The sequence below is a fragment of the Engystomops pustulosus genome, chromosome 4 (genome assembly GCF_040894005.1).
Source record: "Engystomops pustulosus chromosome 4, aEngPut4.maternal, whole genome shotgun sequence".
Taxonomy (NCBI): domain Eukaryota; kingdom Metazoa; phylum Chordata; class Amphibia; order Anura; family Leptodactylidae; genus Engystomops; species Engystomops pustulosus.
In genome coordinates this window covers 65,584,847-65,729,025 of record NC_092414.1, presented here as the reverse complement: position 1 = coordinate 65,729,025, position 144,179 = coordinate 65,584,847, and the positions used below count along the sequence as shown (strand labels likewise).

The following is a 144,179-nucleotide window of genomic DNA, read 5'->3' as shown; positions in this document are numbered from 1 at the left end:
GTAGGTTTTCAAAATGTTTAGCACATACTGTAAGTCTTTTTGATGGTACAATCTTTTTAGATCCTAGTTGCATCATCCATGACTGTCCATGAAAGTAAATTTCTCTTAGGCTAATTGCACATAGCCGTATCACAATGCTTTTTTTCACGGTATGCCCCTATTGTTTTCGATGGAAAATACAGTCCACCGTTTGATTTCATTGACAGTATTTCCGACTGAACTGTAATTCTGCCTTGCGTCTTTCAATGGAGAGGAGAGGAGTTAAAAGCGCTCACTCCCCCTCCCTTCTACACGAGGTCACATGCTACGCCTGGGTTCTGACCACCATGAGCATCCGGTCATGAGCATGTAACCTTATATAGCAGTGATGGCTAACCTATGGCACTGGTGCCAGAGGTGGCACTCAGAGCCCTTTCTGTGGGCACTCAGGCCATCACCAGAGATGACTCCAGGCATCTTCCTACAGTCCCAGACAGCCCAGGACTTGCTGTGCACAGAGCTATTTTAAAGTGACAGCTCGACCTGGGACTATTTTCTGCTTTATTGGTGTCCTCAGGGGCTGGTATCAATGAAAACTGTGACAGAGAAGGAAGTATAAATCACAAATTAAATTTTTGTGTTGGCACTTTGTGATAAATAAGCTGGTCTTTGTTGTAGTTTGGGCACTCGGTCTCTAAAAGGTTTGCCATCACTGTTATATAGTGTCAACCATTGCGTGCTGTGGTGGTGGTTACTTTGTGTATAATTATGCAGTTTATTGTTCTGTTAAGCCATTGTCTGTGGGAACTTATGGATATGTGTTACTTGGTTAATAACTAGTACCGCTAATAGTTTAAAATTACATTTTATGGTAAAGCTTTGTGAATATTATCTTTTTACATACTGTATTTGTTACCACACTGTGTGTTAATATTGTGGGTATTTTTAAGTTGTGATTGCCTCAAATGGCCTTACATGCTTTAAATAAAGTTTTGATAACACTTTATATTTATTTTTTGGTAAATCATTTTATGTATATTTGGGCTAAATATGACATGGACAGGTATCTATCCTTCAGAAATTGGCTGCAGCACTGACAAACCCCTGTGTTTTGATGACATGCAACAGGAGGCAGTTTTAGAATTTTTGATATTTTTACAGGGGGGCCTAGCAATTTAATGTGACACAAACCAATATACGCATTGTACAGCTGCCCACACACATTAAAAGATTGTCCAGAAAACTTGCTGTTTTCAGCAGGATCAGCTGATAATTTAATGCTGGTAGATGTCAGGTTGTCCAGGGAAAAATTCAATAAGCATGCTGGACACTCCCTATCTGGTAGCCAGCACCACAGTTTTCACAAAACAGCTTAAAGGGAACCTGTCACAAGGAGCCCCTTTTCAGGATCCCCCATGTCCCCATAGAGAAAACTGTTCACACTGATAAAGAGTTTTTATAGTAAAACTGGCTTTTAAAAAAAAAAAAAGATAAGTTAGATCAAAGTATGCTAAGAGCGGTGTCACTAGTCCCATGGGAGTGGCCAGTGAGGAGGGGAGGCAGACATATTTGACATTCTGAGGGGGGATATGGGAGTGGTTTCACGAAGGGGAGGGGGAAACCACTCCTCACTGGCCACTCCCATGGGACTAGGGACACAGCTCTGCATACAGACAGGTAACCTTAGATCTAACTTAAATCTTTTTTTCTGAAAAAGTCAGTTTTACTATAAAAACTCTATGTACACTATTCTCTACAGGGACATTGGAGCCAGAAAAAGGGATCCTGATGACAGTTCCCTTTAAAACACTAAAGATCATCAACATTGAGAATATATTAACCCCTTATATCTGCACCTATTGACCAGGCTATTTCTCAGTTTTTTTCTCTAGAATCTATAACCTTTTTATTTTTCTGTCACTATGACTGCATACGGTCTTGTTATTTTTCAGAATGAAATGTAGTTTTTAATACCACAATTTTTGGTTTTATATCTCCTACTATACCTTCTAACCTTTTCTTGATGAACTCAAATCTCATTTAGCTTTTTCAAAAAGTTCATAATTTATTGTGGAAGCTAAATAACATAAAAATATAATAATTTATTTCACAGGCTTTAGTTTTTTAAACAAATGACATTCATATGTACAGTGATGTCATCAGCACCCCGCTTCATTGCCGCTATGAGGTGCTGAAGGGTGACAGAAGGAGCTGCTGTGGGACATGTGAGCTGTGTGACCTGCCAGTGCTGGTGTACCACAGAGATTTAAATGTCGCTGACCCATATCTTATCATAGACCAACATTCTCATACATCTCTAACGATCTATTAGTGGTTAGCCATGAATATCTTATTACAGGCATTTACATACAATATAATAGACACTAGGAAGCTGACTAAAGGGAAATTACGCACATACATTTGGCTATGAAGTTTGTTTTTAATTTTTAATAACTTCACTGTGCAATTCTCTCATTTTTGGATTCTATTACAAAAGGACAATACTTTAAAAACAATATACGGTAATAAATCTAAGCTAATCCTGGAGTATTGTCCATTCCAGGCATTGAAGAATTCAATCATTGCAGATTTTTATTATTTGTAATTTAACATAAAAGAGAAAGCATAAAATTCTGGTGACACATGATTCATGGATACTTACCATGTTATATGTGCATTTACATTCAAGCGAAAAACGATGTTATTCTCTTTAGCTTTTATCACTCTGACAGCGTGTCTTCTGTACAAACAATAGCTAATATGAGGTTTACTAATAAATCATGTGGTGTTTATGAGGCAAAGTCCTAGTGACTTTGTCCATTCAAATACAAATGCAAATTCAAATGCAAACGACATACCTTTTTCAATGTTATGTGAGGTCAAAGGGGTGTAGAAAACTCAATTTTTAATCTAAACAAAGCATCTTTACAATATTTACATGGCAAGTCCTGCAATATATCAGGAATAAGGCCTCTGAACCAATCTAGTGTAACTCTGGATGATCAGCATTAGATAATGTTAGGAGAAGGTTTGCAACGAAACCAGAATTTTGGTTGCAATACGATACCCAGAAAAGTATTGCAATACTTAATACTGACAATACTTATTATCTGAATATTTAGGGTGTGGTCACATGGGGTGTTTACATTGCATTTAGAAATGCAATGCAAACATCTGGGGGCGGGGCTCAGCCTGATCGCATTTGCACTTCCATTGAAACACATGTGATCAGTAACGGTCACCAGGGATTTGCCAGGAGAAGCTTTAGTGTGTTATGATAGTGTAGTATATGTGATGTAAGGGTTATCCTGGTGATGTTAATATAAATTAGTATACTAAATAGTATAATTTAGGGCTCATTTAGACATGCGCTTTTGATATCCGTACGCTATCCTTTTTTTTGTGAGGGCAAACATACCCACTGTTTTATTGGGACTGTTCACATTTTTATCACATATGTATAGACAGTGAGAAAAAAATGCAGCATGGGTTATTTTGTCTTGCATGCGGACAACGTACATCCATAGAAGTCAATGGATCTGCAACAACAATAGACGGCACATGCATGACCTCCGTATGCAGACTGTTCTATTTTCTTCAAATGTTGCTAGGCAACCAACTGGGCGGGGCAAGAAGTAGATTAGAAATCAGCTTTTTTTGCATATGTGAAAGAAACGGATGGCGTACGGATACATTACATCTGTTTTTTTTGCATACGTTAAGCAGCACCAACGCCCGCCTGAGTTAGTCCTTATTTTTTGTCTTATACATTTTTATTCATTTAATTTAACTGTATTATATGTATAATAATAATAATCTCCATAATAATCATTATATTAATAACAATAGCAATAATCTCCTTAATAATAATAATCTAAATAATAATTATTATTATTATTATTATAGTCTCCATAATAATCATCATCTCAATAATAATAATCTCAATAATAATAATAATAATAAACACCATGTTTGGACAGATGGTGATGTCTCCCTGATGACGTGGTCACTGCTCTGCCGCTAACCCCATACATCTCACAAAAGGAATCCCTGCCCGATGTCTGCTCTGGGGAAGCCCTGGGAAACGTGGAGACCATATATGGACAGATAGTGATATGAACTTGATGACGTGGTCCCTGCTCTGCCGCTAACCCCACACATCTCTCAAAAGGATTCCCTGCCCAATGTCTGCTCTGGGGAAGCCTTGGAGATGTAGACACCATATATGGATAGATGGTGATATCTCCCTGGTGAAGTGGTCCCTGCTCTGACGCTAACCCGAGACCTCTATGCAAAGGATTCCCTGCTTGATGTCTGCTCTGCAGACAGATACAAGGAGTCTGTACAGTGTGTGGAAGTCATTCAGTACCGCAAGTAACAGAAACCAGGTATTGAACCGCTCTGGCTTTGAAAGTATCGCACAAGTACCGAGATTTCGATGCATCGTGCAACCCTAAGTGAACCAGTCACCATGAAAATGTAGTGCAATCTTACAATCAATATGGTAATAGCACCATGGAGGAGCTGAACAAACTGATTGACGTTAGAAAGATTTGTCATATATGAATTTATATGTCTGCTCTTTGAGGAGTTAAAGGCCATCTATAACTAGGATGAAGGATTTTAAACCAAGCACACTGACATACTGGTGTGTGCCCCCTCTTTCAGGATCTGCTCTTCTTCTAGATTCTTATGCCCTGGAGCCTGTTAGGCTCATTTACATGATTTTCAAAGCACTTTTTTTCTTAAAAACAAGGGCATAGAAAGCTTAAAGATGAGTGGATCCTGCTAGTGGACCAGAATGACCAGTGTGCCTTGTTTATAATAATTGATTCTGGTGGTAAAGGTCCTTTAAAGGGGTTTTCCCATGAACACAAGTTAGGCCCTATCCATAGGGCCTAACTTGCTGATGGGTGGGGTTTTCAGTGATGAGACCCCCCCCCCCCCCAGATCACTAAAACAAGGGGTCTGTTAGGGTCCCACTTACCTCAGTTGGACTTCCTGTGGATAGAGCCTAACTTGTGTTTGTGGGAAAACCTCTTTAAGTAGGAGGTCCATCAGTGATTGACAGTTACCTCTACATGCAAGATCATATAGCAGAGACACTCAATAACTGATAGGAATGTCCTCATGACTTGATGACTTCTCAGCATATAACAGGCAGATATAAAAATAGATAAGTGACAAGTTATACTGAAAGTTTTCTCATAAAATGATATATCCGCTCAAAATATGGCATTATAATGGAGACAAGTCGCCATGTACAAAATCCAAAATTACATACTTGGGTGAATTAAATGGGTAGATGAATGAAAAATACATTCCTGAAGCTTAGGTCAATTTAACCCCTTAATGACCAGGCGTTAAAAGGCTTTAATGACTAGGGCATTCTTGGTGAATTCTAGTAAATATTGGTCAAATTACATATTGGAAGCTCTGACTTTTGGGACTCTATGTTGAAGTTTCGTACAGAACTGCTATCTTGCTGCTATCTTAAGCTATCTGATGCAGAAAAGCTGACCAAGCTTACTGGAGCCAAGCTGACCAAGGGTCCAGACTGAGGTTCTTCCAGTTCCGGCTATTTGCTCTGAGGCTAACAGCCTTGCTAGCATCAGAGTAAGGAGTTTGGTTCCAGCCTAATAGCTGGTGCTGCTGTTATATTACCTTATTCTCCTAATAAGGTAACCATGATTTTACAAGATCTCCATTTTCTGTGTGCCTCCCTGGCCTGCTGCTACCATCAAAGGCCTCTGATTTACCAACAGCCGGGGATCTATCACCTGTACCAGGAGTGCCCCAGGGGGAATCTTATAGTCACATGGCCTCACCCTCCTCTTGCTTCCTCCTGCTGGGCCTGACATGTGAGGATGAGGCCTCCACTAAGAAAAAGACTACAGTGACACCTGCTGCCCAGTAATCATCAAGGCAGCCACTGCAACCTAGTAACCTGCTGCCCTACATACGGGGCCCTCATACAGGGTCTGCCATAAAACTGGCAGAGAAAACACAGTAAACGCCACCACCTGTGTATTTCACAGCAGGTTTAGTGTGAACATACATTTATAGTATAGAGTAACACATTAGATTTACAGCGGGTATGGAAAGTATTCAGACCCCTTTAATGTAATTTAAATTTTTTGCTCATTAATGTACACTTTGCAACCCATCTTGACGAAAAAAAAACTGAAATGTAAATATTTTTGCTAATTTATTGACCTCTTAAAGGGGTTTTCCCAGTAAAGAAAATTCTCAAATTTCAACCCCGTATTGATGTTAACACGGATAATCATTAACCCTTTACTTCATAATTTTACTTAGGGTGCAAAATTCCAGGGTGTGCACTCTTTAAACAGACACATTATGATCCATTTAGTTCTGTGTGCTAGTTCTGTGATTCTGTGGTTAGATTATCAAGGTACAAGGTTTATATACACTTCCATCTGCCTTCTGAACATTGCACTAGTATCTGACACATAGAAAGAGAGAGATCAGACAGATCAGAGATGATGAGATCTATTAGATGCCTATTACACACAATGACAGTCAGCTCCCTTACATCTCTGCTATTCTACAACACACTAGATCTGCTGTGCCATTCTTTTCTGCCTCCCCAAAATAAAGAAATTACCTGTGTGTAGCTTTACACTCCTCACACTGCTGCCAACAGGAGCTCAGTACAGTCATGGTCATAAGTTTTGAGAATGACACAAATATTATATTTTCACATGATCTGTTGCCCTCTGGATTTTATATGTGGATTTTATGTGATGTTTTTATCACATACAGAAATACAAGTGCAATCATATTATAAGTAACAAAAGCTTTTATTGACAGCAAGTCAATATTTGCAGTGTTGACCCTTCTTCTTCAGGACCTCTGCAATTCTCCCTGGCAGCTCTCACTTAACTTCTGGACCAAATTCTGAGTGAAAGCCGTGCATTCTTGCACAATCAATGCTTGCATTTTGTCACAATTTGTTGGTTTTTATTTGTCCACCCATTTCTGGATGATGGACCACAAGTTCTAAATGGGATTAAGATCTGGGGAGTTTCCAGGCCATGGACCCAAAATCTCTGTTTTGTTCCCTGGGAAGGTGCTCCATCATGCTGGAAATGGCATTGTTGATCACCAAACTGCTCTTGGACGGTTGGGAGAAGTTACTCTTGGAGGACATTCTGGTACCATTCTTTATTCATGGATGTGTTTTTAGGCAAGACTGTGAGAGAGCCGATTCCCTTGGCTGAGAAGCAACCCCAAACATGAATGGTTGCAGGATGCTTTACAGTTGGCATGAGACAAGACTGGTGGTATCGCTCACCTTATCTTCTCCGAACAAGCTGTTTCCAGATGTTCCAAACAATCGGAAAGGGGACTCATCAAAGAAAATGACTTTACCCCAGTCCTCAGCAGTCCCTGTACCTTTTGCAGAATATCAGTCTGTCCCTGATGTTTTTTCTAGGGAGAAGTGGATTCTTTGCCTCCTTGACACCAGGCCTTGCTCCAAGAATCTCCTCCTCACAGTCCATGCAGATGCACTCACACCTGCCTGCTGCCATTCCTGAGCAAGCTCTGCACTGCTGGTAGCCCGATCCCGAAGCTGAAACACTTTTAAGAGACAGTCCTGGCGCTTGCTGGTCCTTCTTGGGCACCCTGGAGCCTTTTTGGCAACAATGGAACCTCTCTCTTCGCTGCTAGGCCAGTTTTGTGCACGTTTTTCTTTAGAGATAACCATGGTTAACAGATGAGAAACAATGATGCCAAGGACCAGCCTCCTTTTAAAGTGTCCAGTTGTGTGATTCTTACTTAATCATAACAGATTGATCTCCAGCCCTGTCCTCATCAACACGCACACCTGTGTTAATGGAGCAATCACTGAAACTATGTTAGCTGCTCCTTTTAAGGCAGGCCTGCAATGAAGTTGAAATGTGTTTTGGGGGAAAAAGTTTATTTTCTAGGCAAATATTGACTTTGCAATTAATTTCTGTTAAGCTGATCACTCTAAATAACATTCTGGAGTATATGCAAATTGCCATTATAATACCTGATGCAGTAGACTTTGTAAAAAGTGCAGGCTAGAGTGCAGGGAGCAGAGAGAGAAAAACTCAGCTCTACAGCCGTCACACAAAAATCCAAGATGGCTTCCCCGATTCATCAGAAATCAGAAGATACAGGGTCGTGTATAGGGGCATCTGAAAAGATATACACTCACCGGCCACTTTATTAGGTACACCATGCTAGTAACGGGTTGGACCCCCTTTTGCCTTCAGAACTGCCTCAATTCTTCGTGGAATAGATTCAACAAGGTGCTGAAAGCATTCCTCAGAGATTTTGGTCCATATTGACATGATGGCATCACACAGTTGCCGCAGATTTGTCGGCTGCACATCCATGATGCGAATCTCCCGTTCCACCACATCCCAAAGATGCTCTATTGGATTGAGATCTGGTGACTGTGGAGGCCATTTGTGTCCAGTGACCTCATTGTCATGTTCAAGAAACCAGTCTGAGATGATTCTAGCTTTATGACATGGCGCATTATCCTGCTGAAAGTAGCCATCAGATGTTGGGTACATTGTGGTCATGAAGGGATGGACATGGTCAGCAACAATACTCAGGTAGGCTGTGGCGTTGCAACAATGCTCAATTGGTACCAAGGGGCCCAAAGAGTGCCAAGAAAATATTCCCCACACCATGACATCACCACCACCAGCCTGAACCGTTGATACAAGGCAGGATGGATCCATGCTTTCATGTTGTTGACGCCAAATTCTGACCCTACCATCCGAATGTCGCAGCAGAAATCGAAACTCATCAGACCAGGCAACGTTTTTCCAATCTTTTACTGTCCAATTTTGATGAGCTTGTGTAAATTGTAGCCTCAGTTTCCTGTTCTTAGCTGAAAAGAGTGGCACCCAGTTTGGTCTTCTGCTGCTGTAGCCCCTCTGCCTCAAAGTTCGACGTACTGTGCATTCAGAGATGCTCTTCTGCCTACCTTGGTTGTAACGGGTGGCGATTTGAGTCACTGTTGCCTTTCTATCAGCTCGAACCAGTCTGCCCATTCTCCTCTGACCTCTGGCATCAACAAGGCATTTCCGCCCACAGAACTGCCGCTCACTGGATGTTTTTTCTTTTTCGGACCATTCTCTGTAAACCCTAGAGATGGTTGTGCGTGAAAATCCCAGTAGATCAGCAGTTTCTGAAATACTCAGACCAGCCCTTCTGGCACCAACAACCATGCCACGTTCAAAGGCACTCAAATCACCTTTCTTCCCCATACTGATGCTCGGTTTGAACTGCAGGAGATTGTCTTGACCATGTCTACATGCCTAAATGCACTGAGTTGCCGCCATGTGATTGGCTGATTAGAAATTAAGTGTTAACGAGCAGTTGGACAGGTGTACCTAATAAAGTGGCTGGTGAGTGTACATCAGGACTGATAGAGACAGTTTGGACTTACCGTATATACTCGTGTATAAGCCGAGTTTTTCAGCACAAAAAATGTGCTGAAAAACGTCCCCTCGGCTTACACACGAGTCAATACTGACTAAAATTGACTAAAAAATAATAAACTTATATACTCACCCTCCGGTGGCCCCGATGTGCAGCGCTGCTCCCCCGATGTCATCGCGGCTCCTCTTCTGGCTTCCCGGCTGTTCTTCTTCCTTCCGCGTGCTGGGCGCCGCCATGCTCTTCTCGCGGGCGGCGCCTAGTATGACGTCAGCAGCGGCGCGTCATACTAGGCGCCGCCCGCGAGAAGAACATGACGGCGCCCAGCAAGCTGAAGCAAAAATAGGAGCCGCGATGCCATCGGGGGAGCAGCGCTGCGCATCGGGACGCACGGTGAGTATATAACTTTATTTTTTTATTCTGCTGGGGGCACGGCTGTATACTACTGGGGGCACGGCTCTATACTACTGGGGGCACGGCTGTATACTACTGGCGGCACGGCTCTATACTACTGGGGGCACGGCTGTATACTACTGGGGGCACGGCTCTATACTACTGGGGGCACGGCTGTATACTACTGGGGGCAGGCTGTGCTGTATACTACTGGGGGCAGGCTGTGCTGTATACTACTGGGGGCAGGCTGTGCTGTATACTACTGGGGGCAGGCTGGGCTGTATACTACTGGGGGCAGGCTGGGCTGTATACTACTGGGGGCTGGCTGGCTATATACTGGGGGGTCTGTGACCAATGCATTTCCCACCCTCGGCTTATACTCGAGTCAATAGGTTTTCCCAGTTTTTTGTGGTAAAATTAGGGGTCTCGGCTTATACTCGGGTCGGTTTATACTCGAGTATATACGGTATATTTGTGAAATTCTGCATTTTTGTTAATAACAGTGAATGTGTTATTTTGTTATCCTTAGCACATTTAAGAAACTTATATATTCGTAGGAATGCCCTTGTAAGAACGTACGTTTTTTTTGCTAATTTTTCACTCTTCACCTTCAAAAATCCATAACTTTTTTATTTTTTCATGTAAAGAGCTGTGTGAGGGCTTATTTTCTGCGTTACAAATATTATTTCTCATTGATGTTATTTATCATTCCATGCTGTTTACTAGGAAGCTAAAAAAGATTCCAAATGTGATGAAATTGGCAAAAAAAGCATTTGCGTCACTTTTTTGTGGGCTCAGTTTCTATGACTTTCACTGTGTGCTCCAAATGACAACTCTGCTTTATTTTTTGATTTGGCACAATCACGGTGATGCCAAATTTATATACCGTATTTTTCGGACTATAAGACGCTTCTTGCGATAGGACACACCCCAGATTTAGGCTTTCAAAAAAGGAAAAATATATTTTTCACCAATAAATATCCCTTTTGGTCGCACTAAAGCACAGCACACACAGACATACATTTACCCAACCAGCTCTGCTTCATCCATAATTTACACTCACAGCTCTGCTACATCCATACAGTTACACACACACAGCTCTGCTTCATCCATACAGTTACACACACAGCTTTGCTTCATCCTTACATTTACAGAGACAGGTTTGCTATATCCATACATTTACACACACAGCTCTGCTACATCCATACAATTACACACACAGATCAGCTTTACACATATAAGGAACAGTCTGGAAACTATTATACACATGAATACATACACACATCTACTATACACACATAAGGAACACACAGGAAACTACTCTAAACATGAATACATACACATCTTTATTATACACAAATAAGGAACACTCTGGGAACTACTCTACACATGAATGCATACACAGCTCTGATATACACAAATAAGGAACACACTGGGAACTACTCTGCACATACAGAAATATATTTTTTTGACTATAAAATTTATTGTGATTTAATACATTTTCATAAATTAAATAAATGTGTATGAAAAAAAAATTTCACCATCTTCGGGCGCTGATCACTTCCATACTTTGATGTACGGAGCTGCATGACATTTTCATTGCTATCACTTTGAGGAGTGTCCAACCTTTTGATTACTTTTTATTATTTTTTAACTTATGTAAAATGGTGTGAAAGTAGCGTTTCGGACATTAAGGCTATTTTCCGTTATGGAATAATCGCTTATATATTTTGGGCATTTTTGAGCAATACCTAACATGTTTGTGATTTTTACTCTTTATTACATTTCATATCAGTTTAAACTTTTTTTTTAACTTTTTTAAACTTTTTTTTTCACTATTTTTTTAGACCCTCTAGGGTACTGCAGATCAGGCAGTCATTTCCACTGTCATTGGATGTGAGTGAACTTCACATGCCAATGAACCATGAGTCTCTAGTTTGCAGCACAAGATTGTGAGCTTGTAGCCCAAGACTGTAAGCTTGTAGGAACAGGGCATTTATTGTGTATTTGATTTTAGTCAACTGAGGGGTTTCTTGGATCCAGTGGCTCTTATGCCAGGACAAAGGTGAACAAGGCACTGTGGTAACTGTGACCAATGTGTTATTTAATAAAGGGCCAGTAATACTTTTATTATAATATTGCTCCAGGAAAACATCTAAAATGTGTATAAAGTTGTTTGACTTTGTCCTGTTCATACTGTGACAACAATGAGGGAGATCACTTCCGTCTCATGTCCTTAATCTACAACTATACCTGGCATATAATAAAGTGGACAAGCTGCTGCAGGAAATGTTGGAGACATTATAGAGCTAGAGCAAGTCACAAAAAACTACACCCACTGATGGGTCACAATATCAACTCCAGGCACTCATTACATTACAAGCATTATGGAGTTTAGTCACTGGTAGAGCCAAATCATTGTTGACCCTCCCTTCTGCCCAACAAAGTGCATGAAGGAAGGCTGAAGATTGGACCAGGAAGAGCAACTGAGCACAATAATCATATGAGGAACCTTATAAAAAAACAGGGAAATGATAAGAGAAGTGTTATTCCCAAGGGTATTCCACATAGGCAAGAATTGGTCTCCAAAAAGCTGTGAGAAAGCTCAATCAAATTGTATAGAAGGTGCTTTTTAACAGTGTAAGGGTTGAGAGCAAGACCACAAAAAGGTTCTTTGCAAGCCAACATATCATTTAAAAACTTTTCATATTTATTTCTCAGTACCTGGTGTTGCCCGGGATAGTAAATAACTGCTCTTAGATGTAACAAAATAGAATGGGTTGACAAAAATATTTTACATGTATCTATAGACTGTCTGTCTCAGGCACTCTTATTCCAGCGACTGTCTGTCTCGGGCACTCCACTCCAGCGACTGACGGTCTCGGGCACTCTTATTCCAGTGACTGTCGGTCTCAGGCACTCTCATTCCAGCGACTGTCGGTCTCGGGCACTCTCATTCTATGGACAAGTTTATCAGAAGTCCATGGCCCATGGAAACCAATCAGAGGTCAAGTTTCATTTTTGTACTCCATGGGCAACTGGAACAGTTTTACCTCAGACACTTCTGATAAATCTGCCCCTATCTCTGTATCCCTATCCAGATTACCTCACACAAGTGTCTTATAATCATTGCCTATAGTAACCTATCACAGGTCAGAGCTCATATCAATGACCTATGGCAGAACAGCAGCCAATCATGGCTCAGCTTCCAACTGCCACAGCAGCAGCAGCAGACAATGGCTCCTGTATATGATCGGTAATAAGTGGATTTTGGAAAGCGCGGGGTGAAAATTTCAGCTGAAAAATTCCTTTAGCGGACACAAATACATATATACACACACACAGCTTTATATATTAGATTCCACTTAAAAAGGTAATACAACACCAAACTCCTTTTCATTCATCGTCCATAGTTTGTAGCAACATATTTCAAGCATAGCGTTTAACAGTTCTTAGGGCTTTACAGAACAAAAGTTTGAGGACACATTTTTAGTTTTGCTTGCTCACACAATGACCTTCAGTGGAAACATGAGGTCTTCAGGGCACACATTTTTAGGTGCAACTGAGACAACATCCTAGTACCCACTGATCTAGGTACCAAGATCCTACGGGCAGCAAGAGTTGGTTTCTGACCTAATTCCTAAAATTATTGTTCCTGCTCCTCCCCAGAGTTGGAAGGACCAAATCCTACGCTGGATGATGAATTTGTAAATAAATATATAATACTGTACATATAATGTTGGGATGGGCATAGTTATTGGTAATAACCATTCCTTTATTCTATATAGCACTCACAGTTTAGCGCTGGCAGCGCTTCACAGAGCTTGCCAAACTAGTACCTGTCCCCATTGGGCTCACAATCTAATCAACCTACCAGTATGTTTTGGAGGAAGCTCACACAAACACAGAGAGAACATACAAACTCTTTGCAGATGTTGGCCTGGATGGGACTTGAATCCAGGACCCCAGTGCTGTAAGGCTGTAGTGCTAACCCCTGAGCCACCGTGCCGCCCACCAAATGTATGTAATAATCATAATAAAATCTAAAATTGATCTGATGTCTGGCATGATCTGTAATGTAGTATTTATAGCAAACTTTTGGTCCAAACTGTACCTTTGATTGCATTTAATTTTTACATTTGTTATTTTCCTGCTTGATACACTCTGCATAATTGTAAACTGCATATAGTGTGATTTTTACAGAAAAAATGTATACTTATTGTAGAGAAGTAAGTACTTAATGATGTTACCAGATAACAGCATATGGAGTTCTTACATCTACATAATACAGGGCCATAGAGTAAGGCTTACCTTATAGTAAAGTTGACAAACTTTAGGTCCCTTCTATTTATTGAGACAATAAACTGCTGTGAAGCTTCACTGGCCCCTAGTGGTGATCGGTACTAGAGTTTTATAGCTATCTAAATAAACAAGACATAATATTAGTGGAATAATCATTTAAGGCTATAACAAAATGACAGGAGTATAAGCAGTCTACGCCAACACACTAACATCTGTATATACACACAATATGAATATATAAAAGACATACATCAGCATCTTCCTGCTCTTGCTGCGCTGCTGATACATTTTTCACAATTTAATTTTTACTGCTCATGCTCCTTGTGCTTTACAGGTTTCTACATTACATCTCAATGCAAAGTTGTAATATACCGGTAATACGCTGATCCTAATATAGCCTACGTGTAAGATTATTTATTTGTTTCGGAAAGGCAGGATACGTACAGGTAGTCTCCGGTAGGTTTGCTCTTAAGGTGAATTTGTATGTAAGTCGGAACTGTATATTTTATAATTGTAACCGCAATTGACAATTGTATTTTAAAAATGTTAGATTGTCATATGAACGAGGATTAACAATAAAGCTTATTTGAAAACACCTTTAATAATTGTTACAGCTGATCATTGTAGCCTAGGGCTAAAGTACAGTAAATTACCAACATCCAGAGGGTCCGTTTGTAACTAGGGGTCGTCTGTAAGTCGGGTGTTCTTATGTAGGGGACTGGCTGTACTTCAAAATTCCTATTAGATTACATTACAATTTATGAACTTCTTCAACATCGTCCTCTCCACTCCACAAGACCCTGGAGAAATGGGACATGTGCATGTCTGACAGCTGCTCACTATCTGATTCTAGCATCCTCCTAGTGTATCACCCCAATAAATCACATACACCATATGGACATGTGTCATTATTGTACAGCCATTCCCCCTCTGCAGCTAAATCAGCTTCAACTCTTCTAGAAAGACTTTTTAATGAAAGTTTAAAGTGTTTCTGATGGAACTTTTGCCCATTAAATACAAAGCACATTTGCAAGGTCAGATTCTTGTATCAGACAAGAACAACTAACTTACAACCTCTGGTTCTACTCTAGTTCAAGTTCATCCACACCAAACTTACCAAACCAAGTCTTTACAGACCTTACTTGTGCATCCACACTCCAACCACTGACATGAGAGTGGTTATGGCCCCCTCCATCTGCTGGAAGCCACCAGAACACGGGACGTCACAGGCAGTCCCAAGACCTGCTGCAGGGAAGGGGGGGGGGGGATGGTGACCTGTGGTTCCCGGCTTCTCACAAAAAACTTTAACAAAGTAAATATAGTATGGGTGACTCTATTAGGGTTTTGTATTTTTCCTGTTAAAGTAATCAACCCCTTTATCATTTTCCCTACACTGTAAATAAGAAGCCTAAGCAAACCTGTAGAACACCTCCACATTATCCCTGCCTTACCAAACGTTATAGCTGTCACAATGTAGTTAGGCATGCAAAGTTTTCCTGGCAATCTCCAAACCATGTTGAATCCATTAGACATCCATGAACACAATTGCAGTGCCACAGAGTTCAATGGCAGCAAACATAATACCATTTCACCTAACTTTTGACATTGCATTTGGTGATGTAAGACCTTTGGCAGAGGAGGTTTCGAACTCTACAATTAAGAACATTTATACTCTGTAAACCCTGCACCTCCTGCCATGTTGCATATATCTATAGGCTCTGGCCTCCTAATATACCTGATGGACGAGCAATTGCAACTATTTCAAGGGTTGTAGGAAAGAAAAGTGGCGTACAAGGTTTGATGAAAGCAACGTAGGTGTTTGCAAGGAGTCTTGCAAACTTTGACTGCTGAATTACACTTTGTTGGTGACTGAGTGGACGATACCATAAGAATATTCAACATTCTCACAATGTCTATAGTCTAAAACTGCAAGCTATATTTTGAAATAATTACCAGGAAACTGTTGTTATAAACATATTCATGTTGGAATTATTTATGGAAAACTTTTGAAGTAAAATGAAGAAAATTTAAGTGGATACTTATTGTGGTCATTTTTTGGACACTATTCACTTGAGCGTCATTTGTGGGGAAACAGGAGATCCCCCTGTCCTAGACCATTGGCACGTTTTGATACTACCTCTATATATTGTCATTTTTTCATATTGGACGGTGGTGCATACATGCTTCCACCTTTCAATAATACTATTTACAGGCGATCATACAATGAACATTTCACAAACTGACTTGTGGTAATGGTGGACTTCTAATACAGTTCCATGCTGTTATTCTATGAGCTCTTTTCTATGAACACATTTTTCACACAGGTTTAAAGGCAGACTGCATGTTGGATTTTATATAGATTATGGTAGCATGGTGGCTCAGTGGTTAGCACTACAGCCTTGTAGCGTTGGGTTCCTGGGTTCAAATCCTACCCAGGTCAACATCTGGAAAGAGTTTGTATGTTCTCTCTGTGTTTGTGTGGGTATCCTCCCACACTCCAAAAACCTACTGGTAGGTTGATTAGATTGTGATCCTCACTGGGAACAGGGACTGACTTGACAAGCTCTGTGCAGTGCTGCATAATCTGTGTGCACTATATAAATAAAGGAATTATTATTATATACCTGTGCCCAATATACCTGATTGTAAAGTAAAGACATAGGGGCAGATTTATCAAGCTGTCTGAAAGTTAGGATATTTCTAGTTGCCTATAGCAACCAATCACAGCTCCCCTTAAAAATAGCTGTGATTGGTTGCCATGGGCAACAAGAAATATTCTGACTTTCAGACAGCTTGATAAATCTGCCCCATAAGGCTCATTCACTTTCCTAAAAAATACTTTTCAAACATTCTTTTTTTCACAGCCTTTGATTCATCTATTAATGTTCTGCCCCATTGGAGATATGTTTCATAGCATATCTACTAAAAGTAATACATGTAAAACTAGTACTGTGACATTCTTTCTAGCAGTGTAACAGTACTACCGGTTCTGTTTTCCTTAGGTTCTGTGTACTAACTAGTCAAATGGTACAACATATTTCTGCTGTTTAGGTTCCTGTATATGTATCAGTCAATGCATGAGGGAATAGTGCTGTTCCAATCAATACAGAGTAGCCATAAGTATATGTTTTATGTAGTATTCTGTCTTATTATTTACCATTATTAATTTGTTGTGCTTTCTGGTCTAATAGCAGAGATGACCTGTCCTAAAAAAATATTTAACTTAAAGGGGTATAGCACAAAGACGATACTTAAATATACTCAGGATAACAAAATAACACATTCTCTAATTCACTGTTATTGACAAAAATGCAGCATTTCACAGATATAATTCCAACCTGTCTCTATCAGTCCTGGTGTTACAAATTTTGGTTGCCCCTGGATCCGACTGTAAATCTTCTGACTATAATTAGCTTTTCATGAATAGCTTCCATTGTCTGCATACTGCAGTGCTCTCTGCTTCTTGCCTCTGGTCCCCCCACCCATTACAAGACCAGCTCAGACACAGGCACTTCCAGCCAGCAAGCTGCATTGTGCATAGACTTATTCTACAAGCTACAGGCAAGATTATGTCTTTATCTGGGAGAGAGGCATATAGCAGAGACTCAGAGTGTGTTATAGGTGAGTTGGCAGAGTTGAGAGTGTCATTGTATTGTAAAAATATATTTATTGTGTAAACACCACTTGCAAACCACCTTTAAAGGAAGTCTACCACCTCCTCCAAGCACATTATACCAGTTGCAGTTTTATAGTGAACATTACAGGCATAAATAACTTAGCTTTCTTCTATTTTTCAATTCCCCGGATAAAAAGTACTTGAGCAACCAGTTGCATCCTAGCGGTACTTCCAGCTCTGAGAAGGACAGTCCTTACCCCAATTCCTTTAAGATCCTGAAGTCCAGATTATGATTTATGCTTCTACATCAAGGCCACTTCTGATGTTCACATACTGTCATCCAGAAAATATAGATGGTACTGTGCTCTGATATGGTGGCTGCATTTCATCTATCAGTATGATAGCTACTGCATATTAAGATATTACATAATCCACAGGATTAAGGGTAGAATTACAAAGCAACCATGATAAATGTGATAATTGTATGTATGAGCCCACGGATGTAATTTCCCTTCACCTGAGATGAGTAACTTATAGTGGGTTGAATAGCACAGTCATCATGATAATAAGGGATAATTAAAAAGGCAAATACATTTTGATTTTACTTCTTTTACATTAAAGAGAAGTTGTAGTAAAAAAATGTAGATAAAATTACATTATAACCTATGTGATTTAGAAAAAAAAAACAATTTAACAACAACTCTTTAAAATTAGGTTCTGGTAAAGGAAAGGTAAAGGAACTGTAAAACAGATAATTGAGGGGTTGCTAGAGCAGCAAATAAACTGATGCGTTGGTGCTGGTAGGATATAAATTGATATGGGGGTACTATTTAATTATCTATTCAGGGTATATGAAGTAGTATATAGTATAATATGACGAGGCAGGCTAGCATAGATAGAAGAGGCAGCAGTAGGTAGTAGTTGATGTTTGTGTCTGATGTCAGCCCTGGTGAGCAATATGTTAATGCAATATATTTAGGTGAGTGGTGTATTCATTGATGTAATATTTGCTTTATATTCACTGCAGGTACATATTTATGTGTATGTAGTGTATATACAAATGTGCGCCATATGCAGTATATGGTGTATATGTAGCATATATACACTAAATTATATGTATATATACTGTATATATATGTATAAATTATATACATATATATATATATATGTATTTATATATACACTCACCGGTCACTTTATTAGGTACAGTAACGGGTTGGACCCCCTTTTGCCTTCAGAACTGCCTCAATTCTTCGTGAAATAGATTCTACAAGGTGCTGGAAGCATTCCTCAAAGATTTTGGGGCATATTGACATGATGGCATCACACAGTTGCCGCAGATTTGTCGGCTGCACATCCATGATGCGAATCTCCCGTTCCACCACATCCCAAAGATGTTCTATTGGATTGAGATCTGGTGACTGTGGAGGCCATTTGAGTACAGTGAACTCATTGTCATGTTCAAGAAACCAGTCTGAGATGATTCCAGCTTTATGACATGGCGCATTATCCTGCTGAAAGTAGCCATCAGATGTTGGGTACATTGTGGTCATAAAGGGATGGACATGGTCAGCAACAATACTCAGGTAGGCTGTGGCGTTGCAACGATGCTCAATTGGTACCAAGGAGCCCAAAGAGTGCCAAGAAAATATTCCCCACACCATGACACCACCACCACCAGCCTGAACCGTTGATACAAGGCAGGATGGATCCATGCTTTCATGTTGTTGATGCCAAATTCTGACCCTACCATCCGAATGTCGCAGCAGAAATCGAGACTCATCAGACCAGGCAACGTTTTTCCAATCTTCTACTGTCCAATTTCGATGAGCTTGTGCAAATTGTAGCCTCAGTTTCCTGTTCTTAGCTGAAAGGAGTGGCACCCGGTGTGGTCTTCTGCTGCTGTAGCCCATCTGCCTCAAAGTTCGACGTACTGTGTGTTCAGAGATGCTCTTCTGCCTACCTTGGTTGTAACGGGTGCCGATTTGAGTCTCTGTTGCCTTTCTATCAGCTCGAACCAGTCTGCCCATTCTCCTCTGACCTCTGGCATCAACAAGGCATTTCCGCCCACAGAACCGCTCACTGGATGTTTTTTCTTTTTCGGACCATTCTCTGTAAACCCTAGAGATGGTTGTGCATGAAAATCCCAGTAGATCAGCAGTTTCTGAAATACTCAGACCAGCCCTTCTGGCGCCAACAACCATGCCACGTTCAAAGGCACTCAAATCACCTTTCTTCCCCATACTGATGCTTGGTTTGAACTGCAGGAGATTGTCTTGACCATGTCTACATGCCTAAATGCACTGAGTTGCCGCCATGTGATTGGCTGATTAGAAATTAAGTGTTAACGAGCAGTTGCACGTGTACCTAATAAAGTGGCCGGTGAGTGTATGTATATTTATTTATTTATACATATATATATATATATATATATATATATACATAAATTATATGTATAAATTATGTATACATTATGTATATGTATAAACTATATCTATATACTTATCTACACTCACCAGTCCTTCTGTGTTTGATTGTCCAATTCTTTGGTGCAGAAGGGTAACTTAATTTAAGGTTCTCAGAGGAAGCTTCCAAGTCCAGGTGCTCATGAGACATCTTCATGCTGCATAATAAGTCAACCACTATAAAAAGAAAAAAACCCTGCCCACATGGTACAGGATCACCTAGAAATCACATCAACAAGATCAACAATCCTGAAACAGCTGTGTCACCTTAGGAAACTAGACCTACACCTTTGTAGCATGGCAATCCATTTTACAATAAGTCTGTCACCTAGCAAACATTAATCATTGAATAGTTAAAAAATAGCAAATGTTTAGTCTTTACACTTTTTCACATTCCTTTGAGGTGTACCCACACATTGGCCATAAGATGCAGTCCTGAAGTCCACTCCATAATATGTCCAGAAGTCTTCTCTATGCATGTATATTGTGCTGTAGGGTTGTGGGCTTGCAGAATGTATAAAGTAATGTGAAGGAGTGCAGTGCGTTTTCCAGAAACATAGCAACCCTTTATCCAGGCTTTAAGCAGTAAAATCTGCAAATGAAGGATCCTTTCATGAAAGCACATTTTCTGCAACTAACAAACACGTCAAAAGCAACATTGCCTCTCTCCATAGACATTTGGATTAAACAGATAAACTAGAGAGCTCTTAAAATGCTCAGTGATTGCCAATTCTATGTAGGAAGGCCCTTCATGTTGTGTTGGCTGATGTGCCCATTGCTATTGAAGAGGGTTTAGCCTGCATATGCTCCAATACTCAAAGGCTACAGCTGCATTTGTGAGGCATGGAGCTACATTTAGACATACAATGAATCTGCTCGTATTGAGTGGGTTATATATCCAAGATTTTAATCAATACATTTTCTTCACATTTTATGAGCAATTAACAAAAGGTTTAAAGTAAAGACATTTAAAGAGCAACTAAACTTTATAAATCAATTATTTTGATTTCAGAAATGAATAGAGCAGGTGATAATAGCAAACATACTGCATTAAGTAAAGGTGCTTTAATGTGCCTTTTTCTCCTTCTTGCACATGCAGTGATCAGTGTATCATCCTAAGGTCCACCGAATTGTCAGAAAGATAAGGAGGCTGATGTTTAACTCTTTCTATACATAGGGGCAGATTTACTTACCCGGTCCTGCACAATCCCCGAGGTGCGTTCCCCGACGAGAATGCACAGCTGCTGCAATTCACTACCAGCGTGCGCCCGATATCCCGCTTCCCCGATCAGGTCCACCAGAGTTCACCTTCTTCTTCCCGGTGTATGTAAGTGCTAGGCTTGGAACACAATTTAAATGTTAAATCTTGCGGTTTGTCCGAATCCATCGGATCGTCCTACGGCCCGCCCCCCAATTTCTGTCGCATGAAAGTCGCGCCGATGTGCCAAGATCCAATCGCGTCCGACACAATCCCTGGCACGATCCCCGAAAAGTCAACGAAAATGCGGCTGGAGGACCCTTAGTAAATAAGCCCCATAGACTATATTTTACCTGATGAATTAGCTCTGTAAGATTAAGAGTAAAGAGTTAAATGGAACCTGTCATCAGAAATTAACCTTTGAAACCACTGTTATCAAGGATCTTAACATCTTCCAGATTATATTGCTTTCATGGTTCGGCATGGTGGCATCAGCCAGAAAATAAACTTTAATTTAAATTGGTTGCACTAAGTCGCACCGATGGCGACTGAAGTTAGTGTTGCACTGATACCAGAATTTTGAGTGCAATACGATACCTGGAAAAGTATCATGATACTCGATAACGATACAATACTTTTCACAAAAAGAAAAAAAAACACTCTCTCAATCTGAAATGTTTGTTAGAACATTGGTTTTTGCATCACCATCTTCCAAAAGTCATAACTATTTAATCTTTCCACCTATGGAGCTAGTTTGGGGTTTCTTTTCTGAAGGGTTCATTATCGGTTTTCTGTGGTACCATTCAGGTGTTTGTGTGACTTAGCTGATTTATACAAACTACTTAAATAAGGAAGAAAGGCAGGGGGAAAAGAAGGACACATGAATATATTTATTTAATAAAGTATAACAATTATCTATTATTTTTATCTACTATTATCATCTGCACTTTTCATCAAATTTTGTCATAAGTTTAGTTACGCTTACATTACGCTTACCCAATTTCAGTGACTTCCGAAGCATTTTGATTCATTAAAAATGTTTACTCTCATTGGTAGCAGAGATGGGTCCCATGCCTTGACCACTAAGGAGGAAAAAGGGGACTCCACAATCCCTACCTTCCTGATAATAAAATTAGTTTCATTCTGATATCTTTGCTGAAAACTATCTTGCTAGCAAAGTTGTAACTAGAGGAGATGTACGCGGTGGGGAAGGAGAGCAGTGAACCTACACCCACAAGCAGGATTGCAAACCACAGCTACAGAGTAAAAATCTGCAAGACAATTTAGAACAAACTACATAATCTCTAACAAAGTCTTCAGTTACATGCACTGGAGTAAGTTTGCTTAAAGGACATCTACCATCAGTTTACTGATGGTATATGTGTAATAATAAGAAGTTCCTGAGAAACATTGTTCCTTAGGACTTCTTTTATTATAGCTCTATACCTGTATGCCGCAATCATGGAAATCTGTCAGGGTTCGGAAACAGTGGACCCCCTGGACCATCACGGGATATGGTACTAGCCGACACCTGGGACCGGAATCTAAGTGGCACCTGGTTTTCACCAGAGCCTGCCGCAAAGCCCGTGGTGGCAGCCGAGGGTGCGGAACAGAAATGGAGTCCAGGCTCAAGGTCAGGTACAGGAGTCAGGGCAGACGGCAGAGATGCAGAGGTCAAAGATCAGCTCTGAGGTCACAACAGTAATTCAGGCAGAACAGAATAGGGAACAACGCAGGGAACAGGAAGCTTTCTCAATGGCAAAAAGAGCTCAAAGATCCGGCAGGGAATCCTGGGAACAGCCTGCCTCTTAAGGAAACCCGGGAGTGCCAGTGTCAATCAGAGGTGTGCTGGCCCTTAAAATCTTCGAGTGCCAGTGCTCGCACACTCTAGGGAGCGGGGACGTGCTTGCGGACCAGGCCGACCGAAGCAGGAGTGTGGAGAGGTAAGTTTACTGCTGAGGGCCGGGGGCAGCGCCACGGAGAGGGGCACGGGTGTGCATGAATCGCGGGGGCACCCATGACAAAATATAGGGGCGGATTTATACAAAAAGGGTCCTAAGGTTAGACTGTGCAGAGTTAGACTAGACAATCTTATTCTGCACCAGATCCATATAAGTGTCCGGTGCTGGATGATAAATCTAGTACAGTATAAGACTGTCTATTAGTTGGCTTAGTTTACACCAGAAAATTAGTATACAATTCTGTCGGGTCAGCAGTATTTCTAGTGCAAGGAACTTTATGGTGCGAGGCCACACCCCCTGTTCACAGGCCACACCCCTATTGTCAAGCAAGTCGTAGGAGAGCCAGAAAACTGTCTAAAACCCTTTATTAATGTGGTGCAGACAGTTTTTAGTGCAAAATACGAATTCTGTCGTAGACAGATTAAAAAATCTCCCCCATAGAGTTATAAAAGTTATGCAGAATACCTTGGTGCACTCAGGCTACATCAACAGAGCACCATAAAAATACTCAGCTTTAATGTCCTTTAAACTTAGTCTGGTTGAACACAGTTCTAGCATACAATGTTAAATATAAAACAGCTCTGGGTTTTACTGGGGTGAAAATTAAAGGAAACCTACCACTTGAAGTGGCAGGTTTCAGATGGAAATACCGGGCACCAGCTCAGGGTGAGCTGGTGCCGGAGCTTATTTTTGTTAGTGTTTTAAACTGCGGTATCGCGGTTTAAAACACCTTTTAAACTTTATAGCCGGCGCAGGGAGGTACGCGCTCGGCGCCTACCATGCGCACGACTACATAGGAAGTGAAGGAGAGCCGCGCGCATGGTGAGCGCCGAGCGCGTACCTCCCTGCGTCGGCTATAAAGTTTAAAAAGTGTTTTAAACCGCGATACCACGGTTTAAAACACTAACAAGAATAAGCTCCGGCACCAGCTCACCCTGAGCTGGTGCCCGGTATTTCCATCTGAAACCTGCCACTTCAAGTGGTAGGTTTCCTTTAAATTATATTTTTCTGTCTCTACACCACTATTCTAGGTGGAATTCATCCATTTGCACTTCTCAGTCCCCAGTTGGCACTTGCCCAGTCTCTAAGAAAAGAGACCAGTATACACAGCATCTAGAATTGCCTAAGGGCAGTCTGGATTCACAAGGTATAAATTTGAATTCCCAATGTCCATTTTCTGAAAATTAAACTGGCATCTCTAGGAATGTCCGTGAGGATTAACTAAAGGGAAACATATTTTAGATTGTGTGTCTAATTCAAGCTAATGGCCTGACTGTATGGTAAGCATTCTTCTCTTAATTAGTAAAGGGAATTCACTTAGTGTGATTGAAGCACTTTGTCTCAGCCTTAGGCGGTCGAATTTGATATCCAGCTCAGTACACTTTTTAGGTCTCAGTGCTGCTTCTTCTTGCAGAACAATGCCTGTTATTATTGGAAATATGAGTAAAATTATCAGGGTTATTTACCGTTACAACTGGATTAAAATCTGTGCAGAGGTTTCTGTACTCCGTGCATATTGTTAATATTGTCTCTACATGTAATCATAACATGAGGATTATGGTGTAATGTTCTAAAGCCTAACTCCATTACAGAGCCTGCATTAAAGAATAGCGCAGCGCTGCATCTTCTAACTGAAGTGCCCAAAGTCTTTCAGGGACACATATCATGGCTGGTACTGGCAAAAAGGGCCGGATTACAGGAAGGGTCCCAGGGGTGTGCTCCTTGGGGGCCCCCACCAGCAATGTCCTATAGTCAGCTCACAACTCTAGGGGGTGATGTGCTGCAACAGTATCACTATGCACCTGTCTCCAAGCTACGACAGTGCTTTACTGACTATGTCAGTGAGAGTGTAAATTGCTCAGCCCGCCTCAATTGCATTCTGCACGCAGGATGCTTTTCAGGAGTTATGCTTTATGCAGAGTGACACCTGATCCCCCCCCCCCCCCTTAGTATCTAACGTTGTTTGGTTAAACTGGTTGCCAGCCAAATCCAAGCCAATCAGTTTTAGGTTTACCACCATGGAAGTACACAAAACCTACATACACAATTATAAGGGCAAATAGTGCTCAAATAGAGCAGGGCACATATAGTATAAGTCTGTTAAGCTCAAAAAGACATGTACTACCAATAACAAAACAAAAATTGAGCATATGATACTAAGAATTCAAAATTTAATAAATTTTGAATTCTTAGTATCATATGTTCAATTTTTTTTCGTCATTGGTAGTGCACCATGGAAGTAGCATAGCAGCTACAAATAGTAGTCATTACCACTGCCACTGTGCCCGATAGGCCAGCAGCTGCAAGATGTAAGTAGGAGTAAGTTAGACTATTAATGATAATTAAGAATAGTAACGTGTACCACCTTATGGGCTACATTCAGTAGGTGCCCATAATGGATTTTAAGTCCAGGGGCCTTCACCTACCTTAATCCAGTCCTGCTGGCAAGATCTGGCATAGAGACAATCTGAGTGCACAGTCATGTGCCGTATATAATAAGAGGCCAGATCCTCTTAGTATGTCCAGCACAACATGTGGGGCAAGGGGAACATCAAAGGCCAGCGCACAATGCATTAACTCTTGATAAATTCAGCCTTTATGCATATTGCCATATAGGGCAGACCTATTCCCACCCATCTATATGTCAAGGCAAGATCACATATAATACCAGGCTAAAGTTAATGCCGATTAACATTGTGCCCATTAACTTAGTTTACAAGTAATACTCATTGGGAGAGATGTATTAATGTATTAATGTATTAATGTAAAACACGTCCTTTTTTCAGACGAGTTGCAAAACTGCCTACAAATGGTCTTCAATACATGTGGTGCATGGCATTTCTGGTGAAAAGTGCTCCAGACATAGAAAGATTGATACATCTCCCCACCGTTTCTAGAAAAATCAAAATTGAAAACCCCCACCCACTGCAAATGGGAGGATATTCAAACATGTGTATATTCTTACCCTAATTAGGTCCCATGGATTCTTTAAAGACTCCTACAACTTTTATGGTCTAGTAACTGTATATTGGGAGCAATTAAAAATGATTAAAGTTATTGATAATCTATGCATACAATATTTCCTCGATAGGTCCTCCCCCACCGATGAAGTGTTTCAAGAGAATGGAGGAGGAAATAGACTGTGCAAATCAATTCCCATTATTTTGAATGGGATTTAAGCAGAAGTTACTTTGTTCACAAAGTAACGCAAAAAAATGGAGCTGTCTGCTTCCCGTTCTCTGTGTTAGACGCTCACCAATCTGACATATATATTTTAGGTCAATAAATTTGTATATTCAACCACATATATAATACATATACACACAAAAAAAAGAAATAACCTATGCCAGTGGAGGCGAATCTATGGCACGGGTGCCAGAGGCGGCACTCTGAGCCCTTTCTGTGGGCACCCAGGCCATCAGAATGAAGTTCACCAGACAGAACTCAAAGAATCTGCCTGCAGAATCTTCCTACAATGATAGATGAATTTGCCCTCCTCCTTTCAACTGTGTTGGTGTCCATGGGAGGCTGAAGGATTGAAAGTTGTCAATGAACAAGGAGAAATACATTACTGCTTAAATTGCTGCGCTGGCACTTTGCAATAAATAAACTTTTGTTTGAAGTTTGGGCACTGAGGCTCTAAAAGGTTCGCCATCACTGCCCTATGCCAATGATGTGTTGGTTGCTTTACTTACTATGCAAGTGATTGGTGTCAGGCATGCTAAGTGGTCTTTAAAAGGTATTAAATCCAGGATGGTAGAAACACAACCTGCTAAGCTGACACAGTAGCATGTAAAATGATATTAGGATGCCAAAACAAAAGTGTGCTCTAAGAATAGCAGGCCGTCCAGGACTAGCATTTATACCTGGAGCTGTTTGTAATTACTGAAATGACATTTACAATGAGAAATGGCCTAGCGCATGGCTCTAGTCTAGTCGGTCGACTCATTACATTAAAAAGCTTTGTGCAATAATCATAATTACGCTGGGTATATTAGACGTGTTATTTCTAATATGAGAATTCATGCAGCGACAGGATCATTAGGAGGGAGATTGAAAATAGCTACTTTTAGGCATTTCCTAAATATTACAATTATTATTAGTTTCACTAACCAGGGTTTTCATTTAGTCCTTACAAATATATAGACGTGTTTGTGTAATTTAATCCATCTTGGAAACGCAAGCTGTAATTAGGATTTCTTGGCTTGCATGTTTCATCCCTGTCCCACTGAAGCGATCTTAATAAGGTGACTTCCTGCCGAATGAAGCATGATGAATTGTTTTCAGAACTGAATAATAAAGTAATGACTACCATCATGCATCAATGACTAGGTGGATCTGCGGCTGAACATTTACTTTCCTTGAAATTTTACGACATGATGAACAGCTGGGACAGGGTATCACAGATGCTTCCCATCTACACTTCAGGCTCAATTCTAACCAATGTTGCAGATTCTGTAACCAATGAAATGGATGACTATTCCAAAAAATTAGAACCAAAATATAAATTTTAAAAATCGGTTCAGAGTGGGATAAAAAAAAGCAATACATGCCTCACCAATGACGTGCTTTGGAAGTTTCTCTGCTGACAAGCTTTTTACATTGATCTGCACCTCCTTGTTTCTCTTGAGACACACCAAATGACCATGTAGCCAATCAATTACCTCAGCTTTGGCTCCTCTCAGCTAGTGATTGGTGGAACTGCATTTCCTGTGTGTCAAGAGGGATCTGGAAAACAACAGGAAGCCCCCAACAAGAGTGATGGGGCATCAGTAAGATAAGTAAAGCTTCTTTTTGTTAAACCCATATCTGAACCACTCAGTCTTTTTTGACAAGAACACCTTTCCAAGAAAGTGAATCACAACATTTTACAATGCCAACATAAGCAGATTGACTTCTCCACAGATATGTGCCTTTGGTCAAGATCTGTCATGTTCTGTCAGTTTAGTTATCCTTTGTCAGCCATCTGAAATCTCTAGTGTATGGCTAACTTAAGCTAAGCCTTGTTGACTTTTTGACTGTAAGTAACCCTTTAAGGCTTTAGGAGCTTCTCTTCCCTGCACCATCCAAATCCCATGACTTTTTTTTCTTTAAAAGAAATGCTGTATATCACCAAAGATCAAATAATGAGTTTTAAAGTTAATCCGCTATTCCCGAAAGACACTAAGTCAGGCCAGCTTTAACTTTCTATCCCAAATTTTACAGCTTACAAAAAGTTGCAACATAGTTTTTTTTGGTAAGTAACTTTTTTATTTTCTAACATGGTAAGGCTGTTTACCACAGGTATCTTTATATCTTCACAAAATGATATATGATAGTTTTGAAATATTATGCCCAAAACCTAATCAAAATATTAAAAGGCTATGAAAGTTAAATAGACATGGGGAAAGCCCTTTACATATAATAAAGGGGCTGCACATCCTTGTGTCCCTGTTTGGTAATTTGTTGGCCTATTGTGGACATCAGACAGTGATCAAGAATAACACTTGTATACCCTATCATTGTCCATGTCAAAATTCCTTTTATGAAAGAAAATATCTACGATCAAGTAAGCTTGATCTTTCCTGCAACCTATAATTTTTAACAGAGAACTGTATTTTACTGATATAATATTTGACCTTATCCAAGCACGTAAACAAACAAGTTCTGTAAGAATATCTAAAGAAGATGTCTTTTACTGATGTTCTGGTGTACTGCTTCTCACTTCACATCCATAAAATCAGTCCTTTCACTCTTAAGAGCTTCGATTTTGGATTAAGGTTTTTTGTTTGCTAATGTGTTGTGTCTGGCTGCTTTCCATTGTTGCTAAGTATAGTTTTGACCCTTGGAGCATCTTCTGATAGTTATCCTGACCATTCTTCCTTTTTTTCATCTGTATTTATTGAGAGTTTTTCCAATTTTATAAGAGAACAAGTAACCCCAACATAGGGTCATCAATACAAACATTTGGTCTGGAACCCACAGGAGAGAGAGGCAGGGAAAAGAAGGGGTATGGAAGAAAAAGGATGGGAGAAGTTCTATCAGGTCACTAGGTTCCATTTCATTCAGAAGGACAATTCCAGTTCTCTTAAGCCGTTAAATGTCAAAATCTATAAAGAATTGGCTGGTAGAATGACATCCTTACAGGATATTTTTTTCCAAAGGGAAAGGATGGGGGGGAACACATAATATAATTAACACAAAACAAAACCAAAGAATCATGGCACCTGCTCATCATCTCATCCCCGGAGGTTACACCATCTCCACCCCAGCCCAAGCATGGTGTATTATAAGATGTTACCAGGGCATCACCCACAAGTTGTTGTTCCTGGTACCACACTGTATTCACAAAGCAATTTCTGATATCTCGTCTCATTTCTGGTGACAGCACACTAATAAAATTTTACCAGGTGGTGAAAAAAGATTGTACTTGCTTTTCCCTACTCGGGGACACTTCTATCCAGTCCATACACATTGTATATGTGAGAGGAGGATGATTTTACAACCTGTTGCCATCACTGCCGTCAATAATCTCTGGCATCCTTTGGTACAACGTTGAGTTTATGTATCTACATACCCAAAGATGGCCCACAACGGGTCTCTAGGGACATAATTTGTAAGATATTTCATTGTAAAGGCTATAATTGTGTGCCAGAAAGGCTGGATAACCAGGCATGCCCACATACAATGATAAAGGCCAGCTCCCTCTGCTGTTGTGTCGTGTATGAAACCCTCTAGTTGGAGTGATGTAGGAGCGATGCCACAACTGAAGGTAAATCTCCTAGTAGCGTGGCAAAGGCAAGCATCTATAGGCATTAACCATGGCCTTCAGGAGCTGTGATGGGGTAATAGATGGGTCATCTAGCTGCCACTTAGTCAAGAGAGCAGGCGAGGTCTCATAGTCCAGTGGGGGTGAAGGAGGGCATAGTTTAGGGAGATTTGTTTGTATTGGCCATTGGTCCTATTAAATCTTGCTAAAACCCTCTCAGCGTAATGTGAGGCCTGCATGTATGGAAAAAATGCAACCTGCAGGTCAGGGAATTTCTCCTGTAGTTCTGTAATTGTAAGAATTATGTAGCAGCTATGCCACCATGCGAATTCCAGCCCTAAACCATGTATAGAAATTGCGGTGTGGGTGACAATGTTGGAAATTAGGGTTGCAGATAAATGACAGATACGGAGAGTATGAGGGATCAAGGTTGAAATGTCTTCTCACCCTTGACCATGCGCGCCAAGTGGATATTAGTAAGGTGTTAGTTCTGGTCTGTGTGGTCAGGCAGTCATATGTGGTGTGTAACAAATTAGTCAGATCCACCCCTGCTGCAAGATATTGATCTATGAAGATGTCTGTGGAGATGAAGGTGCTGTGTATCCAGTCCCTAATAACCCTCATAGCAGCTGCTAGATTGTATGCCCTAATATTAGGGTAGTTGAGGCCCCCAATAAGTTTGGGTTGTTGGAAGATGTGAAACGCTATCCTTGGGCGACGTGCCGCCCAAATGAATTTCCGGGAAAGGTAGTTAATTTGGACCATTCTTCCTATACTTTCATCTGGTTTCCTTCTAAAATTTGCCTCTTTTTCTGGTTCAGCCATTTCTAACTGTGGGCCTGCTGCTTACTTTGGACAATGACCATTGTCATTAAGGACAATAAGGACAAACACTGTTACATTCCTCAGTGGGAGTCTACCACCTTCCCAAAGCATTATAATCAGCTGGCAACATGGTGTAGATATATGAACTGTGTTTTCAACACACTTTTATTATCTGTGTCCATTATGCCATTGCCAAGATATTTCTAGCTTCATCAATATTCTAATGAGGTAGTAAGTGGACCTAGCTCATATCCTCCACACCTGGAGCATGGCTATTCTGGCCTCAAGTACTTCTTTCTTCTTCCAGGGTCAACCCATGCTTCTCTCAAGACAAATCTACTCCTTATTGGATAGAGAAGGGAATGTCCAGGTAGGAATAGCAGTGTTCCAGGTGCTGCACACTTGCCATGGGTACACCAACTGCCTCATTATCATACGGATTACAATTGGAATTTCACAGAAAGGGGATAATGAATAGAAATAATAAAGGTATTTTTGAAATGCATTTCTCTTAAACAGGCTAGAAGAAGAAAATAATAGGGGAGGAGGGAAACTTCCTTCAAATTCAATGCAGCATTTATGTTTCAAGCAAATCTACCATCAAAGTCAAGCATGGTAAACCAGGGACACTTACTCATAATAACACGCCCATTGCTTATCAGCATGATTTTAAAAGTTGATTTTAGAAGGAAGGAGGGTATGGATAACAGATATAAGAAGATTACCACAGTCACAGTGCCTGGATCTATGTCCCTGCTTTATCCATGCTTGATTTTAGTGTTAGATTACCTTTAAAGAGGGGGTGGCATAATCTGCTTCTGGCAGGGGCTTTTCTTACCTGCATGATAACATGTTGCATTTTGTTTCATACAGGAAAGTGGCATGTACTGCATAGAGGTATATCAGGCAATCTGGGCTTATCATGTAGAAACTTTCTTACTTACTGGGGCTTACTAAGGGTCCCGCGGCCGCATCGGTTTCCTCGGTTTTTCTGATGTTTCCGGGATCGCGCCGGGAGTTGTGTCTCACACAATCGTTTTGTCTCGCAATCGGAGGGGGCGGACCGTCGGCCAATCGGACGGATTCTGACTACGCGCAGGATTTAACATTTAAATTTGTGTCGCATCCAATGCACTTACATACACTGGGAGGAAGATGGTGAACTCTGGCGGACCTGACCCGGGAAGCGACACATGCAGGAAAATGGGCGCACCATCTTCATGAATCGCGGCAGAGTTCATCCACGTTGGACAGTCCGGATCGGGATCGTGCAGGGACCGGGTAAGTAAATGTGCCCCACTGTGTTACTATTTAAAAAAAGGTATTTTTTTTGTTTCACAAACTCTGCAGAGATGCAGGTAGGAACATATGCAAACCAAAATGTGGAGGATAGTCCTACCAAAGTGGACATTCTTAATTATTAGATCATTTTCCCTTCACACTTAATTTAACTAAATTTATGTTATAAATGCAGCAGTCAATCTGCAGATATTGATCAGTAGATCATAGCGCTGTATTCATGGCAGACTCAGCGATGATGAGCATGTAAATAAAGGCTTCATTTCACATCTGCCCTGCTCACTTTGATGTGTTTGTAAACTGAGTCTCATAAAGGATGTGGAAGCTAAGGTGATGTCGTTGTCACCCCCGTATACGATTACTACCTTCATAGGTATTTATTAATACTTAATGGAGTGGTGTTGGTTGAAGTTACATGAGAAGATCTCAAGCCGTGTGAATTATTTATCATTTGCAGAAACAGATGAAGACATAGTGCACAGAAATCGAGTGTGACACGCAGGGATATGGTTAGTTTTCAGAAGTACTAAAGGAATAAAGAAACATATTGTAGCAGCACATGGAGGAACTGCAAAGAAAGTTAAGCCAAAGATATGAAGACAGACCACGGAAAGTGCGATTTAAGATCTCATCGGCATACAGTGGCCGAGTCCTGAAACAGGTCTTTGAGGACGGCCAGGAGCTGGAGTCCCCGGATGAAGAGTATCCTCACAGCTTTCTACATGATAGTTTTGAGTCCTCTGAACACTACTACAACCCAGGAGAAACACATTCACCATACTATCCAACGGCTCGCCTGACAGCTCAGAGAATAAGCGTTTTCAGAGATGGCACCTCTTATAGACTAGCGGGAGACCCCATGTTATCTGGATGTTATGGAATGGGCACCGGTGTAAGTACTCTAGATGTGTTCTTGTTTTGGAATTCTTAAAACAAATGTTTTTTTCCTCTGATAATTTAGAAATAAATAACAGGTCAAACCAGTATTCACAAGTTGTGGTCCTATAGCAGGTTTTACCTCTGATCTCTTAGAATTCTGCCGTGTGTTTGTCAACTTTGATAGGATTGCTGGGTGTAATTACATTCTCAGGCTCATTTCACACTACTGTTCCTTAACTCCGATAAAAAAAGTAAAGCATGGATGTTTAAAGGAGCTTGAAGGTATCAATTAAAGATCCAATGGACATCAATGGACATTCTATGTAATCTGTTATGTTCTGTTTAGACAGGTGTCCGTTATCCCTGAGGTTTTGTTTTATGGGAAAAAATGACGTCTACAGTACTTATTCTTTGTTTGAAAAAAGTGTATGGATAACGGATACCTGCCAAACTGTCCATAAGAGATGACATAAAATACATTTATGTCAATAGGATTTTTAATTGATTAAATCTCCCTTCTTTCCTTTTTTTAGCTGAGGTAAGAAACGGAGGTAAGGAACGGTAGTGTGAGATTAGCCTTATTCCTATGCTTGATTTACATAAAAATATAAAATTTAAGACCAATCAGATAAACATCCATATCTGAATGGTCAGTATAAACTGCTCATTAGTGACTTGCCTGCTTTGGGCATAAAAGAAGCATTTTGGTGACAAGTCATGGCTATTTCCAGCAGTGCCATAGAAATGAATACGGAAACAGGTTTCATCAGTTATATTCTTTCGCAAGTGACCCCTAACATTTTTATATTTCTAGCAATGGAGCTGTGAATGGGCTTTTATAGTTTCAGTTTTTATTAGTTCCATTTTTTGGTACATATGACTTTTTGATCATTTTTATTATACTTTTTGTAAGGTGGATGGGTAACAATTGCAATTCTTACAAAGTATTTTATTTTATGATGTTCCACAGGATAATTTATTAATATGTGACACAAGTGACACCTAGCAGCCATTACACAGTAGATGGAGACAATAGCAGTGAGGTTATTCTACAGTGATTGTGCAAGCTTACGTCTGTGGCCCTATTTACTGTGCAGTGGTGCTGGCGCAATGCTGCTAGTAGTGGTTGTATATGGTGTTACAACCCAATCGATTTCACATTACTGACCTAGTCTATGTAGGACCTTGATGACCGCTTTAAAGGAATTCTGAAATTCAATAAATCCTTCATGATCAACAGTGCTGAAAAAATTGTTGCTATCTCCCATAACCTTTTTATTTCATAGTTTGTTAGACTTCTTTAAAGAACAATTACAGATAATTTCAGGAACAGGCAAAAAAAAAACTATTTCCATAATTTAGTTTTTTAAAAGTATATTCATTGTGTAAAATTGTACAATTGTAAAATTGTGCTATAAGGCCCCTTCTACACTCGCGAATGTGATGTGATGAACTCGCATCACACTCGCAACACGTGCTGCCCGCACGGCCCGAACGCTGCAAACCGGAACTGAACTCAGTATGTCAGTTCAGTTCCGGTTTGCAGCGTTCGGGGCGTGTGATCCGGGCAGCACGCGTTGCGAGTGAGATGCAAGTTCATCGCATCACACTCGCGGATGTAGACGGGGCCTAACAAGGAAGAACATATGTTTTTTAATAGATTGGGGTAGAAATTTTTTGGGGGGAAACCTGGGCTTATAATAGCCCCTCTTAAAGGGGCTTCCAGGCTAAATATACTAATGGCCTATCCTTAGGATAGGTCAAAATATCAGATTAGTAGTTGTCAAATACCCAGCACACCCACTGATTGGTTATACTCAGCAGCTGATAAACAGAGAGAGGAACAGGAAGAAGACGTCCGTTCTCGTTGTAGTGGCAGGCTACCATTATATTAAACAGGTGTAGTTTAGCCACTAAACGTGGAACAAAGCAATAACTCCTTGAAGACCAAGTTCTTTTGTTTTGTTTTTTTATGTTTCCGTTTTTGACTCTTTCCACAACCAGTAATGTTTTGAATTTTTTTTGGTTAACAAGGCTTTTTATCATCAAAACAAATTGCATTTTCTAGGCCTCCATGTAATATTCTGTGCCAATTACTGGGAAGCTGGAAAAAATTCCAATTATGATGGAATTGATAAAAAAAACACAATCTAATTAAATCTTAATACCTTTAAAAAAAAATTCTGAAATCGTGCAGTAATAAAAAAAAACAAAACAAAAAACAAACCTTACATTGCCATATTCTGACACCCGTAACTTTTTTACACTTCAGTGTACGGAGCTGTGTACGGTGTTAGGGTGATGGCACATGTGGCATTTTGAATGTGCTTTTGGCCCGTTTTTCAGCAGTCCGTCAAAAAACGCATGCGTTTTTGACCAATTTCAATTAAGATAATTGGTAAAACCTGTCAAAAATGGATGCGTTTTTCAAAAACACATGCGTTTCTAACGGACTGATGAAAAACGGGCCAAAAACGTGTTAAAAATGCCACCTGTGCCATCACCCTTAGGCAGACAATGGAGGATGCGCTGATGTTTTAATTGCTACTATTTGGAAAACTGTACAATCTTTTTATTACTTTTTACTCAAATTTTTATTGCAAGTAAAATGGTGCTCTTTTCAATTACGGGGTTCATCGCCAAGAATAATAATTTTTACAGTTTAATAGATCAGACAACTTTTTTTTTTTTACTATTTCAGCCCCCCAATGGTACTTGAACCCTAATTTTACTTATCACTTATACAATTTACTGCAATACAACTGTATAGCAAAATATTGTGTGTCTTAGACTGCAATATAGAAATCCTAATGACACCTTTAATAGGCTTCCATTTAACATTGCACTGATAGGCGCCCTCTGGACCTGTTAGGTACCACAGTTGGGTTTGTATATTTACATATTTTGGCTCATACACAGGACATGGAAACCACTGCTGTTCATGAGCCCCACCCAAATACAATGGAACCTGTGCTAGATGTTGTTTCAACAGATAGCACATGTTTGTGTGCATAAGACTAAGTATACAATTTTTAATATAGTGATGATCATGAATAGCTATTACGACCAACTTGACAAGGCACACCCAGAAGAGAAAATAGAGGAAGAAGAGGTAAAATCATGAAGTTACTCAATGAAAGGATTTATAACAATATTATATCACTTCATTTTGTGCTATAATTACTTTACCATAAATCTTTTACAGACCTCAGATGTAATAGACTTTGGCAAGATCATCATTTATACAAGTAATTTGAAGATTATAAGAACTCCTGTTATCAACACTGAGGTGTCAGAAAATCCAAAAATGTCTCCAAAAAGAGGTCGTAAGGTGGACCAGAGAGATTTATGTCATACAGCCATAAAGAGCTATGAGAACAGTCTGGTTAAACAGCTCATCCAGGTAAGAGAGCTGCTCATATCGAAGGCTCCATTATCCCCTTAACGCCCAAGCCACTTTTCACCTTCCTGACACTGCCCATTTTTTTCAAATGTGCCCTGTGTCACTATAAGTGGTTATAACTTTGAAATGCTTTAACATATCCAAGTGATTTTAAAATTCTCGTGACACTTTGTACTTCATGATAGTTGAAAAATTTTGCTGGTATGTTTTGCATTTATTTATGAGAAAATCAGATATTTGGTGAAAATTTGGAAAAATTCTCGATTGTCGAACTTCAAAATGTTCTACTTTTTCCACACAAAGTCATAACTGCAAAAATACTTAATAACTAACATTCACTAAATGTCTTCTTTATGTGATCACGGTTTTTTATGCATACTCTTATTTTTGTAAGATGTTATGGGGCTTTGAACGTCAGGTGCGATTTTTCACATTTTCTTAAAAAACGCAAAATCCTGCTATTGAGAGACCTACACAGGTTTCAAGTCACTTTGAGAGGCCTAAATAAAAGTAAACCCCATAAATTACCCCATTATAGAAACTACACCCCTCAACGTATGTAAAACAAATTTTATGAAGTTTGTTAACCCTTTAATTGTTTTACAGGGGTTAAAACAAAGTAAAAAATTTTTGGCTAAATTAATGTGTTTTTCAAAAAATTTACAAAGTGGATAAAATACCAAAACGCTCCACAAAATTTGATACCCAATCCCTCCCGCGTATAACAATACCCCATGTGGTGGTAACCTGCTGTATGGGCACACGCCAGGGCATCGAAGGGATACTGCACCATTCAGAGCATATTATGCATTGTCAATTTTTATTGGCTATACAATCTTTATTTTTTTGGCAATTTGGACATATAAGGGCTTATTTTTTGCGACATGAGATGCACTTTACTAATATTTCATTTTAGTGGGTCATTACCTTATTGATGAGATTTTATTAACTCTTGAATGTATGGGGGAAAAGAAAATTGTCAATTTTGGTTTCCTCTCTTTTTGTAATTTTTGGGGGTCGTACACCGTACACTAAAAATACTATATTATCTTTATTCTATAGATCAGTACGATTATGGTGATACCCCATTTATATAGTTTTTCATTTATTTTTACAATTTTACTGGAAAAAAACTAATATAGAGGAAATCTCTCGCCATCTTTTCGGATTTTAATATTTTTTGGTTGACAGAGCTGGTTCAGGGCTTATTTTTTACGTGTTCAGTTGTTCTTTTCAGTGGTACCATTTTAGCACACATAACTGTTTTTGATCACTTTTTAGAACATTTTTGTGAAGCGATTTTATGAAAAATGAACATTTTTGGTTTTTTTGTGTTTTGTTTATACGGCGTTCACTGAGCGGGCCCAATAATGTTTCTGAGCCATTTTTTTTGTTTACTGTATTACATGTGTATAGGGAATGTTTGTGTTTTGGGGACTTTACCTTTATTTAATTAATGTTTTTATTTAATGTTTTTAACTTTATTTATTTACTTCTACAGGTTGTCTTGAACAAGCGATCAGTTCAAGCTCTTCTTCACCTTAGGCTACATTCACACACATGTATGGGGGATGTATATACGGCCGATATACGGCCCCCATACACTTCTATGGGCTCACGGCCCTGTACGGGAGCGGTGCGGTGCAGCACACGTGCGGCACCATACCACTCCGTAGCCCGGGAAAAGATAGGACATGTCCTGTCATGTAGAGCAGCGCTCATCCCCTGCTCCTCTCCGCAGCGCCGATGTATGCCCGCCGTAGGGGTTTACACCTGCGATCAGAGAAATCTCCGATCGCGGGTGTTAGAGGCGGGTGTTGGCTATAATATATAGCTGACACCCGCAGCTTCAGCCAGAACTTTGACGTAATAGTACTGCAAATCTAGAGAACTCACCTCCCGCGATGCAGTACTATTACGTCAAATGTCGGGAAGGGGTTAAAACTAATTAAGAATATGTATGACAGCAATCTATCCGGTCTTATTTTTTAAGTTTTAAGATTTTCTTCCGAGCATCAAAAAATCATAATAAATACAACATATAACAAATATAAAGTAAATACAAAACGCATATAAAACACAATATTACAGTAATTGAGTACAGAAATACATCTGTTTTTTTTTTTGCTACTAAATTTAAAGTATGTCATTTAGAGTATTTAAAGTATGTAAAGTACAATCACTCAGAGCCCTCTCTTTGGGCACTCAGGCTGTCACCCCAGCACTGAGTTCACCAAACAGAACTCAAGGCATCCTGCTGCAGTCCCAAGCAGCCCTGGACATGCTGCGCTCAGTGCTATTTTAAAACAATACATAGTACGTAGTGTCCTATCTGCAGGCAGCATGTTATAGAGCAGGAGGAGATAAGCAAATTATACAGTTAGGGCCAGAAATATTTGGACAGTGACACAATTTTGGCGAGTTGGGCTCTGCATGCCACCACATTGGATTTGAAATGAAATCTCTACAACAGAATTCAAGTGCAGATTGTAACGTTTAATTTGAAGGGTTGAACAAAAATATCTGATAGAAAATGTAGGAATTGTACACATTTCTTTACAAACACTCCACATTTTAGGAGCTCGAAAGTAATTGGACAAATAAACATAACCCAAACAAAATATTTTTATTTTCAATATTTTGTTGCGAATCCTTTGGAGGCAATCACTGCCTTAAGTCTGGAACCTATGGACATCACCAAACGCTGGGTTTCCTCCTTCTTAATGCTTCGCCAGGCCTTTACAGCCGCAGCCTTCAGGTCTGCATGCATGCTCAATTGAGTTAAGATCTGGTGATTGACTTGGCCATTGCAGAATGTTCCACTTTTTTGCACTCATGAACTCCTGGGTAGCTCTGGCTGTATGCTTGGGGTCATTGTCCATTTGTACTATGAAGCGCCGTCCGATCAACTTTGCAGCATTTGGCTGAATCTGGGCTGAAAGTATATCCCGGTACACTTCAGAATTCATCCGGCTACTCTTGTCTGCTGTTATGTCATCAATAAACACAAGTGACCCAGTGCCATTGAAAGCCATGCATGCCCATGCCATCACGCTGCCTCCACCATGTTTTACAGAGGATGTGGTGTGCCTTGGATCATGTGCCGTTCCCTTTCTTCTCCAAACTTTTTTCTTCCCATCATTCTGGTACAGGTTGATCTTTGTCTCATCTGTCCATAGAATACTTTTCCAGAACTGAGCTGGCTTCTTGAGGTGTTTTTCGGCAAATTTAACTCTGGCCTGTCTATTTTTGGAATTGATGAATGGTTTGCATCTAGATGTGAACCCTTTGTATTTACTTTCATGGAGTCTTCTCTTTACTGTTGACTTAGAGACAGATACACCTACTTCACTGAGAGTCTTCTGGACTTCAGTTGATGTTGTGAACGGGTTCTTCTTCACCAAAGAAAGTATGCGGCGATCATCCACCACTGTTGTCATCCGTGGACGCCCTTTTTTTTCCAGCCTCAGGATGTTCTGCTTCACCTCAATTGAGAGTTCCTATGACGGCATGTTGTCTGGTCACAGCAACAGCTTCCAAATGGAAAACCACACACCTTGAATCAACCGCAGAACTTTTAACTACTTCATTGATTACAGGTTAACGAGGGAGACGCCTTCAGAGTTTTTGGTCCCTTGAAAAAGAGAAGCCTATGCATTACATAGCTATGATTCCTAAACCCTTTCTCCAATTTGGATGTGGAAACTCTCATATTGTAGCTGGGAGTGTGCACTTTCAGCCCCTATTATATATATATATATATATATAATTGTATTTCTGAACATGTTTTTGTAAACAGCTAAAATAACAAAACTTGTGTCACTTTCCAAATATTTCTGGTCCTAACTGTACATAGTATCCTATCTTCAGGCATTATCATGTAGAACAGGAGGAAATGAGCAGAATGTAAATAATGTCCTTTAACATGGTGTCTATATAAAAATGACTGTATACTGATACTGTGTATAATTTTGATGTCTTTTTAGATTCTGTGAGATTTGGTATATTGTAAAAAACCCTCTTGGATTGACGTTTCAGGGCTAGGTACAGCATAACAAAACGCCTCCAGTGGCATCAAAAGCATATTGCTGCAGCTGTAGTGTTACAGCTGTCCCTTTTTGGTCAGGTTTCCCAAGCTGAATCGGAATGCTATATATTGTATAGCTGCATACAAGGATACAAGGAAAATAATGACCCCTGTAATGATGGTAGAAGGAAGAGGTTGAAAAAGATAAGCCATCTCCAAAGATAGTGAAGAAGACCTTCCATGTGTCCATGTTGATAATGAGTTGTGTCCACATATCAGGAGTTTGCAGTGAGACAGTATAATCTGGCATCCAGAGGGATTGGTATCCAGATCTGAATAAACTGCTTTTTTAGCCCCAGTTGTCATGTCATTTTCATACAAGATGACTGGTATATTGTAACTCGCATTGTGTCCTCACTGTATTTCAGGAAGAAGAAGAGGCGCATGAGTGCTCGCAGTGTAAGGGCTCTGGGTGTGCCCCTTGTACTTTATGTCATGGGAGCAAGTTTTCAATGTTAGCCAACCGCTTTAAAGAGTCTTACCGAGCTCTCCGCTGCCCTGCCTGTGATGAGAAGGGCCTGCAGCCTTGCCAGATGTGTGCCGACGAGACCGAAGAATATGGACGACCACTGTCTCCACGACCATAGAAACCCCAAAATGTATTCCTACAAGAGTAGAAAGTATTTGACAATAAAAAATTAAGAATCTTTCTTTACCTTTGACATAGACTCATTAATTGTTACACTGTGTGCAGAGGAGGAGTTCTCCCAGGTCAAATAAGAGACTTTATGTAGTAAAAAAAATAGATCAAAGTTTAAACTAGGGGCTCCACCGTACCTACAATCCTAAAAGTTTACAGCATCTGACCAAAATCGACAATTGTCACGTAAAAGAGGCACGGAAGCTGCTTTAAGGACAGGCCACACCCACCGAACACGATTTCCATTGCTGTATCAATAACTGGACGGGTACGTGTAGCCGGAGGTCCAGAGAGATGGCGCTACGGGACACTGTGAGGGACCAAAGAGATGAGTGCAAGTTTATTTTTTTAGGCAGCCCCCCGGCCATGTATCTGTTTTATATAGGTCTTGGACAACCCCTCTAAAGGAAATCTACCCTTACAGTCCAGCATGATAAACCAGGGCACTTACTCACCAGCTGCAGTCAGATCGAGGCCCCCATTGAGGTCCATGGCAAATTGTATGGCCAAATAAAGGTCCCTTACTACGGTTGTATAAATGTGGGCTTTGTTATCCATGCTCACTGCACAAGTACTGAGAGAGCTATGGGGAGGGTGAGGCAATGTAAGAGCCAGATCAAAGAGGGGCTAGAGTATCCCCTCATGCTCAAAAGCATAATTTTAAAAGTTGATTGTAGAAGGAAGAAGTGTGTTCTTGGTGCATTTTTGTTGTGTTTTGAAACTTTCACTTCAGCGTGGCCACGGCATTTAACGGGTTAAACACCCGCAATCGGAGCCCACTCCGACAGCGGGTGTGTCTCGGGGATGTCCTGGGACTCCTGAAGCCGGCTCGGCTCTGTTACAGAGCTGAACCAGCGTCAGCTCAGTGCTGAGCGGTAAGGGGTTAACAAAAAGCATGTGTTAACTCGCTGTTATCGATGCATTTTGAAAACACAAATGTTAGAAGTAATGTAATAAAGCAATTCACATCTCCTCAGCCTTAGGCTGGTGCCACACGTACCGCTTTGTCTGCGCTTGAAAACACAGACAAAGCCACACCTACCAGGGTGGGCCGCGGCCCGATCGCATCGGCGTTTCAATGGAAACAGTGTTCTGTGTTAATTTAACGCGAAACACCGGCGGCTCGTTCCCGATCGCAGGCGTTTCCATCGAAACGCTGATGCGATCGGGCCGAGGCCCGCCCCGGTGGGCGCGACTTTGTCTGCGTTTGCAAGCGCAGACAAAGCGCCACGTGTGGCGCCGGCCTAAGGGTGATGCCACACATGGTGTTTTTGGTCCATTTTAAAGCATGCGTTGTCAGTCCATTTTTAATACGTTTTTGACCAATTGCCCAATTATGTTAATAGATAAACAGGTTGTAAGCAGCCAAACGCATGGTAAAAGATCAAATAAGGTCAAAAAACGGACGTGTTTCCAAAAACACATGCTTAAAAACGGACCAAAAACACCAATTGTGACATCACCCTTAGACCTAAACACCTAGTATCGGTAACGAGCAACGCATGATTTGTATTATTTACCGGAAAATAATTATTGCTCATTCCCGTTTGCAAGTATTTTAGAGAAACCCATTCCCACCGCACTTGAATTGTGTTTCTAAATATAGCGTGTGAATACAGCCTCAGTGCATATTAAGGGAGCATTCACACGATGCGTTGCGTCTGCTAAAACACAATGTAACTTTAGCATGTAATCAAGGCTGAAGCAAGTGGAATGCGTCAAAAACGCAAAGCACAACGCAACGCATCGTGTGAATGCTCCCTTAGGATTACCAATATTCAGAGTACCTTACGTATTTGGTTTTTTATGTAGTTATATATTTGCCAAATTTACATAATAAATTCCATTTTCTGTGCCTTTTTTCAGGGGAGGTAGGTGAGGGCACAACATGGCATGTTTGTTTGGCATCTGTATGCTATAAGCTAAAAGAGGGCAAAGTATTGGGTTCCCTCATATATACAGTCACAAAATAGTATGGGGGAAAATACGAGATGCTATAGGTTTATTCTTTTGTAGTGCGTTCATTTTTGGGGTTTTACACTGCAGCAGGATAGAGTAACACAGCATTGTCTATTTCTTTAAAAGAAACAATAAGACGGACATATAATGTGAACATGCCTGTAATAACCGGGATAAATCTACCATACATGGTCAGATACAACGCATATTGAGCAGCTGCTGATAAGCACGTCCACACTCACACCCTCCCTCAATGTGACATTGGGGAAGCTTAGCTTCTCCTCAGCCCGAATAATCCCTCTATGTACAGCACTTATGTACTCGCTGTTCATGACAAATAAAGTTGTTTGAACGACTTTTAAAAAAAACATGGCGCCTTAAGGCAAAGAGGTACCGAAAAGACAGCGTGGAAGGGAGGGAGCGGTGAGGACTGCGGGCAGGATGGGCGCCGAGGTGCTGGCGGACAAGGTCTATTGTTATCCATTCCAGAAGGTTGTCACCGGTTACCTCAACAAGGTGAGTGCGGCAGATTAGACAACCGCTGTGTGTGGACGGGGCGCACTGCACGTAATGGACGCACATCACCTGGCGGCGTGTACATGTGAGGAAGAACAGAGTGGTCTCTGGGGAAATACACTCTGCTCTGCACCTGAAACCCACAGAGTTGATATAGTGTGTGTATAGTATTCTATGTAGAGGTACAGTAACAGATAGATGTGGTCACATAAACCTGTGTACAGTACACTTGTCACGAATTGTTACACATTCCTGAAATACTTAGTACATATTTTGAATCTTTCTGTTTGACATGTTAGGATTTGTGTAGGACGTGTATTATCAGTGTGTTAGTTATTAGTATATGTGGGTGTGGATACATCTTGCGCCTGTCTCCTTGATGTCAGAAGAGATGGGCAGTGAACATAAGAGCATGGACCCCAGAGTATATGAGATCTGTGTACACATTTGGTAATGATTACTTAGGCACAGTGATGTCCTTCTACTGTACATGGTGGGAAATTTGAACAATGTATAAAAATGACTAAGGAGTCATGAGGGCGGAGAAGAGTTACACATGGATATATCCAACTGTTTTGCATGGATACTATAGTATACATGCAGTGAACCTCTCCACTTCCCGTGGAATGCAGAGGTGGAAAAGCCACATTTGACCATGACTCCTTAGACCAGTGATGGCGAACCTTTTAGAGACTGAGTGCCCAGACTACAACCCAAACCTACTTATTTATCACTAAGTGCCAACATGGCAATTTAATCAACTTATTGTTCCCTGCTCTGTTGTAGCTTTCAATTGTATCAGCATCCTGAGGACAACAATATACAATACAGTAGATAGGAGGACATATTCAAGGTTCCCTTAACAGGAAGAATTTTTGTGTTACAATAAGAATTCAGATCTGTCCACACTTTCCCACTCCTACTGTAGTCCCAGGCAGCGTTGTTGCTTTAAAATAGCATTGAGCGTGACAAGTCCTGGGCCGCCTGGTAGTTCAAATAGATAACTTCAGTCCTCTTTGGTGATGGCCTGGGTGCCCACAGAGAGGGCTCTGAGTGCCACCACTGGCACCTGTGCCATAGGGTTGCCACCACTGCCTTAGACCTTTAAATGCTGTATATATAAACTTTTCCTGTATACGGCACAGATCAATTTTATGTGTGTTGTGCCCTCTGTTTCAACCGCTTGCCATCGAAGGACATTTTTCCATTTTACGATTTTGTTTCAAAAATGCATACCTTTTTTATTTTTCCATATACAGAGCAGTTTGAGGGCTTATTTTTTTGCTTAACAAATTGTACTTCCTAGTGAAAGTGTTTAATAGTCCATACTATGCATCGGGAAGCTGGAATAAAATTCCAAATGTAGTGAAATTGACAAACTCATTTGCACCATTTTTCTCTTGGGCTCAAATTAAAGACGACATGTCCAGATTTTGAAGTATGAAAAAGTTATTGATGCCAGAATGCGGCAATGTCAAAAAATCCTAACAACTTAATATAATCTATATAAAATTGGCATCCCTGTGATCGTGCTGACCCTAATAGTAAACAGGTGGTTTAATTTGGAGACTGTGTAATACTACACAAAAACGTGTGAATGTGGCCTAAGACTAGACAAGTATTTTGGTATATATCGGCCTTTTACTGGGGAGGGGGGAGGCACGGGCGGGCTGGACTTTTACTGGGGAGGCACTGGCGGGCGGGCTGGCCTTTTAGTCGGGAGGGGGGAGGCACTGGCGGGCGGGCTGGCCTTTTAGTCGGGAGGGGGGCGGCACGGGCGGGCGGGCTGGCCGTTTACTCGGGGGGGGGGGGCGGCACGGGCGGGCGGGCTGGCCTTTTAGTCGGGAGGGGGGAGGCACTGGCGGGCGGGCTGGACTTTTACTCGGGAGGGGGGAGGCACTGGCGGGCTGGACTTTTACTCGGGAGGGGGGAGGCACTGGCGGGCGGGCTGGCCTTTTAGTCGGGAGGGGGGAGGCACTGGCGGGCGGGCTGGCCTTTTAGTCGGGAGGGGGGCGGCACTGGCGGGCGGGCTGGCCTTTTAGTCGGGAGGGGGGCGGCGCGGGCGGGCTGGCCTTTTACCCGGGAGGGGGGCGGCACGGGCGGGCGGGCTGGCCTTTTACCCGGGAGGGGGGCGGCACGGGCGGGCGGGCTGGCCTTTTACCCGGGAGGGGGGCGGCACGGGCGGGCGGGCGGGCTGGCCTTTTACCCGGGAGGGGGGCGGCACGGGCGGGCGGGCTGGCCTTTTACCCGGGAGGGGGGCGGGGCGGGCTGGCCGTTTACTCGGGAGGGGGGCGGCGCGGGCGGGCTGGTCGTTTACTCGGGAGGGGGGCGGCACGGGCGGGCGGGCTGGCCGTTTACTCGGGAGGGGGGCGGCACGGGCGGGCGGGCTGTTTAGTGACTGTTTCATGATATTCCAAACCCCATACATGGACTTTGTTGTGTTTATCCTCTTTCACCATATAGTGACTAATACCTCTACACGGACAATTACAGCATGGGGGCTATATAGAGATATAGGGCATTACGCAGTATTTATCCATTTACATCCCTGGTTACTGTGTGGCAGAATACCCTTCTGTAGGACCAACAGTAAACAGATGCCAAGGACATTCTCCTTGTAATTGAGATAAGACTGTAACCTGTGTTATTTTGAAGTGAAACGTCCCCTCTGTGTGTCTTTTGCATTTATTTAGTGTGATATTGCTGGCGGGATGTGAAAGCATCCATATTAAAGCGTTGTTTCCATGAGCGAGCCTCTCCTCAGTCAGTGCTTCAGAACGTATGTCATGTAACAGTACATAAAAGATGAGAAGTTCACCTTGAAGACGGGACCATAAATCCAGCACATTCAGGTCTCACAAGGTCTATAACCATGGACTGGAAGCTACATGTGGAATCTTAAGTGCTGCACTTCAATGCCTCTTGTCTCTATTCTTCTGGCTGTCTTTATTCCTGTCTTATTTCCACTTGGGAAACGGGTATATAATATTTCCCATATCAGATTTTGATAGAATTGTTCTTTAAACACAAGAAAGAGGCTTTTGCAAATGTACCTTTTGTTAATCTTCTGCATAATTTTTTTTATGTTTCATAGGCCAAACCTTCTCTTCTTTATAGTCCACATGGAAGCCCTGTCTGTAAGGTTTGTGGCCAGTAGCTATCTCTCCTGACCCTTATGCACATTATTAGGCTCAGCCAAAAGTGCATGTGGACTGAGAGGAGATGGCCGCTGCTTGAAGACTGAGTATTCCAACTTGCCTGATGCTTATATTCCTGGATATCTGTCATAGGGGGAGACGCCATCAGGAGGTTGGGGTTAAGTTGTCAGAATCTTAACTGATCCCAACACAATACTGGCCCACTCCAGACACAATTCCTACCCCCTGCATGCTCTGTCAGTGCTGCAATGGTCATTCTGGAGTTATGGCTATTTATAACAGGGCATTATGTGATTCCTTTTTTTTTTTTTTTTTTTCTTGTTATCCTCTTTCCTTGGATCTGCACACTGCCTGGTGATCTCTGTTGGGCCTTCATAGGCCTGTATGGTCATATACATTTCTCATAACAGTTCTATTTAAGTGAATGGGTTTCAATTGCAATACTAAGCATATCCACTACACAGTGTTGTATCAAAATATAACAAGTTATTCCCGGTATAGAACCCTGTAACAGAAAGTTGAAAAATTCCATAAAGAGTGATCAAAAGGCCTCCTGGCCTCAAAATGGTAGCATTGAAAGTTAATAATGTAAGTCTAACACATCTACGTCTTGACAGGATTGTTCAGATCTGGCCTCTGTATAAGGACCCATGCACCTGAATGTGAGAAGGGAACCTGTCCTACCCTTTGTATCAGTTGCACACGTCCCTGCGGTTTCCATGGCCCTGTGAATGTATCAACTGCAAGGAACCGTTGTTTATGGTCTGAGCAACAAGGAAAGATTTATCAGAAGTGTCTGAGAGCTGCACATAAAAACCAGTCTAAGCTCAGATTTCATTTTCCCACAGTTGATAATAAAATGAAAGCCGAGCTCTGATTGGTCGTCATGACCAGTTTTTCTCTGACACTTCTGATAAATCTTGTGTACATGAAGCCCGAGCAGAGTATTGTCAGTGACTGCTACTTTTTGCTGTGGCTTTTCTGCTCTCCGAATCTTGCAAGTTCCTAATTCAGTTTATTTATAGGATGGAACAGCACTGATGCTGAAAGCAGACTTCGAGGTCCATGGACCAGTGGTTGAGAAAAACACTTCCATGTTGCAGCTTCCAAATACTAGAATGACGAGGAGAGTAAATTATTTTGTTGCTTCCTGGCTCTGGACTGGCTGGGCTCTGCTCCCCACCTACGCTGCTTGAATCAGTTGGGTGAACACATCTGTAATTGTGGGAGATATTGAAACGCTTTTACGGCTTGTTTTTGTGTCTTTGACATGCAGGTTAATATTGAATTGGAAAAGCTGGCAGAAGAGGGGTTAACACGCGCACACGACGTATGCAGCATGGCCGAACCGGTAGCCGACAAATCCACAGCGTCTTAATTGAGATAAAAATGCTTTGCTCAACAGAGACAAACAAGGAAATGTTAGTGCGCCTGACTCGGCAGCAGATGGCTGGGCGGTGGTGCGCCGATATTGTCCTGGTTGCTGTGGGCTTCCAGGGAGGTTATTTGTCTTGAGTCCTGGCGCCTGGAAGCTGTTGGCGTTGTGCGTTGTGTGCTCTGTCATTAGAGAGAAGTGACTCTATGTGAAGGGAGGCAGCACAGACCTGTTGCCTGCAAAGCTATTTATCTTCCAATTTCATTTCTATAAAGATAACGCTAAAAGCGTGTTGTCCGGTTTTCCACTACACAGAGCCGCACTGTTCCTCATAATGAGACGCTGTTTAATCCCCACCTCTTCAGGAACCTTTTATAATTGCACAAGGAAGATTTGTCCAGCCTTTTGTAGTGGGATAAGGTAACGCCGTAGCTTACACGCTGTACCAGCAGAAAGAAGCTGGAAGTATAATTATTACATGTACAGTTCAAAGGCATCGCAATACTTCAAAGACTTGTGTATATGAAAGAAATACCTGGGCACCGCTACTTATACCTGTGACGTGGGGTAAGGCCTGGAAGGGCCAATATTTGATAGTATCGATCATTTGGCAATCTGGAATAACCTCTACATATGGAGGGAATAATGTATAGATGTAGACTGTGATTACTTGCACTTTACTGTCTATAAATTGTCAGGAAGCTTGCGTGTCATTTGTTTTTTTTATTCTTTGTACAGTTTTTTATTCTTTGTACAGTTTTCATCGTATCACAAATGTTACAGAACATATTCACTTCTGTCATAAACGGATAAATATTAACCACAAAGCAAATGTTGAACAATGCTTAAAGGAAATCCCCATCACAATCGTGCATGATGAACCAGGGACACTTACTCATAGATCCAGGCACTGTGACTACCACCGTCGTCTTATATTTGCTATCCATGGCTGCCTTCTTTCTAAAAATCAATGTAAAAAAAATAAGCCAAAGAGCCAGGGCTACGGGCATGTTCTGACTTCACAGGCTGTTACACTTCTCAGTCTCTCCTTCCACCCTGCTATGTAAGCATTTAGTGAAAGGTGGGGGAAGTGCTCCTGCACAGTGTAACATCCCTGGCTCCTTAGCATAATTTTAAAAGTTGAGTTTACAAAGAAAGCCATATGTAACAAATATGAGAAGATTGCCTGGATTTATGAGTAGGTTTCCCTGGTTAACCATGCTTAACTTTGATGGTAAATTTCGTTTTAAAGGAGTACTATAAAGTTTGCAAGTTATCTCCTATCTTGTAGATGGGGCATAACAAGTTGATCAGTAATGGTCCAGCTGCTGGCATTGCCACTGATCAAGAGAATAGGATTCCCATTGGGTCTTGTTCTCACTGATGGGAGGAGTGTCGGGTTGAGCACACATCCTGGCGCTCCATTGAATAGTATGGCTATGTTGGAAATTGCTGAACTCTTTGCTTTGCTATCTCTGGCACTGCCATTCACTGTGTTGGAGAGTGCTTGGCATTTTCTGACACTTCTGCTTCTGTAGATAGGGCATAACTTGCAAACTTGGTGTTACCCCCTTTAATGTGTCAACCAGAGGCGCTCTATTAATCTCTATGGGACATGACTATGTGCTGTTTTTTACGATCTCAGGCAGTTGCATAAAGAGTAAATGGAGGGGCATGTTGAGTAACTGTGGCCAATCTCGTTGTGGTTGTAATTTATTCCTCCAACATTGAAGGAGTTTGGGTGCTCAATCTTGTCCTCCATTGCACCCCTCAAGCATGACTTTGACTCATAGTTGTGAGTAACTGACAAGCCTCTTGCACCCATCCTGACCACACGTTTATGTTAGAAAGCATGGCTCAGTTTTTTAGGCAAGCGATTTTGAAGTTTGGAAATGACTTTGCTCTTGTAGTGACATAACTTTCCCCATAGTGAAATGGCGGCTCACCAACCTGTGCTTAACTAATGATGTCCATCTGCCCACATATAGCAACTACTGCGCAAGACCGTGATTTTGGTTGGTTTTAATTTTTTTTTTTTTTTTACAAATTGGTCCATAAAAGAATGGAAAACTTCTAAAGCGTGCCATCTATCATTATGTCTGACCATTGGGGCTAGATAGACTAAACATTAAGATGAATGACCACTTCCAGTCTGACAAGGATCGCAATACACAGGTGAACAGATGAGTAGCAGAGCGATCTTAGGAAGGGAAATTCTTTTTATAGGATTACATAATTCCCAGTAAATATTCCCACTATGCTTCTCACTATTCTTGTGAGTGCACAATCCATTTATGGTTAGATTCAGTTTTTATACATGGGGAAAACAAATGGCAACAGATGATGGAAAGTGAGATGATAGAATATAAGACAGCGGTAATTCTTTTTCTTGAGTCACATTATCGCCATCCCCTATGAAGTGCTTAATTTTCTCCATGTGATTGCGGCCTCCTGCAAGCTAGGACGATAATCGCTCTTCTAGTTGTACGATCTCGGGGCCATTATTATCAGACCTTCTAGCGGGATCACTCACAGCAATACCGCTAAAAGCTGCACTTCTCTCATGTAATGCTCAGAGCTGTGGGAAGCGGAGCGTACTCCATGCAGGAATAACTCCCAACATTGACCTCTGCAAATTGCTGAATCTTTCTACAGTATGTTTTGTAGTGGATACAGGATCCTAAGATCCGCCATTTTCCGGTTCTTTTACCGCAGGACGAGAAACTTGGAGTAGATTTTGTTGTATAAAGCCCTTAGGCAAGCAAGACTGTGCACAAGCGATATCTTTTTATGTGATACTGTGCAAGGAAAGTAGTGGAGAGAAGTGAGCAACGAGACGTAGAAGGGTTCAACAGCAAGAATTATGATCTAGCATAGAATTGCTTGGCACCAGTGACACCGCCTGGATTACAAGGAATGGTGCCAAAGATATAGCAACTCTTGGACATCCTTCTTTTCTTTTATCAGAAGTGTCTGAGGTAAAACTGTTCTACTTGCCCATGGAAACCAATCGGAGCAGAGCTGTAATTTTATAGATCTCTGTGGGAAAATGAAAGCCGAGCTCTGATTGGTTGCTGTGGGCAACTAGAACAGTTTTACCTCAGACACTTCTGATAAATCTCCCCATTCTAAGTGTGTGTATCCATTCACCTTCAGTGTATGGAAGATTAACCTCTGTTGTTTATTGCAGATCTTAGAGAGCCTGTAGAACACAGGTGAAAACTTGACCTTGAGGTTGCCGCCACACGTTGCGTTTTTGGACCGTTTTAAAGCATGCGTTTTTGATTGTTTACCATGCCTTTGGCTGCTTTGAACCTATTGATCTTTCTAGAAGTGTAGGCAGTTGTGAAAGCAGCCAAACGCATGGTAAACTTACAAAAACGCATCAGTTTAAAAACGGTCCAAGAGCGTGAAGTCTTGCAGCACCCTTGGGCCTCAATCACACTGCCGTGTTGGAGAGAGGAGGGGTGAGAAGCGCAGGTCCGCCACTATAACACGGCGAAATAAAGGACCTGACCGGGCATCAATGGGGACCAACATTTGCGGCTGGATATTTGTCCCCATTATGTCCGTGTGAATGCATCCTTAGGCTGGATGAAAACAAACGTGTTCAGCACGTGAAAATGAACTTGAATGTTGGTATGATACCTTGAACGGAACATGTTTCAAAGAACAGGAGTCCTTATATGATGCAGGGGCTCCGACTGCTGGCCAAACTTCAGTACCGGTGCTGCAGTTTGGTTGTCCAACATAGAGTCCTTGTTTCATATTTCGGTATGATGCAAGGACTCCCACCATGTTCAATGTGTTGAGTAAGTGGTAACATCAAACCAACATACATGACAATCTGGACCATAGGCAGTTCTATCCTTATATGGTCTAGTTCTTTCCTGCAGCTCACTCTCTTGACGGCGCCACTCGCATAATACACCGCCTCGCACCATCATGTCAGATGCACTGTGCATGCTCCCAAGTTTTTAAATAGCTTGTAGTGACATGGAGCTGGGGGCTGGAACCCAGGAAGTGTGAAAGGGTGGATTTGGCCACTGCGATGGGGAGGTTGGGGTGCCTGATTCTGCTGCCTCTTTAACTGCATCTGCAAGAAGATAATCAAGGAGAATTAAAGTGGTTTTTGTGCCGAGGACACACACACACACACACACACACACACACACACCATTACAACACATTTAGAGTCGGCTATAATGGTCATAGGTTATTTTATGTTGACTGGTTCCCTTTAAAACAAAAGACTCGTTAAGGAAAAAAAGACCCAATGATTAAACTGTTGATACTTTGCCATTATTAAAAAGTAACCAAAATGTTGAATATTTCACAAGAACATATGAGTGAAAACCATAACAATAAACCTAAAATATGCCCTCCCCCACCATACTTATTTATACAAAGAAATATAAAAAGCGACAGGCGTAGCTTACATACGTAGTATGAACGTATTACACGAGTTATAGACATTTGGTAACTTTGTACTGACCCAAAGAATAATATCTTTTCATAGTGAACAAATAATTTACACCGCCTTCTATAGTTTCTCATTGTGATCGCTTCAGTGGAAAAAATACTATTCACCCTGTGACCATTAGGTGGCGCTGTATCCATTGCCAGCCTGACATATTACTGAAAAAATCTCATCTCATGAAAAGATATTTGGAGGAATGAGTTATGTGTCCCATTTTGAGCTCTCCGAATATTTTTGCATATAAGTACTATTCCAATCTCCCTCATGTTTGCTGTGCAGATAGAAGGCTGCTGGTAATCCATGTTCTATATTAGTCCTCATTGAATAACACTGGCTTGTTAAAGGTTTAGCAGTAAGATAAGTGAAAAGGTGGACACCCGGGACTAGACCAAGTATAGGTGGGCATAGTGGCATGTTTGGGTCTGTACAGCCAGAAATTAGAGCCACCTCCTTTTATCAACATAAACTCTGAGCTGGAAAAGTTACTTGTTTATTTGCAAGATGAAACCAGGTATTACTGTTGGGAATCGTTTCCTTCTGGAATGGATATACTGGTTTGTCTTTAAAGGAAATCTTCCATCAAAATCCATCATGATAACCAGGGACAATTACTCATATAACTATGTTATATTCGTTATCTATAGCCTCCTTCCTACTAAAATAAAGCTTTAAATTTATGCTAATGAGCCTGCAAGTGTACCAGCAAATAAAAAAGGAAGGTGAACGGAAAGTCTTGCCTTAATCTGTTCCACAAAGGCTTCAGTGGACCTTCTGTTACTTTCCATTATTTATAGAGGAACTTTAGAATGGAAGTTCAGTGCATTGTCCTCATACATACAGGATCAGAGTAGTGGTGCTGCACGGTGTCTGTATATGCAGCATGACATGCTAGGCCGTACCAATATATGCAGTATTATAGTAGTGGTTCCCCCTACGTGCATTTTTGGAAAACCTATGCATATGATGCAGATTTTGTTCCTAAATTCACCTAAAATGTAACCTATGTGAGCACTGCTGAATCTTTTATGTTTGCATTTTTATACAGCTATTTCATGGGGGAAACAATCTTTAAGGTACAATGGGGTTGGATTAGGACTACTACATTGGTTATTATATACAGCATGTCCTACACTCTGTTGTGTGGATGTAAATCGTGTTGCTGTAAAATGTGTCCATTCACTTCTATACTTCACGTACTATCATGTGAATGCATGTACTCTATCAAGCTAAACTTGTACATTATTTATGCTATATTCTCTTTTTATCTTTTAGTATCCTACCCCATTAGAAAAAAATGTTACTGCAGTCACAACTGTGGAAGAGCAAACAGGTGAGCATTAGTCCTATCCAAGTAATAGATCTTATGGATATAATCTAATGGCTAGGTATGATTTCTATTAAAGGAAATCTACCCTTGCCAAAAAGTAAAAAAAAAATTCAGATCCTCACCTGTCCTCCTCTTCATCTCGAGCCCGGGGCTTGTCTTCTCTAATCTTAACACACCAGGATCACTTAGAAAAAAGACTTTTAGAATTAGCAGTGAAGAGTGCTGGGACGAGATATCCAGCCCTCCGGGCTGCTAATTATGCACAGCCCTGCCACACAGGGGGATGAACATCTAATTCTGCACTCCGGATGGCTTATTATATGTTTTTTGTTTTTTTTTTTCTAAGTAATCACGGCGTCCCGGACTTGAGATGAAGAGGAGGACAGGTGAGTATCTATATATTTTTTTTTTTTCCTGACTTTTTGTTAACTTTAGATTTCCATTGAAGGAAATCTACCACAAGGATCATGGATTGTAAACCAGGCACACTTACATGCTGGTGTTTGCCTGCTCTGGCAGGATCCACTATTCTTTTAGTTTTTTAAACCCTTGTATAGCTTTTAAAGATTATGCAAATTAGCATAAGGGGCTCCAGGCTCAATTAACCGCATTGGAGGCGGGGGCCAATCGGGCTCAGAGGGGTAGACACCAGCATGTAAGTGTGCTTGGTTTACAATTTTTGATCTTTGTGTCCTTAAACTTAAAACCCTGCGGTGTATTTACTTTAATTAACCATTCATTCTGATGTGTGTGTGTGTGTGTGTGTGTGTGTGTGTGTATATATGTATGTGTGTGTGTGTGTGTATATATATATATATATATATATATATATATATATATATATATATATGTATATATATATATATGTATATATATATATATGTATATATATATATATGTATATATATATATATGTATATGTATATATATATGTATGTATATATATATGTATGTATATATATATGTATGTATATATATATGTATGTATATATATATGTATATATATATGTATATATATATGTATATATATATGTATATATATATATATGTATATATATATATATATATATGTATATGTGTGTGTACTGTATATGTTTTATTATAAATTTTATTAGAAGATGTATTTCTCATCGAATTAACTTAAAATTTTATTTAAATGAAGCAAAAGCACTTGTGACCACTTTTCCGCTCCCGCCTCCCACTGTCTGTCAAAATCTCGTATGATTCTAATACTATGATTGCAAACTGCCGAAAAATAAAATCATTAAATTATTAAAGTGCATGATCGTCGGACAATGCAATTCGGTGAACTCCTCCGGACGGGTAAGTAAATATACCCCATCAGGTCAATGTGAACAGTAGCTGTTATGTAGCTGGGTTGCATTGATTTTAACATTTGTGGGTTTTTTTCTCTTTAAATTTTTGTTTTATTTGAGCGCTGTGTACAATAGCATGGAGAAGATGCCTGGAAACCTTAACATGTGTATGTATGTATAGTTGTATGCTTGTAAGGCCGGTTTACACACTGGGGTTACTGTATATAACTGACTGGGAAAGCTAATGTTATTACATAGATACTAAACTTTTTTTTTTTTTTCCTCTTCCTTCAGACCCAGCAACAGGCATTATATATAGACGAAGAATTGCAACTTGTAATAATATCATTCCATCCTTTCTGAGGAAGGTAACATTATGTTTTGTGTTTTTTAGACTTTTGTTTGTATACATTTTTTCACCCAGATAGAACTGAGAGTCTCACATATAAATCCCCCTAAAGTGCAATGTTTATGCTAATGTCATGTTCCCCACTGTGTACCTATAAATTAATGCATATGGGCTATATGAGTGCATATACAGATCAACTGGAAACTGATGGTATTCTTCATTTGGAAGTTAAATTAATATAAATCTTGTTCCATGTCTCCACGTTGCAGATCCTGGTCAGTTTAATACTCCTGACTCAGCTGGAAGTCAAAGTGGCCATAGGACTGCCAATAAGTGGCATCAGACGGCTTGGTATTAACCCTATACAAATTTGCTAGTCTCTGGACATCCCCACGTTTTCCCTACATATGCTATTTACTATTCCATGAGACCTGTGAAAATGCTCCCCGTATATACAGGTGGTCCCCTACTTAAGAACACCTGACTTACAGACGACCCCTGGTTACAAATGGACCTCTCCATTTTGGTAATTTACTATATTTTAGTCCTAGGTTACAATAATCAGCTGTAACAGTGATCACAGGTGTCTGTAATTAAGATTTATTGTTATTCCTGGTTCTTATGACAATCCAACATTTTTAAAATCCAGTTGTCACAGAGACCAAAAATTTTTTGACTGGGGTTACAATAATAAAGTATACGGTACCGACTTGCATACAAACTCAACTTAAGAACAAACTTACAGACCCTATCTTGTATGTAACCCGGGGACTGCCTGTATTTTGTTCCTCCCTGTGAGGGATCTGCCAATTGGGGTATAACATAAGTGCAGCCATTGTCTTCTATCCTGACTTCCACTGGTTTGTCGGCTCTTTTACCGCAGTCCCTCATTTATTAGACTGTAGGTTGTTGTGAGGGGTCGTCTTCTCAAGGAGAAGATGCTGACAATTTCGCACAACGTTCTTACAGCTGTGTGTCATAGACGTGTCGTGCGTTGGGGACCAGCGGATGTTGTTTTTCCTATGTAAATAGCCAAGATGTGAAATGTAGAATGCAATTTCTGTGACTTTTTCTTTCATGCATCATCAGTCCAGAGAGAGTGGATTTTTAAGGTAGGAGAGTTGTGCCGCAACCAATTGCCGAGCTCTGCCTGTCGGTGTCTTGCATGCAACAGTTGGCATAGGGGGTTCTTCTGAAATCCATCATTTTAAATAGGCTATAACCAGCTGGAAGTGGCTCCAAGTGAATCATGGAATGGGCAGATAATTTACTTAGCTTTTAGCAGTAAAGGGAATCGGACTGGGGACTGAGCAGTTTGCATAAATCTTTAAACATTTGCATGACCTCGCCATCATTTGTTAAGGTCATTGAGTGCATATGAATACCGAGCGCTAACAGCAGTCGGTCAGCTTTCATCACTGCTTAACTATTAATCCTCGAGTCTAATTACAAGGATGAATACAGATTCTTTTTTTCCACATCTCGTTTTTCATCAGGTCACACACAGAAACAATTTGCATTTAGAAAGCGCCTTTCATCCAGCCGGCATCACAAAACGCCCGATTTATTTTATTTAAGAAATGTGTAAATTGGTAGGTAATGTGCATGCGCTGTGCTTGGGAATACTGATGTACCTACATGTACCCCGAGGGATATGGATAACAATTGGTTCCTGGCACCACCACAGACCCCGGTCTCCTTTTTTCACTGTTATGGAAGAACCCTGGAGGGATAGTAAGAAAATATACCAAAATTTTGGGAGAGATTTATCAGTAGTGTCTGAGGTAAAATTCTTCTAGTTACCCATGGAAACCAATCAGAGCTCTGCTTTAATTTTATAAACGGCTGTGGGAAAGTGAAAACTGATCTCTGGTTGGTTGCCATTGGCTCTGACACTACTGATTTAATCTCCCCTGTTTACTTTATGGGGCACATTTACTTACAGGGTCATGCATTGTCTGACTATAATGCACCATGCCGTGATTCACTAAGATCATGCGCCCGAAGTCATAATGTGTCGCTTCACGCTCAGGTCCCCTGTAGTTCACAATCTTTTTAGTGGTGCATGTAAGTGCTAGGGCTTGCAAAACAAGTTAAATCCTGTGCTCAGTGTGAATCAGTCGGATTGTCCAGCAGCACGCCCCCCAATTTGTATGGAAGCAAGCCCAGCTGCACCACAAAGTGTTGCGTGCGCCACAATCCCAGCGCGCACACTTATTAAATACCTGTGCAAGCCGTTTTAGCCCCCAAAACAGTACTCGTGCGACAAAAGTGCTCGTACACCCTTAGTAAGAGCCCCTATGTCTTAGGAGTTTTAGGTTGGTCTAAGATGTTTTCCAATGACCAATCTGTGTTTTTCCACAATGTGCGATTTACGAATGGTTTGTCTACACTTTCTGTTAGAAATCTTTTACTTTATGAAGAAAAATCATCTAACATGAAACAGTTGTTTGTTTCTGTCCATGTTTATAAAAGGGGATATTCCGCTTTTTCTAATGGTAGCTGTAAAACCAAATTGTCATCATAAGCAATTTTACTACTTAAGACAAAAATAGGCAAGATTTTGAGCTTGGTTTGTCAAAATCCGTAAAAAAAAAACCTCATTGTAACTGATTGTTACTACTTCTTCAAAAATCCATAAAATTGATATTTGTAACTCCAGCAACAAAACGTTCTCTTCCCTGAGTATTGCTTAGTGGTAGCTGGGGGGTACACTAGCATCGGGGTGAGATTTTGGTGGCTGCTTTAAGATAATGGCCAGGGTATACAGAGCACACATACTCAGATTACTCTAGTCATGGGAATGGACCTTTGTCCAGCTGTCTGCATCTGACAGGGCAACTGTGGGACATCGTTCTAGCAGGACAGGTGCCCCACCTCCAAATGCTGATACTGTCAGAAAGTTAAGCCAAAGCAGCGAGCAGACAATGTCAGCATCTGGAGACAAGACAAATCGCCTGCTGATTATTCACACATAGTACACAGATCAGAAATGGTACAACGTTTCAGTTGTCTAGACCTTTGTCAAGTTTAGATCTGAAATTTAGTATATGAAGAAGCTGAAAGTAGTGAGAGCCCACCTCGCCACTTTCAGCTAATGCATATATTAAATTTCAGATCTAAACTTTTAGAAAGGTTGAGATGCCAGAAAATCGTACCAATTGTGATCTGTGTACCATGTGTAAATAATTGGAAATACACTATGGCTTGCCTTCTTTTCTGCATCTATGTAAATAAAAATATAAAATGTACAATTTGGTGTTTGTCATGTCCCTTGGTTGATGCAATTGGAATGAGAATCCTAAGTGAACACACCCTATAACTGAGTGTGCGGTATCCCTTGCCCAAGGTCAAGGTTACAGACCTTGGTCCAGCTCCTTAGCCCTACTTGTTCAGGTAGTCATTTGGCTGAAATTGGACTGTACAAAGTTCACGTCTGTGTTCGGTAGCTTCTGTCACACTCTTCATTATTTAAAAAATTAGCAAAGCAACCTGCTTCTTTTTTTGGTAATGGAATTGATGAAATGTTCTGTTCACCTTCTGTTTTTAGTTGCGCTCTCCTAAAATTAAAAAAAAAAAACCCCAGTGTGAATTGGCTCTAAGCCACAATTACTCCTAAAAGTAAGGATGTTTAGAGACCTCCTGGTCACCCAATTGCTTTGGGGACCATTAGTATCGGCTGTCTACTCAGCCCAATGTTGTTCATGGTGCAATAAATTTAAAGAACAACTGTAAAGTTTTTTTTATTTTACACAAATAGATAGCTCTTGGGATGTAAAACAACTTTGCCTATCTTTATTACCTATATTCAGTTGTTTCTTTGCTATAGCCTTCACATTACCTCAATGCAGCAATGGGTGCCTCCGCTCCATGTGCTGATAAGAATTATAAATCCGTATGTTGTTTACACTTTGTTTCTGGTTGGTTTCCTGGGAGGGGAGGAGCTGCTGCTCCCTGCTCACTGGGGAAGAGGTCATGTAGCAGAGCTGGAAGTGTGCAGAACGGTGAATGCAGATGTCTCCTGCATTCAGAATAGGGAGGTACAAGATCTCCCTGTTCTCGATCAGTCCCTCCATCCCAGTCTGTGATTCTACAGAAGTTTCTCTGTCTGTCTCTGCTCTTCTCACTGCTCCCTTCCCCCATCTTGTCATTGGCAGTATCAGCTCTGTCCAGATAAGCTATTAACCCTTAGTGCTCACACAGCACAGGCTATAGACTGCATGTAACTGTTACTTATGATTTCAAGCACTTATTGCATGTTCCCTGCTCCTCCATGTGATGGAATCTGCCAGGCTGGTCACCATATACATCCTATATATGTACTGTGCAGTGTTCACTGGATTTACTTGTGGGAAACTAAATGGATTTAATGCTAAATTACACAAGGCATCATGGGATCTGTGGGCAAGCTAGCTGGCCTCAGCCTGAGGGTATAGACCAGGGGTGGCGAACCTATGGCACGGGTGCCAGAGGCGGCACTCGGAGCTCTTTCTGTGGGCACCCAGGCCGTCACCCCAGAATGAAATTCCAGACAGAACTCAAAGAATCTGCCTGCAGAATCTTCCTACAATGATAGATGAATTTGCCCTCCACCTTTCAACTGTGTTGGTGTCCTTAGGAGGCTGAAGGATTGAAAGTTGTCAATGAACAAAGAGAAATACATTGCTACTTAAACTGCGCTGGCACTTTGCAATAAATAAGTGGCTTTTGGTTGAAGTTTGGGCACGGAGGCTCTAAAAGGGTTCGCCATCACTGGTATAGACTGACAGATATTAGTCTCCGCCCACTTCACCTCTGGTGATAAAGATTTTTGTCAAACACTTTCAGAACAAAAAAATGCCAGAACTTTGGTAAGAAAAGGACGAGCAGCACATAGTAGGCATTAGGCGTTCTGTTTGTTTTCAAAGGGGGAATCGCCTATAATAATTTGGTAAAATCATTATAGCTTTACAGTTACGCTTTAAGGAGAAAATTAGGATTGTGCGTACAGGCAGTACCCAACTTAAGAACACCCAACTTTGAAGACCCTAGTTACAGACAGACACCTCTACTGTGACCTCTGGTGAAGCTCTCTGGATGCTGTACTTTAATCCCAGGCTGCAATGATCAGCTGTAATGTGTCTGTAATGAAGTTATTTTGATGGCAAAAAATCCAATTGTCACAGGAGAAAAAAAATCATCTGCAGTCACAATTATGAAATATACAGTTCCGACTTGCATACAAATTTTGTCTTGAGTACAAATGTAAAGAACCTGTCTTGTACGTAACGCGGGGACTGCCTGTATATCTTTCAGGTAAGCCTTGGCAGGGAAGTGGTTAAACCAGATCAGTAAAGACACTGGCTCCATTAAGTAGAAAGCAATAATTAATCTGGAAAAAAGTAACATTTAGTTGCTAGAAGCGATTCTTCATATAGTCTGACTGACAGCTTCATCTGAAGTGTGATTAATGCAGCGGGAGATGTGTATGTAGTATGTAATGTAGAAATGTCATCTCTCCCTCCGCGCCTCTCCACATCACATTGTCTCACACATGAATACCCCATTGGTTAAACAATCCATTTATTTGTGAACGTGACCAGTAAAGGGCAGTACGGGGACTGGGAAACGTTCAGAGTAAAACTCAATAAACTTCCGCACTTTGTCATAAAGACCTTGAAAAATCAATGTGCTCAATACATTGTAATGGCGCACATTTCCGGCCTTTGGAAGCCGCCACGTTTGTGTTTGAGCAACGTCTTTTGTGTTGTGTTTACATCATGGTTCCTCTCGCTTTGGTGAGGCTGCACATACACGCACCTCTTTTCATGTGAATTCTTAAGAAATCCAGTCCTGACAATAAAACCTCCACTTAGATGTGGAAAGTTTATAGATTTAAAGCAAAGTGGAAAGAATAATAACTAGATATGTTCAGTTCTTTGCTTTGTACCTGGCCGTTATGTTTGTTTTTCCTCTTGGTACTTCTGGGTCTGGTACAGCCGCATCTCACTGGGACTTATTGTGCCCTGTGAATTTAGTCATCTGTCTTTACCTCCTGTGGGGGTAGAAAATCGCCCTTCCTGTCTTTTTGAACAGAAAACCTAGGAGGAAAATTTGTCATCTCCTTTGCTTCTCTCGGCACTTTTTAGAAGTGAAGCGAGTTGTGATAAAGGGGCCAAGCTCCCAGCATATTTTTTACTTGAATACTTGGCATTCACCATTAATGTACTTCATACTTTAGGTACATGTGGGCACAGGTCAACCAAGCATGCCTAGCCAACTTCTGTACTACAGCAATGATACAAGCCCAGTGAGTTACCTCTAAAGACCACCCTAGTGTAATGGCTGATGGATTTAGGGTACCCGTTTTTATGCCACATATTGCCTGAGTTTTGTTTTTGTTTTTATTTTTCTTTCTGCTTTTGTCTTGTAAAATAAGCTGAATGTTTACAAGGCTCAATCTCATAGAAATTCATTAGGACTAACTGAATGTGAAAATGAGACCTTTCTGACTCTTATAATTTGACAGAAAGAAGTGGATTGCCATTATTACCGTTTTTTGCCAGAAATTGTATTTGATTGTGATTTCTTTCTTTTGGTTTATCTACAGTGGAGCATCCTTAAGGTAACAAATATCTACCTAGAAGAAGAGTCATGGCTGGATATGAAGGCACGAGTTATGAATCTGAAGTGTCGTTGCTTAACGTGGGCCCAATATGCCTCAATGAATGAAGAGTCTGTCTACCGGGAAAGCAAACATAATTCTAACTGGTAAGATGTAGATGTGTTGTAAGTAATGTATGTCCTGCAGAGCTTTCCTGGTGACTCCTTATAATAGCCTCATGTGCAATTAAGTATTGTACATGGGAGGTCTACTTAAAATACGCAACATCTCTTACTCCACACCTATCGGCCATGTACCGAGCAGCATTTGATAGGGGTTGCCTCCTGTCCAGCCTCAACGATGCCACTATTGTGGTGTAATTGAAGCCGGGAAAGGACCCAGAGGAGTGTGGCTCATATAGGCCCATCTCTCTCGTTAATAATGACTATAAAATATTAACGAAAATCCTGGCCAATCGCTTAAGTAAAGTATTGTACATGGAATACAATAGCAGAAAAGTATTATATACCAGTCAGGTAAACTTTAAAGGGGTTTGCCCATGAAATAAATTATTCAAATTTAAACCCCCCAGTGATGTTTCCACAATAATAGATAACCCCCTTACTTTACAATTTTACTCTATTTTATTGCTGTTTTTGCTCCTATCACTCAGTGAAGGTTGGTTTAAGAGTCTTGAGTGTGGACGGGCACTAGCTGAGCAGACACTTCATGATCCCTTTGTGCTTTGAGATGCTGACAATGTGCTTAGATTATCAGGGTACAGGGTTTATCTACACTTTCATTTGGCTTCTGAGCATTCTACTAGTGTCAGACATACATAGAAAATGAGAGATGAGACCGATCAGAGTCACGAGATAGATATAAGTCACAATGTGACACTTGGCTCTGCTGCCTCACCTTATCAATATAACGGAGTCAGCACTAGTCTGTCACCCCCTCCCCTCAGATCCAGAGCTAATCTTGTTTTGTAGATCTGCTTCTGATTCCCATACAGGCTGAAGACCAGGAAGTGCCTGTGTCTGTAGTGTGCTCTGCCTCCTGCCCCTCCCCCAGCTCCTGCAATACAAGAGAAGCTACAGGAATCTGCCGACCATAGTCATGGGTTTACGGTTGGGATCCAGGGACAACCAAAATTGTAAACGTCTGGACTGATACAGGACTTTGTGGGAATACCCATTTAAAGACTGTGAACAAATGTTATCCCATTAAGCTACCAGCACCCTCAGTTAGGGTATGAAATGTACTTTCTAGAATTTCTTCTTTTATGTGAAATGTACAGAGAGTCATTGACTTGTCTGAGAGGAGTCAAATTTAGAGGCTGCTCTGTTCAGTAGTATTTAGAAACCATAAATATGAAGGGATTGGATCTTCATCTGCAACGTGTATTTCCAACTATGTTTTCTCTTCCTGTATCACTGGTCCTGTAGATCACAGAACCCCAAGCCTGATGCAATATGAAGTGTGTGTGTGTGTGTGTAGAACCAAAGATGGAGACGTCTAAAGTGACCTTCCCCTTCAGCCTCTAAAGAAGACTCTTCTCCACTCATTTTCATATGGCTTAGGAGGAGTCTTTATCATGGGTGAATTAATGAGATTTCACCTAAGAGGAAAGTTTCATACCCTACCTGAGGTGGTAGTAGTGTAATGGGCTATCATCTGGTTATAGGTTACCTTTTAAAGGGATTTTCCAGGATCACAATTTTGATTACCCATCCGTACCAATTTTAGACCAGAATTGGAACTCAACCTAGGAATACTTCTAGAAAGTACTTTGCTGATGCTTCTTTTTTTTATATGGGATCAATATTTTTAATAGTTGTATTCAGCCTTGCAGAACGTGGCAATGTACATTTAATACCCTATTAATAAAGCTGACAATTGCCTAATGAAACTAGTAAGAACGCAGACGCCTCTCACAGCAGCACAGTTCTTTATGATCACTATGGCACAATGTTTTTCCAGCTTTTGATTTTTTTGCACAGAGCTATGAGGTCTACAAGTGTTGACAGCCCATCTCTACAATAAACATAGTGCTGGAGGTCTGTTCAAGAGAGATGGTTAGTTAATGGGACAGAAAATTAGCATTGTGTCCCAATATAAACCAAATACCCGTTGGGAACACCAGGAGAAATGTCACATCTAGGCACAAAGAATTCCTCTTAACTAGGTTCTAGAACGTCGATAAAAATGTGGCAGAAATAAATGTACCATGTATATGTACTGTGAGCAGAATAACCTATAGCAGGAGTGGTCATCAACAAAGCCCAACGTGTGGACGAAATAAGAAGTATACAGTGTGCGACACACAAACTGTGGTGAAACTAGAACAATGGAAATATTTCTGCCTGAGGCCTCCTAAAGGAACATTGGACTATTACGTGATATAAGCTGATAATGTGGCTGCAGTAGTACATATTTAGGTACAGTAATCGAAAAAGGAAGGTTTCTGTCATCCAGAGAACTAAAGTCAGCCATAAATATTATATAAATCTATCATTTTAGATTGTGTATGATATGAAGCATAAAAATAGAGATATGTGGAGACTATTTGCTCATATGGCATCGGATTTGGCTTGAAGACTCTCTGTATCCCACTTATTGAGGTTTATTTATCTCGGGTAACTGCTGGTTTAGTGTAAATGTAACACTCATCACCTGTCCAAAGGATAGAGAATGCGTCCGATCGTCCTGGGTGTGTTCTCATGTGGCAGTAACGCAGGTGTGTTCAAACGCATCACAACAGCTGACAAGAGGAGATTTGTCCAATTAAATAGCCGTTAACATTGTGTTTACAAAATGCATGTGTTAACACCTCGTTGATGCATGTATTAACGCATTCATTTGTTAACGTGATGTTAATGTACATTGGCAAATCTCTTCTCAGCTGTTGTATTCATTTGAAAACACATGCGTTACTGCCCCTTGTAAATGCACTCTGGATGATCAGACACTGATGAGTGTTACATTTACAATAAACCAGCAGTTACCTGAGATAAAGCATTACTGCCACGTGTGTTCGTACCCTCAGGCTGTGTTCACACTTTCCATCTGGATTAGAAACCCGTGCGATCAGTCACAACTGCCTGGCGCAATTCATGTAAACTATGCAAAACACTGAGTGCTCGTTACCGATTACATGAGTTTCTGTTGATGCACATACACCATCGGGCAGAGCTCTCCCCATTGCATCTGGATTGTGTTGTGAAACATAATCCACATGGAACAAGTGAGCGCAGCCTCAAAGAACTGAAATCAAAATTTGTTTGATGTGGTTTTAGGAGCAGTTTCTAAATTTAAAGGGAACCTGTCATTTTAATTAACCCACCCAAGCTAAATGCTTTATAAAAACTGATTTAAAAGTCCTTATCCCTAAATGGTTCCTTTCCATGGTTGCATATAAGTTTACAAACTTATTTTTTAAGCATTGCAACTCACCTGAGGTGAGTCCAGTGACATTATTGGAGTCTGACATATTAAATTTAACGTGCATTGTCCTGCCTCCTTGTAACTGATTGACAGCTCACACTGCTAGGACATGCTGCTGTTTTGGAAATGGTACTTGGACTGTCTGCCAATATTCTGCCCAGCTGTTTACTTATAATTAGGGGTAAAGTTATACTGTAGGATATTTATCAGTGCTTCTTTGCCAGTTTCGCAAATTCTTCACTCCATGTGGGCCGCGGGCACCGGCAGAGTGGGCTGGCACAGGGTGTTCCTGTCCTGTGCCTGTTCACTTTTTAAAACCTGTGAACTGTTAGTGTTACTGGGTAAAGGACCTTACTTGACATCCATGTGAATCACCTGTTCAGATAATGCCTTCATCTGTTAATTTAAGGAACTGTACCTAAGGCCGACGGCACACGTGGCGTTTTGAACCTGTTTTTGGGCCATTTTTAAGCAGTCCGTTAAAAAAATGCCATGTGTGCCGCCGGCCTAAGCATGCTTTCAAACGTTGCGGATTAAGCTGTATCATTATCAGTTGTTAGATAGTGTTGGGGCAGTTTGTTAACAGGTGAAGGACATGAACGGAACAAGAGAATCCATTGAAACGTATGTGGTCAGCAACCTGTTAAATTGACAAAACCTCACCTAAACCACTTCCTAACTATTTGCAATGCTCTAATGTCACATTAAAATGGATTACCCTTCAGTTTATATGCAGTTTTGACCTCTACATGTGATCACACCTTTATTGTGTTGATGGAGCAACAGTATTTGCCCATTACATGGGATACACTAGTACTAGTTCCACCACTGGCAGTGGAGCTCCACAATGTCACCGCACCTTGTCATTTAGCCCCATCTGCCAGAGAAGGAAATGGCAATGGATCCAACAGTTGTAAACTTATTGATGGTGAAAATCCATATGAAATCCGCAAAGAATCAGGGTTTTGTAAGTGTCTTCATAAATGAGTGTCCTCAAGAAATGATCCTCTTGTTGCTAGGCATGCTGGGAGTGTAGAAGTATATTTGGTGGATTAGTTGCAGATGTTTCCACACTTGGAAGATAAATACTGGAATCTTTTATTCGTTCTGACTCTTATCACCGCCATGTCCTTGCACTTCCAGTTCTAATGCTTATAAGGAGTGCTCTTCGGTTTTCCATTGTCGTCTTGTCTGGAAGTCATTTGGCTGTCAGCATTCTGTACATTGCTCAGATTAGGCCCTGGTGTGGTGACAATTCCTTGCTATAAGAGGAGAGTAGGGTACAACGCTACCACCATTGTAAAGTCACACTGAATTCTAAACCGTCATACGCCTTTTAGTAAATTACTTTTAATTTACAGTTAAACCTTCTTAAACCAGGTTTCTGGGACCAGACTATGGCCCCTAATGATTTGTGAGATTAAGCAATTGTTGCGGAAAGAGCCTGCACCTACTTCTCATCTCCCTTCCAGTTCAGATTCTCTGGCCGCCACTGAGTATACAGAGGCTGCAGTGATGAGGAGGTGTGATGGCGGCAACCTAACACTCTGAGGCCGGTGATGGGCTGCATTGGTCATGTGACATCACCTCTGCATCCTCTGTATACAAAAAATTGAAAAGTGGGGCCGTCTGCTAATGGTAATAATACTTCAGGGCCTCCCATTACAATTGATTAGTCCCATACAGCTACCCTGTTTCCCCTAATAGGATATCACCGAAAATAAGACCTAGTACAATTTTGTTCAATCTTAGGTCTTATTTTCAAGGAAGGCCTTATATTTCTATCTCCCATATGCCGTACATTAGTACTAATACATATTTTAGATGCTGCAATAAGTTGTGACATGGGTGAAGAATTTGCGGCATAAAATCACTAACTATTGAAGGACAAATACGCTATAAGCAGCTATGTGGACATGAAGTGGTCATTTAAGACAAGTGCTATTGCTAAACATGAGAGATTGAGGCCAAATATTCCAATAGTTCAGAGTTTGCAGAGTTATAAGGATGTTTTTGAAGTAGATTTTTCGTTCACCAATAAATGTAAATTCTTATTCATGGAAAGATGATACATTTCCCAAAAAAAAAAAAATAAGACCTAGTGCCTCTTAAGGAGCAAAAATTAATTTAAGACACTGGGGCAGATTTATCAAGCAGTCTGAATGTCAGAATATTTCCAATTGCCCATGGCAACCAATCACAGCTCCTCTTTAAAATATTCATGAACACTGGTCAAATGAAAGCTGAGCTGTGATTGGTTGCCATGGGCAACTGGAAATATTCTGACATTCAGACTGCTTGATAAATCTGCCCCACGGTCTTATTTTTTTCGGGGAAACAGGGTATTATCGTATAGGCAGTCACATACAAGATAGGGTCCATAGGGTTTTTTTTTTTTTTTTTTTCTTGAGTTAAATTTGTATGAATTGTAGATCCAGACCAAAAAAATTTTCCGGTCTCACTGACAATTGGAGTTTCAAATTTTTTTGCTGTAATGGGACCAATGACTAGTCCCATTACATACACATTACAGCTGATCATTACAGCCTGGGACTAAAGTAATAGCATCCAGAGAGCTTCACCAGAGGTCACAGTGGGCAAAGGGGTCTGTCTTTTAAATAGGGGTCGTTTGTAAGTCGGGTGTCTTTAAGTAGGGGACCTCATATGCATGAAAAGCTAACAATTAGTTCTATTTCTCATCCAAAAATAACACAGAAAATATTCTTAAAAAAAAATTAACAGATAACTAAAGTAGGAACTTGCTTGAAAGGAATCTACTATTACAATTATGCATGATAAACCAAGGTCACTTACTCATAAATCCAGGCACAATGACTGTTGATATGGAGGCAACCTGTTTTGTTATCCATGGCCCTCTAAAATTATGCTAATGAGTCAAAAGGGCTACCTAGCCCCTCTTTGATCTTGCTGTACATGCTGTTATACTGTCTCACCATCCCTCATTAGTACTTCAGATCACAAAGTGGCTTTAAACTGTTGTGTCATCCAATTTTCTTTTCTATTTATTGGTCATGTACATCTGCCCTTATAGGGTACAGATTATCATTAAAAAAATACAATTCAAAATCGAGAATAATAAACCATGGACACTTACTTCTACATCCAGGCACTGTGACTGTGGTAATTTTCTTATATTTGTTATACATGGCCTCCGTCCTCTGATCTATCCTTACAGGCTGTTAGGCTACATGCACACTGCCTAACAGCGCGGGGAGAGGAGGAGGTGAGTGACGCTCACCCCTGCCCCTCTCCATAGGAAAGTATGGGCAACGGCGCCGTAATACGGGAAAAGATAGGACTTGTGCTGCACCGTACCGCTCCCGTGCGATGCCGACAGCCCATAGAAATGTATGGGGGGCGTACACTCACTGGCCACTTTATTTGGTACACCATGCTAGTAACGGGTTGGACCCCCTTTTGCCTTCAGAACTGCCTCAATTCTTCGTGGCATAGATTCAACAAGGTGCTGGAAGCATTCCTCAGAGATTTTGGTCCATATTGACATGATGGCATCACACAGTTGCCGCAGATTTGTCGGCTGCACATCCATGATGCGAATCTCCCGTTCCACCACATCCCAAAGATGCTCTATTGGATTGAGATCTGATGACTGTGGAGGCCATTTGAGTACAGTGAACTCATTGTCATGTTCAAGAAACCAGTCTGAGATGATTCCAGCTTTATGACATGGCACATTATCCTGCTGAAAGTAACCATCAGATGTTGGGTACATTGTGGTCATAAAGGGATGGACATGGACAGCAACAATACTCAGGTAGGCTGTGGCGTTGCAACGATGCTCAATTGGTACCAAGGAACCAAAGAGTGCCAAGAAAATATTCCCCACACCATGACACCACCACCACCAGCCTGAACCGCTGATACAAGGCAGGATGGATCCATGCTTTCATGTTGTTACTGACTGACTCTGCCCCCTTCCCCTTCAGGAAGTGCTCACTGCACAAGTGTTGAGGATGCATGGAGATGGTGAGACAATGTAACAGCCTGTAAAACCAGATCACAGAGGAGAAAGGTAGACCCTCAAGCTTATTAGCATAATTCTAAAAGTTGATTTTAGAAGGCAGGAGGCCGTGGATAATAAATATGGTTATCACCGTTGCTGTTCCTGGATTTATGGGTAATCGTTCCCTTTTTTATCATTATGGACTTTCAAAGTGTTTTTCTAATGGTGATAGCCACTGGACACTCGCGTGATAAATTGTTGTGCCATCTATTTTGGCTGCACTTAATGCACAACTTTTTAATGGATCAGTGCCCTGAGCCTTTATTCTAACCTGCTAATCAGATAAAAAGTAGAGGATGCCGTAGTAAGGACGGTTTTTCATGAATCATAAGCGCAAATTGGATGTGAAAAATGGAAGAAAATGTCTATTTATCACAAGCAAGGTTCAGCATATTCATCTGTATATAGTCTGAAACACTTTATATTGAGCTCTTGAGCCTCTACCGGGTCCTCTTCAGTACCTACAAGGCACCCTCACTGATCCCTTCATATCGCTCCCGAATTTGAACGCAACAATTGAGGAATATAGCAACATCTCTGGATATAAAATTAATCAGACCAAATCGGAAGCACTACCAGTGAATTTATCCCCCCATTATTACAATCTTTGAAAGACAATTTTCATTATATATGGAACTTGACTTCCATAAAATACCTAGGACAGTGATGGCTAACCTATGGCCCTAGTGCCAGAGGTGGCACTTGGAGCCCTTTCTGTGGGCACTCAGGCCATCACCAGAGAGGACTCCAGGTATCTTCCTGCAGTCCCAGACAGCCCAGGACTTGCTGTGGACAGAGCTATTTTAAAATGACAGCTCTACCTGGGACTGTTTTCTGCTTTATTGGTGTCCTCAGGGGCTGGTATCAATGAAAACTGTGACAGAGAAGGGAGTATAAATCACAAATTAAATTTTTGTGTTGGCACTTTGCACTAAATAAGTGGGTCTTTTGTTGTAGTTTGGGCACTCGGCCTTTAAAAGGTTTGCCATCACTGACCTAGGGATTAAACTGACCCCATCTTATTCCTCCTTATACAAGGAAAACTCCCCCCCCCCCCCCCCCCCCCTTAAATCAGGATGTGAAGAGGCAGTTACAAAGCTGGCGTACTATAAACATTTCTATGCTAGGTAAAATAGCAGCAGTAAAAATGTCGATACTCCCCAGATTTTCATACCTCTTCGAAACACTTTCAGTGAGGGTCCCGGTTAGTACTTTGAGATGCATTCAATCGATGTTTTTGGATTTTTATATGGAATTCCAAGGGGCATAGGATCTCAAAAACCGTCTTAACGGCACCTAAGTCACGGGGGGGTTTGGGGCTCCCCGATATAACGATTTATTATTATGCAACCCATTTAAGACACATAGTTTCCTGGACTTCATTGGCGTCCTTCAATAAGTGGACAGAAATCGAGAAGCTTTGGCTAGCTCCTGCTCATCCCACAGCATTAATATAGGGGCCACCATCAGAAGTACCCACATATTCTCTTTTAGGCCCCATGGCGTTTACCAGGGACATATGGCTGAGGTGTCGCATGCGATATTCTTTAGTCACCCTGAAGTCACCTCTTACTCCATTTCTCTATACACCAGGTTTACCCCAAAGTCTCAAACCTGACTTCGTGAATTTCTGGAAACTGATGAAAATTTTCCAGATTAAAGACCTAGCTCACCCTAAGAACCTCCTTAAGCTATCAGATCTTAGTAGTGCATCAGATCAGTTCGCCCCAGCCGCAAACACGTACCCACAGATTTACCAATACTGTGTTTCTATACTGGGCTCTTCCACAATACCAGATCTCACAGAATTTGAACGTATCTGTATTAGAGGCTCAGCCTCTAAAGGGCTTATCTCAGATTTATATATGCTGCTAATGGCCCAGATTTACTCGGACTCTGGTAATCATGCGTACATGACCAAGTGGGAAGACTGGCTGGGTAGAACACTCTCGGCATTGGAATGGAGAAAGATATGGGATAGGGCCCCGAAAGGCTCTCTATCCACGATTTACAAAGAGAACCAATATAAAATTCTGATGCACTGGTATCATACATTCCAAATGTTTGCTGGAGATGTGATACCCCAGGGGTCACCTTATACCATGTCTTCTGGGAATGTATAGCTATTCAACAATTCTGGGAGAGGGTCCGAATAGTGATAGAAAGGGTACTGGAGATAAGTTTGGCTAGTGACTCCGTTGTATTTTTACTGGGCTTCCACCCCCTGAGATGGGGAAAACACAAATAAAATTGCTCCTCCATATATTGTGCGCGGCAAAGACCCTGATCTCACTGCACTGGAGATGTCCCACACCACCATCTCTGTTAGATCTCTACTCTCGCACTAGGCCTATACGCACACTAGAATATATGACTGCTTCGCTGCATGAAAATACAGACCAGTTCTTAAACCCTGCGTCCTTAAGGGGTTATTCCGCTCATTTCTCGCTCTCCAACTTCAAAAATCCATAACTTTTTTTCATTTTTACGTGTACAGAGCTGTGTGAGGGCTTATTTTGTGCGTAACAAATTTTACTTTCCCGTAATGTTATTTATTTTAACATGCCGTGTACTGCGAAGCTGAAAAAAAATTCCAAATGTGGAAAAATTGAAAAAAAAAAAACCGCACGTGCGTCACGTTCTTGTGGGCCCAGTTTTTACGACTTTCACTCTTCTCTCCAAATAACACTCCTACTTTATTCTTTGGTTCGGTGCGATCGCGGTGATACCAAATTTATACAGGTTTTATTGTGTTTTAATACATTTTCAAAAATTAAACGAATGTGTACAAAAAAGAAAAAAAAATTTTTGCCATCTTCTGACGCTAATAACTTTTTCATACTTTGGCGCATTGAGATGTGTGAGGTGTCATTTTTTGCGAAATGATGCGACGTTTTCATTGCTACCATTTTGAGGTCTGTGCGACATTTTGATAATTTTTTATTTCATTTTTTATGTGATGTAAAAAGGTGTAAAAGTCGCATTTCGGACATTTGGGCGCCATTTCCCGCCTCGGAGGTCACCGCCGGCCGTAACCGCTTTTATATTTTGATAGATCGGGCATTTTGGGACGATACCTAATATGTTTGATTTTTACTGTTTATTATGTTTTATATCCGTTCTAGGGAAAGGGGGGTGATTTGAACTTTAAAAAATTTTAAAAATGTATAAAATGTTAAAACTTTTTTTTTTTTTCTTTTACTTTTTTTTTTCACTATTTTTTAGACCATCTAGGGTACATTAACCCTAGATGGTCAGATCGTTCCTACCATATACTGCAATACTACAGTATTGCAATATATGGCATTTTTGCACGCTATACATTACAATGAGCCACAGGCTATCGGAGACAACATACCTACATCTTAACTATAAGATTCCCCACTTAGGAAAGAGATCCATGGATATGATATGTTTTGTTTCTGCATTTAACATGTTAATGTGTTGGACTTATGGTCACTTTTTATTTAGTTTCTCTATATTGTTCTCACATAAGGTATTACAGCAGGTGAGAAAGGGATCGAACAAATGACTTCATTCCTTTTTCCTATGGACAGGGGACTTTGCCCCTTACTCTCCGGCCAATTACTTAGCCATTTGAATCTGTCTTTCCGATTTAATTCATACACCACCAGTAAGAGGTCCTGCGTGACCTAATCATTTGTCTATGTATTAAGTGGTATATGCTTATACCAACCCAGTAATACTGTGATTCGCTGCTTGTGCATGACTGAAAAATTTATTTCTGAAAAATAAAAAACATAAGTTGGAAAAAAAAGTCTCTCTCTCTCCACCTGTGTACAGACTGGTTACGTACAAGATGTGTTCTGTAGGTTTGTTCTTAAGTTGAATTTGTATGTAAGTTGGAACTGTATGTTTTATAATTGTAACCCCAGCTAAAAATTTGGTCCCTGTGACAATTTGATTTTTAAAAATGTTTTATTGTCATAAGAACCAGGATTAACACTAATGCTTAATTACAGACACCTTTGATAACTATTACAGCTGATCAATGTAGCCGAAGTCTAAAGTACAGTAAATTACCAATATCCAGAGGTCAAGTTGTAACAAGGGCTTGGGTGTTCTTCAGCAGCAGTGCACTGGAAGGGGAATCCTGCTCTGCTCATTGTAACAGCCTGTGAATCTATAGCACTGAGGGGCTCTAGAAACACTCACCCCAGAGCCCCTCAGGCTCATTAGCAAAAGTGATTTTAGAAGGAAATAGGCCATGGATAACAAATAGATCCATCACCACAGTCAGTGCCTGGACCTATGAGTACACTCTGGTTTATCATGCTTGAATTTTTTTTCCTAATCTAACACTATACATAAATCCATGTGATGCATGTCTACCGGCTGTTTATGTATAAATGCTAAGTGTCATCGGTGTAGAAACACATTTTGGCTCTTCACTTGTTTGATTGTAAAACCGTTTTGGTTTAGAAGAATGGTAATATGTTTTTTCTATGAAATGTTAATTTTCTTTGGGGTTTTTTTTTCTTCCCCGGCTGATGAAGTTGTTGTCGGTCTTTCACGTATTTAGGTTGCTTCTTAACCGCCGTATTGATTGCAGAATTGTGCTCCTGTTCCCCAAATTATAGCTTCTGCACAGTGGTGCCTGGAATATTATCTGCAAATCTTATTTTACATACCTAAGAAGAAGAGCTCACGGTTGGATAGAGCGGCTTGTGATGATAATGTTTATGTAACAATGGCCATTTACTAGGTAGAAAATCACAACATGGATCAATGTAATTTTATAGTCCCTTTGAAGTTACCTTGGTTTCTTCCCTTACAATTACCATGCAATCACCGAATGATACAAAGCACAATAATCACTGAGCAAAATTGGAACATACATTGTCTGTGTCACAAGCCGCCGGTGAATGTGCTGGGAATATTCCCCATTTATAATACATTTTTGTTCTAAAGAAAAAAAGCTACTTTGCTATGAAACCCTTTGACACCTAAGTTAATACAGATCCTACTGTAAAAAATATAGAAACTGACCTACAACCCCTCGGATTCTTGCTTGGTTTGGAAAACACGAGACACATTACCAGAAGTAGAAGTACCACAATCTGTACCCACCACCTGTACCCACAGGAGTAAAGCGTAACCCACCCCCACACAGCCCTTTGTTAAAGCCATAACTTTATTTTTTCCATTAAAAAAAGTTTCTCTGGGACATGTTGTACTTCTTCTTACTTTCACAATGTAATAATTTTTACACTAGGAGGCTATCTGGAAAATTCAATGTGAAGGAATTGGGATAGACCCCGGGTTACATACAGGATAGGTTCTGCAGGTTTGTTCTTAAGTTGAATTTGTATGTATGTTGGAACTGTATACTTTATTATTGCAACCCAAGGCAATTTTTTTTTTTTTTGGTCTCTGACAATTAGATTTAAAAAATGTTGGGTTGTTATAAGAACCAGGATTAACAATAAAGCTTCATTGCAGACACCTGTGATAACTATTATAGCTGTTATAAAGTGAATTACCAACATCCAGAGGTCTGTTTGTAACTAGGGGTCGTCTGTAAGTTGGGTGTTCTTAAGTAGGGGACCGCCTGTATATTGCATATGGTTCTATTCCAATCCAACCAACGTTGTAAACTGACAGTTGTATCTCCTTTCCATCCCAGGGTGTTTCTTTTTGGGAAATATTTCATAGACTTGCAATTAAATTATCTGAGATTTGGGTTATTTAACTGTGTATTTTTGTGAGACCTTCTCCGATATTGGCAGAAGATACCGCGGTGCTCTGTATCAAAGACACTTTAATTAAACTCCCATGTGAAAAACAATTAGGCTGGAGCCTCTGTACTTAACTAGTCAATAATTCAGTAGATGAAGCTCATTAATAGACTTCTCTCCATGACTGTCATTGTAAAGGGCCGTCCTGACATGGTTATTCTACAGCGATCGATAAGGGATCGATATTCTCCAGTAAATCGCCATTTGCACATCTCGCTGCAAAATAACTTGTGTTGATGAACCTAGTGAGGTGCATACAAAGTATCCGATTCCATGTACATGCTGCTTTCATCCGGATAGATGTATTTATATGTTGCCTACAAGTTGTTGGAGTGTTTCTATTATAGATGATACTGCTGCATGTGAATTTAGATAAAACACGTTAGACTTGATGGTAAAACTACTTTACCCTCGTTGGGGCATAATGTGTAAAGCAGCATGGCAGAGACAAACTAAAGAGTTGACATCATCATCAGACAAGCAGCTGACGTGGTCCTTTGTAGTGTTTGCTCAGGAGGTTGTAGGGAAAAATGTCTGTTCTTTACTGACTGGCATGTACTGCAAGAGCTGAATGTGTGGAACTCCTTACACAAAGCTTATTGTGCAAGGCTACATGGGATTTGTAGTCTCGGCCAGTACACAAGTCCTTTATTTTTTTCTTGGACAAATTGGCTTATCCCCTTAAGGACGCAGGGTTTTTTCACTCATTTCTCGCTCTCCACCTTCAAAAATCCATAACTTTTTCATTTTTACGTGTACAGACCTGTGTGAGGGCTTATTTTATGCGTAACAAATTTTACTGTCCAGTAATGTTATTTATTTTAACATGCTGTGTACTGCGAAGCTGAAAAAATTCCAAATGTGGAAAAACGTTCTTGTGGGCTCAGTTTTTACGACTTTCACTCTTCGCTCCAAATAACACCTCAGCTTTATTCTTTGGTTTGGTGCGATCGCGGTGATACCAAATTTTATATAGGTTTTATTGTGTTTTAATACATTTTCAAAAATTAAACGAATGTGTACAAAAAAGAAAAAAAAAATTTGCCATCTTCTGACGCTAATAACTTTTTCATACTTTGGCGCACGGAGCTGTGTGAGGTGTAATTTTTTTGCAAAATGAGCCGACGTTTTCATTGATACCATTTTGAAGTCTGTGCGACATTTTGATCATTTTTTATTCCATTTTTTTATGTGATGTAAAAAGGTGACATTTGGGCGCCATTTCCCGTCTCAGAGGTGACCCCCGCCCGTAACAGTTTTTATATTTTGATAGGGCATTTTGGGACGCGGAGATACCTAATGTGTCTGTGATTTTTACTGTTTATTATGTTTTATATCAGTTCTAGCGAAAGGGGGGGTTATTTGAATTTTTTTATATTTTATTAATTTTTTTATTTTTTTTAAAACTTTTAAACTTTTTTTTTTTTTTCATTATATCTTAGACCATCTAGGGTACATTAACCCTAGATGGTCAGATCGTTCCTACCATATACTGCAATACTTCTGTATTGCAATATATGGCATTTTTGCAGCTCATTCATTACAATGAGCCACTGGCTCATTGTAATGAATCTGCAGAAGCCATTAAGCCTCGGGTCAAACGAAGACCCGAGGCTACCATGGCAACCGATCAACCCCCGCCCCCCCCCCCCCCCCCGATAACGTTCGGGGGCGCAGCGATCGGAATGACGTTCAAGGGCCGGGCCATTGGGAATAAAGACGGGAATATCAGCAGGATAATGCACCATGTCATAAAGCTGGAATCATCTCAGACTGGTTTCTTGAACATGACAATGAGTTCACTGTACTCAAATGAGCTCCACAGTCACCAGATCTCAATCCAATAGAGCATCTTTGGGATGTGGTGGAACGGGAGATTCTGCGGCAACTGTGTGATGCCATCATGTCAATATGGACCAAAATCTCTGAGGAATGCTTCCAGCACCTTGTTGAATCTATGCCATGAAGAATTGAGGCAGTTCTGAAGGCAAAAGGGGGTCCAACCCGTTGCTAGCATGGTGTACCTAATAAAGTGGCCAGTGAGTGTACATCTATTAAAGGTTCTGCTCCTCTTTCATCATATATAAAGTGAAGCCTCCTGTCTGTTACCTAATCAGCTAGAGATTCCTAACCATAAAATGGCATGAGATGGAGGGTCATGGGATCTTTATCTGTCCAAGAGCAATCGCCCTGCCAGGACCTTATGATAGTATTCAAGAATATAAGATTAAGGTCCTGGCAGGCCGATTGTTCATGGACAGATAGAGATCACATGACCCTCCATCTGCTGCCATTTTATGGTTAGGAATCTTTAGCTGATTAGGTAACAGACAGGAGGCTTCTAGAGATGAGCGAACACTAAAATGCTCGGGTACTCGTTATTCGAGACGAACTTTTCCCGATGCTCGAGTGCTCGTCTCGAATAACGAACCCCATTGAAGTCAATGGGAGACTCGAGCATTTTTCAAGGGGACCAAGGCTCTGCACAGGGAAGCTTGGCCAAACACCTGGGAACCTCAGAAAAGGATGGAAACACCACGGAAATGGACAGGAAACAGCAGGGGCAGCATGCATGGATGCCTCTGAGGCTGCTTAAACGCACCATTATGCCAAAATTATGGGCAACAGCATGGCCATGACAGAGTGACAGAATGAAGCTAGCTAGTATCTAAAACATGCAATAATTGACCCTGACACTATAGGGGACGGCATGCAGAGGCAGCGGCAGCAGGCTAGAGAGTGTCATGGCGACATACCCTAAATGGACTCAGGCTTCAAACCAATGGGTGGCAGAGAGGAACCAAAGGAGGTGAGCAAGAAGTGCTCAAATAATATCGGTACATGATAAAAGTTTGCCAGTATATTTTGTGGATTACACAGCAGGGTGGCGACAAAGTTAACATGGAAGCCATGAAAACAACCCAAAATTCTGCCTGACACAGCTCGTTTGATAAGGGGACCATGTATGGAGGCAGTGAACTAGTAGTAGATTAAAGGTGCTGCAGTTAAAACTATGTTAGTTGGATCTTGGCATGGAGCTGGCGCTCCGCTGCCAGACGAGCTTTCGCCAATCCAAGCCCCTGTCTCTAGGCTACTCCCCAAACAGCACTTTTGTATAAGATCAAGTGTAGTAGCGTTCTTATAAGTTTAGGATATGCCGGGTGAGGGGAATGTAAACAGATGCGCAAGAAGCGCATGATGCGCATGGAGCTGGCGCTCCGCTGCCAGGCGAGCTTTCGCAAATCCAAGCCCCTGTCTCTAGGCTACTCCCCAAACAGCACTTTTGTATAAGATCAAGTGTAGTAGCGTTCTTATAAGTTTAGGATATGGCGGGTGAGGGGAATGTAAACAGATGCGCAAGAAGCGCTGAAATAATATCCCTAAATGGTAAAAGTTTGCAAGTATATTTTGTGGATTACACAGCAGGGTGGCGACAAAGTTAACAACTTTGATGTGGAATGCCCTGTAATAGCTCTTGGGCGGTGTGCCTTTTATCGCCTAGGCTCAGCAGTTTCAGCACCGCCTGCTGTCGCTTAGCGACGGCACTGCTGCTGTGCCTAGAGCTACCGACTGATGGCGCCATGCCCACGGATGGTAATTCGGAGGAGGAGGAGGTGGAGGAGGGGTGGGAGGAGGTATAGTAGGCCTTTGAGACCTGGACCGAGGTAGGCCCCGCAATTCTCTGCGTCGGCAGTATATGACCAGCCCCAGGGTCAGACTCGGTCCCAGCCTGCACCAAGTTAAGTGTAGTAGCGTTCTTATAAGTTTGGGATATGGCGGGTTAGGGGAATGTAAACAGATGCGCAAGAAGCGCATGATGCGCATGGCGCTGGCGTTCCGCTGCCAGGCGAGCTTTCGCCAATCCAAGCCCCTGTCTCTAGGCTACTCCCCAAACAGCACTTCTAAGAACCTTTTGTATAAGATCAAGTGTAGTAGCGTTCTTATAAGTTTAGGATATGCCGGGTGAGGGGAATGTAAACAGATGCGCAAGAAGCGCTGAAATAATATCCCTAAATGGTAAAAGTTTGCCAGTATATTTTGTGGATAACACAGCAGGGTGGCGACAAAGTTAACAACTTTGATGTGGAATCCATGAAAACAACCCAAATTTCTGCCTGACACACCTCGTTTGATAAAGGGACGATGTATGGAGGCAGCTATATGGACGACTTTTGGAGGTAGCAATGGAGACAACGTGTGGAGGCTGCTATGGAGACAATTTAATTTGGATAGTGCCTGTATGTGGCAGTCCCAAAAATTCTTCAAACCAGAGGAGCAGGTAGGTGGCCCTCCAGTAAAATGGAATAGATTGAGTGCCTGTATGTGGCAGTCCCAAAAATTGTTCAAACCAGAGGAGCAGGTAGGTGGCCCTCCAGTAAAATGGAATAGATTGAGTGCCTGTATGTGGCAGTCCCAAAAATTCTTCAAACCAGAGGAGCAGGTAGGTGGCCCTCCAGTAAAATGGAATAGATTGAGTGCCTGTATGTGGCAGTCCCAAAAATTGTTCAAACCAGAGGACCGGGTAGGTGGCCCTCCAGAAAAATGGAATAGATTGAGTGCCTGTATGTGGCACTCACAAAAATTGTTTCAAACAGAGGACCGGGTAGGTGGCCCTCCAGAAAAATTAAATGCATGAAGTATAGCAAGAGCCAGTGGGCCCTGTCAAAAAATAGCCATTTTCCTCTGCTTTACTGTACAAAGAGGAGGAGAAGGAGGAAAATGAGGAGGAGGAGTGGATCAATTATTCAGGTTGAGCTTCCTTCACCTGGTGGAGATTGGAAATTCTGAGAAATCCAGCCTTTATTCATTTTAATAAGCGTCAGCCTGTCAGCGCTGTCAGTCGACAGGCGTGTACGCTTATCGGTGATGATGCCACCAGCTGCACTGAAAACCCGCTCGGACAAGACGCTAGCGGCAGGGCAGGCAAGAACCTCCAAGGCGTACAGCGCCAGTTCGTGCCACATGTCCAGCTTTGAAACCCAGTAGTTGTAGGGAGCTGTGTGATCATTTAGGACGATGGTATGGTCAGCTACGTACTCCCTCACCATCTTTCTGTAAAGATCAGCCCTACTCTGCCGAGACTGGGGACAGGTGACAGTGTCTTGCTGGGGTGACATAAAGCTGGCAAAAGCCTTGTAAAGCGTACCCTTGCCAGTGCTGGACAAGCTGCCTGCTCGCCTACTCTCCCTCGCTACTTGTCCCGCAGAACTACGCACTCTGCCGCTAGCGCTGTCAGAAGGGAAATACTGTTTCAGCTTGTGCACCAGGGCCTGCTGGTATTCATGCATTCTCACACTCCTTTCCTCTGCAGGGATGAGAGTGGCAAGATTTTGCTTGTACCGTGGGTCCAGGAGAGTGAACACCCAGTAATCGGTGCTGGAATAAATTCTTTGAACGCGAGGGTCACGGGATAGGCAGCCTAGCATGAAATCTGCCATATGCGCCAGAGTACCAACGCGTAAGAATTCACTCCCCTCACTGGCCTGACTGTCCATTTCCTCCTCCTCCAACTCCTCCAACTCCTCTTCTTCTGCCCATACACGCTGAACAGTGAAGGACTCAACAATGGTCCCCTCTTGTGTCTCGCCAACATTCTCCTCCTCTTCCTCCTCATCCTCCTCCACCTCCACCTCCTCCGATATGCGCTGAGAAACAGACCTCAGGGTGCTTTGGCTATCAACAAGGGAATATTCTTCCCCCGTCTCTTGTGACGAGCGCAAAGCTTCCGACTTCATGCTGACCAGAGAGTTTTTCAACAGGCCAAGCAGCGGGATGGTGAGGCTGATGATGGCGGCATCGCCACTGACCATCTGTGTTGACTCCTCAAAGTTACTCAGCACCTGACAGATATCAGACATCCACGTCCACTCCTCATTGTAGACTTGAGGAAGCTGACTGACCTGACTACCAGTTCTGGTGGAAGTTGACATCTGGCAGTCTACAATCGCTCTGCGCTGCTGGTAAACTCTGGATAACATGGTCAGTGTTGAATTCCACCTCGTGGGCACGTCGCACAACAGTCGGTGAGCGGGCAGTTGGAGGCGGCGCTGCGCTGCCCTGAGAGTGGCAGCATCTGGGCTGGACTTCCTGAAATGCGCACAGATGCGGCGCACCTTCGTGAGCAAATCAGACAGATTGGGGTATGTCTTGAGGAAACGCTGCACTATCAGATTTAACACATGGGCCAGGCATGGCACATGTGTCAGTCTGCCGAGTTGCAGAGCCGCCACCAGGTTACGGCCGTTGTCACACACAACCATTCCCGGCTTGAGGTTCAGCGGTGCCAGCCACAGATCAGTCTGCGCCGTGATGCCCTGTAATAGCTCTTGGGCGGTGTGCCTTTTGTCGCCTAGGCTCAGCAGTTTGAGCACCGCCTGCTGTCGCTTAGCGACGGCACTGCTGCTGTGCCTAGAGCTACCGACTGATGGCGCCGTGCCCACGGATGGTAGTTCGGAGGAGGAGGTGGAGGAGGGGTGGGAGGAGGAGGAGGCATAGTAGGCCTGAAACACCTGGACCGAGGTAGGCCCCGCAATCCTCGGCGTCGGCAGTATATGAGCAGCCCCAGGGTCAGTCTCGGTCCCAGCCTCCACCAAGTTAACCCAATGTGCCGTCAGCGATATATAGTGGCCCTGCCCGGCAGCACTCGTCCACGTGTCCGTGGTCAGGTGGACCTTGTCAGAAACGGCGTTGGTCAGGGCACGGATGATGTTGTCTGACACGTGCTGGTGCAGGGCTGGGACGGCACATCGGGAAAAGTAGTGGCGGCTGGGGACCGAATACCGAGGGGCGGCCGCCGCCATGAGGTTGCGAAAGGCCTCGGTCTCTACTAGCCTATAGGGCAGCATCTCCAGGCTAAGCAATCTGGAGATGTGCACATTAAGGGCTTGGGCGTGCGGGTGGGTTGCACTATATTTGCGTTTCCGCTCCAGCGTCTGGGGTATGGAGAGCTGAACGCTGGTGGATGCTGTGGAGGATCGTGGAGGCGACGATGGGGTTTTTGGGCCAGGGTCCTGGGCAGGGGGCTGACTAGCAGCTGACACAGGGGAAGGAGCAGTGGTGTGCACGGCCGGAGGTGAACGGGCTTGTTGCCACTGAGTGGGGTGCTTAGCATTCATATGCCTGCGCATACTGGTGGTAGTTAAGCTAGTAGTGGTGGAACCCCTGCTGAGCCTGGTTTGGCAAATGTTGCACACCACAGTCCGTCGGTCATCCGGTGTTTCCTTAAAGAACCTCCACACTTCTGAAGATCTAGCCCTCGCCGCAAGAGCCCTCACCACGGGAGCTTCACTAGTTGACAGTGGCGCTGATGCACCAGCTCTGGCCCTGCCTCTCCGTCTGGCCCCACCACTGCCTCTTCCAACCTGTTCAGGTCGAGGACTCTCCTCCGTCTCAGAAGCACTGTGTTCACCCGGCCTCTCAACCCAACTTGGGTCTGTCACCTCATCATCCTCCGATCCCTCAGTCTGCTCCCCCCTCGGACTTCCTGCCCTGACAACAACTTCCCCACTGTCTGACAACCGTGTCTCCTCATCGTCGGACACCTCTTTACACACTTCCACTACGTCAAGAAGGTCATCATCACCCACAGACTGTGACTGGTGGAAAACCTGGGCATCGGAAAATTGCTCAGCAGCAACCAGACAAGTGGTTTGTGACTGTGGGAAGGGTCCAGAAAACAGTTCCTCAGAGTATGCCGGTTCAAATGGCAAATTTTCCTGGGAGGGGGCAGACTGGGGGGGAGGAGGCTGAGGTGCAGGAGCTGGAGGAGTGGGGATTTCGGTGACATGGGTGGACTGCGTGGAAGACTGACTGGTGGTGGACAAATTGCTCGAAGCATTGTCAGCAATCCACGACATCACCTGTTCGCACTGTTCTGGCCTCAACAGTGCTCTACCACGAGTCCCAGTAACTTCAGACATGAACCTAGGGAGTGTAGCTCTGCGGCGTTCCCCTGCTCCCTCATCAGCAGGTGGTGTCTCACCCCGCCCAGGACCACGGCCTCTGACCCCTGCAGTAGTTGGACGCCCACGTCCCCGCCCTCGTCCTCTACCCCTAGCCCTGGGGTTAAACATTTTTAAAATGAGAGTTATAACTTTTTTTTTTTTTTTACTTTTTTTTGTTTTTTTTTGTGTTTTTTTGTGTTTTTTGTTTTTTTTTGTGTTTTTTTTTTTTTTTTGAGTTTTTAGAACCAAACAATCCTATCCTATTGCTATGGCTATTTTCTAGCCAAGTATCAAAGGAAGCACACTACTATGCCAGATGAGATGACACTGAGTTAGTGCCTAATAGAAATCCAACCCCTACTGAATTTTCCCACTTCAGCCTTTGCTATGGATATGTGCGCCACTAAGCGCAGAACACAGCGGTCGCAAGTCTCACTACAAATTGCTCAGAATTGGCAAGTACATGCACTGCAGAAACTACAGCCACCAGCAGATCAACCAGAAATCAAATATATAGAACGCTACTGTAGGCTTCAAGAAGCTATTTGTATTCTCCTATGGCTATTTTCTAGCCAAGTATCAAAGGAAGCACACTACTATGCCAGATGAGATGACACTGAGTTAGTGCCTAATAGAAATCCAACCCCTACTGAATTTTCCCACTTCAGCCTTTGCTATGGATATGTGCGCCACTAAGCGCAGAACACAGCGGTCGCAAGTCTCACTACAAATTGCTCAGAATTGGCAAGTACATGCACTGCAGAAACTAAAGCCACCAGCAGATCAACCAGAAATCAAATATATAGAACGCTACTGTAGGCTTCAAGAAGCTGTTTGTATTCTCCTATGGCTATTTTCTAGCCAAGTATCAAAGGAAGCACACTACTATGCCAGATGAGATGACACTGAGTTAGTGCCTAATAGAAATCCAACCCCTACTGAATTTTCCCACTTCAGCCTTTGCTATGGATATGTGCGCCACTAAGCGCAGAACACAGCGGTCGCAAGTCTCACTACAAATTGCTCAGAATTGGCAAGTACATGCACTGCAGAAACTAAAGCCACCAGCAGATCAACCAGAAATCAAATATATAGAACGCTACTGTAGGCTTCAAGAAGCTGTTTGTATTCTCCTATGGCTATTTTCTAGCCAAGTATCAAAGGAAGCACACTACTATGCCAGATGAGATGACACTGAGTTATTGCCTAATAGAAATCCAACCCCTACTGAATTTTCCCACTTCAGCCTTTGCTATGGATATGTGCGCCACTAAGCGCAGAACACAGCGGTCGCAAGTCTCACTACAAATTGCTCAGAATTGGCAAGTACATGCACTGCAGAAACTAAAGCCACCAGCAGATCAACCAGAAATCAAATATATAGAACGCTACTGTAGGCTTCAAGAAGCTGTTTGTATTCTCCTATGGCTATTTTCTAGCCAAGTATCAAAGGAAGCACACTACTATGCCAGATGAGATGACACTGAGTTATTGCCTAATAGAAATCCAACCCCTACTGAATTTTGCCACTTCAGCCTTTGCTATGGATATGTGCGCCACTAAGCGCAGAACACAGCGGTCGCAAGTCTCACTACAAATTGCTCAGAATTGGCAAGTACATGCACTGCAGAAACTAAAGCCACCAGCAGATCAACCAGAAATCAAATATATAGAACGCTACTGTAGGCTTCAAGAAGCTGTTTGTATTCTCCTATGGCTATTTTCTAGCCAAGTATCAAAGGAAGCACACTACTATGCCAGATGAGATGACACTGAGTTATTGCCTAATAGAAATCCAACCCCTACTGAATTTTCCCACTTCGGTCTTTGCTATGGATATGTGTGCCACTAAGAGCTAAACACAACGGTAGCAAGTCCCCCTGCTAATTCCTCACAAAATGGTAAAAGATGCAAATTAAAATAAAAAAAGTAGAACGTTATTGTAGCCCTAAGAAGGGCTGTTGGGTTCTTTGAGAATCACTCCTGCCTAACAGTAAGCTAATAGAACACCCTAACGCTTTCCCTGACCAGCAGCAGCTCTCTCCCTAGCGGCATCCAGAGACAGAATGATCCGAGCAGCGCGGCCAGCGGCTAGTCTATCCCAGGGTCACCTGATCTGGCCAGCCAACCACTGCTATCGACGTGTAAGGGTACCACGTCATGCTGGGTGGAGTGCAGAGTCTCCTGGCTTGTGATTGGCTCTGTTTCTGGCCGCCAAAAAGCAAAACGGCGGGAGCTGCCATTTTCTCGAGCGGGCGAAGTATTCGTCCGAGTAACGAGCAGTTTCGAGTACCCTAATGCTCGACCGAGCATCAAGCTCGGACGAGCATGTTCGCTCATCTCTAGAGGCTTCACTTTATATATGATGAAAGAGGAGCAGATCCTTTAGGTAATTTACTAATATACATCTATTAATGTTCTGCCCCTCACACTGACACACATTACAAAAAACACCAGGTACAGTCGCCAAACCCTTTTAACATGTGTGGTAGGGCATAGGGATGTAATTTTGAAACTTTATTTACAGATCACATATAACGGTGATCCTATGGGACGTTGGTGTTATCAATGATCTGTATATACAGATTAGGCTATATTCACACTGCCGTTGCCCGCCTGTACTGTAGCGGGCAACGGCAGTGTACGGGGAGAGGAGGAGGAGGTGAGCGCAGCTCACCCCCGCCCCTCTCCATAGCAACCTATGGCGCACGGCGCCGTATTACGGGAGAAGATAGGACAGGTCCTATCTTTTTCCCGGGTACGGAACGGTACGGTGCCGCACGTGTGCTGCACCGTACCGCTCCCGTAGGGTGCCGTGCGCCCATAGAAGTGTATGGGGGACGTATATCGGCCGTATATACGTCTGCCGTATATACGTCCCCCATACGTTAGTGTGAATGTAGCCTTACAGAGAGGGTCCACGTTGCATCTTCTCTGCATTTCTATTACCCCCTGTGCTTCAGGAACCCATTCAAATCACGGTATCACCCTGCAGACAGTTTGATTTTTGACAATTGGATTTTCTAAATTTTGTGCTGTCATGGGAACAAGGATTATGAATAAAGCTTCATTACAGACACCTTACAGCTGATCATTGCAGCCTGAGACTAAAGTAATAGCATCCAGAGAGCTTCACGAGGGGTCACAATGGTCAGAGGTTAGTTCTTCAGAATAAACCCTAGGCTATTTCACTTTCATTATCACTAATTTATAATACAGTGTAAAATCCCACAATGCTTTGCATTTTAGATTAAGTGGCCTTAAAATGGTTTGAAAAACCTAATACATTAAAAAAAAAAAAACTGAAATAGATGGTTTTACATTTACACACTTGGCTTTGTTATCCCTTTTTAATAGCTGTGTATATTAGGACTTGAAAGGTATAATCCAAAAACCATTAAAGCCAGTACCAGAATATTAACTGTATTAAATTATCAGTGGTGGCCGGTTTAGCCAGGGAACAATTGCTCTCATTAGGATGCATTTGTAGCTATAAACGAAACAAATCTTACCGCTTATGGTTGTATTGTTAATCCCCCATGCTGTCTCAAATATTTTATGTATATACATATCTAAGAAGCTGTCTCCTCCCATGCACTTACAGTATATCTGTGCAACCTTTTACCATAACTAATGGATGTAGGGGAACGGTAAAGGGGGTTTTACAGGTCTCAACACAAATGGAAGGCAAGACAAAAAAAAAATCTCCTTTCATTTATCAGAATCTTGGGCATAAATTCTTCCTATCTTGGGCCACAATCCCTACATACCTTCTTCCCAGCTAATTTTAACTGTGTACTTGTCTTAAGGGGGCTGTGCCGCAACACTTCCTTTGTAGTACCAGGTCTGTGGAGGCCACTCATTGGCCAAAGCCTTGCTTTCTTAGGAATAAGTAATGGACAGTTGCAAGTAATGTTCTAAAAAGTCTTGCATGTAGCTACATGTTAACTATTCATTGTGCTAATTTTCTAAATTCATTTTCACATACAGGACGGAGTTTAGTCAAAAAGGGACCATAACAATCACCGGTGCTGGATACCTGAACTGTATCCTAGAAAGATTTGCTCAAACTTTTTTGAAACAAGGAGCTAGGAAGGTAATGACTATTGAATTTTACTTATTGTTAAATTGTTTTACATACAAAATTTTCTAAATGAATAGTGCAGATAATCAAAGTTTGTACTATACTTTATTAAACTGTTCCTGTGTCCCTTTTTTACTCTTCCTTCCTTATTTAAAGGGAACCTGTCATCAGGTTTTCACAGTTCGATCTAATAACACGTTTTCACAGAAATCTTTATACAGTGCCATATGCTTTGATGTATAAAAATCCACTTGGCTCCGCTTCTTCCTTCCTTCCCCTCTTCCTCAGGAACGAGAGATGTTGGCTTTGTGTGACTGGCTGAAGGCTATTCTTGAGGGAGGGGGAATGAGGGAGTTGAGAGAGATGTTGGCTGTCTGTGACTGAAGAGAAATATTCTCCCTCATGCTATATATGTTTGCCACAGAATTCTGGAGAAATAAAAACTCTAAAATTTCTTGCGCCACAGTTCTTAATGGTTTTAGACCATATATAGTACTTTTCCAACTTGAATCGAAAGGGGGCGTGGCCTTTGGAAAAGGAGTAGCTTAATAATGAAGACGTAAAGAACATTTACCACCAGGATGAAGGAATGTATGCAAATGAGCCTGAGGGACTCCAGCCTGGTGGTAGATGCCCTTTATTGATAAATCTGGCACAGCAGAAGACTGTAGTGTAGTGTCTAATGTGTGATACTTCGTTAAATCTCCCCCACTGTATTACATACATCCTTGGCAAGGAAAAATCAACAGCAGTCCAAAATGTTAAGGGGGTTCCTGAAGAAGAATGTTCTATAAATAGAGAATCGCATGTTTAGAGGTATAATGGGTGGGGAACCTTTAGACTATATCCTTTTTTTTTTTTTTCTTTTTTATGGCATAGTTTCAACAAGTTGCAGGGAACATTTTGGACAAGGTGAATGAATAATGTTATACATCTAGATTTTTCTTTGCTGACAGGTTTCGGAGCATCATTGTCATGTGAAGCAAGGAGCTCCTCCGGCGCAGTGGTCTGTAAAATCCAGCCACATCGCTGACGTTTTCTTTCCCCCTAACATTGGCTTCTTGAAGCCAACCAGTTTTTCCTTTAGTTTTACCACGTTGCTGGTCGAGGGCTTGTTTTTTTGCAGGGCAATTTATACTTTTTGGCGGTTTCCATGGATGGAAGAACCACCTCTAGTTCTGGCATTTTATTTTTCTTTTAACCCCTTACCGACATGTAACGTAATAGTACGTCACATGTCGGGTCCCGGTACATGGAGAGGGCTCGCGGACCGAGCCCTCTCCATAGCCGGTAAGTCTTTGCTGCATATTGCAGCAAAGGCTTACCGGTAACACCTGCGATCGGTGCCGGCACCGATCTCGGGTGTTTTACTGCTGATCGGCGCCTGCAAAGGTGCCAGTGGCTTAAAAAAGACGGCGGCGCACGGGCGCCGCCATCTTTCCGTGGATCGCCGCTTCCCGTGACGTCATCGGGAGCGGCGATCCGTCGCCATGGTAGCTTCGGGTCTCACGAAGACTCGAAGCTACTTCGGGTTAACCCATTCATTACAATGTGCTATCAGAACATTGTAATGTATGAGTAGTAAAATCCCCATAGTAGTATGGCAGTATATGATAGGATCGTACAGACACCCTAGGGTTAAAGTACCCTATGGAGTCTGAAAAATAGTAAAAATAAAAATAAAAAAAAAGTAAAATAATTATAATAAAAAAAACCTAAAAATTCAAATCACCCCCCTTTCCCTAGAACTGATATAAATATAAATAAACAGTAAAAATCATAAACACATTAGGTATGGACGCGTCCGAAAATGCCCGATCTATCAAAATATGATAACGGTTTTTCACTGCGTTTAACCCCGTAACGGAAAAACGCGCCCAAAGTCAAAAATGGCACTATTTTGCCATTTAAAAAAAAAATAATAATTCTATAAAAAGTGATCAAAAGGTCGTACAGTCCTAAAAATGATAACATTGTAAACGCCATCAAAATCCGCAAAAAACGGCACCACCCACAGCTCCATACACCAAAGTATGAAAAAGTTATTAGCGCCAGAAGATGGCAAAATCCCCCCCAAAATTTTGTACAGGAGGTTTTAATTTTTTTAAATGTATGAAAACATTATAAAACCTATACAAATTTGGTATCCACGTAATCGTACCGACCCAAAGAATAAAGTAGACATGTCATTTGGGGTGCACAGTGAAATCCGTAAAATCCAAGCCCACAAGAATATGGCACAAATGTGTTTTTTTTTTTTTTTTTTTTTTTACCAATTTCACTGCATTTGAAATTTTTTTCCCGCTTCCCAGTACAATTAATTTTCCATATTATATGGACTTGAGATCCCTCACAATAATGATAAATCTGGCACCGTACTTCACTGTACTGCTTGTATTATTGCTTTTCAGTGAATTAATGAATATCCTTTCACCTTATTAAAGGAGCCACGATAAAAGATGTCAGAGTAGAAAGAGTATATTGAAAACACGAGACCTGCAAACATTGTAGTGAATAGCACCGGCTACTTGTTCTGCCTCCACATGAATGGCATGGCTGTCAGTCATAGAAACCTTTTAAGCTTTATCTGCGAATGTGAGAAACCAAATGCTTTGGTAATATGTGGTATAGTTTCCTCCCTGTACTTCTAAGCATGACACTATATAAGCTGCGTAAATTAGACGCTTTAACTACACGAACTGCAGGGGGTATAAAGACATTGTACGCTATTGATAATGGGATGCCACACCTTACTGCAAGAGCATTGGTAATGGATCTCTTACATCTTTTACTGCTCATGGACTTAAGTGGTTTTAGAATTGCTGTGTTAACCTCAACACACACTATGGGGCACATTTACTTACCTGGTCCAATCGCGTTCCAGCGGCGGCTTCTCTGATGAGCGTTCGGGTCTTCCGGCGATTCGTGAAGGTCCTGCGCCCGTTGTCCACCAGGTGTAGCTGCTGCGCCGAAGTCCACCGAGGTGCCCCGGAGTTCGTCTTCATCGTGGTGCATGTGAGTATGGCCCGTGCGACCTTTTTTTTTTTTTTTTATTTATTTATTTTTTTATATGCGGCGGTTTTTCCGAATCCATCGGGTTACCATTCGGCCACGCCCCCCGATTTCCGTCGCGTGCATGCCAGCGCCGATGCGCCACAAAGCGATCGCGTGCGCCAAAATCCCGGGGGAATTCAGGGAAAATCGGCGCAAATCGGAAATATTCGGGTCACATGTCGGGAAAACGCGAATCGGGCCCTTAAAAAAGACGTTGGTTTATGACATACAGAGGGTCATTTACTGAGTTTCAAAGGAAAACTACCAGCAGAATTGTGCAATATAAACCAGCATCACTTACATGTTGCTCTTGGCCCCCTAGTTCTGCATCCGCTCCTTTTTCTTTTCTTTCTTTCTTTCTTCTTTTTTTTTTTTTTTTTTTTTTAGGCAAACATGGCTATAAAAAAAAGTTTTTTGTAATATTCGGGCTTTGTCATCTCACAATTATTCACGCACCCATCAGACCTTCCCGCCTCTTTCCTCCTCCGTTACCCGCGTCGGATGTGCACTGAACAGATGATCAGGGTCAGCCTATGAAGCACTACACAGAGCCCCCTGCACACTGCCGTACATTAGAATGGATTAGAAAGAAGGTGGCAGGCGAACCCCTTTTTTTTTTTTCCCTTCAGTTTTATTTTTTACTCCCCACCCTTTATGAGCCATAACTTTTTCTAGTTCTCGGTTAACACAAAAATACAGGCGGTCCCCTACTTAAGAACACCTGACTTACATACGACCCCTAGTTACAAACGGCCCTCTGGATGTTGGCAATTTACTGTACTTTAGTCTTAGGCTACAAAAAACAGCTGTAACAGTTACCACTGGTGTCTACAATGAAGCTTTAGTGTTAATCCTGGTTCTTATGACAACTCAACATTTTTAAAATTCAATTGTCACACAGACCAAAAAATATTTGGCTGGGGGTTACAATGATAAAGTATACAGTTCTGACTTACATGCAAACTCAACTTAAGCACAAACCTACAGTCCCTATCTTGTATGTAATCTGGGGACTGCCTGTAAAGGCTTGTTTTGTTTTTTTGTTTTTTTTGTTTTTTTTTTTTGTTTGTCTTAAGAACAAATTGTAGCACAATATAATGTCCTGTGCAATGTCCTGGGGAGCTGGAAAAAAATTAAAATGTAGCAAAGTAGATGTAAAAAAATGCTCTCGCCCATTTTTTAATAGCCATTGATTTCACAGTATGGGTCACCAGAAACGCCCCTTTTATTTGGAAAAATAAAGATTACATACTATATAGCACTGTTGCGTGTCTTTAAATATATTCTAATCTTTAATTAAAAAGTCTTTATATTTTCCAAAACCTATTAGTTATTTCCCCATACTTTCCTCATTTACATCTCTTTATACCAAAGTGTATTTTTTTTTCTTTTTTTGTTCTTTTTTACCGTTCTGAACACTTTTTATTCATGGTTGGCGAAATGGCTAAAAAAAAAAATGTTTTTGACGTGGTTCGACACATGATTATTTTTGGCTGTACTTTTTGAGAAGTTTTAATTTGCCCACCCCAATTTTTCCGCTTGCAGCCCAGTTCAGACCCACATTGTCATGGTCCAAATCTGCTTGTGTCACAATGTCTAGATCTAGCTCTCTCTTGCTCGGTATACATTTTAGTTGCATGTATTTGTAGGACAACTAATTGGCACCTTCCCCATGATAACATGAAAAGGTGTCGATTAGGACCACAGTGAAACAAAAGTGCTGTGGTTGGGTTTAAATGCCCAGTGCCTTATTCCTCTGATCTAAAGTGGAGGAGCTTAACAACTACTTAAAGTGTTTTGCCACAGGATAGGGCTTAACATGCTTATCAGTGGGTGTCTCAGTGATGGGACTCCCACAAATCAAGAAAACGAGGGGTCAGATGGCGTCCCTCATACCTCCGTCGTACCCCTCGTCGCTCCGTTAGAGTAATGGAGCAGACCGACGGAAATTGCTGTGCACAGTTCTTACCAATCTCAGTCACCGCCATAGAGGTTGATGGAGCTGAACGGTCATGCGCAGCCGTCTGTTCCTTTACTCTGACAGAATGATGAGGGGTCCAAAGGAGATACGTGTAATCTGTGGGGGTCTCATCAAGCCCGGATAAATGTTCCCCTTTTAAATGTATCTTCTGATAATAAAAAGAGAAATTGTGCAGTAATCTAATCTACTGGAAGTTTTCTTATTACTAACAAGAGTTTATGTCTATATCCTTGAACTTAAAATTTCATTTGATTTAATCATCCATGAGAGTTTGTTCAATGCAAAACTGTTATTTCTTTTTAGTGATGTGAAGTGTTTTGTTTTTTGTAGAAATGATCAATTTTGATATTAAGAGGGTTTTTCCTCTGCACTTGCTGATTAGCACAGACAGTTATTTTCTCTCTGTGGGCAGAGGGCATTCGCAGAGGTTCAGTAAAATAAAAGGACATCATTTATTACTATTATTCATGGCTTAAAGGGATTTTCAGTAATGTACAGGTGTGGTGGCAGCCTGCAGCTGGCTTTTATGTTGCCACAACAGGGAAAGAAATGACTAGAGAAGCTCTTTCTCTATTCCAGTTACAGAATTGGCCATGTAAGTCCTACCCATCTGTTTCTTCTTGCAGAGAGCCATGCCTATTAAGTAGGAGTTTCCCATAAATAGCATTGGTTCTCCATCTACAACAGTCATAAACAGGGGTCCAGATTCCCTTATAACAATGATGCCAAACCTTTTAGAGACCGTGCCCAAACGGACACCTAAAACCTGGCAGTGACTTCTCATATGTCTTCACAAGATGGCACCTCAGTGGCCAAGGTCATATCTATTGAAATCTATCTATTTCAAATTTTTAAAACAAACATTGCCCTCCGCATCCATCCCTTCCCTTGTCCGTGCCATATTCAGTTTGCATATATCCAGCCGCCAATAACATTACATCACATGCCCTTGGTATAGCATATCATGCTCCCTATCTCTTAGCTTTATCCTTCTGAGAAGGAAACCGTGATGTTTTGGACCCCTGAAGGGTACGCAAGGTCACCTAGTTATCCTAGGTGACGGAGAGGCACAGGAAGTGATTTAAAATTGACCACACAACTTTTGGATACGGCACAACAATAAATCACAGCCCTGAATGGCTATAAGATCCCTCTCAATAGCCTCTGTGAGACACAACCTTATCAACCCTGAGAAGCTGCCACCAGTTCTCCTTTAATGTAAACCCGGTCTGTAACTGGATTATATAGGGTGAGGAACGATCCCAGTAGCATGTATATGAGCGAGACTCTGATATTGGGATTCGTGAATCGAGATAAAAGAACACAGATTAGATTTTATATTAAATTGCGTTAAGGGGACACTAGACAAAACAATATATACAGTAGAGATATATACAGTTAGAGTGCAAAATACAAGGTAGCACTACAAGTAACAGCAGTTCAGTAAGTTCGTTACCTTGTGTGTGATGGGCCTAATTGAACCTGATAGTCCACACCTTAAGATCCTTCTCTGTTCTTGATTTAAAAATGGTTCCCAGACAAAAGACAATGACTTAGAGATGCCTGATTATATCAGATGCAGACACACCTCTGCCCACCCGACACAAGGAGTCCTGGGTCCCTCCTACCTCGTATTACAACCAGAGCTCTGGAGAAGCCATGGTTCTGGTATCATTGGATCCAGGTGAATCTCTGGATCGCATTGAATTGGACCACTGTGATCTCCTGAAGATAACAATCCAAAATTGTATTTGTTTTTGAGGTGAGAGGGACCATAACTCCATAACTTTCCCTATGCATCCTCAGACAATGCGGCTACAGAAATCCTTTGAAGCTCGGACACCTGTTGTGTTGGGTAATAGTAGCTCACTCCATTACGCTAATTAGGCAGAGGCTGGGGGTGAAGTGGGGAAGTTGAGTAGTATAAGGTCTTCCACCCCCAGGTCCTATTTATCACACCTTCATTAGATATCTTATACATAGGGGTTAGAAGGCTGGCACACAGCTATGCCACACTCCCTAGATGTTTTCAAATTACGCCATGGCTTTGCATTTCGGATAAACCCCTTTCTCCACCTTAAGAAGGACCCCCATCCTGTCCCAGATTTCCAGCACAGTTGGCAGGTCTGGGCTCAACCATCTCGGGGCTATCAATTTGCTAGCTGGATAAAGAGCTCTCTGCAGAGCTGTTTTAACCCATTCATTTTCTGGTAGCTCCTTTAGTTACCCCAAAAGACAGTGCATATAATTATTTGTACCTCGTTTATTCCCTCTATATATGCCAACACTCTGTTCCAGAATCACCCTAGAGATGCACAACCCCAAAATGTGAATATTATTTGCTGGGCCTAACCCATATCTAGGACAGGCATCATCTGATCAAACCCCAATATGATCCAAGAAGGAAGGTGTCCTGTACAGTCATGGCAAAAAGTTTTGAGAATGACACAAATATTATATTTTCACATGATCTGTTGCCCTCTGGTTTGTCAGATGTTTTTTATCACATACAGAAATACAAGTGCAATCCTATTATGAGTAACAAAAGCTTTTATTGACGGTTAGAATGAGTTATAGCAGCAAGTCAATATTTGCAGTGTTGACCCTTCTTCTTTGGGACCTCTGCAATTCTCCCTGGCAGCTCTCAATCACCTTCTGGACCAAATCCTGACTGATAGCCGTCCATTCTTGCACAATCAATGCTTGCATTTTGTCACAATTTGTTGGGGTTTGTTTGTCCACCCGTCTCTTGATAATTGATCACAAGTTTTCAAGGGGATTAAGATCTGGGGAGTTTCCAGGCCATGGACCTAAAATCTCTGTTTTGTTCCCTGAGCCATATAGTTATCACCTTTGCTTTATGGCAAGGTGCTCCATCATGCTGGAAAAGGCATTGTTGATCACCAAACTGCTCTTGGACGGTTGGGAGAAGTTGCTCTTGGAGGACATTCTGGTCCCATTCTTTATTCATGGATGTGTTTTTAAGAAAGACTGTGAGAGAGCCGATTCCCTTGGCTGAGAAGCCGCCCCACACATGAATGGTTGCAGGATGCGTTACAGGTGACATGAGACAAGACTGGTGGTATCGCTCACCTTGTCTTCTCCGAAAAAGCTGTTTTCCAGATGTTCCAAACAATAGGAAAGGGGATTCATCAGGGAAAATGACTTTACCCCAGTCCTCAGCAGTCCACTCCCTGTACCTTTTGCAGAATATCAGTCTGTCCCTGATGTTTTTTCTGGAGAGAAGTGGCTTCTTTGCTGCCCTCCTTGACACCAGGCCTTGCTCCAAGAGTCTCCGCAGTCTCACAGTGCGTGCAGATGCACTCACACCTGCCTGCTGCCATTCCTGAGCAAGCTCTGCACTGCTGGTAGCCTGATCCCCAAGCTGAAACACTTTTTAGAGATGGTCCTGGCACTTGCTGGTCCTTCTTGGGCGCCCTGGAGCCTTTTTGGCAACAATGGAACCTCTCTCCTTTAATTCCTTGATGATGCGATAGATTGGTGACTGAGGTGTAATCTTTCTAGCTGCGATACTCTTCCCTGTTAGGCCAGTTTTGTGCAGTGCAATGATGACTGCACGTGTTTCTTTAGAGATAAGCATGGTTAACAAGAGAAACAATGATGCCAAGCGCCAGCCTCCTTACTTAATCATGACAGATTGATCTCCAGCCCTGTCCTCATCAACACCCACACCTGTGTTACTGGAGCAATCACTGAAACGATGTTAGCTGCTCCTTTTAAGGCAGGCCTGCAATGAAGTTGAAATGTGTTTTGGGGGAAATTGTTAATTTTCTAGGTAAATATTGACTTTGCAATTAATTGCTGTTAAGCTGATCACTCTTTATAACATTCTGGAGTATATGCAAATTGCCATTATAAAACCTGATGCAGTAGACTTTGTAAAAATTAACATTTTTATCATTCTCAAAAACTTTTGCCCATAACTGTAGACCACGTGGAGTAAAAAGAATTGTGACACTTGCAGGGCCTTACTAGAGGACACCTTAGGGACCGAGGACAGAATGTACTCCCACTGCTCATCTGTTATTGGCCACACTCTTCCGTTTTTGTTTGGGTATCACTTCAAATATGCCATCTATAGATATAGATATATGGATATAGATCACTGATATTAACCCTTTTGTGTCCCCTTTCTGGGCTGTGAGGAAATTGACAAGGAACACTACACTTTGTTTGAGCATTGCATACATGCCTTATTTGTAGGAATGTTTTAAACTTAACTATGCGATAAACTGAACTCCTCCTGGAGAGTCCCAAAGTCCTTAAACGTTTCCTCATTATGGAGCTGATGAATGTATTTAATGTAGTTAAGTGAGCTGTTTAGTAGTTGCGCTTATACAGCATTAGGGTACATTCACACAGCCGTTGGTTTGCGATGATTTGCAACCATAACATGACCCACATATACTTCTGTGGCTCCTGGACGCGGCAAGGTGACACACGGTGCTTCACTGTGATGGAGTCGGTCGGCCGCAAAGTATAGGACTTGTCCATTACATTACTAAATTTGCCAGCGGCTGCATAAAGATGAGAAGAAGACTGCTGCTGCAGCTTTGGGGCAATGGGAATAAGTGAGCATCTTAGTACCCAATTCTGCTCCCCTGAGCAGGGCGGCATATAGGCGCAGGTAAAGGGAGTTGGATGGATAACACAAGGCTGGGTGCCGGATTTGGTCCTCAGACCCTGTGTTTGACAGCCATGCTTTAGGGACACATTGTGAACTTACCGTCATGTTGTATAATATGCATCTATGCACCATTTCCATTCTGTACTGACATAATTTACTGTTTTTCAGAGTATTGCAATCATGGAAAAGATCCTGGAGGAAAAATATGGCAGCCCTGTCTCCTAACCCCAACTCTTTCTGAATTGCATCATAACACGGAGAAGACCCTAAAGGCTTTATTTTTACTGTATTCCTCAAGGTTCAAATGCGTTTTTATTACTAAAGCACTCAAGGAATGATTGAAGCAGTCAGTTTGTTAAATTGGATCCATCACCTTTAACTTCAAAGCCACTTCTTTGTAAGAGTCTGCAAATAAGGATCCTGGGATGCAGTGGAAATCTAATTATGTTGAAATATATACTTCAATCTCTCCATGTGCTATGAGGGGAAAAAAAAAAGATGCATTTATGAATGAGCGGATTGATGTAAGAATGAAAGGCCTGCTTTACTGCCATTTATTTAGAGGTCTACGGCTGCTATCTTTCACATCTAAATACAGTGTATTGATGTTCCTGATGCCTGTCTTGCACATTGTGTCGGCCAGAGCTTGATCTCCTTGCTTGTTATGAATACGCATAGCATAGAACTTTTTCTACCACATGTAAATGTGGGCTTATGGAGATGGGCTGTAACCGTACATACAACATGGCTCTCCTACTGTCTGCCGTAATAGGAATGGATCATCTAGGACTGTGCACAGGTCTGACCTGCTCATGTGTTTACCCAGCAATTCACTGCTATGCAAATACATAAATCACCGCTATGACACAAATCAATATTTGAACAATGTGTGGAAAAACCTTATGGACCTCATATAGATGAAAGAAATTATTTTAATTATTTGATTAAAAAAATATATCACATCACGCCATGTTGAGAAAAAACAATGTGAAAAAAACTAACAGTATTTTGTTGCTTCTCATCAGATGCTGGGGAGATTTATCAGAAGTGTCTGAGGTTAAACTGTTTCAGTTGCCCATGGAAACCAATCAGCCACTCAGCTTTTATTTTATAATCCGCTGTGGGGAGTAAAGGCTGAGCTCTGATTGGTTTCCATGGGCAACTAGAACAGTTCTGCTTTCAGACACGCCTGATAAATCTCCCCCTAGCGTACGGAGGGTAAACTATAGTCTACGTCAGACTGCTTCCAAGTTTCTTGAATGGTTGCCATATTTCCCTTGTAACACAAGGGAGCAGTGTCGTGGACATCTTTCATTTCCAGAAAAGATTCCAGAATGTCCATATATATGTATGTGTGGTTATATTTGTCATCTTCCCCGGTCCTTATGTGAGTGGGGAAGTTTTAGACTTTTTTGTAATGTATTTTTGTTTTATGCTCACATACCAACCAAGAAGTTACATCTAGTGATTTAATCCAGTGATTATTAATTAATAAAAACATTTCAATGATAATTTTGCATAATTTTGTCCCATGTTGTAAAACCCATTCTAATATAGGAAGCAATTTTAATAGGAAGCAGATATTGTAAGGAGTAAGACGGATCACAAATTCCATAATTTTTTTTACTCCCATAATTTGTTTTAGAACGTGTAGAACATGCCAATGATTTTATTGAAATTTGCAATAAACCATGTTTTTATTTTATCTTGTGCCATAAAACTATGTAATGTTCAGCATCTCCTCATGTAAAGTATATTTTATTTCTCTCCTAAGTGACGGCATGAAGATGCATTTCAGACATTCAAACAACAATAAAAAGAATAGTAAATGGCAGAGTGTGAAATATTCATCTTGTCGTGGTTATGGGGGAAAGAACTCACAAGATGGTTAAACTGGAGAGGGAGCGTTCATTGGGGGAAGGGAATATTTTAATAAAATCTTGCACAAGTAAGGAAATGTAAAGTTGCCACAGTGGTACATATATAGGGGGAGATTTATCATCCTGGTGTTTCATCATCGGAGCCCTCAGGCTCCACAGGACGCATTGAGAAGCTCCTGCCTCTGGGTGTATTCTGTGGGCCGAGCTGCAAAGGTTTTATTCAGCAGCAGGTGATGACGTACTGTAAGGAGACGTACAACAGTGCTATTTATCTACAAACCATCAGGAAGGTGGGTAGTAGTGGTTTAGGATCTCACATTGCCCTATGACCACTGACCTGGGCTCAGAGTTACTGGTGCAGTAGCTGTGCTGTAATGAAGCGAGGGGAGCTACACCATCGCTTAGGAGCCAAGTGCACCTTAAAGACTGGTCATCAATAGCAGATCAGTGGGGGTCCAAATCCTGCAGTTTACACCATTCGCATTCAGGAGAATACTGAAGTATTGCAGTGTATTACAGAAACACTTTCCTCTAGCTGGACTAAAAGAAACTGAGAGAACCTGTCATCAGGTTTTTACCCCAATAAATTACTAGCCCCCTTAGGCAGAGTACAACATGTAGTTGGAAATGCAAGCTGCTGATATAGATCCAGTACCCACCTATTTAACCTCTTTGAGACGGACAGTCATTGATGCCTGAATGTCAGTGTCAATTTTTACACTTCTGTTATGTGCTTCTTTAAATGACAACGTCTTTGGAAAATCTTTCTATATCATACAATTTTAATTTAGTTTTTTCATAACGTGGGAATTTAGGATAGTTTCATTAATTACGTTTTTTTTTAATGAAATTAGCCGATAAATGACATAAATTAATGTGAAAAAATGAGCTTTGTCATTTTTCCATTTTTTTTTTATTATTTTTTTTTTTTTAAATAACTAGGAAAACTGAAAACTTTTAATAAGGGTACATTTACACAGCCGTAGCCCGTAGAGGAGAAGGTGATCTCTCCATAAAGAAAAGCTCTGCATGGCTCCACAAATGGGGAAAGATAGAACATGCTTGCATATACAACCCCCCCTTCCCAAACGGCCGTCTGAATGTACCCTTAAATGTTATAGATACCACATTATTCCATCCCCCTTTTTATAATTTAGATGCAGAGGGGACATGTACTTCTGCAAACTGTAACCTACCGTATATACTCGAGTATAAGCTGACCCGAGTATAAGCAGAGACCCCTAATTTTACCACAGAAAACCCATTGACTCGAGTATAAGCCGAGGGTGTAGTATACAGCCAGCCCCCGTGCAGCATATAGATAAAAAAAATAAACTTAATACTCACCCTCCGGTGTCCCCGATGTTCGTCACGGCTTCTTCACTCTTCTATCTTCTCTAGCCGGCAGAGTCGCACACTGTGTTGCAGCGCTGCATCATAGTGTGCGATGGCCGGCAGATCGCATGGACGCGACTCTGCCAGCTAGAGAAGATAGAAGACAGAAGAGTAGACATGGGGAGCCGCTGGGAGCTGTGAGGAACATCGGGGACACCAGAGGGTGAGTATTAAGTTTTGGTTTTTTGTTTTTTTATCATTGACTCGTGTATAAGCCGAGGTGAGGTTTTTCAGCACATTTTTTGTGCTGAAAAACTTGGCTTATACACGAGTATATATGGTAAATCTTTCCTGCAGCTTTTACATTCTAACTTCAGCTGAAGGGGGGGGGGTACATTTTAAACGCCTATATCTCCTGAACCCTGGTACCTAGAAACACAATTCTGATGTCATATTTAACAGGGGGAGCTCCTCTTTAAGTTTGATTTTTCACACAAACTGAGATATCCTCTGTTAAAGTTGGAAATCGAAAGCTATAATATAGAAGGCTGTATCTAATCTAATTTTTTTTACTGCAACTTTAAGAGTGGATAGCTCGGTTCTGTGAAGCATCTATAAACAGAACCTTAAGCTTGATGGCATCTGAATGCTGAGACTCTTATCTTTTATTATGGCTTTTTTTTTCTAGATACAATAGACCTGAAGATAGAGGCTTCTGAAGTGATTCTTATCTCTGCAACCAGTAATCTTGACTTATCTCATGTGAAAATGGGATGAGAAGTCATAATTGCCTGACTTTGGGAGAAATTTCTTTTTTTTTATAGTTAAATGTTTGAGATTTCACATAATAATGGAATTTAGAAAGGGCATTTTATACTCTGCCTGAGGGGGTTAGTAGTTAAGTGGGGTAAAATCTGGTTCCCTCTTGAGGATAAAGTATAAAACTGTAAAACCTTATAAACATATACTTTAGAATGAACCCAGTCTCTATCCTACATGGTGAATGCTAGAAGAAAAAAAAGGCTGTATAATCAAGTGGCTAATATCCTATTATTAAAATTACATTTGTGATATCTCGCAGAAATTTCCCCCATTCCACAGGCAAAAACACTATGTGTAAAGCTAGTATGCCCGGTAAGATGTCTGCTAGTCCTGATACCATGACTCTTCATCAGCCACAAGTACAAGCTACAAATCCCATGCAGTCTGAATACAATTCATTGCTTGTGGAGAGGGCAAGTTACGACTTCTTGAATGCAGTAAAATATGTGTTGTGGGGAAGAGGAGGATTTATTTCCCCCTTTCATCTGCCTTAACTCAAAGTATGATGTCTGACATGTCTGTATGCCCCACTACGGTCTAAAGCAATTCATCCAAAGAGACATGAATTGTAAATGATGTCATCTACATGGTGATTAATTAAATAGTACCGTATATACTCGTGTATAAGCTGAGTTTTTCAGCACAAAAAATGTGCGGAAAAACCTCACCTTGGCTTATATACGAGTCCAAAAAAAACCATGTACATAGTCGCCCTCCGGCGCCTGATGCTTGCAAGACTCCTCTTCGGTCTTCTTTCTGCTGTATTAGCCGGCAGAGGTGCGTCCATGTAGGTGGACGCGTCTCTGCCAGCTAATACAGCATAGAGATGGCATTGGGACCACCCGAAGGTGAGTAAGTAAGTTTGTTTTTGTTTTATTTTTTATGTGCTTGGCAAACTGCGGGCTGGCTATATACTGGGAGGCCGTGGCCAATGCATTTCCCACCTTCTGCTTATACTCAATAATAGTCAATAGGTTTTCCCAGTTTTGGTGGTAAAATTGTGAGTCTCGGCTTATACTTGGGTATATAAGGTATTTGTTACAGGTAATGAAAGAGGAATGAGTATGTCACAGCTCAGGTACATTTTGATTGGTCCTTACTGATTGCACTTTGTTTTATATATTCAGTAATTTGTTACATGAGATTTCTGCATGTTTGTTGTCTTTTCTTTTAATACTTTTAATAATTATGTATATGAAGGGATGTCTTACTTTTGGTCACCCTTACTTTTGGCCTAAAACACACAGAACAGGTAGTGGATTTTACTTACCATGTTCGTTCTATGAAACCTGGCCACTGCATGATCTGAGATTCACAGAGTAACTCTCAAATCTAGATTTATAATCTGAGAAGTTGTGGAGATGGAGTGAAGTACAGATGGTCCCCTACTTAAAGAGAACCCGTCATGCAAAATAACCCCCCTAAACTAAATATATTTTCATAAACTGCCATTAGAGAGCATTGTCTCTATCCCTTCATGGTCCCTCTACATGCCTGTAAACCTAAGCAATGAGGTCCTAAAGCTGTATGCAAATGACCTGTGAAATGTCCAATGAAGCATTAGCATATTCAAGCTGTCCACTCTATTCATGAGTGGGAGGTACAGCCACACCCCCAGTGCTTGACTGACAGCCTGTATAATGATGTGAGGCTGTATAATGATGTGCTTCCTGGTGCTGGTGGCCACGCCCCCTGCAGCCTGTGTGGAGAGATACAGCAGCTCCAGGCTGCAGCCATGTTATAGCAGAACATGTCAGATTCATGTGTAGCTGATGTCTGTGTCTCTGTGTATTAGGAGGATGCAGCATGTCAGCAGATGCAGCACAGATACCAGCAATACTTTACTATACATTACACACAGACATGAGCAGGGGGAGGAGAGGGGAGGGGTAACAGGGGTGACATCACTGCCTCTGACCATGTGACCAGCCTCATTTACATGATAAAAAATAGATGATTTTACAATGAATAATGTATGAAATAACTAGATAAAGGCTGGGATGGGATCCTTGTGAGCTGCTCCAACAGGTAGTAGTGACAGGACAAGAGACACAGACCTGATGACAGGTGTCCTTTAAGGACACCTGACTTACATGCTCTCTGGATACTTTACTTTAGTCTCAAACTGCAATGATCAGCTGTAATGGGTCTGTAATCAAGTTTTATTGATAATCCTTGGTCCCATTACAGCAAAAAATTTTGAAAATCCAATTGTCAGTGGGACAAAACAAATTGGTCTGGAGCTACAAATAACGATATATCAGTTTTGACTTGCTTACAAATTCAACTTAAGAAAAAAAACAAAGAACCTATGTTGTATATGATCCAGGGACTGCCTGTACTCTCCAAGTGTATCTTTATTGGTCACTTTATTACTTTTTTATAAAAATACATCCTGTATTACTGCTGTCTTATGAAAGTTGGGGGGAAAAGTCATCCTTAAAAGAGGACCTGTCAGCCTAAATTATGCCCTCATTCAAACATTCTCCTGTCTTCAGGAAAAGATTAGGAAAATGTACCTTGATTTTCTGACCTCTTACCAAATAAGAGGTCGGATCCACAGACCTGTGTGCCTGCGGTCAGGTATATTCATAAGGGGGCGTGCCGGCACTACTCTATGTATTGTAGCCAACCTCCTCTAGGTTCTAGTTCTCGCGCTCTTGCACCGGATGCCGGCGATGACGGCATCCTGTGCGCAAGCGCCATCTCCGGGGCCATGTCAGTCAATTAGGCCGGCAGCATCGCTTGTATTGCGCAGGGGAACTGCTGTACATGCACCGCCCAGAAGACACCAGAGACGCTGGCATCCAGGGCGCAAGCGCGAGAACCCGAACCCTGGGGATGATGGCTGCAATACATAGAGGAGTGCCGGCACGACCCCTTATGAATATACCCGACGCATTTGGTAAGAGGTAAGAAAATCGAGGTACATTTTCCTGAAGAAAGGAGGATAAATTTAACATCAATAGAAAGGGGCTGGGAGGGGATTAGGTGACTATGTTTGAATGGGGGCATAATTTAGTCTGACAGGTCCTCTTTAAAGTGGACTCTTACTGTTTTCTATGTGGTTCACCTAAGTTTTTATTTGCATGTTTGGGACATTTTAAAGGGAACCTACCACCACAAATCTACCTATAAAGGTAGATCGGGTGGTAGGTGGATCAATGGGACGTGAGGATAGCCCTTTTAAGGGCTAATCCTCACGTCCCCGCAATTTTTTGGTAACTTTTATCTAACGTTTATGCTAATTTTATTATGCGGCTACTGGGGCGTGGAGTAGCTGCATCTGAGGTTACACGAGGCGGCTACTCCACGCCCCGGTAGCCTCTTTTCTCCTCCTACTTACCATCTTCGGCGCGCAGCTGCTTGTAGCTGCGCGCCCTCGTCCGACGATCCTGTCTGCGCATGCACAGAACAGCAGGCCCGCGCCTGTGCAGCCCCGACTTCGGAGTAGTGACCGCGCAGGCGCGGGCCTGCTGTTCTGCGCATGCGCAGACTGCAGGATTGTCGGACGAGGGCGCGCAGCTACGAGTGGGTGTGGGTTTGGAAGGAGGGCGCGCAGCTACGAGTGGGTGTGGGTTTGGAAGGAGAACCTGTCATTATCCAAGTGCACTCCAATTGTTAGCTGCAATGGCAACAAGGATATCAATAAAACTTCATTATAGCCACATTGCAGTTGTCATTGCAGCCTGGGAGTAAAGTAAAGCATCCAGAGGTCACAATGACCAGAGAGGTCTGTAACTAGGGGGTCATCTGTAAGTCGGATGTCGTTAAGTAGGGGATCGCCTGTACTCTGCTCCTCCTGCTCTATAACATACCTGCAGGTTACATGGTAATTCCTGGTGACAGATTCACTTTAATTGCTAAAATGAAAAGTCTGTCATTGCTCTTAGATCCAGTTAGACCCTACAGCATCTAGGGTCTGAAATGGCAGGGTCCCCTAACACACATGAGAGCAGTAATATAAACAGGGTGTAATCGCTCAGGGATAGTCCAACATTACAAACCAATTGCATATAAACCAAATATTTTAGGAATATCTTTTATGTGTGGACATTGGTGTAGTACATATTGTACTTCATAAAGTCATGACCATGTTGTGTTCTTGATGTCCTGTTATCACATTATCAAATTCTGTTAAATAAAGAAGGGTTTATAACGTCAAAGGCTTCTTCGTCTCTTTGGTGCACAATGAAGGTAATTCTAGAACATTTTAATCATCATCACTTTTGGATCTTCCCGATCGGACTATTTGTTGTCAGTCAATGCTGAGGTGATGCTCCATGGACATTACTCTGATTTATGAGACACACATAATGGGTAACTGTCTGCATGCACCAATTCACTACTTATTGTGGCTCCAAATGATTAGTTTAATGAGTATTCAAGACACATTCTATTGACCAAGCACTTGTGAGATGGATGTTTGCTTAATGTCCTGCCTTGGGATTAACTGATGACTTAATAAATGTACTAGTAGGATAAAACTAAGATAACCTTTTTCTTCCAAGTTATGTAACACTCCATCCCTCATGCATGATGTTTTCAGATAGAAGTTGCCACTCAGCTAAAGGCTACATTCACATGACCATTGAGGGACGTATATACGGCCGCAAGCTTGTGGCCATATATACGCCCCCCATAGGCCCGCAATGCGCACACGTGTGCAGAGGTGTAGGAGGTGAGCCCTCTTCATACACAGGTGGGGATTGCTGCATATTGCAGCAAATATCCCCGCTAATACCCACGGTTGGTGCCAGCACCGATCGCTGTATTAAGCTTTCCGATGCCGGCGGCATTTAACAGACAGCTGTGCGTGGGTGCCACCATCACCATTGGCATCAGAAGATGGCGAAAAAAAAAATTTTCAGACACAATAGTTTGATTGTTGAAAATGTATTAATACACAATAAAATCTATATAAATTTGGTATCACCATGATCATACCGAACCAGTTATTTGGAACGCCTAGTGAAAAGTCATAAAGACTGAGCCCACAAGAAAGTACATTTTTCTTCCAATTTCACCACATTTGGAATTAATTTCCAGAAATGAAGAAAAGAGTAAAAATAATTATTAAAGAATAAAAGTAAATAATTATTGAACCTGCACGATGAACGCTGTTTAAAAAAAAAACCTGTTAAAATCCACCAAAAATTATGATTTTTACCTTTAATCCCTCAAAAAATGCAAGAAAAAGTGATCAGAATGATACTGTTGCAAAGTACAACATGTCCCGCAAAAAACAAGCCATTTTTATTTGGCAAATTTAGTAAAACATAAGAAAAAATATTCATACGGTATCCCCGTAATCGTATCAACCCATAGAATTAAGATAACATGATTATTAGGCTAAAGGGTGAACACCAAAAAAAAAATCCAGTACAGAATTCATGCTTTTCTACTCCTGCCCTCAAAAAAAAAAAGTTCATAAATTTTCAACAATAGGGGATACCAACCCCAAAAAGGTGACACTGGAAGCATCTCATCCCACAAAAAAAAAAAATGCCATCACATGGCCCCAATAAGAAAAAAAGCAAACATTTTATAGCCTACAAAAGGGGCCAATGAGGAAACTAAAATACTGGCAGCTTCCCTTCTGCGTCTCGCCTGTGCCCCCATAAAACAAGTAACGGCCACATGTGGGAGAAATTGCATAAAAATTTTTAAGATGGGTTTTCTCTTTTTATCATGGAAATGTGTACATTTTATGGCTAAATGAACGTATAACTGACAAAATTGGACCATTCCAAATTTCACCTCCATTTTGATTTAATTACTATGAAGATCTCAAGGGGTTAATAATCTTCCTAAAAACTGCTCCTGATAGTTTGAGGGGTGCAGATTTGAAAATTGGTTGATTATATAGGGGTTTTTTGCTGTTAAATATGTAAAATTTTATTCAAAAATAGTCAATTCTGAAAATACAGAAAACAGATATTCGATTTGTAAGCCGCAGAATATCAAAATAAATTATCCAGACATTTAAAAAATTATGAAAATGTAAAGTAGATATATGGGAAATGTTATTCAGCAACTATTTTAGGTGGTAAATCTATCTGCCTGAAAACGCAATGATTTCGAATTTTCGAAAATGCCAAATTTTTTCTATTTTTTTTTGTAAATAAACGCAAAACTCATCAGCCAACATGTATCACTAAAATGAAGTACAGCATGTGGGGAAAAAACATTCTCAGTATCATTTTGATAAGTAACAGTGTTTATAAGTTATAAACATATAAAGCAACGCAAGTCGGAATACTAAACATGGGGCTGAGCCTTAAGCTACAAAATGGCTGCATTCTTAAGGGGTTAATAAGCCAAATGTTTACATACACTAAGACTACTATGCCAATTTAGGGCAGCCCATATGATGATGTAATTTCTTTGGAAGCATCAACTGAGTTAGAGACACACCAGTGGATGTTTTTGAATGCACATGCTGAAAACACACTGCTTTTTGTGTAACATCATATAAAAGGCTAAAGAAATCAGACAAGATATTAGGAATAGAACTGTGAACTTGCACAAGTCTTGTTACATCCTTGGGTGCAATTTCCAGAAACCTGGAGGTGCCTCATTCATTATACAAACAATTAAACGCAAGTTCAAACAAGATGGGAATGTCCAGCCAGTATACAGCTCAGGAAGGAGACTGGTTCTGTGTCCTAGAGATGACAGTACTTTGGTCCAAAATGCACACTGGAACAACAAACTTAATTATTGGAGTCATGTTTAGTGGACTGATGAAACTAAATTGAACTGCTTGGCCATAATGACCATCGTTATGTTTGGAGGAAAAAGGGAGAAGCTTATACGCCTAAGAAAACCATCCCAGATGTGAAACACAGGGAAGGCAGCGTCACATTGTGGGGTTGTTTGCTGCAGGAGGGACTGGTGCGCTTTAAAAATAGATGCATCATGAGCAAATAGAGGTCCACACTGAGGTCCCGTGTATAGCCGTATGGACACGTACAGACTGGGTTTCTCTTCTTTGCTTCAGTCATTTTTCAAAGATTCCTTACTAAAACTTTTTTAATCAACACTTTATTTTGTATATATATATATATATATATATATATATATTTTTTTTTTATTGATCTATGGTCAATCTAGAACCCTTTTTTTGTGTTCACTAACAACTTTGGAACAATGGAGAAAACTGAGTGTGAAAAAGCCCACTGAAAAAGCCTAATGATTTTCGTCCTAGCTTCAGGGATTTTTCTGATGCCTAACTGAACATCACTGTTGCGAAAAAAAACCCGCCAATGTGAAACCACCCTTAAACTACATCTGATTTATCATTCAACATCAGGCATAAATGTGGAGCAATATAAGACTGTAAGAGGGAGATTTATCACAAGAGTCTTATAGCAGAACACTTCTAGTTGCCCTTGGCAGCCAATCTGAGCTCAGCTTTCATTTTCTCACAGGTGTTTATAAAAATAAAGATGAACTCTGATTGGTTTCCATAGGCAACTAGAACAGTTTTACCTTAGAAACTTCTACTAAATGTCCCCCACTGTCTGTCTAATGTTGAACTTTCTAACCTTTGATAAATCTGCCCCAATGTCTTACGAAAACTTTTTGAGTGACATTAAATGTGATGGTTTGTGATGGTTCTTCTAGATCAGACTACACGAGCAGATAAATGTCAATGTGCAGCCAAAATTATCTCTGACATTGGTTGCAGATGTGTTTTGCTGCATAGTTGATAATGATTTATGAACAACTGTAATATCTATTAAATCCCCACGTACCAAAAGTCTAGTTCACAGAATAATTCCCTAACAAAGAGCAGCACAAACCTGCAGACAATCTCTTTCTAACTATCAGCTAGATATTGCTGTAATGAATTGCCAAGCAAATCTAGTAAATCGTTCACTCTCTGCCATTGTGTTTGGGTCACAGAGATGAGGATATTATCATTGAGCTCATAGATCATAGCACCGCAGACGGATCGTTGCCGAGAACAATCACACGGCACAATAGTCACAGCTGGAGGACAACAGCATAATCATGGTTGTGTTGTCCTACAAGTAATGGCTGTCACTACTGAGATTTACTGAGCTGTGCTCTGCATAGACACTCTCATAATAGATTTCTGTGTAAAGTATATTATCTTCCAAATTTATGACTTATAAACGTGATATTATATTTCATTAAAAGATGTCGCCTCTAGAAAGGAGGTCACTACCTGAAATGTTGGTTAGTAAACACGTCACTTGTGCACAGGCTGATTTTGTTAATCTTTTGGAATGTAATGTGGATTGCCACCTGATACTAACCTATCATAGATGTGGCCTTTGGCGGCCTCATAAGTCCTGCATCACTTTACAGAAATATATTGTTGGGATTGAATATCTGAGCACCATGACAGATCTCTGCTCTATGGATTTCCATTTATTCACTCACCTCTCTTTGCCATATTTTTGGAGGGCTTTAAAAACAACCCATTTTACATTAATGCAACTAATTCTTAATTACAGATATTTCTGCAACAAATCTGCCATGTGTGATTACCCTAAGCAGTTTTTGGTTCCAACATCAACATTTACATAGTCTTAAACCAACTCATTTATCAGGGGCGTAAATACAGCGGTAGCAGCCATTGCAGCTGCTATGGGGCCCGCAGTGTGAGGGGGCCCCGGGAAACGATCTGTGTAAGTGTATAAATATATATCAGTGCATAAATGTGGGAGTATACAAATGTGTTCTGAGTGGATGAGGGTCCCCATTCAGAAGTCTGCTATGGGGTCCTGCCTCTTCTAGTTATGTCCCTGTCATTTATGTCCCATCCAGGTAGGCATCTACTACAACATTGAATTTACTTTACATTCTTACTTTAAATATTACCTTATCGCAGTTAAAGTGAACATAAAAGGGCAATGGTGAGTAAAAATAGGAAGTCCTGCACCCCAACACTGGTTTTCAACAATAACCATTTTAACAATCTTTTCTAACCTAGAAGTCCAGTATTGTAGCATTTGTATATTAATTATATGTTGCTTTTAATTAAAATATAAATATTATGGGGCAGATTTATGAATCTGTTTACGACTGAATGTTGCAAATTGCACCAAAAAGATGTCCACAATTATGTGCCACATTTATCAAGGGTTTTAGACAAAAGTTACAGGACCTATGAAAAAAGGGTGTGTTGGTGCTCTAAATATAATGCTAATGTGCCAGAATTATTGTGCAGCTTTTTGGCATAAATGAAGCCAAATAATAAAAAAGGTACAAAGTGTGACTAGACAGTCTTACACTACTCCAGATTTATCATCCAGCATCAGACACAGTGATAAATAATAATAATATAATAATAATATTGTCTAGTCTAACTGTGCACTGACTTACCTTACAACACTTTTCATAAATTTGCCCCTTTATTTATTTGTATATAAGTCAGAAAAAGATGGCGTTGTTAAAAACCAAACTTTTAAACAGACTCGATTCTGGTCTTGCTCATGCTCGAAAATATAAATCTTGGGCTTTTAGTTTATTAACTGTATACTAGTTCAGTACTAGAAAGTATTGATCAAGTAACCACGGGCAAAATCTTATAAATCATGCTGAATGACCGGCCTGGAAGTCTCAACTCCCATCTCCCAGCTGGCACAGCAATAGACCGCAACCCAACCCCATGACATGATGACATCATGCCAGCACCAATCGGGGTGTTCAAGACTACATAATACAAACACCCAGTGTGTATTAAAAGCCTGTGAGCCCTTTTCATACACCTGCAACCGCTTGCATGCATTCATGTACCTTTAGAGGTTAATTCATCTCTGTGAAAGTTATGGATTGACAGATTTAGCTGTTCCTGCTTTCCCCAACTTAGTGGTTAGGAGAAGCAGCCCCATATTCTATCTTAGTTATGTATGACCAGGATGAGAATACCCTTATAAGGCAATTTTTCTCCTTGGGAGCTTCCTAAGACAGGTGTGCGCTCATAATGAAGCGAGGTGAGTCACTTGCCTCAGGCAGAAGCACCTGCAGTAAAATGTATGGCAGTCACCTACTAGAAAGCAGGACTTTAGTGTCTCTTCACATCCGATGTCAGCTTGAGTGTGAGAAACCGCATGATGAACCCACTTACTAAAAAATACCTATATATATTAATTCTGAGTAGGGTGCAGCGGCACCGTTCTATAGCACACATCAGGCAGCAGATAGTTTAGTTTCACAACTGACCTGAGAAATATCACCAGCTAGTCTGTGTCACCAGCATTGCTTCAAAAGGTAGTAACCTGGGGGGTTCCCTGCAGCTAAGTTCAGATAACTTGTACAGTACATGCATTGGAGGGTAAAAACCATGGGACGAATTAGACACTTTTGGAGTAGCCCAAAGTTCAAACACTTTAGTGGCAAAGTGGGGCCCCACTATCTGAGTGTCCCATGTATATATTTCATTAGGTGTAAAAATTCTAATAAATCTGTTGTTTTTAGTTTTTTTTTACAGACTTCATCATCAATGTCTAATATAGCAGAGGAAATAAACATGCTGTGTCACCTTTTTCTCAGAATGTATTTTTGTATAACATATGTATTGTTCCATCAGAATGAAGTCGATATTTCTTCCGGCGTCCGTTATTTCACACATCCTCCTGCAATCATCTTGGAGCGATAGAAAAAACACCTATCAATCAAGAGTTATTGGCACAGATTCGTCTCCTGCTGTTGTGTGAGAGCATAATATCTTATTGAAAGATGAGCTGAACTAAAGTCTATTCCTACACACTTCTCACTACTTGTATATGAATTCTCATTGTCATTTTTTTTAAAAATATCATTACTACCTGTCAAATAAACAACTCTATAGAGGAAAGTGACAGCGTGTACAGCCGCTACTGGAGGCCGAGCTCCTTGTTTCATTTACAATTCTGCAGCTAAAGGAGGGATTGCCAAATATTACATAAATAGTCCCAGAAATAGCATTTTATTCCTACAGACAGACTCGGTAGGAACATGATTGTTGTGTTAGTACATGCATTGGCACATGGTGTGTGCCCTTTTACAAATATAGAGCCCAGGCTGTCGCATTTCAGAGCTCTTTACATATCATTAGAACTCTTGCTTGTATATATCTGCTGTCATGACAAATGTATTAGCTATATATTAAGTATATCATGAAGACCTAACAACTTACTACTTAATGTAATGGTCACATACCTTTGACTAAAATGATGCTCCATGCACATTGAGCAATACATATAATAATAAATCCTTTATTTATATAGCGCATACAGATTACGCAGCGCTGCACAGAACTTGCCAAATCAGTCCCTGTCCCCATGGGGCTCACAATCTAATCAACCTACCAGTATGTTTTGGAGTGTGGGAGGAAACCCATGCAAACATGGAGAGAAGATACAAACTTTACAGATGTTGACCCTGGGACTTGAACCCAGGTCCCTAGCACTGCAAGGCTGTAGTGCTACCCACTAAGCCACCATGCTGCCCTATATATGGTATATATATCTGTGATGGTGAACCTCTTAGAGTGCCTAAACTACAATGGAAACCCAAATATTTATAGCAAAGTTCCAACATTGCCCTTTAAAGGGGTTTCCCACTTTCAGCAAATAATTTATATGATTTGTGTAAGGAAAAGTTATACAATTTTCCAATAGGCTTTCTGTATCAATTCCTCCCGGTTTTCTAATCCTCTGCTTGCTGTCCTTCGATAGAAGCTTCTATGTTTGTCCCTGGTCACGTGATGGACACACAGGTGCACGGCTCGTTATATCACATGGCTCTGATTACTCTTTGTGATACTAATGACTCGTGCACCTCAGTGTCCATCACACGACCATGGATAGATTTCTATCTAGTGGAAGTAAACATCGGAGCTTTCTATAGTAGGATAGCAAGCAGAGATCTGGAAAACCCTGTGGAATTGATATGGAAAGTATATTGGAAAACCCCTTTAAGCATTAACTTATTGCTTCCTGCTTTGTCACAGCTTTTAATTGTATCAGCTCCCTGAGTACACCAATACAGCAGAAAGCAGGAGGAGAAATTCAGAGTATCGTTGTTACTTTTTCATCTTGGGTCCCCTGATGAGGAACAATGGCTCACATGCAGAATTTGCATCAGGAAAAGTTCTGCACCCAGACACTGGTTTCTATCTAGTGCTATTACCAATATGTTTAAAATCTTTTCCAACCTAGACGGCAGGTACTGTACGATTTACATAGTCATTAAAACATGAGCAAAACTCCTGGAACTTTTATTAATTGTGCTGAAAATATTTACCCCTTGGGTTGTACTTTACATCATCATCTCAAGATCTTTCTATTTACTATGAGAAGAGAAAGTAATTTTGAATGTATGGAACGATGCCAAGAAGCTTAAGGGGATCCCTTTGGTGATTTTCCTGGGGTTATTACCATAGCATTTTCTTTTTTCTATAATATTGTTTATTTAGTTTTCAATCATTTATGAACCTAGCTTCATTTTGCCTGAGCTGCTCTAATGTGTCAGTATTTAGCAGCTGGCTTATTCTTGATTACAGTAATTATTTTTTAGTATATATTATTTTCGCCCAGCAGGACTGTTTTCACAGAGCATTAAATTAATTTCAGGAATTCACCCAAACTTACTGTATACACACAAATATTCTGAAGTATTAGAGTCACCTGATGGCTGTGGAATTCCCTATTTGATTTCATATTATTATTACTATTTTGTTTCTTTCATGCCCTAGAAATGTATTGTTGTACTGTGTTTATTCAGGAATAACCTTTGCTTTTTATTTTTTTGATACATCAATTAAATCACTTTACCATTGTTTATTCATGCAAAAGGGTAAAAAGTATTTTTAGTGGCTTCCAGAAATGTAGTTGTTTTAATTTAATTGTTTGTGTAATCTTCTGATATTGTTTGTTAATAAAGTTTTAAAAAATTGTTTATTTTTTCTGCAAACTTGGTCTTGGCAAGTACAATATTGGATGAATTGCTTTTGTGTGCTTTTATAATCTACTGTAACACATTAATATTTATAAAAAAGTAATTGGCACGTGACTATTCCAATTCAAAGTTTATAGTGGAAATACTTAATGGAAATCTACCATCAGAACGAAGCATGATAAAACAGGGGCACTTACTCCTAGATCCAGGCACTGTGACTGTGGTAATCTTCTTATATTTATTATTCATGTGTTTTTCATATTTGGGAGTGCATCTTATTTTACTACATGAACTAAGTATAATTTGTGTTTATTGATTTTCTTGCACAATGGTCTCTAGAACCATTTAACTGACCTTACACAAATAATAACAATTCTGAAAAGATTTGGTACATATACAAACGATTCATTTATAAAAGTTTGAGGAAGGTCAGGCAATTAGTAGGACATTAGTAGGACAGCTAATCCCGATAGCTATGTACATAAATGGTGGAACAGTGGATGTGCTATCGGTGTTATACAGGTGCCTAAGTGTATTAGTATGAACAAAATTGCATATGGAATATCGACACCAAGCACCAATTCACACTGTATACCCAAATGGATTTTTAAACACAAAATAGATTTATTTATTATATCTAAAAACAAGACATGTAGTCGTCGGAATCAAAAAGTGATGTATATCATTATTAGAGAGATCAATTATACAAACATAATATATACATAAAAATACATAAAAATAAAAATATGACAATGATTTAAAGATCACAGGATGGGCAAAAAAAGAGGTAGAATAGCACTGAAGGGCCAAAGTTCACACCTCTACCATAAAAGTCCAAAATAAAAATCTTATAAAATTTGGTGTGTATGACACCTATATAGATCCGTGGATTATTTAGAGATCTGTTAAATTCTTTGTAGACAGAGTAGAGTTGTCATCAAAGTAAAAGGTATAATGATCTTGTACTTCTTATTAATCAAATGGGATCCAAACATTAGACAACGGGTTATTGTTTTACCATAGATGTAATCTTATCAAAGGCCCTGTGACTTGACAGAATGCCGATGATACTACAACATATATCCCTTTATAGGATGTTTAGAGTTTTGACAAAGCAATCTGAGTCCAATAGAAAAAACTCATGTGTACTTAGAATGCACAGGAGTAACTTATGTCCTGTATAACATAAAGTGTTTATCCTCTATGCGGTGATGACACAGAATCAATATTAGAATTGTCTGCCAGATGTTAGTGAAAGATGTATAGACTGAAGTTTTGGCCGTACGTCTCATCAGTTTTTTCTATAATGGAATGCCACGATCGCAGGGCACAGAGCCGTCGATCTTCACCTCGGCATCCTCTGGATTTTCATGCACATGCACGTGCATCTCTCTCTCCAAGGTGAAATAGAGCACTACATAGAAAAACATTTCTATTGTAGACAACGTTCAAATACAAATCTGAACCACATTGAATTTATGACTCATATGGTATCCAATAATCGGCAACTCCGAGTGTTTAGCCTACGACCGGATGGAGAGAACCCAGAGGACGCCAAGGTGAAGATCAATGGCTCTGTGCCCTGTGATTGTGGCATTCCATTATAGAAAGAACTCATCAGACGTATGGCCAAAACGTGAGTCTAGAACAAGGTTTGCTTTATCCCTGCCATTTGAGCAGAGCTGCTTCTTCATGTCACATCTGTTGTTCCACTAGTGGTCAAAACGGTGACTATGTTGGTTTCTAAATGGCAGAGTATGCACAACACTCTGAGAGAGATGTTCTTCAGAATAGGGTTTCTTTACTAGGAGTGCAATGCAATTCAGAACCTGACCCTTCATCAGACATGATGACTAATAGATAGATTAGTAACTGTTCGAGTCCTCATGAATTTGTCAATGTGAATCAGAGAATACATAAAGGTTTGAGCCAGAGAAGTTACCCTCCATGGATGTTCAATAGAGCCACAGACATAGTTGATAAGATTCCCAGAGCTGATCTTATAAAAGATAATAGCCGTAGAAGAACTTCTAATACAGGCAATCCTCCAGGCACAGTAACCTTCTCTACGTCCTATAGTGAACAATACTATGAAGTAATACGTATCATTAAAAAATTCCTACCTTTGTTGTATACGGATAACACCATTTCTGGTTCTTTAACCGATAAAATTAAATTTGTATCTCGAAAGGCTCCAACACTAGGCAATATTTTGTCACCTAGTCTGTACTCATCTCTACCCCCCAAAAAAATACATGGTTATCGACGAAAGGTTTTTTTAAGTGCGGACATATTCGCTGCACATGTTGTAATCATGCGGTTCCACAAAAGTTTTTTCAGTCTACTCATTTAGAAGAGCAACATACTATAGTAAGCTACATTAATTGCAATACGTCATATGTTGTCTATTTAATTACTTGTGAATTGTGCAAGCTTCAATACGTAGGCTGTATTAGTGGTGCGTTAAAAAACCGCATTAGGAGACACCTTTCAGATGCCAAAAATGCGGATGCAGTTAACATCTCAATGGCCTCCAAACATTTCCAGTTAGTTCATGGAGGGGACTGTAGATCCTTTTCATGTATGGGGATTGAAAGGGTGTTTAACCCATTACGAGGAGGTGATCGAAAGAAAAAAATGTTCAATAGAGAAACATATTGGATTTTCTGCCTTGAAACCCGGATCCCGAAAGGGTTAAATAAACGACTAGATGTGATATGCCAGCTATAAAATTCTACTTGGTGATTTTCTAATATAAATTTCACATATGAATTGATATATTTTGCATGTTCTCATTTTATCTTATGTATTTTATCTGATACATTTTGTACGTCTTATGTCTATCCGCTATGTTATCCGATTTGCTTGGAAGCGTATTGGTTGGTTACAGCTCGAATCTCATTGGGTGCCAACCAGCTGGTTAATTAATGAGCAACAATATAACCTTAGTATCATTGCGGTTTTTGTCAGCCATGAAAAAGGATGTAGCTTTCATCCGAAACGCGTAGGCTTGTATTTTTGACTCAGTGCCATCCGTGCCCATGTTTTTATCTTTTGTATGACATAATAGAAGATTTCAATAAAGAATTTAAAAGTTTTACCACAACTATTGGAGTTGAGCGCATTTCCCTTGAGCCGGTGTTTTGGACTTGTATTGATTGCTCCACGGAAGCTGGAGGTAGCCGAGCCCGGGATCGCTTTCCTTGTGTCGACCACGTCCCAGGTGAGCTGACTATACCTCGTGTACACTGTTTGGACTGCTATATGCTTCAGGTCGTGCTTACTGAAAGGATTGTGGTCTGACGTGTGAACATGGACACGGAGGCCAACGATGGAGCAACCTGTCTGGCGGACTTTCACAATATGCATGAAAGGATAAATAGAGCCGCTAGCATATTTGATGTTAATATTGCTGCTCCAGAGTCAAATTATGTTTTTAACTTGAGAACATGCATGCACCAAGTGGAGGACCTTTTAACTAAAGAATTAAAGATCTGGTGGGACTCCGTCACTTTAAAGTCGTATATCGATAAAAATATGGTGCCAAGGGGATTACGTATTAAGAAGCTACCAACTACTATGTATTCAACAGAGTTTTTGAAACAATGGAACACCGTCTTGTCTGAATGTTCTTTTAGACTAATGCGATTAATAATAGATTATGAAGAGAAGGAGTTGGCCACTGTGGGCATACAAATTCAAAATATGAAATCACACATGCAAAAATTTGTTACCTGCAATGAGTTTGAAAACTTGGACATCAAAGTTAAAGAAAATATTAAAAAACTGGAACAAACTATAATGGATGTGAAAAAGTCTAAATTTCATCGGGACACACAGGACTATGCATTGGACTGTGTTTATGATTGGAAAAGAAATAGAATGATAAATGGTAACACCAAAACAAAATCCATATTGAAAAACAAGAATGATAAAAAACTGTCAAAAAAAGAGCAAAAAGTGAGTTTTTCAGATACAGAACAAGAAACCTCGTTTGGAGCCACATCGGATGATACTTCTGATTCCTCTATAATTTCGACATCAGATAAATCCAAAAATAAAAAGAAGAAACAAAAGCAACAATCAAAAAACGACGAAGAGCCGGATGAAAGCATAAAAAAACGCTATCCCCTAAGGCAGGGGAAGTAAAGGACAGTCCGGTTATTAACATGTCAAGTTATATTGTTTCCGATGAACAAATCGCGGTCCTGTCCAAAGGACTTGGGTTTTCACCTTCTCATTCGTTTAATTTATTCCAAACATTGTTGGATGTAAATAAGTTTGCTAGGAACATTACATTGAGAAAGCATTTTTCCAACATCAATGATGAATGTATATCCCATGAATATCACGCAATGAGTACTGAAGTGTCTAATGACAATGTATTGTGTATGAATAGTGCTACTAATTCATTTCAAGATCAATTGAACATCTCTATGTGTAGACAATTATTATCCGAATCTGAAAATGATGAATGCATTGATATGAATAAGAGCTTTAGGATGCGCAATCCCTCGTTCTACCCTATTCAGTCACGCCCAGTAATTCTGGACGTGTTCCAGGATAGGGTGGAACAGGAATTGGTTGCATTGAGTAAAAATAGCTTAAAAAAGGAACGCCTATCCAGTAGCAATCTTACTGCTCCTCATAAAAAGGCTATCAAAGAACTAAAAAATAACAATGATTTAATCATCCGCCAGGCGGATAAAGGGGGTGCAGTGGTGCTGTTGGATGGCGGTCTATATAGAGAATTGAATTTACGTATGTTACATGACACTACAGTGTATAGAGAACTTATGTCTGATCCGACCAAATCATTTCAAACATGTCTTAACAATTTGTTACAGCAAGGTATTCGTATGGGGGCTATTACTGAAAAAATTGGGGAATATATCTTTGTGGAAAATCCGATTATACCTATATACCATTCTCTCCCCAAAATCCATAAGGGTACTTTCCCGCCCCCTTTAAGACCCATAGTCACTGGAATTGGATCATTAACGGAAAAACTCAGTGAATGGGTTGACCATCACCTTCAACCATTGGTCAAGTCTCTTCCAGGGTTTATACGAGACACCAAGCATGTGGTGTCCCTATTAGATAGATTCACATGGAATAAGACGTACTGAAGGATGTCGTGTGATGTGGTGGGTCTGTATCCCTCACTTGTTCACGATGTGGCTTTAAAATGCCTTACCCATTTTCTGACTACATATAGCAAATATGATGATTCAGTTAAGGAATTCATTTATCTGTCAATGGAATTTTTGCTGTCAAGTAATTATTTTTCTTTTGATGGCATTTTCTTCCTGCAGCAGTGTGGTGCGGCCATGGGGGGTAAGTGTTCGCCCTCCATGGCCAACATCTACATGGCTGTATGGGAGGAGAACTTTCTTTTTTCTCCTGACAATCCGTTCCTCTCCCATATCAAGTGGTATGGTCGTTATATTGATGACCTGCTCTTGATATGGGAGGGGACCGAGACAGAAGCCAATGATTTTGTTAAATACATAGGGAATAATGACATGAACCTTAAATTTACATCCTGTTCACATCCACACACTGTGCACTTTTTGGACATTTTGCTTATTGGAGATCAGATGATTCACATCTCTCCATATATTAAACCTACAGCAGTGAATTCCATCTTAGATGCCACCTCATGCCATCCAACCCATGTCATTAAAAATGTCCCGGTGGGTGAACTCATCAGACTCAAACGTAACTGTTCGAGTCCTCATGAATTTGTCAATGTGAATCAGAGAATACATAAAGGTTTGAGCCAGAGAAGTTACCCTCCATGGATGTTAAATAGAGCCACAGACATAGTTGATAAGATTCCCAGAGCTGATCTTATAAAAGATAATAGCCGTAGAAGAACTTCTAATACAGGCAATCCTCCAGGCACAGTAACCTTCTCTACGTCCTATAGTGAACAATACTATGAAGTAATACGTATCATTAAAAAATTCCTACCTTTGTTGTATACGGATAACACCATTTCTGGTTCTTTAACCGATAAAATTAAATTTGTATCTCGAAAGGCTCCAACACTAGGCAATATTTTGTCACCTAGTCTGTACTCATCTCTACCCCCCCAAAAAAATACATGGTTATCGACGAAAGGTTTTTTTAAGTGCGGACATAATCGCTGCACAAGTTGTAATCATGCGGTTCCACAAAAGTTTTTTCAGTCTACTCATTTAGAAGAGCAACATACTATAGTAAGCTACATTAATTGCAATACGTCATATGTTGTCTATTTAATTACTTGTGAATTGTGCAAGCTTCAATACGTAGGCTGTACTAGTGGTGCGTTAAAAAACCGCATTAGGAGACACCTTTCAGATGCCAAAAATGCGGATGCAGTTAACATCTCAATGGCCTCCAAACATTTCCAGTTAGTTCATGGAGGGGACTGTAGATCCTTTTCATGTATGGGGATTGAAAGGGTGTTTAACCCATTACGAGGAGGTGATCGAAAGAAAAAAATGTTCAATAGAGAAACATATTGGATTTTCTGCCTTGAAACCCGGATCCCGAAAGGGTTAAATAAACGACTAGATGTGATATGCCAGCTATAAAATTCTACTTGGTGATTTTCTAATATAAATTTCACATATGAATTGATATATTTTGCATGTTCTCATTTTATCTTATGTATTTTATCTGATACATTTTGTACGTCTTATGTCTATCCGCTATGTTATCCGATTTGCTTGGAAGCGTATTGGTTGGTTACAGCTCGAATCTCATTGGGTGCCAACCAGCTGGTTAATTAATGAGTAACAATATAACCTTAGTATCATTGCGGTTTTTGTCAGCCATGAAAAAGGATGTAGCTTTCATCCGAAACGCGTAGGCTTGTATTTTTGACTCAGTGCCATCCGTGCCCATGTTTTTATCTTTTGTATGACATAATAGAAGATTTCAATAAAGAATTTAAAAGTTTTACCACAACTATTGGAGTTGAGCGCATTTCCCTTGAGCAGGTGTTTTGGACTTGTATTGATTGCTCCACGGAAGCTGGAGGTAGCCGAACCCGGGATCGCTTTCCTTGTGTCGACCACGTCCCAGGTGAGCTGACTATACCTCGTGTACACTGTTTGAATAGATAGATTTCACTTGCTCACCAGAGTATACTATAGAGGGTCCAGCCTCCAACACAATTAGGTCTTCCAGAGAATAATATCAGGTATAGAGGATTTTGGAGCAAGTCACCCCACGGTCGAGTTGCTATCAGTTCAGTTTACAAGGTGTATGTTTTATACTTTACCATGCTAACAATCCATTGGTTTTCTGTGTGATTCTTTACTGGCATCCATTGCATCAGTTGTGATATCAGACACTTCCAGATGATGGAAAGTGAACAAAGGGGCGAAAAATGTATACAACAGATATGTTGACTACAAGTATATGTGACTGCTTTTATCAATTAACACATACCAGCGAACAAGCCATGGCTAAGACGTAGGAATTGCAACTAATTCCCTCTCTGCAGAAGTTGGGCAGGGAGGGAGCAGTGCCAAGCCACAGAGTGTGCAGGCGCATGTCAGGGACAACCCTTGCCTGTGCACTAGCTATAGCCTGCATGTGGGGCAGGTGCAGGCTATAGTTTATTTCTACGCCAAGCAGGATCTGATGTAAAACCGGGCTGGGCAAAACACCTCACTCGATACGTGTATATTAAGGGGTTGGAGTATAAATAGCATGAATCCCAGAAATGTATATAATATCCATCTACGGTATGATTTAAATGTTATAATAGGTCTTTGTGCTGCAGTGCAAATAACTGAAATGTATCTTATTTGGTTTACCGTAAAATCACACCATGGGAATGGAATGTAATAGAACATAAGGCCGCTAATGACAGAAAAGACTTTGATGGAAATGGAAAAAGAAAGGTACAATGATTGAATTCAGGACTCGGTTCTCATTGTTTTTTTTTACTTCTCATTCCGCTATTTAATAGGAGGGGGAGGGCACATCACTGACAAAATGTTCTGTTTTATTCTTACATGCAAAAATCACATACAACAGTGATAATTATAGCCCCACATCTGTCATTTCCCTCAGACATCCTGATCATTTCCCTCTGTGGAGGTAACTTATTTTTCTCCTCTGTGCACAATAACATGGGAATCAAAGCGGCTCTTGTCACACAGTCAAAGGAGAGCCCCATGGGCTGCAACAAAGACCAGTGCCAGGTAGAGTGGGAAAACTGACAAATTCAGAGATGTTCCCTGGGGAAGCTGTTTACAAAGGAGTCATAGTTGAAGAGGAGGTGACGGAGAAATAAAAGGTCAGGCCGTTTGCTTTAGAGCACCTGCTAAATAGTGTTACCCAGGCGTTTGTTTCCACGATATTCGTGATGCATTGTTAAAATAGTAGAATAGAAATATCTTGTTTTTTATAGCCCTAAAATTCATTTCATTGCAAGCCTCAGCTAGAAGATGTTAACTCTTTCCCATCTACCATGCTTTCAGTTTTCACCTGCAATGTCATGGTAAATTTGTCTTATCCAATCACTGAGATAACTAATTGTTACTTGTTGAAATAGCCAAACATGTTGGAAGTCTCTAGATGATGTCATAGGTCAATTATGAAAATTGATTTCTGAATATAACCCCTGGTCAACTTAAAACTCCTTTTTTTTTTAAATAAATAGAAAAAGCAAAATCACAGCCTTCTGAAAGGGCAGCTGATTCTGATCATCATTGCCCTCATTTTACTTATTCTTTGTAACCTACTTTGTTGAGGGTATGCTCTTGCTCTTGTGGTTCCTGCAGGGGAAAGGTTTTGAGATCTCTAGGTGTGTGATGATACCTGGATGCGATGTCCTAGCAGAGAGACATGTGAACACTGTCAGAGCCACATCAATCTGCTTCAGGGACAACAACCAGGCACTCAGTTTTAACCTGCTTATGTCCTTATTTCTTGCCTGTGATTGTCTATCTTGGTTCACTAATGTACATCCAACTATTTTATTCCTGGTTTATTCTAATTTTTGACTGTACTAATGACTATTCTTTTGTTTTTCTTTATTGGAGTCCTTTAAGCTTGACTTGGTTTCTTCTGACCTGGTTTCTGTATAGTTTGCCTAAATTTACTCTTTGTCTCCCTTCTTTTCTCACATAGCTAGTGCAGGGACTGCCACCAATTTCAAAAAAAAAAGTTTGTAGTTTGTGTGTGCTCACCCTTCCAAAGGGACGTCTAGGTACATGGCCGTGCTGGATGAAATTTCCGCTTGGTCCGGGTCCAAGGTACAGGACAGTAAGGAAAGTGAAAAAATAAAAAAGTTGTATCCGCACTGGCAACAGTTAAAAATTAAGGAGTTCTTCCAATTTTATTAACATCTAATTTAAAAGTGACATCACAAAAAGAGAAAGGGGAGAGGGAAAGGTCTGGTAACGCGTTTCGGACAAGGAAAGTCCTTAATGATTAAGGACTTTCCTTGTCCGAAACGCGTTACCAGACCTTTCCCTCTCCCCTTTCTCTTTTTGTGATGTCACTTTTAAATTAGATGTTAATAAAATTGGAAGAACTCCTTAATTTTTAACTGTTGCCAGTGCGGATACAACTTTTTTATTTTTTCACTTTCCTTACTGCCACCAATTTGTCTCTTGTGACTTAGTGCAAGACAGGTAAGTAGGCAGGGATAGAGACTGTCAGAGTGTTCTTGGCCCACTGTTTAAACCCTTTGCTTGTCAACTTGTGCCATAGGTTTAAACTGCAGCGGTCAACATTTTCAGTACAAACCTTGTAAACGCAGATGATCTGTAATGGGGAATGTGGACTTAGGAATGACAGACAGAACAGTGAGTCCAAAAATTGAGCCCCCCAAAATGTCACACGCCTACTAACTCCATCCACCGTAACCAGTGGCTAGTAATTGGGCATTGTTCCCTCCCTACGCCAAAGTTAGGACAAAATTCACAAACAAATAACACACAAGAAAGGTCAGAGGTCCAGGTCACAAGTGAGATAGCAAAACAGCACAAAATTGGAGTCCAAGGTGATGGTCACAAAAGGATCAGATAACCAAGAATTCAGAAATATAGCAAGAGAATAACAATACAGTAGAAGAGCTAGCCATAAAATATAAATAGCAATCATCTGGCAGTGAGCAGAAACTAAATAGGTGGTCAGAGAGCCACAGCCATCTGACCACAGCCCGTTAATCTATGTTGGTTTAACCTCTCGTGAGCTGAGAACCCGAACATATGAGAGGCATCATTAAAGCAAAGGATATCGATAAAATTGATGAATTAACAACTATACAGCACTTTAAGATGCACCACAACTGCAATCCTAGATCTTTTTAAGTAAGAGCGATAGAAAGAGTACACACTGGTATCAGAGGGGGCGACGTGAAGAAGCGACTTGCACAGACGGAGTGCAAGTGGATTGTTCAGCTAGGCACGATTTTCCCCAGTGGGCTTAATGAGGCACGCAGTTTTGCCCTGTTCCTATAATGTCCCTGCCATTATTGTTTTTAATTTCTATTGTCATTTTGTGTTTTTAATTTATCTTTTGATGTATAAATGATATATGAACAGCTCCAACTTGAACATCAAGATACCCTCCTATGAAATTTATAAACATATATTCATCATTATGTGGCCCATGTATGCTGAAAAGATCAAAGACTCATTATGAATTAAGTATTGGAATTATGCTCTTTCGACCTAATGGTTGGAATTATGTTCTGTTTGAAGTCTGTAAATTATTGTCTGTGTAGACTTGGATGTGACTGAAGGTACATACTGTTGAAGAGATGATATGCATATATAATTATTTTTCATGAGCGGTATTAGTTTTAAATGTAGGTATTATATCTCTTTACGTGGTAGAAGCATTGAGTTGTTATTTTGGGGTAAAATATTCATAATAATAACATATGCTTTTGTTATGATGTATTTATGTGATATTTAATATTTGGTGTAAACATTTTTTACATGCACAGATTAGCACTTTAGTCACTTCCATTATGCACTTATAATGATGGTGTATTAAGAGTTTAGTGAATACTCAACAATTATCTATATATGAAACACACACAGTGAAGATGTACTTAAGAGTATACTTAATACTTGGTACATAATATTTTTAATAATACAGATAAATCCTTCCTCTTGCTGCATAGATAGGTACTGATAGATATGATAGATTTAATCTTGAATTATTCAATATTTTGGGTCGCTGCATACGTTTGGGTTTCTATACGGCTAAATTTCCCATATTATTTATATACATATATATATATATATATTTATAGCTGGGTACTTGTTTTTCATTGGTTTTATTTTTGTATCTTCCATTTCCATTCCCTTTGTTGCTGGTGTGTTTCGCGCATGCTGCTGGGCTCTCAGTAGCACGCCTAGGAGCTCAGTGGACTGTGACCGCATCTGGTAGCTGTGGGAACAGCTTGGGGACGGGTGGGCCTGGGAACTGGTGCTCTGGAGCGTGGGTGTGGCTGCTGTTCGCCCCTTGATGCTTGCGATAACGTAACTGTCACTGTAGATACGTCCTGATAAGACATGAGTGATTGAAGTCCCTGTTTTAGGGCTCATCTTATTGAATTTAGGCACGCCCCGGTAGTGGGGCAGTAAGTGACTGGGTAAGGGTCACGTCTTTTTGGTGATATACCCACCCCAGAAGTGGGGCATGCAGGGACTGCCCTATTCATTGGCGGAAATAGATGTTGATAGGACGAGTTGGTAGCAGGGGTTAGATATATAGTGAGGAGAGGCTCAGTATTTTTATGCCCCCTGTGGAACCGGAGGTAACGCGAATCGCGCATTGGGGCAATTGACCGCGACCTAGGACCCAGGAGTCTTGTTAGTGTGCAATTAGTTAATAAATGTTTTTTAGATACTAGGATTAAGTAAAATACGGACATTGTGCCCTGTGTACTGGTTCTATGATTCACTGATATTATTACATCTAGTAATACCTACCCATAAAGTTTACATGCACTTATACATTGAGAAATATACTCCTGGATGAATCCTTGGTCTGATGGCAATATAGTCTTTTGGATTCCTATTCTTGACTTTCTTTTATATAACATCTGTTATTTGTTTTAATGCTGCTTTCAAAATAAAGAATTGACTTGCTGGACCTGAATACTCTTTGTGCTTTTGGTTTTGAGCCCACGATGACTGTTGATCACAGCAGTTTAACTATTGCTGGACCGAACTGGGTGTGGTGCAATTAGTCTCAATAAGGCCAGCAACATAAACCACAGTTCACACTAGGAATGTCAAACAAAACACAAAGGGAAAATCAATGCCTCCTAAGCCCCATTATACAGACAGAGGAAGAATCAGGCATGGATGTTACAGAATCCTTAGCGATTCCCCAATTTCTAGTAGGAGCACTATGAAAAAACCCTGAATGGCAACTGTAATGAAAACTGTCAAATTAGGGATTCCAGAGCTGGAACAAGTTTACAATTTTTTTATGGTCATTGGGGGATATTTATGCACTGGCGTATGATAGTCCCGCCACTCCATTTTCGCAGCAGGATACATCAAGAGGCTTAATGTTTTGGGGCACGCCGCTGTGCAGGGCCTAGCGTAGAAATAGACGCAGCCGATGACTTTTCAAATGGGAAAAAAGGCTGGCAGCAGGGAGTGCGCTGGCATGGAGACAGTAACGCCACGCGCTGGCTCACTCCCGGCTGGCCGTTCCTTTGCTCGGTCACCTGCACCCCCCCTTCATGGCTCTTCATGCCCCACTGGCATGAAGGTGGCGAACTGGGGCAAATAATCACAAATGCTAGCAATAAGATAGCTTTTGCGATTATTCTGATGTGGCGCAGAGGTCCTGATAAATATGACCCATTATGTCTAAAATAAATTAAGAAATAAATATTTGCCTAGTCAGTATTTTACCCGATTCCCTAGCTGTGAAATCAGGTAGTCAGTCACTGACCTCAGTTACCTAGGTCATGGTAACAGCTCAGCAGTAAGGCTGCAGTTTAAGTTACTATCTTTTCCAAAAATGTATCAAACTGTCATAATAATTTTCAATAAAGGGTGGTACGGTAGAGTCTTTCTAATCATAGATTGGTTTTTCATTTGGGGAAACTTGTATTTTGGGGAAACAAACTATTGTGTTGGTTAAAGAAAGACAAGTTTCATGATTTGTGTTAAAATTTCAATTCTAACACAAAATTTCCCAACCTGCAACTTCTTGCGTTTGTTCCTTTCCCCAATTAATCAAACATAGACTTTCTGCTGTGGTGCTTCAGCCTTTGACCTTCTCAAAGTAATATTTTTCGATAGAGACTTTCCAATCACTAAAGGGACACTGGTACATGATTCTTAAAAGCTTTCTGTTTTGTTTGATTTGTACTTGAAACTTTTCAGAAACTTAAGTGGCTCCCTCAGAGGAAGTGACATTTTCTTGTAAATTTGTCACTTCAGTAGGAAAAGTTTGATTTTGCTCTGTGCAGACCTCAGCATGATCTTTGCCTGTTTTTTTTTTTTCAATTAAACCAGCATTTTATGTTTTGTTGTTCAAAATAATAACCAAATTATTTCATTTGGTTCTTTTCTGGAAGAATAAAACTAGGACAATACATCGTTCTCATTCTGTTCCATTAGCTTAATGTTTAAAGCAGAAATAACTATTGACATCCGCTTTAATGGAATTCTTTCATTTGCAGGATACGAAAATACAAATGAAATCTTATTATTTCAAGAATACTTTGTTTAATAACTACATCTTTATTTAAAATGGCTGAGGCATTTTAGAATTGTACAATTTTGCCCTAAAAGTGCTTGTGGCAACTAAATAACGGTAATTTAGAGAAGTGCACTATTACGGTATACAGGGAGCGGACGTTCCAAACCATGTTCAGCATAGACTTATCTGAGAAGTGTAGTTATTTCAAGAAATAGGGGTGGGAAATATTATAGACACAACATATTAAAGAATTTTCTCACCTCCCTGGTTTTATATGGCCCAGTAGTTGTAGTTCTCTGGGTCATCATAATGACTTTCTTCGGAAAAACTCTGACCTGAATACATCAAAATCTTCATCCCACATGCCCTAAAAGTGGAAAAGAGACGGTGCTTCATACCGCATTCTCCACAATGCTATTTTGCATATCTAAATATAGATAGATATATAAATAAAAACAGTCAAATCTCCAGTTGGACCAATTTGGCCCTAATGTACGGTATACATTCTACACAGACTAAACCAGAGCCCCTAAAAATATACAAGGAAAAATAGACAGCATGCACACAGCTTCAAATAAAAACTTAAGCACTTTTTGTGCTTACATTTTCTGATTAGAGGGTATATATAGAGATAGATAAATAAATAAAGAGGACCTGTCACCCCTAAAGTAAAACGCTCCTAGCGCTACTTCAGATGTAGCAGTATTACACTGATAGCGTTATGGGAACCCTATGATAATGCTAGCAGACACTGCCACCCTGTACAATAGGAATGCCGGACCAAGCTCACAGTAGTGTGGCGTAATTATGAGGGGGCAGTCTGAGGTGCTTTTTCCATCCCAGACTGCCCTTCCCCCTCCCAAGGTGCTACTACTTAAATAGTATAAATGTTGATATCAGTGTCTCTTTAAAGTAGTTTGCCCATGACAGAAACCTCACAAATTTTAATCCTCTAGTGATGTTTACACAATAAGAACGTCTTACTTTTTACTCAGTTTTATTGCTGTTTTTGGTCCTATCACTACCTAGGCTGCTCACACCTAGGCGGGCATCAGCAGAGCAGACACTTCATGATTCCTCTGTGCTACGAGATGCTGTGTGATTGGATTATCAGGGTACATGGTTTAGCTACACTTTAATTTAGCTTCTGACAAATAGAAAAAGATAGATAATAGAGTCATGAGATGGATATAAGACACAATGACACACCTAATCAATAAAACACACAGCTCAGCTCAGCTCTGTCACCCCTGCCCATTGGATCAAGACCTTATCTTGTCTGTAGAGTTGTTGGACAGGAAGTTCCTCTGACTGTAGTGTTATCTGCCTCTTGCACCTCCCCCTGCAATACTAGAGGAGCTTTTCATGTTAGAGGAATCTGTTAAAAAATAGTCATGGGTTTTTGGTCATATATATACGAGACAACCAATATATAAACATCTGAACTGATAAGGACGGTTTACAATTATCTCTGTAAAATTCTGTATTTTTGTTAATAGCATTGAATTGGAGAATGTGTTATTTTGTTGTCATGAGTATATATACAAATCTTGTCTTTGTGTACATACCCCTTTAACTGCCACATACACCTTCACAATAATGTTTTAAAATGTTTCAATGCATCAAAAATAAAAACTATTTTGAAGTATATTTTAATGAAACTCTCCAGGGTAAAAGACAACAGGTAAACTCTTTATAGTCTAATATAATTATATATGGTTTGCTTGTATTTGTAGAATAAAGTTGGAAACAGCAAAGGAACAAACTGACAAAGCTATGTTCCAAAGAAGAATGTGCTAGATTTGGTCAATACTAGTCAATGGAAGTTCAACATGGCACCTCATTACAAAGAACTTTTTAAGGAGTTGGTCCAAATGGTGTCAAGTTTGTGGAATACAAAGACAAGTGTTACTTAAATCAGAGTGGTGGGAGTGGCATGGTTTGGGGTTTCATAAGTGCTGACGACTGTATGGATGTCAGGACTCTCTTAATGGGTTCTTGCTGATGTGTTTTAAGCTTGTGAACCATACCCAGGGATGTGATTGATAGCTTATTCTGCAGAGTTTCATTCCAATCAGCAGCTGGGATGGCATCCAGGAACTCCACATATACCTGCTTCTAGATTCACATAAATGCTGGCTATGCAAGTCTTTTGAGCACCTCTGGGGCACCGTAAAACTCAAGGTCAAGGAGAACTAGGTCTCTAACCATGTTCTATCATATCTATAGCAAATTCTCCATTTATATAAAAATAATAATTATAATCTATATTTATATAGCACCATCAGATTATGCAGTGCTTTATGAATCAACAAATCAATACAGTAGTATTGCAGTAAATGGTAGGAACAATCAAACTCTGTAGGGTTATGGTCTAAAAAATAGTAAAACAATGGAAAACAAAGTCCGATCGTTGACACTTTTCACACTGCAGTTACGAAACCCATTCGGCAGACATACAACAGGAGACTGTCGTTCAGGGAGCAGAACTGGTTTAAGGTGCACATCCAAACAAGCAGGGTCAATATAATACAGAAGAGGGATAAAACGTGACACTCACCTGAATATAGTTCAAACAAACTTCTTTATTGTTGCAGAGGTTACAGGACAGAGTGAGATGCTGTCTCACCTCGGGTAGGCAGGTTTATCCTGTGCTTCCTGTACGGTTTAAAAACCTTAAAAAAGTTATCTTAAAAATTAATAAATAAAAGTTGAAATAACCCCCTCCCATTCACCAGAACTGATATAAAATCATATACATGATATGTATCACTGCATCCCATAAGTCCCGATATATATCAAAATATAAAAACTGTTATCTCTAGTGTTGAACCCCGTTATGGAAAATTACTTAAATATGTGAAACGCCACTTTTTTGCCATTTTGCAAAACATACAAAATGTAATAAAAAGTGATCAAAAGTTCATAACGTCCTCAAAATGGTAACAATAAAAACATTAGCTCTTTTTGCAAAAAAGATGACACTTTACACAGCTCCTTACACCGATGCATAAGTTATTAGCGTAATTAAAACACAATAAACATGAATACATTTTGTGTCCTCGTGATCACACTGACCCAAAGAATAAAGGAGAGGTGCCATTTGAAGCACACAGTGAAAGCCATAATAACTGAGCCCACAAGAAAAAACCACAAGTTCGGGAGTGAACATTGGAAACAACTAAACAAAAGAGGGCCAAGTCGTTAATGGGTTAAACAGCATCATTAAAAGACACTATTATAGAAACACAATACCAGAGATCTACAACACCCAACTGCACCCCCTATTATCAATATGCCAACTTATAAGGAGTTTTGGAGTGTTAGACATTCTGCCGCGACAGTGACACTACCTATGGTGAGCCCAAATAAGTACCACAACCACCAATGTCTGTGCAGAAATCACTCCCATCTGGGTCGCTGCTATGTGCAATGTACTTTATGCTTCACTGAACAGCTGTTAATATGGCTCAGTGTGGATACCCTTTATATATTTCCTCTCTAGATTAGTAACAATATATCTGAAGCGTTCACAGCTTTGAGCATAATGTGAAACCAAGTTATTGAAATAAGTCATTAGCTGACGTGACTCCAATCACAGCACTTGGTCTGCATTTTGAGGTTTAGGGCGCATTCACACTGGCGTATGCCCGCTCGGCTACGACCGGTTGGGCATACGTCTGGCACCACGGAGCGGAGGAGCGGTGACCCCTCTCCATAGAGATCCACGGCGCATGGCCATAACATGGGGAAAGATAGGACATGTTGTGTGAATGTGGCGTTAGACTGGGTTTGGGCTGAGAAAAGACTGGTGACAGAAATACATTTGATGAACGGATAGAAAAAATGGCAAGTCAACTAATTAAAGCAAATTGCGTTCTTTTATGGAATAAATATATTTCAATTACGTGGTTAAGCAAACTTCCAGAGAATAGTAATTTAGCACCTGCTGGAAAGTCTCTGCGTGTTCAGATGTGCTTGTTTAAGCCTAATATGCAGATTATAGAACATTTCCATTTCTATTGCATCCATCTCCTCTGGGACATGTTGCTATATAGAGCTCATAATCTATTTCTGTATTCTTTAGTGTTCTAGTGATGCAGCATTCCTTTCATAACATATTTATGAGATGGATAAAACTCCCTTTCCAGTTAAGTCTTTGTTCTCTACACTTTTTACATTGCCACCAAACACAAAATGGATTAGGGCCATTTACTGTATATTAGCAAAGGCAGATGCAAAACAATGTTATTCATGGGTAATGAATGTACTGGCCTTACTGTGGCATTTGCTGTATTGCATGGGCATTAATCATTGCACCTAGTTCTGGCATGTATTAATGGTTATTTCAATAAGGAATTACACAACCTTTTATAAAGCGTTAACTTAGTGCTAAAATAAATGAACTCCGCAGTGTAATGTAACACAGCGTTCTGTAATCACAACAAACATTGAGTTTTATGCTGGGGTTAAAGGCAAATTAAAATCCCAGTCAAATAGGATGTGGTTTAAACAATTTTCTAAGAAGAGAATGTATACTTATTATGTAGTCTTAGCATTTAGCCTCATTCGTAAAGTATGGCAGCCTCCGTATTACATGGAGAGAACTAGCGATAAATGAATCTATGATGAAGTGAGTATAAAATCAATGTATTAGAAATGGCGCTGATCCAAAATGTTTCCAATATGGTGTCCGTTTATTGGGAAGATAAAAATGATGCACAACAAAGACTATACGTTTCGCAATTCAAGGTATACACCTGAATAATAAAATTCCTAGCAGCCTCACCCATTAAAGAAATGCCCAGCATCCTCCTCCACTTATGTAATGCCCAGCAGTCTTCCCTAATAATAAAATACCACATGCAGCCTCTGTCAATAATGAAATACCCCGTGCAGCTTCCTTCAGCCATGAAATACCCAGATATTCTCCCCCAGTAATGAAATGCCCCATGCAGCCTCTCCCAGTAATCAAATGCCCATGCAGCCTCCCCTAATAATGAAATGCTCTGCAGCAGCCTTCCCCAGTAATGAAATGTTCCATGCAGCAGCCCCTACCAGTAATGAAATACTCTGCAGCACCCTTCCCCATTAATGAAATGCCCCAATTTTGCCCATCCATTTCCCCCCTCATTGTGAAAAAAAATTAATTTACATACCTTACTTCCCGCACTCCCCATGGCTCCTCTTCACTTCACTTCACCTCATTAGCTCTTAACCCCTTATAATGAATAAACCCCTAAATATCCTCAACTCCCTTTCCACCATATTTGCTCCCTATCCTTCTAGTTTACCCCACACATACAATCAGTTCACAACCCCGTCACCTTCCCCTGCAGCTCTACAGCCCCACAGCTATTCATAACATCCAACTGCAGAGCACAGGTATGTATACAGCCTATTCTTCCAGATCATGTGAATTGAGAGTGTCACATGACCTGATTGCATCATTGCAGGTCCTGTTTCATACACGTCGGGACGGCAGGAAGAGAAGATCAGTGCACAGTCACTCCTCTCATGGAAATCGGGTGGAATGCTTTTTCGACGCTTCACCCGATCTCCATTACAGCGGTTAGGAAGATTTGGCAGAGCTGGATACTCCTGACCTTCAAACTTTAAAACAAAGGCACTTTACAGCAAGATTTTTTTCTTGCTAAAAAGTCCAACTCTGGTCACTTGTGTATTAGCCAAGTTGGGTTTATCAGCACCTTTTTTTAAAATATAAAATAGCCTGATCAACACTTACTCTTGATTATGTGAAACTCTAATGCAATTAAATTTTCTGCCTGTACATGTCATGTCCCATATTGTTTCAACTTGTGAAATTGGTGATTTGAGTTAAATTTGCCAAATATAGCATCTCTTCTTGACAATGCATTCGTCTGTTGCCAGGTTTTGTTTATACACAACCCAAAATATATAATATTAGAAACCCATCTTCAAATCTGCAGAAACTATCGGAAACTATTTAGTAAAATTGTTAACCCCTTGAGATCTTCATAGTAATTAAATCAAAATAGAAATTAAATGGTTTAATTTTCACTTAGCGTTCAAATATGTTCATTTAGCCCTAAAATATACACAATTTAAAAAGATAAAAATAGAAAACCAATTTTTTTTAATTTTAATATACAATTTCTCCCGAGTACAGAGACACCCCCGCATGTGGATGTTACTTGTTGATAATATTTTAGTTTCAGGTTTAGTAAAATAATTCTACAATTTGAGCTGATGCCTGTATACATGTACAGTGGGTATGGAAAGTATTTTGACCCCTTTAAATTTTTCACACTTTGTACCATTGTATCCCGTCGGTAAGATTAAAAAAGTTCTTTTTTTGCTCATTAATTTTTTGTTTCCATAATCCTTAAATGGAAAAAGTTTGGTACAACCGCAACTCTTCCTTCACCTGGCCAACCAGCCAAACTAAGCAATTGTGGGAGAAGCGCCTTAGTAAGAGAGGTAAAGACAACTATTACTGCAGCCCTCCACCAGTTGCAGCTTTATGACAAAGCGTGCTGATGGCAGCATCCCCTCAGTTTAAGACATGTGAAAGCCATCAAACAGTTTGCAAAGACCACATGAAAGACTCCCAGACTTTGAAATAAGATTCTCTGTTCTGATGAGATAAAGATTTTTGGTGTTGTAATTCTAAACTGTATATGTGGAGAAATCCAGGCACTGTCTATCACCTGCCAAATACAATCCCAACAGTGAAACATGGTGGAGGCAGCATCATGCCATGAGGGTGTTTTTTCGCCGCAAAGACAGGACGACTGGCTGTAATTGAAAGAAAGATGAATCTGGACAAGTACAGCGATATTCTGGATGAAAACCTCTTCCAGAGTGCTCTGGACCTCAGACTGGGCTTAAGGTTCACCTTCCAACAAGACAATGCTAAAATTACAATACTAAACAATGCTAAAATAATAGCTAAAATAACAAAGCAGTGGCTTCAGAACAACTATGTGACCATTCTTGACTGGCCCAGCCAGAGCCCTGACCTAAACCCTGAATTGAAAATGGCTTCCTTCAACGCTCACCATACAACAAGCTGTTTCTACTCAACACTAAGCAAAGGGACTGAATACTCAGGACCATGTGATATTTCAGTTTTTTTTAAATAAATTATCAAAAATGTTTACATTTCTATTTTTCTTCTGTCAAGATGGGATGTAGAGTGTACATTAATGCAAAAAAAAGAACTTGTTTGATCTTACCAATTGGATGGAATGAAAGAGTGAAACATTTAAAGGGGACTACATACTCTCTGTATCCACTGTATATTTGTATATACAGAGTTTTAGAGTCAGGTGTTCTACAATCCAATATAGATATAAAAAGCATGTGTATGTACACATTTGGCCATGTATGCCCTCATTGTTTTATGATCCATATTTTGATTTAAGTTTCCCTTTAAAGTGCTATTGAGAAATAGGTTGTAATGTAATAACATACAGGGGCACATTTACTTACCAGGCCACTGGAGTTCCTCCAATGTGCATTGTCCGTCTATAATGCACTCTAAGATTGTGCGCCCGATATCCTGCATCCTGCGCAGGGCAGGTCCGCCGGAGTTCACCTTCTTCCTGGTGCATGTAAGTGCATTGTCTTGCAACACAAATTGAAGGTTAAATCCTGTGCTCAGTCCGAATCTGTCAGCCCGTCCCCTGATCTCTGCCGCATGAAAGCCAGCACAGCTGCACCAAAAAATGTTGCATGCGACACAATTCTCCGTTAAATACCTGTCAAAGCTCACAAATCTTAAAAAACCTGAGCATTCTGACAAAAGTGCGATCTGGGTACCTTAGTTAATAAGCCCCACAGTGTTGTATAAGGCCAAGTTTATCTTACCGTTAGATGTGAGCAGAAATAATGGAAGCGTGATACCATACCAACAGTAACTGATGATAAATGGAAGGCTTCCACTGCCATCAGTGGTATTTGCTTTCCATGATTCGCCTCTATAAATTATTAGGAAAATGGAAATCTGTAACATAGATATAGTCTCATCCTAATCTGTATGTTTAAATGAAATACATAAATTAGAAGCAGACGATTGAAGTTTAGACAATCTTTGTGGGCCTCGTCCTTACTTTAAACGTGCTCTATACAATTCACCTGTGTCATTAATCACCGGTTTTCTGCACATTTACATCATTATTAAGAATAGCGCCGTTGGACTAAGATTGTTTCTCTGACATGGTAATTGGTAACATTGTTATACAGCAATTGTTTATTGCTTGTCTAACACAAGACTGAACATAAGCTAAAAGTCCCACTGTCACTTGTTTTGTGTAGAACAAGAACCAGGAGCTATCAGGGCCTTGTCAAGCCATAAAAGGTGCACAGGGACATAACAGTATGTGACAAAGGAATACAACATGAAAGAGAAAGAAATTGGCTGCCCAAATACTCTTGTTTTTAGCTTACTCTGTGTAGGTGAAATGACTAACAAATGTGATTATGTGGGATAACTTACATTGCTGGTGTGTGCCCCGTCAGGCAGGATCCACTCTTGCTAATGGTTCCAATGGTTGAACAGCTATGGATCCTGGACCCCCTCAGCTCCTATGTGGTGTAGTTTTACGATTAAATTTACGTTCTTTTGAAAATTCTCAGTTGATAAATGTGGTGTTGCACAGTATTGCACACTCCATGGTATATATTTTCCACCATTGCGTGACTTTAGAGTTGCATTTTTTTCTTGAAAAAAAAAAACAGCAAAAATGATGTTTGCGCAAAAATTTGTAACAATTATATGCCAAGAAGCTACATAGGACTAATGATAAATCTCCCCCTATGTATGTACCAAAGACAGTGACTTCGAATCTATAAAATATGTTTGGAAGTATCTTAGTTTTCAAGACCTTACCTAAACATAGTATAAATAAAGAGGTAGCCTGTGTCAGGATTCGGAATCAGTGGATCCTCTGGACCACTGCGAGAGGTGGTACTAGCCAACACATGGGACTGGAATCTAAGTGGCACCTAGTCTTCATCAGAGCCCGCCACAAATTGAGATGGTCTTGCTGCAGCGGGGTACCACCAGGTCATTCCACAGGTGCGACTAGCCAGAGGTGGCAGCTGAGGTCGAGGTACCTTTGCAGGAGACAGTCTCATGGTCAGGTTCAGGCACAGGGTCAGGGCAGGCAGCAAAGATGCAAGGTCACGTCCAATCCAAGGTCAGCAACGGGAGGTCCAGGCCGATGGGAAACGGGAACACAGGCACACGGACTGGCTTGGTTTGGATGGATAAGCTCTTAGACAGCTGAGGACTTGACGTACGTGAGACCGTTGGGATTCACTGTCGGTAGAGAACACCAGTATATCGTCAAGATAAACCATGACACAGGTATATAGCAAATCCCTGAAGATGTCATTGACAAACTGCTGAAAGACGGCTGGTGCTCTTCAAAGTCCAAACGGCATAACCAAATACTCAAAGTGCCCATCGCAAGTGTTAAAGGTAGTCTTCCACTTGTCACCCTTGCAGATACGAATGAGGTTGTAGGCCCCATGAAAGTCAAGTTTAGTGAAGACCTTGGCTCCACATAAGTGGTCAAACAACTCAGTGATCAAAGGCAAAGGTTAGCGCTCCTTAACAGTGACTTTGTTAAGTTTGTGGTAGTCGATACATGGACGGAATGACCCATTCTTTTTGGTCCCAAAGAAGAAGCCTCCACCAGCTGGAGAAGAGGATTTACGTATTAACCCCCTCTGCAGGTTCTATTTAATGTAGTCCAACATGGCTGCTGTCTCAGGCACAGAAAGCGGGTACACCTGACCCCGAGTAAGAGACGTACCCTGCAGCAGATCAATAGGGCAGTCGTGGGGACAGTGTGGAGGTAAAGTCTCTGCTTGTTTTTTTTAAAAGACGTCTGCAAAGTCCTGATAGCAAGCTGGAAGACCCTCCAGAGGCTTGTGGACCATGGAAGAGAGCATGACTGGCATAGGATGTGGACCCTCCTTGTAGAATCAGGGCCCCAACGGATGGGTGCGTGGAGCTGCAACCACTGAAGACCTAGCAGGATGGATGAGGTAGAGCATGGCAGCACAAAGAATGACAGTCTCTCCTTATGCAGAGCACCGGAAATTGGCTCAGTACGGTACCAGAAGGATCAGAGAGGATTTGTGCGCTGACCGAGATGATGAACAAAGGCTTCTCAAGAGGGACCTCAGGGATATGGTGTCAGGAGATCAGAGCGGCATCCACAAAGTTCCCGCAGAACCGGAGTCCAAGAAAGCCCGGACCTGGAGCTGGGTGCAGATGCCAATGCTGAGAAGGACTGGAATAGTCAAGCGTGGAAAAACTTTGCTTACACCTAGGGATGCTTCTCCCAAGAACCCTAGGTGATGACATTTACCGGATGTTGGGGATGGACTGGGCAAGTCTCTGGGCTGGAACAATACAGGTAGAGGTTCCCCTGAAGTCTTCTGGTACGCTCCTGGGAAGAGAGTCTGGTTCTGTCCACCTGCATAGGCTCTTCCGCAAATGGTATACCCGGAGGCTGGAGCGGCCTTTGGAAAGCAGGAGCCAGGCAGGGTAGACGTTGTGGACAAACTTAGGGTTGCTCGTGACGTAACTCCTCTGTGCTTTCCCTAAACCACACGTCAATCCGAGTGGCTATGGAGATAAGACCACTCAGGGTAGACAGCAGGTTGCGGACAGGACTGCATAATGTAGAGTGACATGAGAGTAACCGCGACCATGTCGTCTCTGTCCCAATGAGGGATATCCCAGGCCAAGGATACTGATGATAAATGCCACCTTGGATAGCTCCGTAACAATACGCGATTGGGGGCAGAGGGGTACGGGACCTCCGGTGACAGCCTGCAGGTTGTTTCCATAAACATAGTGGTGTCATTATAGGTGGGGGCACCAAGTGGGACGTGTTTATATGAGAGATTTAAATGTATGTCCTTACCATTCCAACAACTGGAGTCTTTTGGGGAGCTGCTAAGAAGCATTTTGTAGTGCACATTTTTCGTCCAAAGAATTTTAAATATATTGTAAATATTTGATCAGTAGGTACAATTCCTAATTTTTTCAGATAATAATGAGCCATTTGACCATCACTGACTGCTAGTGCATCAAATGTTCTAAGAAACAGAGTTTACCAGGTCCACACCTCACAAGTAAAAACAGTGTAGGGCACTTTATGAGTGTTGCAGTCTTTACTATTGACCCCAGTATGTATGAAAATAACAAACGGGGTACACATACTACACTCCAGCACTTTGGTTTGTATACTGAGGCTCAGTGGTGATGTGGCGTTAACAGTGTGGCAGGCATGCAGGTGTTGACGTGATGTAAATACTTTCGCTATCTATTTTTAGAAGATATAGGGGGAATGCACAATCACTCTTGCTGTGGGGAGTATTTATTGTCACTGTATGGGACATATTTGTTATTACTGGGGTACTGGGGCAATGAGGAGATGTACTTTAGAGAGCTGAAGACATTAGAGGATAAAAACTGCAGTAACAAGTCATGTTGGAAAGAAATCATGTGCTTTTATACAGCTTTATATATAGGTACGTGAAGCTGAGTGACAGATCACACAAAGAGAGAAGACTGCAACTAATTTACATAGTAAATTAAGTCTATGGGGCAGATTTATCAAGTGTCTGAAAGTCAGAATATTTCTAGTTGCCCATGGCAACCAATCACAGCTCAGCTTTCATTTTACCAGTGCTCATGAATATTTTAAAGGGGAGCTGTGATTGGTTGCCATGGGCAACTAGAAATATTCTGAATTTCAGACAGCTTGATAAATCTTCGTCTATGTCTGTTACACCGCCACTATAATACATCCTGCATACATCCTGGAGAACTGCTGAAGGGAGCAATACATGAGGGTTGTTATTTAAAACTGAATTTGGAAGGAGAACAGGCAGCCAGTGCAGTGATTGGCACAATCTGGACACATCCGTGTAGCGTTTGGTCTGAAAGACGAGCCTGGCTGCTACATTAAGAAAAGATTGTAGAGGAGAAAGTTTAGTGGAAGACCGATTAGTAGGGAGTTACAGTAGTCTAATTGGGAGTGAATCAGAGCAATAATAAGCATTTTAGAGGTTACAATTGCCAAAAAGGAGCAGATTCTGGAGATGTTTCTGAGATGCATGAGGCAAGGCCGATCAAGAGACTGAATATACGGTGTAAAGGAGAGGTTGGAGTCCAGCACGACCCAAAGACAGTGAGCCTGCTGCCTTGGTGCTATAGTGATCCCACAGATTGAGATGGAGAGGTCATGGTTGGGTCGGTTAGTAGTTGGTGGAAAGATAAGAAGTTCAGTCTTAGATACATTAAGTTTTTAAGAAGAGAGAGGACATGATGTTAGAGACAGTAGAGAGACATTCACTGGTAATCTGGAGTAAGGCAGGGGTGATGTGACGTGCAGAAATATATCAGCATAGAGATGATACTGGAAACCAAATCTGCTGATGGTTTGTCAGATGGGGGCAGTATAGAGGGAAAAGAGAAGAGGGCCTAGGACTGAGCCCTTAGGAAACCTAACACTGAGAGGAAGATGAGGAAAGAAAGATTCATAAAAAGAGACGCTGAAAGTCTGGTTAGAGAGATAGGAAGAAAACCACGAGAATGCAGTGTCTAATGGAGAGAAGAATCATAAGATGAAGCTGGTGGTCCACAGTATTGAACGCTGCCGAGAGATCCAAAAGAATGAGGAGAGAATAGTTGCCTTTGGATTTAGCAGTGAGGAGATCATTGGAGACTTTAATAAGAGTAGTTTCAGTGGAGTGCATAGTACGGAAACCAGATTGTAGGGAGTCAAGGAGGGAGTTAACTGTGAGATAGCTGAGAGAAGTCAAGAATAGACCAGGTGTTCCAGGAGTTTGGAGATTAAAGGGAGATTAGAAATTGGTAGTTAGTAACACTGGATGGGTCCAGGGAAGGTTTCTTTAGTAATGGGGTAACAACAACGCATGCATGAAAGAAAAGGGAACAACACCGGAAGAGAGAGAGGTTGAAGATTTTAGTGAGAAATGGCTGCTGGGGAAAGAAACTTTACCAAATGTGAGGAGATGGGGTCATTGTTACAGGTTAAGGGGCAAGCAGAGGAAAGGAGCCTGGGCACTTCTTCCTCCGTGACTGGCTCAAAGGAAGAGAGTGAACAAGGTAAGGTACCGGAGGGAGGGGGATTAGTGGGGTGAGTGGATTGAGAAATTATTTCATGGTGAATGCAATCAATTTTATTTATAAAGTAGGTGGCCAGATCTTCAGCCTCAAGGCCTGTGACAGGTGGCTGCACCTTTGGTGGTAGTAAGGAGTGAAGAGTATCAAAGAGCCTTTTGGGGTTGTTAGAGAGAGAAGGTATTAGTAAAATAGACCTGTTTAGCAAAGTGAAGTGCGGAGTTATGGGTTTTTAGCATTAATTTGAAGTGTAGAAAGTCAGCAGATGTGCAAGATTTTCTCCACAAACGTTCAGCAATCCTGAAGAACAGCCGAAGGATACAAGTTTTGTCCATGTACCAAGGTTGCCTGCGTCTGTGTTGAAAATTGCGGATAGAGAGCGGTGCCATTTCATCTAGGGCACTTCTGCAGTATGATTATAAGGGTTAGTAGCCAGGTTTGGACAGGTGAAAGAGAAAATGTGGGACAGTGAAGACTGTAAAGTTTGTGTGAGTTGGTGAGTATCAATGGCACGTGGGTTCCTGTATGAATGATGGGTGGAAGGATTCTGAGAAGGTGAAGAATTATTGACTGTAAAAGAAAGAAGGTTATGGTCTGAAAGTGGAAAGGAGGACGGTATACTACAGCCACACGAAAAGAGAATGGGTGGAAAATTCTGAGGTTGTTGACCTCAAAAGATGGAAAAGTAAGAGAGGGTGAAGGAGGAATGACCAAAAAAAGCAAGACATATTCTTGGCATAACCTATTGCATTCTTCATTAGATTCACCATTAACATCAGGCTTAGAATACCACGTTCCAAAATCATTTTGTCTTCTGACATATGGTGCCAGTCTCTGTTATAAAAGTGGATATTACATGGTGTATGGTTCTAGAAAATGTTAATAGGAATGTGTATTGAGTGAGAGAGATTTGACATTTGCTGAAGTGGTCAATTTAACACTATAACCAGGGGGCCTGTTACTCAATCTCTTTAATTGCAGTGACACTCAAAAAAGGCTCATTTGTTACATTTTCTTCACTATTAAAAAATATTATAATTTCTTATACAAACCTAAAATCCAGTGATGCCTCAGTGTTGTCTCCTAACACGAAGTACTGTATATGTACAGTAAAAGTCTGTGCTGTGCACTTTGTTTTTAAGGTTTTTAATATTGTGGAAAAATGCTGTCATATTGAGAAATTACTGCAAGAAGATGATATTTTAGGGCGTTCCCTGACACTTTCTCAGTCTGTGCCAGTCAAAGTGACTTAAAAACTCATGACAGCCACCGTGTAGAACTTTGTGGTCTCCAATATTGTAACTAGACACAGGGATGGATTTGGCTTAGCTTAAAACTGTATTGGTGTCCTGTAGATGCCAATATAGTTCAAAGCAGCAAAAGCACTAAAGTATGAACAAATTATTGGCATCAAAATACAACAAAATGGCTAAATGTTTTTTTTCTAAAGATTTTACATTTTTTAAACATTTTGCTTTGTAATAAAAATAGAAATTTTATATCTCTGTAATCACTTCGATCCATAGAATAAAATTGATGTGTAATTTGGACCTCACAGTTAAAAAGTGATGTTCACATTTTATATTAAAAAATTCATAAATATTAAATGTAATCTACTGTAGAGCAAACACTTAAAAAAAACTTACGAACCATTGCATTTGTGTATCTACTGCATTCCCTTATTGCAATTTTCATCTTTGAGAGAAATTGCTCCAATGCATCTTCTCCAATGATCAGACTATATATATGGCGCTAACAAATGTAGCAGATGTCAGAAAAAGTGTTCGAAAACATTTAACACCTACACAATTCATTGCTGCAATCTCAAATAAGACTAGATGGAAAATGTCCACCATGTGGTTTATACTGGCACCTTATGGCTGCATTTTGGGAACTGACAAATGCTATTTCAAGACTGTTAAGCAAGACTGCTTTTTCTTCTGCTGAACATATGGAGAATAGGCAGACTTTTAAGCTGTTCAATATATTTTTGGCAATTTAATTTTTAAGTCACTGCACGATAACAAATTTCATTTTAAGAAAATGCACCATGTAATACTGCAAGTTATGGAGGCGGCGTAATTGCGCTTGATGGGATTTTAGTGATATAATCAAACAAAGGAATATGCTCTAGGAATATCCTGTTTAGAGTTTCCGCATATTGCAGCTTTGTACAAAGAAATTTTACTCCTACAGTATTGACTGTTTAGACAATTACAGGTTTTAGCACTCAGAATATTAGATTTTTTTCCCAATGTCTTCATAAAATCTTATTTTAGAGTACTTTAAGAGGGAGTACATTTAGCAGAGAACATTCTAGAGAGAAAAACAAGAACTTTGTCACTAAGATATAAATAAGACTTTAAAGGGAACCTGTAAGCATAAATTGACCTATTAAACCACTACCATTGTGTTGTCAAGCAGAGTAACAGCTCCTAGGTCATGTTTTCCTTATCGTCCAACATGGTGGCACCATCCAGAAAAGCAACATTGAAGTGAGATATAAAGTAGGGAAGGCAGAAAGTCAAGCTCCATATCATCTAATTCCGACAGGATTATAGCCAATGGTACTGTCCAGCTTAAAGGAGTGGTCATGATCAGTCTTAGATCAGAGGGGTTCATAGCATAAAACTAGAGCAATAGTTATTTGTTTCCAAACACACGTGTGTAATAAAACTTCATAATCACCATCTCAGGAATGGTTACAGACCAGCCAAAAATTTTTTGTGGTATAGTTCACTTGTTCAAATAATCAAATACTTCAACAATCATTAAAAATAAATTACAGATGATCACTTTATATACAGTATTTTTCGGACTATAAGGTGCACTGCAGTATAAGGCTCACCAATAAATGCCTGCTAAAACGTCTTGGTTTATATATAAGGCGCACCAGAGTATAAGGCGCACCTGATTATAAGGATAAATTACCAGCAGTTGGCAGACCTGTGCACAGTTCAAGGCAGCTGTTGTCTGTAAGTACGGTTCATATACTGTATAAGGCGCACTGGACTATAAGGCGCACCTTTGATTTCTAAGAAAATCAAAGGATTTTTAGTGTGCCTTATAGTCCGAAAAATACGGTAATACTAACTGACAAACATTTC

General features: G+C 40.9%; 2 protein-coding genes across 2 annotated transcripts; both read left to right on the top strand.

Annotated features, from left to right (window-relative positions):
* Window positions 1-32,657: 32,657 nt before the first annotated feature.
* Window positions 32,658-41,257, top strand: GRXCR2 (glutaredoxin and cysteine rich domain containing 2). Its single transcript, XM_072150652.1, has 3 exons — window positions 32,658-33,125; window positions 36,318-36,515; window positions 40,971-41,257. Exons 1-3 carry the CDS (start codon window positions 32,793-32,795, stop codon window positions 41,187-41,189), a joined length of 750 nt encoding a protein of 249 aa, XP_072006753.1. The 5' UTR covers window positions 32,658-32,792; the 3' UTR covers window positions 41,190-41,257.
* Window positions 41,258-43,486: 2,229 nt separating this feature from the next.
* Window positions 43,487-99,100, top strand: PRELID2 (PRELI domain containing 2). Its single transcript, XM_072146132.1, has 6 exons — window positions 43,487-43,717; window positions 54,003-54,060; window positions 55,668-55,741; window positions 62,312-62,472; window positions 87,490-87,595; window positions 97,435-99,100. The coding sequence occupies exons 1-6, from the start codon at window positions 43,643-43,645 to the stop codon at window positions 97,489-97,491; spliced, it is 531 nt and encodes a 176-aa protein (XP_072002233.1). The 5' UTR covers window positions 43,487-43,642; the 3' UTR covers window positions 97,492-99,100.
* Window positions 99,101-144,179: the final 45,079 nt, after the last annotated feature.

Excerpts from the sequence above, each read along its gene's own strand:
- GRXCR2 (XM_072150652.1), top strand. The coding sequence starts at position 32,793 with ATGGAGGAACTGCAAAGAAAGTTAAGCCAAAGATATGAAGACAGACCA. Across the intron at positions 33,126-36,317 it reads GTTATGGAATGGGCACCGGT|ACCTCAGATGTAATAGACTT; the intron begins GTAAGTACTCTA and ends AATCTTTTACAG. Across the intron at positions 36,516-40,970 it reads TGGTTAAACAGCTCATCCAG|GAAGAAGAAGAGGCGCATGA; the intron begins GTAAGAGAGCTG and ends ACTGTATTTCAG.
- PRELID2 (XM_072146132.1), top strand. The coding sequence starts at position 43,643 with ATGGGCGCCGAGGTGCTGGCGGACAAGGTCTATTGTTATCCATTCCAG. Across the intron at positions 55,742-62,311 it reads TTCCATCCTTTCTGAGGAAG|TGGAGCATCCTTAAGGTAAC; the intron begins GTAACATTATGT and ends GTTTATCTACAG. Across the intron at positions 87,596-97,434 it reads TGAAACAAGGAGCTAGGAAG|AGTATTGCAATCATGGAAAA; the intron begins GTAATGACTATT and ends ACTGTTTTTCAG.